Here is a 144,179-nt window from a genome sequence, read left to right on the forward strand (position 1 = left end):
TGTTTGAGAGCAGGTTCTCAAATTTTCCGACAACAAGAGTTGTTGTTGGAACAACTCAATTCCGACGCACAAAAGTCCACGCATGCTCGGAATCAAGCAAAAGAGCCGCACTGGCTATTGAACTTCATTTTTCTTGGCTCATCGTATGTGTTGTACGTCACCGTGTTCTTGATGTTCGGAATTTCCGACAACATTTGTATGACCGTGTGAATGCAAGACAAGTTTGAGCCAACATCCTTTGGAAAGAAATCCACGGTTTTGCTGTTGGAAAATCCTATCGTGTGTACATAGCTTTCCTGTTGTAGCTATGGAACAAGGTAGTGAAGGGAAATTTCCCCAACGGTTCAAAGACAGCAAAGAAATACACTGACATGCGGTTTTCTCCTCTATCCAAAACCAAAAAAGGTTTTGGTTATACATACACTTTAAAAGAGTGACTGTTTACATTAAAAATTGTATGTTCACATTGCAAAAGTAAATTTTCATAAAAAAGATAAAGCTTTATTCACTTCAGTCAATCATGTCCTAGTAAAATTGCACGTTGTAAAAATTTCCCTTACATATGAATTGATATTTAATAGTGAACATAGGTTCACTTTATTTACTAACATTCACTTTGTTATACAAGCAATTATTGCTAAATGAATAGCATATAGTTAGTATGTCAATCCTAGCATGTTGTGTTTTTGGGGACTATAGAACAAAACGTATATAACAGTATGATGCTCATTTGAAGTTATAGCCACATCTTACTTTTGTACACAATGCAGTTTGATTCAATAGTGATGCCTTCTACCACACCTTCATCCTTCAGCTCAGTGTACCTTACAGTGCAACCACAAGTGTACAAAAAACAGTACTGTGTAAATTTACTGGTAATGCCTGTCCTGGCTATAGTAGTGACATGTTGCTCTGACAATTGTTACATTGTGGAATACTGTGCACAAGGGGGTGGATTTACTATAGGCAAATAGACATTTCGCCTTGCAAGAAAAGTTGCACTTTGCAAGAGAATTTTCCCCAGAGCTTAATGAGTAATTATTTATTACAATTACTGTATGTAATGTAAATTGTAATGTATATAATACAATTATATACAATTATATACATGTAGTTAGTGTATTCTATATCATTTCCCTATAGTTGACTCCCTTTATTGCGTGTTTTGTTCTTTACAAGGGCTGGACAAAGTACTTTTCATTTTATCTTTATTTTGTCGGAAAAAAATACTTTTCTGTCATAGTGTACCCAAAATCATGCAATGGAAAATAAAACACCATAAGAGCTCCCATAGATCTACATACATAGTTATTTTCATACAGCTAGATCTAAAAAAAAGTAAGCAAGTAACATTTCAATTAAATTTCTCTGATGTGTTTGCCTTCTGCCAGTTCCTAATGGAGGCATATAGTAATAATCACTTGAAAATATTTGCTTGTAGAATATCACATGTAGTTTAAATTAGTAAGGTTAAGGAAATCGGTGACACTGACCATTTTATACAAAATAATGATAATGTCTAGTACAAAATACAGTATCCAGCCAGGTTCTAGCAAATATTGATAGTTTCATTTTTTTTTTTTATTATTTCTTTTTAACGTGATGGGGCATTTTCTAATTGAGCACAACTTCATCCTATCTACTAAGCTCAGTTAACATTCCCTTTGCTACATGAATGACCCCCAGTCCTTTGGTATATCAACCCCAAAAAGATGTACTTCTGGAAATATACAATAGACAAACCATCCGCCATCCACCACCTTCTCTCCCTTCTCTCTCTTTTCCTTTTTCTTAATTTCTATGTTCTATGTTTCTATTTCTTTTGGCTACACTAGCCTTTCTTAATCTTTTAACACGGAGGAACCCTTGAAATATCTTTCCAGTCCCTGCTAATAATTGCTATATATCCACAGCTCATGATACATTAATGACATGGGCAATGGGAATAATGCTTCCTACAATACTGGTCAGTGGGATGAATGCTCTGTACATTGATGTCAGTAGGAAAATGCTACTTATATTGGTGGTTAGTGGGAAGAATGTCCCTTACACTGATGGCCAGTGGGAAAATTCTCCTTGCATTGGTGGCCATTGTGAAGAATGTTCCTTACATCTGGTGTCAGTGGTAAGAATGTTCCTTACATCAGTGGTCAGTGGGAATAATGCTCCTTACGTTGGTGGTAAGTAGGAAGAATGCACTTTACATTGGTAGCCAGTGGGAAGACTGCCCCATACACTGGTGGTCAGTGGTAAGAATATTTCTTACATTTGCGGCCAGTGGGAAGAATGCTTCTTACATGTGTGGTCAGTGGGAAGAATGTTCCTTACATTGGTGGTAAGTAGGAAGAATAGACTTTATATTGGTGGTCAGTGGAAAGAATGCCCCTTACACTGGTTGTCAGTGGAAAGAATGCTCCTTGCATTGGTGGTCAGTGTAAAGAATGTTCCTTACATCAGTGGTCAGTGGGAAGAATGCTTCTTACATTGGTGGTAAGTAGTAAAATGCTTCTTACATTGGTGGTCAATAGGAAGAATGCTCCTTAAATTGGTGGTCAGTGGGATGAATGCTTCTTACATTGGTGGTCAATGGGAACAACCTTTCCTACATTGGTAGTTCAAAAAGATAATTGTTGTCAGCTGCTATTTATCTTAAAAGCAGAAATTAGTCACTGCTCAAACAACACCTTGCAGTCTCTGGAGCAATATTAGGGTATAAAGGGACCATGGTTGAGAAAGGCTGGGCTGGCCAATCATGGTTGCCCTTTTAAAATGCACGAATGTCAAATATTTCAAGTAATTTTCAAACCAGAGGTGTGATTAGCAAAGTGGACCAAACTTATTGTATATTTAGTCCAAGATACAAAAAACTCAATATACCGACATCTCAAAAAAAAAAAAAAAAAGAAGAAATGGCAAAAGCTCAAAAGAAACTAAAAAGCAAAATACATATGGAAGGAGCAACCAACTGCAAGGTCATAAAGCAAAATCATCAGCTATCAGCCCTGCTGACTAGAAAAGTGAGACTTCATTAAATATTTTAAATCTTATTTGCAAGCATTTGTATATATATATATATATATATATATATATATATATATATATATATATATATATATATATATATATATATATGTCCTCCACAAAATTGGGAATAGGCAATACTCATTAATGTCGATACTGGCCAGTAGGGATGGGCTGAATGACCCCCTGTTCGGTTCGAATAACGGAACCAAATAACGAACCCCATTGAAGTGTATGGGACCCGAACTGTAAGAATCAAAAGTGCCCACTTTGAAGTCTTATATGCAAGTTATTGGGCATACAATGGTTATGGGGGTAAGGGTACTTCCCTGGGGGACATGTATCAATGAAAAAAAAGTTAGTTAAAATTGTCATTTTTAAATGAGCAGTGATATATTGCCTAACGCGAAAGCATAAAAATTAAAAATTCCTTTCAATATAGTGCCTGGGGGGTCTCCTTAGTCTATCAGTAAAGTGGCACATCTGTACTGTGTATAGAAGCTGCTGCTTATTTATAAAGCCAAAAAAAAAAAAAAGACATTTTCCCTGCAAGCTTTCTTTATTTTGTAAGCAACGGCTTGGGGAGCCAGTCTGTATGATGAGGCCACAATGTAGTGCACTGGCAACAAGATTAGAGGTTTTTTAGATAAATTCTGATGTCTCTTCCACAGACCTTGGATAGAAGTAATGGGTGTGGAAAAATTGGTCTCTGGGTGGCGGTGGCGCCTTCACACCATAATGTTAAAAGAGGTACGCTTGATGAAAGCAAGAAATGGCCTTGCTGTCAAAAATTGCAATGATATGCATCTGTCAAACAGGTGCGGAAAATTCATCTTTGAGTATCAGTGGCGCCCTCACATCGTAACCCTATAAGAGGTCCTCTTGATGGAAGCAAAATTGGCCTCGCTGTCAAAAATTGCAATGCTGTGCACCTGTCAAGCAGGTGCGAAAAAATGGTCTTTGAATGTTAATTGCGCTCATGAAACCTACACCAAAAACATTCTTCCAGATTGAATCAACATCCACAATGCTAGGCAGCCTAGAAGTCCTGCAGAGATTCCACATCCCAAAATCACTTTAACGGCAACATCAGCATCAGGGGCTTCATAGCTGCTGGTAATCCATGACTGATTCATTTTGATAAATGTCAGACAGTCCACGGTGTCTGTGGACAGACACATTCTATTATCAGTAACAAAACCTACAGCAGCACTAAATCCCTGTTCGGAAAGCACGCTGGATGCAGGGCAGTCCAGCAGCTCAATTGCATACTGGGCAAGTTCTGGCCAGAGGTCTATTCTCATGACCCAGTAAGCCAGTGGATCTTCGACTGGAAAGGTCTCCATTTGTTTTCGCCCCTAGATAATTGTCTACCATGTGATGCAGATGCTGCCGATGGGATGTGGAAGCTGACAGCCCTGGGTGGAGAGGACTAAGAAAATTGTGAAAAGAATCACTTAGGCGGCTGCTTTCTTCTCTTGACCAACAGAAGCCTCAAAACTACATTTTCCATGAAACTGTAACCTACCAGAGTCAGAAAAAGCATTAGATAAACTCCTCTTTAAGTTTTCCTTAAGAGATTTCATCTTCTGCACTCTTGGTGGGGACAGGATGAGTTCTGAGACTTTCCCCTTGTAACAGTGGTCAAGGAGGGTTGCCAACCAATAGTGATCCTTCTCCTTTACACCAGTTATTCTTGGGTCCATTCGCAGGCTTTGAAGCATGAGGGTGCCCATGCACCACAACATTGCGGAGGCATGAGAAGCAGACTCCTCGGGGTCACTGAGGATTATAGTACCTGGAACTGCCTCCTCCCTGCCACGTACTACTTCCAAGGATTCTGGGGATGGAAAACCCTCTTACTGTTTGACATATGTCTTTCTCCGCTTCAATGCCTCCAAAACTGCCAGAATCCTCCTCCTCCTCCCTCTCCTCTTGTGTGTTCTGTGGTGCAGGAACAATTGTGTCTGCATAAAGTAGGCCATGAGAGGAAAGGAAGTCCACCTCTTCCTCCCGCTGTTCTGCCTCAAGTGCCCTGTCCATAATGCCACACAGAGTCTGCTCCAGCAGGAACACAACAGGGATTGTGTCACTGATGCATGCATTGTCATGGCTCACCAAATGGTGACAGTACAGTGCATGCATCCTTTATGAGCAGCCATTGGCGTGGGGAAAAAAAGCAGAGCCAGCCTGAGCCTGTCAGAGTGCCATACTCACACAGGTACTCGTTGACGGCCCTCTGCTGCATGTGCAGCCGCTGCAGCATTGCCAAAGTTGAGTTCCACCTGGTGGGCATGTCACAAATCAGGCGGTTTATGGGCAGGTGGAATTTCTGCTGAATTTCAGCCAACCGAGCACTGGCCACCTGAAATGGCTACAGACTCTTCTGGCCTGCTTTAGCAGATCTTTTAACCCTGGGTACATATTTAGAAAACGCTGAATCACCAAATTGAGGATATGTTCCAGGCATGGCACATGTGTGCGCACCGCCATTCCTGACTCCAGCTGATATGGTGTGAACCACCTCTGGGCCTGCCCCTGCAGAGCTGCAAGAATCTCTGCTTCGGTGTGGTTCCTTTCTCTTAGAAACTGAAGCTGAAGCACTGCATGGTACCTTTTAGCCTGACTCATTGAATAGCCCCTTGAACGCTTAGGGGGTACTTGTGGTTCAAAGGACAATTCAGCAGAGGGCATGGAGGAGGAGGAGGTGGTAGAGCTGACAAATCTTGCATCATCACCAGTTGTATAGAGACATGGGGGCACAACAAGCTTCATACATAAATCATCAAAAATATATGGGTATAATTGGCTCTACCTGGAGAACCTAAATACTAGATATGTACAAGAAAACCTTTGTAACTGATTATATTATTACACTCTTGCACATCATCATAGCAGTAAAAGGCATCCTATAATCCCTTCACCTTAGAATTGTTTCATGTGGGGATAGGATATATTATATAGGTGTGGCCATACTAATATAATAGCTAATATTGTGCAATATTAGGACCAGTTTCACTCTATATATATCAGTATGCACTATATAGGCTATATATAGGCAGCCAGCCAGTGGAGTAAGCTATACCTCAAATAGTGCAGTAAAAATTATAGCATATACTACAATACATCACCATACATAAACATTTATGGAAATCGCATACACGCATTGCAGTTCATAATATAGGACCTGGACCCAGTATGCACTGCAGCATTTGAATCTCAGTAGAGTATAATAGTCCCATAAAGTATAAAAATGTGTTTAGACAAAAAAATCCCAAAAACTAAAGTCTTCCTACCCAGTTGGTCACTGGGATAGGATAACAACAGTTCCCGACAGGTAAAACAAGTTAAACAATTTAAAAGGTCACTATATCCAGAGCATGTATCGAGATGGGGGGTATGACAGCTGAACGCTGCACCTGCGTTCCACCCACTCGTATGCCCTGAGGTGAGGTAAAGAGCGTGGTTCCGTCGCGACTTTGTCTAAACACATTTTTTAAGGAAAATAACGTTTTTTTACTTTATCACGCTATGGAAGCTCTTTTTATTTTTAGATGATTGAGGAGGAAGAGGATAATTTCTCAGGGATAGTCACTCAGCATCAGTATAGGCAGTCTTTGAAGGGATCTGAGATTTCAAAAAAAATTATTCGGTTACATCAGCATCAGGTGCTTGGTAGCTGGTGGTGATCCAAGACTGATTCATTTTTATGAAGGTCAGTCGATCGACCGAGTCGGTGTACAGACGCACCCTGTGATCGGTTACCACGCCTCCAGCAGCACTGAATGTGCGTTTCGAAAGAACGCTGGATGCAGGACAGGCCAGTAGCTCAATTGCATACTGTGCAAGCTCTGGCCAGTGATCCATCCTCAAGACCCAGTAACCCAGAGGATTTTCGGTGGGAAAGGTGTCCAAGTCAGATCTTGCCCCTAGGTATTCCTGCACCATGTAAAACAGACGCTGGCGATGGTTGCTGGAACCGATCATACCTTGGGGCTGCGGACCAAAAAATTGTCTGAACGCATCGGTCAGACGGCCACCTTCTCCACCGCTCCTTCTTTGACTGCCCGAAGCCTCAGCAACACGTTGTCCAGAAACAGGAGTTTGTAACCTCCCAGTCTCTGGGAACGCGTTGCACAGACCTTTCTGCAAGGCCTCCCGAAGATGTTTCATCCTCTGCTCCCTCTGTGATGGCAAGATAAGGTCTGTAACCTTACCCTTGTAACGTGGATAAAGGAGGGTTGCCAGCCAGTATTGGTCCTTCTCCTTGATACCACGAATACGAGGATCCTTACGCAGGCTTTGCAGGATCAGGGAGGCCATGCAGCGTAGGTTTGCTGAGGCATTCGGTCCGGAGTCCTCTGGGTCACTAAGGACGACATGGTCCGCAGCCACCTCCTCCCAGCCACGTACAAGTCCATGTGTTTCTTGGGACTGATCCCTTAAAGACTGCTGCTGATGCTGAGTGCCAGGATCCACCTCCATACTGACACAATCTTCCTCCTCCTCCTCCTCCTCCTTCTCCTCGTCCTCTTCCTGTGTGATCGGCGGGCACGCAGGAACACTGTCTGGATAAAGGGGGCCTTGAGAGCTAAGGAAGTTCTCCTCTTCCTGCCTCTGTTCTGCCTCAAGTGCCCTGTCCATTATTCCACGCAGTGTGTGCTCCAACAGGTGGACAAGGGGGACAGTGTCACTGATGCATGCACTGTCACTGCTCACCATCCTCGTGGCCTCCTCAAATGGTGACAGGACAGTGCATGCATCCCTGATCATGGCCCACTGGCGTGGGGAAAAAAAAACAAGCTCCCCTGACCTTGTCCTGGTGCCATAGTCGCACAGGTACTCGTTGATGGCCCTCTGCTGCGTGTGCAGCCGCTGCAGCATGGCCAACGTTGAGTTCCACCTGGTGGGCATGTCACAGATTAGGCAGTTCTTGGGCAGGTTAAACTCCTTTTGGAGGTCCGTCAGCCGAGCACTGGCATTATATGACCGGCGGAAATGCACACAGACTTTCCTGGCCTGCCTCAGGACATCCTGTAAGCCCGGGTACCTGCCCAAGAACCGCTGCACCACCAAGTTAAGGACGTGAGCCAAACAGGGCACATGGGTCATTTGTCCCTGTCGGAGGGCAGAGAGGAGGTTGGTGCCATTGTCGCAAACCACCATTCCTGCCTTAAGTTGGCGTGGCGTCAACCACCTCTGAACCTGCCCCTGCAGAGCTGACAGAACCTCTGCCCCAGTGTGACTTCTGTCCCCCAAGCACACCAGCTCAAGCACCGCATGGCATCTTTTGGCCTGCGTACTTGCGTAGCCCCTTGAACGGCTACGGAGCACCGCTGGTTCCAAAGACAAACCACAGGAAGAGGCCATGGAGGAAGAAGAAGAGGAGGGGGTGGAGGAGAGAGGTGTGTCACAATCATTAGCATTTTGGAGGCGTGGTGGCGGAACAACCTCCAACACTACTGCACCTTGTCCTGCATCCTTCCCAGCTGCCAGCAGAGTCACCCAAAGCGCCGTGAAACTTAGGTAACGTCCCTGTCCATGCCTGCTGGACCATGAGTCAGCGGTAATATGCACCTTACCGCTGACCGCCCCGTCCAGCGAGGCATGGACATTGCCTTCCACATGGCGGTAGAGAGCCGGAATCGCCTTCCGTGAGAAAAAGTGGCGTTTGGGTACCTGCCACTGAGGAACCGCACATTCCACAAACTCACGGAAGGGGGCAGAGTCTACCAACTGAAAAGGCAGCAGTTGAAGTGCTAGCAATTTTGCCAAGCTAGCATTCAACCGCTGCGCATGTGGATGGCTGGGAGCAAACTTCTTTCGGCGGTGCAGCAGCTGGGGCAGGGAAATTTGCCTGGTACAATCTGACATCGGTGTACCAAAAGCAGATTGCCCACAAGTACTTGGCTGTGACACACCTAATTCTACACCTTCATTCCTCTCAGTGCAGGTCTCAGAGAGGACTGAAGGTATAGTGGGGTTGGAGATCTCAGCTGATGAGGAGCAAGGAGAGGTCCTCTTTGTTTTTTGGTGTGGGTCTTTTAGATACGCTTGCCAACGAACTGCATGGCAGGTCAACATATGTCTGGTCAAGCATGTGGTACCCAAGCGGGAGATGTTTTGGCCACGCGAGATACGCTTGAGACATATGTTGCAAATAGCAGCGGTGTGATCTGATGCAATCATCTCAAAAAAGGCCCACACCAAAGAACTTTTTGAATAAGGCACAGAGACTGCAGCGCCCTGCACATGTGGAGCTTTGGGGTGTGATGCAGTCAATGTGCTGCCCTTAGGCTGGCCCCTGGAGGGCATCCTGCCTCGTTGGTGATGTGCCGCCTCCTCCTCCTCTTCCTCTCTCCTATCAGGCACCCACGTTGAGTCAGTGACCTCATCATCCCCTCCCTCCTCATCACTGGAGCAAACCTGGCAGTATGCTGCAGCAGGGGGAGCATGACTGCCAGATTGCTGTCCTTCTTGGGCACCCCCTCTGTCCGTGCTCATGTTACTGCCTTCACCGAGCTCAGTATCATCATCAGAGCCTTCCAAATGCTGGGCATCCTCCTGGAGCATGTACCCAACACTGTGGTCAAACAGTTCGAGGGACTCCTCAGGAGGACATGATGGGGCTAGGGAAGGAGTCACTGATGACATTGAGCCGAGGGAAGAGGCCGCTGCTTTGCCAGACAAAGTACCCTGGGCATGGGTGAGAGAGAATGAGGAGGATGAGGACAGCTTGGTCATCCACTCGACCAAGTCTTCCGCATGTTGCGGCTCAACACGGCCAGCTGCCGAAAAAAAGGCCAAGCGTGTCCCACGGCCACGTGCTGATGAGGATGCACCGTCTCCACGACCAGCACTAGACACAGAGCCTGCTTGCCCTCTCTTATTGGCTTGTGACTGTCTGCCTCTCCTTCTTGGCCTTCCAGACATACTAATGGCCTGTAGCTGCACTAAGCTGGGATATATCTATGAATATATATATATATATATATATATATATATATTATACTGTAGCTAGCAAAATCAACTGCCTGCCTGTAGTATGAGAACACCACCAACCTTCTACAGGTAGCTTTAGCTGAACACTGTGCAGAGCTCGCAAAAAACTAACTTGTAGCTTTTTTAGCTGCCTGCGGTAGTGATAGGTTCAGGAAAACACCACCAACCTTCTACAGGTAGCTTTAGGTGAACACTGTGCAGAGCTCGCAAAAAAATTACTTGTAGGTTTAGCTGAACACTGTGAGGTGGACGCACCACACTAACTTGTAGTTTTAGCTGAACACTGTGAGCAGGACACACAGCACTAACTTGTAGTTTTAACTGAACACTGGGAGCAGGATGCACTGCACTAACTTGTAGCTTTAGATGAACACTGTGCAGAGGTCTCACTACACCAACTTGTAGGTTTAGCTGAACACTGTGAGCAGGACGCACAGCACTAACTTGTATTTTTAGCTGAACACTGTGAGCAGGACGCACAGCACTAACTTGTAGTTTTAGCTGAACACTGTGAGCAGGACGCACTGCACTAACTTGTAGCTTTAGATGAACACTGTGCAGAGGTCTCACTACACCAACTTGTAGGTTTAGCTGAACACTGTGAGCAGGATGCACTGCACTAATTTGTAGTTTTAGTTGAACACTGTGCAGAGGTCTCACTACACCAACTTGTAGGTTTAGCTGAACACTGTGAGCAGGACGCACAACACTAACTTGTATTTTTAGCTGAACACTGTGAGCAGGACGCACAGCACTAACTTGTAGTTTTAGCTGAACACTGTGAGCAGGACGCACTGCACTAACTTGTAGCTTTAGATGAACACTGTGCAGAGGTCTCACTACACCAACATGTAGGTTTAGCTGAACACTGTGAGCAGGACGCACTGCACTAACTTGTAGCTTTAGATGAACACTGTGCAGAGGTCTCACTACACCAACTTGTAGGTTTAGCTGAACACTGTGAGCAGGACGCACAACACTAACTTGTATTTTTAGCTGAACACTGTGAGCAGGACGCACAGCACTAACTTGTAGTTTTAGTTGAACACTGTGAGCATGACGCACCGCACTAACTTGTAGCTTTAGATGAACACTGTGCAGAGGTCTCACTACACCAACTTGTAGGTTTAGCTGAACACTGTGAGCAGGACGCACTGCACTAATTTGTAGCTTTAGATGAACACTGTGCAGAGGTCTCACTACACCAACTTGTAGGTTTAGCTGAACACTGTGAGCAGGACGCACAACACTAACTTGTATTTTTAGCTGAACACTGTGAGCAGGACGCACAGCACTAACTTGTAGTTTTAGCTGAACACTGTGAGCAGGACGCACTGCACTAACTTGTAGCTTTAGATGAACACTGTGCAGAGGTCTCACTACACCAACATGTAGGTTTAGCTGAACACTGTGAGCAGGACGCACTGCACTAACTTGTAGCTTTAGATGAACACTGTGCAGAGGTCTCACTACACCAACTTGTAGGTTTAGCTGAACACTGTGAGCAGGACGCACAACACTAACTTGTATTTTTAGCTGAACACTGTGAGCAGGACGCACAGCACTAACTTGTAGTTTTAGTTGAACACTGTGAGCATGACGCACCGCACTAACTTGTAGCTTTAGATGAACACTGTGCAGAGGTCTCACTACACCAACTTGTAGGTTTAGCTGAACACTGTGAGCAGGACGCACCGCAATAACTTGTAGGTTTAACTGAACACTGTGAGGTGGACGCACCACACTGACTTGTAGTTTTAGCTGAACACTGTGAGCAAGACGCACCCCACTAACTTGTAGGTTTAGCTGAACACTGTGAGCAGGACGCACTGCACTAACTGTAAATAGTCTAGCTGCCTGACTGTGGTACTAATAGGATCAAAAGAACACCAGCAATTTTCTTCAGGTAGCTGTAAATACTGTAACAAGACAAGCCTGCCTGTCAGTAAGAAGATAACAGGAACGGATCTAGCTGAACACTGTGAGCAGGACGCACTGCACTAACTTGTAGCTTTAGATGAACACTGTGCAGAGGTCTCACTACACCAACTTGTAGGTTTAGCTGAACACTGTGAGCAGGACGCACAGCACTAACTTGTAGTTTTAGCTGAACACTGTGAGCAGGACGCACTGCACTAATTTGTAGCTTTAGATGAACACTGTGCAGAGGTCTCACTACACCAACTTGTAGGTTTAGCTGAACACTGTGAGCAGGACGCACCCCACTAACTTGTAGGTTTAGCTGAACACTGTGAGCAGGACACACGCCACTAACTTGTAGGTTTAGCTGAACACTGTGAGCAGGACGCACCCCACTAACTTGTAGTTTTAGCTGAACACTGTGAGCAGGACGTACCACACTAACTTGTAGGTTTAGCTGAACACTGTGAGGTGGACGCACCACACTAACTTGTAGGTTTAGCTGAACACTGTGAGCAGGACGCACCCCACTAACTTGTAGGTTTAGCTGAACACTGTCAGCAGGACGCACTGCACTAACTGTAAATTGTCTAGCTGCCTGACTGTGGTACTAATAGGATCAAAAGAACACCAGTAATTTTCTTCAGGTAGCTGTATATACTGTAACAAGACAGGCCTGCCTGTCAGTAAGAAGATAACAGGAACGGATCTAGCTGAACACTGTAAGCAGGACGCACTGCACTAACTGTAAATAGTCTAGCTGCCTGACTGTGGTACTAATAGGATCAAAAGAACACCAGTAATTTTCTTCAGGTAGCTGTATATACTGTAACAAGACAAGCCTGCCTGTCAGTAGGAAGATAACAGGAACGGATCTAGCTGAACACTGTGAGCAGGACGCACTGCACTAACTGTAAATAGTCTAGCTGCCTGACTGTGGTACTAATAGGATCAAAAGAACACCAGCAATTTTCTTCAGGTAGCTGTAAATACTGTAACAAGACAAGCCTGCCTGTCAGTAGGAAGAAAACATGAACGGATCTAGCTAAACTGAATACAGTGTATATATATATATATATGCAACACCTGGGATGCATATATATACACAATACACTGTAAGTGCAGCTAAACTGACTGACTGTTCTGCCTAATCTATCTAACTCAAATCAAATGACACTGTCTCTCTGTCTATCTCTTTCAACGCCGGAACACACACTACACAGGGCCGCCGTGCAGGCGGCCTTATATAGTGTAGGGCGTGTACTAAATCCCCTGAGCCATAATTGGCCAAAGCCTCCTTGGCTTTGGCCAATTACGGCTCTCTGTTCAGACGGCGCTGTGATTGGCCAAGCATGCGGGTCATAGTGCATGCTTGGCCAATCATCAGCCAGCAATGCACTGCGATGCCGCAGTGAATTATGGGCCGTGACGCGCCACACGAATTTGGCGCGAACGGCCCATATCGTTCGCAATTCGGCGAACGATCGAACAGACGATGTTCGAGTCGAACATGGGTTCGACTCGAACACGAAGCTCATCCCTAGTGTTAAACAGTCACTATACTCATACTGACTGAACTATCCCTAGATTCACACTAATGTAAAGATGAATGGTGGTCACACTACACTCACACTGACTGAACTATCCCTAGATTCACACTAAACTGATATTGTACACTGACAATAGAATCATAATAGCACACTAACTATCTAGTAGCACTGAACAGAGCCCTGTTCTATCTCTCTCCATGCCGATTTCACACTAAAAATGGCCACTATTGAAAGAACGCTTTTATAGTGTGGGGCTTGACTAAGAGCAATGAGCCATGATTGGATAGAGTCATCCTGACAGCGTCCAATCATGGCTTTAAAAGTACTCTGTGCCCTGATTGGGCAAAGCTTTAATTTCTTCAGCCAATTAGGGCTTTCAATGCACTGTCCAGCGGCGCAGTGCATTGTGTTCGTTCTGCCGCGCAGTGCATTGTGGTAGTTCGGCGGGCTGAACAAACAGTCAAATGCTCCCATGATTTGGGTGTTCAGGGAACGTGCAAACAGCCAATGTTTGGCCAGAACTCATGCTCGGGCTGAACCGTTCACCTATCCCTATTGGCCAGGCATAAACAACACAAGCACAAGTGACAGGAGCAAAAACTGGGGTTGTTACAGCTGAACTCCAGGCAGATAGAAAATTTCAAATTAATTGAGAGCTGTATTCAATGATACATCTGTAGCACACCCCCTTAAGGGCCGCAGGTGAACTATGATCCTCCACCCTGCACAGCCAGGCACACCAAATTTTCATAGTCACTCAGAGTCAGAGAGCAGTTTGTGACTTTTTTGTTTTATTATGGGGTATTATGGGATGCCCACTCGACTTCAGAACAAACTTCAGGGACACTTCTCCTATATACAGTCTATATACACTCCTCTGCTTCCTCCAGTGCCCACTTGCTTACAGTACTCTGAGAAAAATCCTTTTATAGGCAGGAACCCAAGGCCCCTTGGTTGTGTAGCAAAAAAGTCAGTGTCCAGCATACATCCCTGTGGCTACTATTCCCAGTACCATCTCTTCAGGCACTGCAAGTCTGCCTGGCTAACTTCTCCACAATCCTCAAAGACTGACACTCTCTCCACAGTCCTCCCAGACTGAACACTCACCGGCCCACCTGGCTGACTTCTCAGGAGATCTCCCAGATGTGCCCCCACTGTCCTTTCCTGGCTCCCGTTCCTCCAGGAAGGGGTTCCTCCGTGTGTTGTGGGGGATCCTTCCAGCAACCAAGCCCAACTAGGGTGCACCCTCAAGAACCACTGACAGCCTTCTCAGCACTCTAGCTCTATCTTCCACCTGACTGCTCCTGCTGACATGACTCGTGCCTATTTATGAGGTGCCTTTCCCCTTCCAGACCCTTTTACTGGGAATTGGTTGAGGACCTCATAAATATGCCAAACAGCTCCTCCTAGCCTCCACCCACTACATCTTGAAGCTTCTCCAAGGTTCCAGAAAAAGGATGAGGCACCAGAGAATCTGCTTGCTGAGTCATCCAACCTCCCTGAGTCACTCAACCTTGACCTAGATTCAACCCAGATCTGGATCTCAGCCAAACCAATTTTCCTATACTAACAAACCTGTTTACATCTAGCACACTAGATAGAGGGTGCTACACATCTTTAAATATGCTTTTTAAATTCAAGCAGTGTAGGTAACTGAATTTAACCTGGTATTGACCTTTTGCAGGTACTTGTACAGCAAAGTTCAGATGGGGGTAGGGAGGAGCAGCACAATAGCAAGTCAGTTGTAGTACAGTGCTCATGTGCTAACAAGGAACATGCTAATAAAAGCAGGGGGTAGAGTGATGAAGGGATGAGCTCATAAGTCTGCTGCTTCTCTTTTCATTGTCCAGTCACAAGATGAAAGAGCGATAGGACCTGTTACTTCTGTTAAGTGTTACTTATATGCAGCAGAAAAAAAGACAGGCCTTCTGCCCTGGCATACAGGGTTGTGTAAATCCCAGGACTGGATGGACAAATACAAATTATTTGGCAGGTAGAAAAAGCTTTCACATATGTTATTTATCTATGAATTTATGTGTTTGCATGGAGTTCAGCTTTAAGAATTTAGAGTTTGCCTATAGGGTCATAAGGCCATGTACTGTATAAAGATTCACCCCTGTTTAACCAGTTCAGCTGTGGAAGGTTTTACCCACTTCCTGACCTGGCCATTTTTTGTAGTAAACTAGAGAAACCAATCAGCAATTGACATTCTCTGATCTGACTACTCTGAACAGTGAAGAACTAAACTCTCATTGATTGTTTTGGATTTTTACTACACCTCAAGCTTAAATGTTGCTCTTTGTAGCCCTATTATAGTATCTAAAGCCAAAACATTTTTTCCTAGTTTCAAATAGAATGGTAAAGCGTTAGAAATTCTCTCAGGTTTTATTGCTGTCTATGTCTTCATTGGATATTTGTCCTGGTTACCTTTGTCACTGGCAATCAGATATCCCATTGATTAACTAGTCTGGATTGGTTGAACCAGATGTTGTCTTTTTTCAACCTAAGAGCTGGTTCACACTAGAAGCGGCACGACTTGCAGGTCGCCTCACCGAGGCGACCTGCACACGACTGCCATAGCGACTTGCAAGACGACTTCTGTATAGAAGTCTATGCAAGTCGCCCCCAAAGTAGTACAGGAACCTTTCTTCTAAGTCGGAGCGACTTGCGTCGCTCCGATTAGCACGGTTCCATTGTACAGAACGGGAGGCGACTTGTCAGGCGGCTAGGTCGCCTGACAACTCGCCCCCGTGTGAACCGGCTCTTACTGTGTAAATATGTAACTACCCCTGGTGTTATTACCTCTAAAAATTAGTATCCAGATATATTGTGTGCATTTAGGAACCCAGAACTTTTTATCTAGTGAGTGCACAATCAAGGTGGATAGAAGAATTCCCCTCCCCCCCCACTGAGATTTTGGGGGTTATTTACTAAAGGCAAATCCACTTTGCACTACAAGTGCACTGGAAGTGCACTTAAAAGTGCACTTCCAGTGCAGTCGCTGTAGATCTGAGGGGGACATGCAAGGAAAATAAAAAACAGCATTTTAGCTTGCACATGATTGGATGATAAAATCAGCAGAGCTTCCCCTTGTTTCAGATCTTCCCCCCAGATCTACAGCCACTGCACTTCCAAGTGCATTTTCAGTGCACTTTCAAGTGCACTTGCAGTGCACTTGTAGTGCAGAATGGATTTGTCTTTCAAGTGCAGTCACTGTAGATCTGAGGGGAAGATCTGAAATGAGGGGAAGCTCTGCTGATTTTATCATCCAATCATGTGCAAGCTAAAATGCTGTTTTTTATTTTTCTTGCATTTCCCCCTCAGATCTACAGCAACCACACTTGAAAGTGCACTCGCAGTGCAAAGTGGATTTGCCTTTTGTAAATAACCCCCCATAGATCAAAATTCACCCAGTTCCTGCTGCTGAACCATCCACATTTCTGTGCAGCTTTGGCCAGCTTTAAAGGGGATATTGATATTCCCTGATATCCCCTCACCTTTTGTGTCATCAGGGAAGTGAAGAAAAAACTCCCTAATGGGAAACAAACTGTGAAATCTTGATGGGGGTTTAACCATCCCCAACTATCCAAAACTAGTAAAAAGGTTTAGGATAAAAATACACCTAGATGTTTATAATACCAGATATTTTAGATATTCTCTTTCTTTCTATCTATCTTTCATATTTATGCTTATAAAACATTTTGCAGATATTATAATCGATAGGTAGATAGATAGATAGATAGATAGATAGATAGATAGATAGATAGATAGATAGATAGATAGATAGATAGATAGATAGATAGATAGATAGATAAAAATATAGTTAATCTATCTATCTATCTATCTATCTATCTATCTATCTATCTATCTATCTATCTATCTATCTATCTATCTATCTATCTATCTATCTATCTATCTATCTATCTATCTATCTATCTATCTATCTATCTATCTATCTATCTATCTATCTATCTAATTTATTTTTGATATATATATATATATATATATATATATGATAGATATATATTGCAGATATTCTATCTATCTATCTATCTATCTATCTATCTATCTATCTATCTATCTATCTATCTATCTATCTATCTATCTATCTATCTATCTGTCATATTTATGTTTATGATATATTTTGCAGATATTCTATTTATCTATCTATCTATCGATAGAATATCTAAAATGTCTGATATTATCAACATAAATAACATAGATAGATTGCTAGATAGATAGATAAAAATAATATCTGCAATATCTAATTTATGTTTATGATATATATTGCAGATATTCTATCTATCTATCTATCTATCTATCTATCTATCTATCTATCTATCTATCTATCTATCTATCTATCTATCTATGTTAATTATGTTGATAGTAGCAGATATTGTAGGTATTCTATCGACAGATAGAAAAATAGATAGATAGATAGATAGATAGATAGATAGATAGATAGATAGATAGATAGATAGATAGATAGATAGAATATCTACAATATCTGGCATTATAAACATACATTAGAGCAATAGATCAATAGATAGATAGATAAATAATATCTCTATTTCTATCATCCCCAACTATCCAAAACTAGTAAAAAGGTTTAGGATAAAAATAGACCTAGATGTTTATAATACCAGATATTTTAGATATTCTCTTTCTTTCTTTCTATCTTTCACATTTATGTTTATAAAACATTTTGCAGATATTATAATCGATAGGTTGGTAGATAGATAGATAGATCGATAGATCGATAGATCGATAGATCGATAGATAGATAGATAGATAGATAGATTAACTGTATTTTTATCTATCTATCTATCTATCTATCTATCTATCTATCTATCTATCTATCTATCTATCTATCTATTGATAGAATATCTGCAAAATATATCATAAACATAAATATAAATATGATAGATAGATAGATAGATAGATAGATAGATAGATAGATAGATAGATAGATAGATAGATAGATAGATAGATAGATAGATAGATAGATAGATAGATAGATAGATAGATAGATAGATAGATAGATAGATTAACTATATTTTTATCTATCTATCTATCTATCTATCTATCTATCTATCTATCTATCTATCTATCTATCTATCTATCTATCTATCTATCTATCTATCTATCTATTGATATAATATCTGCAAAATATATCATAAACATAAATATAAATATGATAGATAGATAGATAGATAGATAGATAGATAGATAGATAGATAGATAGATAGATAGATAGATAGATAGATAGACAGATAGATAGATAGATTTTTCTACAGTATGAGATAATATAACAGATATAGATTAAAGGATATTTTTTATATTTATATCTGCTTTCTGGAAGTCACACACACACATGTATTTTGCCCTGCCTGCACTCAAGACCAAAAAGCAGGGATCCTTCCAGGGTGTCAGCGTGTTGCTTCTGTGGCAGTGCCCTCACCTTTTTTTTTTTTCTAATGCCATGTTGCAGAACATCTTCTCTAGCCCCCAATCAACATTTGAAGGTCTGGGACCATGTTTAATATTGTCAGATGGCCTGGAAAATTAAAAACCCAATTAAAGGCACAGTGCGCAGGTCAGCTCTTCTGCATATGAAAAGGTTTCCTCTGGCTATTCTGCTCAAATTATATCTGTTAACAGCTCACTTTGCAGAACGTGAAATAGCACAGCATTTACTAGTAATAAGTACTTTCCAGTTGATACATTTCAAACATAAACCACTTTTATGGACCTCGAAAAAGTACAAGTCACAATGGATCCAAGCATTTCATAGGGGAAAAATGACAATTTGATTATAACTGTGATTGTTAAGGAAAAAGAAATGTATTTTATTCACAGGCTGGAGGGTGGAGAACAAGACACACATTTTCTCTACAATTAATGGGATTTTTTTCCCCCTTCCACTTACTCTCCTCATCTTCTTTTAGCGATGTCCAAATAGAATGTCTTTTCCTTTCTCTTAATTTGTATCTATATTTAATATTCACCGTGCCTGTTGTTTGTGTGCGGTGAAGTAATTTCAGTGGCGGTTTTTATGGTTGAAGATATAAAAAATAAAAAAAATGTTGTTTAGCTGGGGTATTAATGCACACCTAAAGGTTGATAATGGAAGTGTTCAATGCTCTAAAAGCTTTCAAGATAAATGCAAATGAGAGAAGCACAAAAAAAAAAAAACATTTTTTAGAGAGGATTTCTCACCCATCAATGCAGCATAATATTAAGTCAAACTAGGGAAGATAGTGAAGATTTTGGCCATTTGCTGTGATTTTTAAAGACATGGAATCTGACAGAGAAGACACAAAACACATCAATATTTTTCAACATATTCTATTAACTAAGCAGCTGCGATGGGGATTTAAAATGTTCGCACAGACTGCCTCCCTTCAGAGTTTCCGCAGTGTCAAAAATCTTCAAGTTTTGCATAATGCATTTCAAGTCCATATGTAAAGATTTTTCAAAGCTATGTCATGTACGCCGTTGCAAAAATAGCAGGCCCACCGTTGATGAAAATCGCACGGAAGCGGACGACCGAGGCAGATGAGCACGAGGGATATGGGAAAAGGTATATTAAAATAATTTATTTATCCTGTCCCAGACAACTGCCGAAGCATATAAGCATAACGATGCCCTTCGAAAACATTGTGCTTTTAAAGTGCGCTCCTGATTTTCACCGCTTGTCCTACAGCAGGCAGCCGTGATCTCAGCCTTTCCAACCGCTGATTGCTTCCCTTTGTTGCACTGGAAGAAGTAGTTCTCTCCTAGAGAGAAGCAGGGTATTGTTTCACTTTTTTAAATTAGGAGCTGCTGAAATCGCTTTATAGAACTAATTAATACTTTAAGCCAACTTTGCTAGCAGCAATGGCATTTAAGGGTCAGTCCACCCAGAACTGATATTTCAGTTTTTAGTACATGCTGTTGTCAGGTTCGTACATCTAACATGAATTTGCATGAGGGGGTTCACATTCTTCCTATGGGATCATTTATTTATTTATTCTATATTATGGAGAATGTAAGAGGAAGTTCTGAAACGCATAAAGGTGGGTAGAGAAACAGAAACCATCCAGATGGAAAGAAACAGAGCCTAGAATAATGGCAGGTAGAACTTATTGTTAGAGGATCTAAGATATTGTATATCAGGCTCTGTCTTTAAATAAAATATCTATTGTAAGTAAACTGATTCTTTAATATACTCCTCACTACCAGACACCCTTGTAAAATGCGTGTCTGTTCCATAGGTGTTCGCAGCCTATTGCATTAGGGGGGCACCCCAAATGTATTAAAACATGGACGGTGTTAGTAGGGCACTGGATGGTGACATAGAGCAGTGAACTTGTCAGTAGGGCAAAGGTTGATGTCATTAGGGCAGTGGACAGTGTCAGTAGTTTTTTATTACTTTATTTTTTTATTATTTTGTTACAATTTTTTTTAGGATCCCTATTGAGGGTTTTGGTGAAATATCAGCGGGGGGTGATTAGTGTGACACCTCCTGCGCACACCTATGGTCTGTTCCCAAGCTATCTATTGTATCATGCTGATTAACAGCTCAGCCAGAGTACTGAAAGGTTGTATTGCATCATAAAAGTCACGTTTTTTTTCCTGGTTCAGACCAAGCTCTCTCAATAGGACTCCTATTATGAAAAAAAAATGTGTTCTGATTACGGTATTCTGTTAACACATGTGATGATGATATTTTTTAGTATATGAGTTCCTCTATTTTTTATTTCCTATATTAAAGTAACTCTCAAACCTAACTGAATGACATTTAGAGGGTTATTTACTAAAACTTGAGAGTGTAAAATCTGGTGCAACTCTGCTTTGAAACCAACCAGCTTCTAGGTTTTATTTCCAAAGCCTAATTGAACCAGCTGAAGTTAGAAGCTGATTGGCTACAATGCACGGCTGCATCAGATTCTGAGTGCACCAACTTTAGTAAATCTACCCCTTAGTTTGCTAAAGCACTATAGGAGAGATTTACTAAAACTGATACACTCAGAGTCTGGTGCAGCTGTGCATGGTAGCCAATCAACCTCAGCTTGTTCAATTATGCCTTGATAATAAACGCTGGAAGATGATTGGTTTCAATGCTGAGCTGCACTAGATTCTGCACGCTTCAGTTTTAGTAAATAACCCACTGTGTATCATAACAACTGCCAATGTTTTCTTTTTTTTACCTTTTATTCATTCTTTGTTACATCTCTACTGCTGATCTCCTGTAGTCTGTATCCTTTATGCAGCCACTTTCTGTCTATATGTACTCACTCCTGTTTGATGTTTATTAGAGGGGCTGTTAAGATAACAGACGTGGGCCATGCCTATGCAATGTGTTGAAACAGCCACTTTTTGTCTACGGAAGCCTCTGTGACAGAATGACAACGCAAGAGCACAATTAGGAGATAAATTGTTGTTAACCTATAACAGTATCATGGTCAGATCACTGGGTATTATTTAAATGAAAGCCCCAAATGTAAGAGTTTATTAAAGATAACTTTTAAAATGAAATTAACATGTTAAATCTAATATGAGATTTGAGTGATTTGGTTTACATATAAAGTGGTTGTACACCTAGTTACACCACTTTTACCTACAGATAAGCCTATAATAAGGCTTACCCGTAGGTGCTGGAAATATCTCCTAAACCTGCATGGTTTAGGAGATATTTACCATATACGCTTGCATCTACGACATGGGCACATGGGCACTGAAGAAAGGGCTTTAAAGGGCCTGTGCCATGACCGTTGGCTCCCGCACGCATGCGTGGGAGTGACGTCACGCGACTACAGTCAGTCACAGAGCCGGAGTCCATGGCCCCCAAAGGAAAAGGGATGAAGATGGATGCGGTCACCAGCGGGACATCGAGCCCATTATGCTTTTACTTTGCAGGGAACAAAAGAGGAAGTAAAACCCATCAGGGTTTACTTCCTCTTTAAATGTATCCGGGCACCACAAATTGGAAAAGCAATTTAAATAATTTTTTATATTTAAAGCAAACTCACCCATCCATCCATGTCCTCATCAAAACAATCCAGCGCTCAATGGGTCTCCATGCTTTGTTTTGTAGAGAAACCACTTTGAAAAACACCCCCCTAGCATTTATGGCTGTAGCCTTCTTAAGTAATGGCAGATGGATTCCTGTAGCATTTACTTCCTGGAATCCAGCTCCCCTTATCTCAGGCATGCAGGTAGGAGGGTGTGCTTAGCTCAGAAAGCCCCTCCTCCTCTCCTCCAGATGAAAGGCAAAACATGCCAATGAAGACCCCTGGGATGTATAACATCATTTTGGCTTCATAAATGTAAAGTCAGGCGCTACTAAACAACTTCTCAACACACATAAAGTATAAAAAACAATATAGTGAACATAAGTCCACAAACATCAATTCAAGAAAAATTATAGTCCCTTTTCAAGCCACTTGCCACCGTTTTTTTTAAAGTATAAAGTGCTTAAATCTCCTTCCATTGGTTCCCCACCACAGTGCGTATAAAATGCACACTCACATACCATAAATGTTACACATGCCTTAGATATTTAAGGGCATCACCTGATAACACTACTGAGATCACAGTTCTGATGATCCACATTTGTACTGGTGTGTACAATTGCACCAACCACTGGCCCTCCAGATCGCCTTCTCACATTACCAACCACCAAGACCCAAAAAAGATATAATATTCCAAAATAGTGTAATATCATTTGTTAAAAGATAAATTAATATAAAAGTGATTTTGCACTGGTCAGCACCAACATAAACAGCCTGTTGTGTACTGCAGGCCACTCGGTCCGAGCCGGCGTGCATTCCAACAACCGGAAGTTCTGACCAAGACCCAACAGGATATGGCATTAACGATGGCGGACGTGTAGCATCAATGCACTTCCCATAACCAGCATCATCAGGAAGCTTCCTTGGAATATTATATATTTTCTGGGTCCTGGTGGTTGGTAATGTGAGAAGGAGATCTGGAGGGCCAGTGGATGGTGCAATTGTACACACCAGTACAAATGTGGATCATCAGAACTGTGATCTCAGTAGTGTTATCAGGTGATGCCCTTAAATATCTAAGGCGTGTGTAACATTTATGGTTAGTGAAATAGGAAGGAGATTTAGGCGCTTTATACTTTTAAAACACAGTGGCTGGAGGATTGAAAAAGGACTATTTACACCTTCATATGGATTTTCAATATTCACAATTTTTCATGAATTGATGTTTATGGACTTATGTTCACTATATTGTTTTTTTATACATTATTTGTGTTGAGAAGTTGAAGCTGTATAGTGGCACTTGATTTTACATTCATTCTAGTTTAAAGGTGGGTCACCCGCTTAAAGGGGCAGCTGCATATGTTTATTCACATTTACACATATAAAAATATAAATATAATGTAATATAATATAGAAATGTCTATTTTTTTATAATAAATTTATAATACAATAATAATTTTTATAATAAATTTTAATGTTATGCTGAATTAGCATTTTGTATCCAAGATAAGGTCCTAGATGTTTCATAATGATAATTATTTAGGAACACTGATTTTACATTACTGCGGTTAATATAAATTAGAAAGATCCAAACTGTTTTAGTCAAGTGAACCTATTTTAAATGATCCTTTAATGTTCTATTGGTGGGAAATTTGCTTCTGTAATATCCAGGGTAGCAGGTAATACGTTCCCTGAAAACTGTGTTAAGGCTGTGTTTTAATTATGAGTATTAACTGTAGCAAGAGAAGGGATGCGGGAGTCTGGGATTGTCTTGTTCTCTTTCTTTCCCAAATTTGAACTGTGAACACATAGAACACATAGAAATTATATCCCTCTGTGCCTTTAAGTTCTGGTAAATGACCATAGCTCAACTCTGGCAGCCTCATGTCAGCTCTTGAAAACTCCCATTTTTTCTTGCTTAGTTGAAGAAGGCTCTTTTCATTGGCAACCAGACTAGAAATATTTGGATTATAAGAATTTCCTTGGGAAGGTCTTCCTCTATTTATTTTGAAATGGCTTACATATATTTTACTCGTTTCTTCTCCCCTGAAACTAACATGGCTGGAGCCAGATGATGGCGTGGCATTGGAAGATAAATGCGGAGAAATGGCAGTGAGGTTGTAGCTTATTGGAGGAATCATCCCAGCTGGGCTTTTATGGTGATCTAGGCTGTTGCTTGACTCCTTTTGTTGTTATAAGGACGTAAGGTACTGCCCTTCCCTGATTAGTGGTAAATAAACCACTGGCATTAGATGCCCCATTAGTCTTCTTAGCCTTTTCGGAATCCATTTTAATGATTTTCACCTTTAAAGGTTTGGTCTCCTTTACATTGTGATATTAAAATCCTGTAGTGCCAGGGTTTTCTTTTCACCTGGATAATCATCTTTTTCTTTCTTAACATTCTTTGTTTTCTTAGGTTGTGGTTGAATGTCTTTGGAAAGCTTCTGGACTTTTGCCCTGACTTCCTGGGACTTCCTGGGAGAACCTCTCAGAAAATCCATCCTTCTTAAACAGGTCATGCTGCAGCAAAGTCACACAGGGTGGCCTCTTGTCTGGGTTAATTTGTAAGCAATTCTTGGCTAAATCTAATATGAGAGAAGAAAACTTAGGATATCATCTTTCAAGAGGTTTTGAAAAAAAAAAAAAAGTTTCAGACAAGTAAATATAATATAACTTCTTATCTGTTTACTAATGCTAGCAACATAAGGATTAAAAATAGTCATTGTTGATTGAAAGAGTTTAGTTCTGCTTTAAAGTGATTCTAAAGGAAAAAATAAAAAAACAAAACAAACATGGTATACTTACCTGCTCTGTGCAATGGTTTTGCACAGAGCACCCAGATCTTCTTCTTTTTGGGGCACCCACCAATGGTCCTGGCTCCTCCCCCTTGCCTGGTGCCCCCAATAGCAAGCCTCTTGCTATGGGGGCACTTGAGCATGCTTCTTCCTGAATGGACACACAGAGCATGGCTCGGCCTCGCCCTCGCTCTCTCCTTATTGGCTCACTGGCTATGATTGACAGCAGAAGGAGCCGAATACTTTCCGAAGGAAAGAGAGATCTGGGAGAGCCACTGCTCTAGTGCACATTGCTGAAATGAGAGGGAGCTCAGGTAAGTATAAGGGGGAGCTTGGCGGTGCTGCACCCAGAAGAATTGTCATACACCATAAACCTCTCAGGGGTGCTTGAGCAGTTGCAGCATCAATTAAAAAAAAAAAAAATATTTAGAAAGGTAATTATTGTAAGTGTTTCTGACAATGGTATGGTTATAAGAGGAGTAGCCACACAGTTTTATAATAAAATTAAACTGCTCTCCATGGTATATAGCAGTACAAACCATGGGGGCACCAGATATTTCATTTTATCCCAGAAAACTCAGTTGTCTCTAAAATGCTAATATGGCTATTTACGTTGCCTTTTGAGAAACAAAGACTGTTTAGCAGAATTCTTCTTTAATGGACATCTATCATGGGAGGATTACATGGTCTGCTGAAGGTGCTAGAGGCCCGAATTGTCCATAAAAATATAAAGATATAATAAGAATCAAAACACTATGAGCAGATGAATAAAACTGAATAAAATGGAGGTGAGGCCTTAAGGAGAGTATATGTATTTCTAGCACTTAAATTAAATGTAAACTATCTAATGTTACGCATATGTTAATAATTAATCTTTAGCCCAACAAGCCTCGGTAGATAAATATTTAATATTTGAAAAATATACAAGGTCAATTATAAACATGTTTAACAGATTCATTTATTAATTTAGTACTTGACTAGACATATGCTTTAGATAAAAAGGCAGGTAACAAAGGCTACCTTCTCAACATCCATGTTATAAAGGGCTACATCCATAATTTAAAGGTTCACATCTGATGTTATAAAGGGTTAAAGTCATGTTATAAAGGGTTACATCCAATGTTATACATGTGTTACATCTAATGTTATAAAGGGTTACATTTATTGTTATAAAAGGGTTTCATCCGACATTATAAAGTTTTATATCCAATGTTATAAAGGGTTATATTTGATATCATAAAGTGTTACATCCGATGTTATAAAGTTACATTCAATATTATAAAGGTCTACATCCATTAGTACAAAAGGTTACATCTGATGTTATAAAAGGTGCATATCATAACAATTGCCTATAGAAGCCTTTCTGAGCCTTTTTGACATTGAGGAACCCTTGAATCAACTTTCGGTCTCAGGGAAGCCCTGCAAATAATTAATATATATATAAGCTCATGGTACATTAGTATGATTGTCACTGGGGAGAAGCATCCTTACATGTGTGGTCATTGGGAAGAATCCATTACAAATAGCTAAAAAGATCATTGCTGCTAGAGATTACTCATCTGAGAGGCAGAAGTTGCTTATTGCTCAATGAACACCTAGCAACCACTGGAGGTAACCCTAGGGTTCAATGGAATACTGGTTGAGAAGGGCTGGCCTATAGCAGCTAGGTTTTATAAAAAGCTAGACTAGAAAATGACAGCTGGAACATAATTGGCTGGATACAATAGTTTTTACCTTTTAAAATCTTCAGCCTTCATTAAAAAATACCTGGTGATTCCACCATAATCCTTATTTGGACTTTTTTTTGGGTGAGAACACTCTGTCCCTTTCTTCCAATTGTCACCCTGTCACACGCCGTCCCAATGAAAACTACTACTATTATTGATGCACATTGTACAGGCATGTTCAACCATAGCCATCATCAGGAAGCCATCATCAGGTTTGAAGTCTTGAAGACTTGAAGTGGCAGCAACGAGGCTGATCAGGAAATGCAAAAAGGATGACAAATGGTAAAAGAAAAAAAAATGTTTTGAGTTAAAGGATTTTAGGAAACCCATTTCCATCCAGGTAGAATTTAGATCTACTTCAATATGATGACTTTCATTTCTATCAGTGCATAAACTGCTGCAAAAGTGCTAGCTATTACAACTGTGGAGGGATTCACATCCTGTAACTGAACGCATGATTCTTATGGAGTCAGTGGAAACACATCCTGGAGGAATCCTGTCTGGCTGTTTGTGGGTTAATTATAACCAGTCTTTGGAAATATATATATAAAAAAAAGCCCCTGCTCATTTTTCTCTGCCATCGCCTCTGTAGTTCTTAAAAGTTCTGTAGTTTAAAATAAAAAGGTAAAAAGAAAAGAAATTGGCTTTTTTCCCGCTCGCGGAGAAACAATGTATAATAATATGTCAGCCAAGATTGAGCAATTTGGAGAAGTGACGGGTGAAAGGACATAATGTTCTTTTTTTCCCTTGTCACGGTCGGTATTTTTCTGTCAGTTTTTGCGGCGTGTGGAGAACACAAGCCTGACAGCCATCCAGTCATTCCTAGCAGCGGCTCCGGGATCACAGCTACTTTTATGCACACTAAAATGTGGGATGAAAGGGTGGGGAGAAGAGGTATAAAGGGGGAGATAAGAAGACTTTCCCTTTAAAATTAGAGATATTCCTCTTCTATGTAACATATGGGCTTTCTTTTTTTAACCCTGTGCTGGTAATTGTAGAACGAATTGAGATAAATAACCCCGTACTTCAGTGTACTATCTTGAATATGATGCCAAAGAAGAAGACAGTTGAATTTAACATAAAAACTCTTCTAATTGAAGTGAATGGATAGCAAAACATTTTTAAGATATTTTTAAAGTAGGGAAAGATTAAAACCCCTGACATTTCTTTCCTCTCCATGTCCCATTGAGAAGATTTACCTTCACTTCCTGTCCTGCAGATTCAACAGGAAGTGAGAGAAATCTTTATAAGTTGCATGGAATTAGTTTAGACTAGAACAGGTATTGCCATTGAGGAGAACAGCTCTTGCTCTGGTAACACCTTTAACATGTTGGATTTCCCATCACTTTCTGGCTCAGTGACAATGGTCACCAATACAAACAGAAGGGAAAGGTCTCCAGCAGTGACATATAGAAGTTCTGTATTTAGAAAACTAAGTAAAACAATTTAGCTATGTATACAGCACACTTTAAAGTTTTGTAGCATTCTTTTGAACCAACAGTTTATTTAGTAATTGCTTATTTTTTGGGTATTATTTTATTTACTTGGTATTTTCCTGTATGTTGGGAACATTGTTGCTGCTTCTTTAGTGGCTATCATTTTTTACTGGGCCAAGCTTTTAGCTTCCTATCTAACCCTCCCGATTTACCAACATGGATGTAGGACCAGTAGGATATTCAGAGTACTATGTAATCAGACTACTATGACCACCATCAGCATTTGGCAGTAAGATCATTTAAATAGAAACTCCATGCAGATGGTTTCCTCAAATGATAATTAACCCCTTCCCACCCAGCCTGGCGTTTCCATTAAACATTCTTAATGCCCAGGAGGGCGGGAAGGTTTGTTTTCAGTATGACCAATGTGATTAGCTGTCACAGTGTTCACATGATCAGAAGTCGGCTACTGATTTCTTCTCGGGATCGGGAACTATTTTCATCAGCCCAGTATCTGTGCTGGGAGTGCACTCTCAGAACATAAACATTGCCTGCTCTGCGAATGCATATGTGCGGCGTGTGGGTGTTAAAGCCCAGTTTTTTGCTGCCGCACATATAGGTTACTGTGGTGTAACGGGGTTAAACCCAGGCCTGAAAGGCTAAAGTGCAGGATATTCGACCATTGTGACTATAACATTTATGGTAGATTTAGTTCCCTTGCTTTAAACTGTTTCATAAAGTCAGCATTTCTTCATCAACATTTAAATGAAAACTGATCAGATTATTACCTTGATCCCAGATCACACTCATTTTATCACAAAGCCCAGATCCTCATCTTTACATAATTGAAATCACAAAAAAATGGGTATGTTTACAAGTAAAACTCCCAGCAGTTTTGTTTTAGTACATATAATTATGCACATTTTTGTGCCAGATGTGAATAGAAGTCCACTGTTTGCCCATTCTGTAAGATAGTGGTCCTCAATTTCCTGTATACCAAGGCCAAATTAGAAACATTCTTAATGAGTAAGGTCCCATAGTTTTAACTCGCAATTACCAATGGTAAATGACAGTATATTTTTTTTTAGAGCACAGACTGAATGAAACAAATTAGTTGACCTCAAAAGCATAAAAACTCCTCATGTAAGCTTGGGGTCCAATGCAGACCTTCTCTGTCCACACTATGGGGTTGATTTACTAAAGGCAAATAGACTGTGCACTTTGCAAAGTGCAGTATCACTCTGCAAGTGCAGTTGCTCCAGGATATAGTATATGAGGTAAAGCTTCACTTTGCAAAAAATATCCAATCATGTGGAAGGAAAATAAGAAAAACAGCATTTTTGCTTGCACTTGGTTGACTGGTGGAAGCTAGAAGAGCTTCTGCTCATTTACTAAGTTGTGGAGCAAATGCTCTTGCAGAGTGCAACTGCACTTTGCAAAGTGCACCCCTATGTTTCTGAATGGCGGATCTGAGATCCCTTCACGCCATCCTCCTGTTTCAGCACAGTACTGACCCTCTTCTCTCTGCCAGAAGCTACTCACTTTGCAGGGCCTTATATATTCCATGGCTTCAGGCTATGACTCAGAAGGACCAGCCATGCACCTGAGACCCATATGACATGGGGGGTCCAGATCACCAGGCGCATGACAAACTTAACTCCCAGCCCTTTTCCTAGCTAGCTCCCCCCCCAGCTCCTGGACCAGCCAGGGTTACAAGATGTGTTTTATTACTCAGGATCATGTCACTATTACCAGTCCAAAATATGATAATATGACTACCTTTTCCAGCCGCCTGCGACCTTAACTCACTACACATTCTGATACTTGAACATGAAGACATCCTCTATGAATAATGACACGTCCAGCTAGAAGCCAAGTTCTTCCACTTAAACCACTTAAAGTGATTGTAAAGGATTTTCTTAAAAAAACATCTCTATACTGACCTTCTCTGTGCAATGGAATTGGACAGAGTGGCCCCGAACCCCCTCTTCTTGGGTCCTCCGCTGGCGATTCTGGCGCCTCTGTCCAGTGCCCCCACGGGAAGCAGCTTCCCATGTGGACACACGTGTGAATCCCACTTCTGCATCCATTGACACAGACAGTGGGACTCGGTCCGACCCCCCCCACTACCTTGTCACTGGTTTTGATTGGCAGCACTGGAAGCCAGTGCCTCCCAGTGCTCCAGCAAAGCCAGTGAGAAGCGGAAGTGAGGGGAGAGAAGAGCTGCAGATGTGCAGAGTGCTGGGTCGACTGAGGGCTCAGGTAAATATGGGGGGGAGGGTAAGGGGTCAAAATCAATGCGTAAACATTTTTTACCTTAATGCAAGGAAGGCTTTAGAACCACTTTAGGCTATATTACTTGTTGCAAGTCCAACTGATGGCATGGTATGCAAAATATGTTGCAAATGCTTCACATTACATTAGATCATGTACCTATATGCTGGCATAAAGGTTCAGCAGTGCTTTCATTTGAAGTATAGTAAAATTTAATTCCTTTTATGGTAAGCCCATAAAGAAGTAATTAGAAGTACAGTCCCACTACATTACTCTTTTCATGCCTCTTGCAATTGGCCTATTTTGTATACTCCAAAGTATATATATGGGCAAAAGGGAAGGTGTGGAACAAAACTAAACAACTAGGCAGTGTATATATTTAAAGGAAAAGTATATGACAGGTGCCAGCTTATGCTCAAGAATAGATATGGGATGGCTGTGCATAGAAGTTATGATTGCATAGATTGGTAATTTCTAAACAGCTGTCAACCTTCCAACTAAGCACCGAGCCTAATTTGTGACTGCCAGTTTATGGACAGCATAAATTCAATATATAACTATTTGGAGTCAATTTTATCTTCATTTTAAGTCTATAGATTTGCATACTCATGATTTAATACCTTGTTTTACCTTTGTTTTACAGACACGAATCTATAGGGCTGTAATGCACCTGTGCAGTCAGGAGTGAGAGGACTTGCTGTTAAGATGTAAACAATGGAGCCAAAGCAGTTGAAACTCAGTAAGTATACATCTGTAAGGTGGGGAGGTGGGATCTGTTGGCTCAAGCCAAAGGAGTAAAAAAGGATAAATGCATTTTGTTTTAAAGTGTACTTGTCCTTTAAAGGCATGATAGGTAGGGGAAAACTCTTTGGTGTGCCCCCTTCCCTTGGTGCCTCAAGCATATAGTTGTTTTGCTAGGCCACTTGTCTCCTGCACAACACACATGTGCGGTTGGTATTAAATGCCCACACGCCTCACATATGTGTCACTAGAGGGCCAAAGTTTCTGTGCTGAGAGCATGCTCACTGAGCACTCCCAGCTCAGAGACTTTGCTGTCAAAGACAATTCTCAGTCCCCGCTATTGATTGGTAGCCAGCGGGACTGGCTCCTGCTCACCCCTGTGACAGCTAATCACAGTGGTCACATCATTGGTCGATTTTTCCCACCCCTGGCATTCAGAACTTTTTAAAGGGATGCCCCGGTGGGTGGCAAAGGGTTCATGGTTAATCTAGTCCTGCCTTGCAGGGACCATAGCTGTGAGAGGAACCCAGCAGGTCCACCATCTACAGCCTGTTTAAAGAAAACTACTTGGGGGAGATGAATAAAAGACCAATCACCCTGCACAAAGAGAGGGCAATGGGGACTGGGCTTTACTACAAGAAACTCCTGCACAGAGGCAAAGTGTGGGATTTGTTTTATGCTGGATTACTAAGGCTGGCCAGAGCAAATTTCTTTCCTGCAACCACAAGTTTTCAACACAAACAGTGTTGATGCGGGAATCCCTCCTGCCGTGGCATTGTATTCTCCCAGCGGGAGAAGACAGTGATTATTGTTAGCGGTAATAGCAGCCACTAGGGATAATCGCAAGAGAGTAGGGCAGGCGTGTTGTACCCAAGTTGATCGATTGAACAAATTGGTACAGTCACCCTGCCCATTAACGGTTCAAACCTTGGCCGATTCCTGCTGAATATTGCAAAGAATACCAATCAAGTAGAAGGAACATTCTTAAAAAAAAATACCTTTGCTTATACCTGATTGGATGAAGAAAGTAAACAAATTCACTCTGTGGAAAATTTCCTTGCAAAGTGCAACTTCCTCTACAAAATGAACAGCTTATTTGCTTCTAGTAAATCAACCCTATTGATGGCTCTGGGACACTGCAGTATGACAATCTGCTGCTGTCACAGCCTGCCCCATGAGATGTTTTTCCAAGGTTTACTCTCAAAAAAAATCAACAAGCTATTGCCACATTTAGCCTTTTCTACATCATCTTGTAGGCACCACTCACATTGTTTTTTTTACACACTTCTGTATGTATTAAAATAAGTCCACATTATGACACAAATAATTTTCCGCCATGCCAAGAAGACTGTCAAGTAATTATATATATTTTTTTTTTTTTTTTATGAAAATGGATAAACAAGTTTCATTGTGTTTATGTGCTTCCCCTATTCATTGACTTAGTTAGGGAGAAAGAGTGCCAAGGATCCCAGCAGTTCTACTGGTAGCAATTATTCTTATCCCCAATCAGCTGCTAGACTGCAAAGTAACGCCCACTAGCGAATTCCATTATGTAAATTCAAAATGTCCTATGGTTAAATATATGCAGCTGTTTCTTCAATCAGTCAACGGGTAAGTATATCCAGTGGAATCAAACTCAAAGATTCTTACCAGATTTTCTGACCCATGCGCCAATCAGTGTGTCCAATAAAGCAATTTTTTTCACTCCAACATCTCTGTGTCTTCCTTAAACCTCTTCGAAATACCACCGGTTGCCAACTCTGCACCCTGAGCCCAGCCAATTAGAGCCTCAGGCCTAATCATGTGCTTCAAAAAAAAAACCCTATTGAAATCCATGCATCCGGTGCCCTGCATGTAGATTAGGGGTCGGTCCTGCGCCTCTTATGGAGCATCCACCACTGGTAGAGAACCTACGGTATATCCTACGGTATAACCTACGGTATAACCTACTGTTTATCCTAATGAACACAATGAATATTTTCTTGTTTATTTCACTTGACTTACCAAACTGGCAGAGGTCTCCTCCTTTACTGGTATGATGTAAATCTGTCCACATATTAGCAACATGATCAGTTGAGTTTTAGAATAAAGCTAAATCCAATGCTAAAGTCTAAAATATCATTTAATATTTTATCACAATTTTAATGGTAATTTTCAATCTTTAGGAAGTTTCCATAAACAAAAAACCTGATAATTCAGCTGTGAAGGTTATGGAGTGCCAATTGCTTTCCTGTATTGTCAACCTGTCACACGCACTTCCAGAGGAAACTATAAGAGCCTGTGCCAACACTCAATGTGCAGGCATGGCCCATGAGTGTCAGCACTAGGAAGCCCTACCTGAGAAATGACATGCAGACTCCTCTGGGGCACATGTATGCAGACGGGAGTGACTGTAGGAGATCAGCAATCGGTATTTTCTATAATAAAAAGTAAGGACAATTGTTTATGATACACAATGCTTTAGCAAACTAAATGGTTGATTTACTAAAGGCAAGCAGGTTGGTCACTTGCAAGTGCATTTTCATTAAGCTTTCCCTTAGTGAACATTGTAAAAATATACTTTGCACAGAATACCCAATATTGTGCAAAAACAATAAAAGCCAGTGCTTTTGCTTGCACATGTTTGAATAATGTAGCTCAGCAGAGTGTGGGTGAAGCTTAAGGCGCCCTAGAGGGCATACTGTAGAACTGCACTCGGTAATGCCTAAATCACAGGCAGTGGCTGCAGTCATGTGAAATCAACATTAAGTCAGGTCCCCAGAAGTGAGCAGCAACTTGCACAGTTATAATCTGTAGCCATACTTCTTACACTGTTAACACTAAACACTTCAGACACACTTCTACTAGAGAACACCACTTTACCGGAATGCAGCATTTGTAAAACAGTACAGTAACACAAGGGCCGGTCAACACCAATCCAGCAATACTGTCACTTCCCTCCTAGTGATTAATCCAGTGTTGCTACTGGATAAAGGAAACACTTTCTCTCCATTCTCCATGCTTGCTTCCTCTTCCTGGGTCCCCTCCCCTGGGTCCCCACCCCCCTGACTTCATGTTGGGTCCCTAGGTGCCATGGATTCGGTCCCAGAAAGTGGGATATTGACTGCTAGTGAAGGTGTCAAGCACATAACCCCCTTCACTACCAAAGTAACTGTCACCTTTGCCATATCATCCATCTCCTGGCTGATTGGCTGCTTTGCATGTGACCCAGACACTGTAGTCATTAGCAACAACAATCTAGCTTCCTCTGGATAGCATTGGTAATATTTTAGACCTATGTACTGTGTCTTCTCTAACTTCAGTCTACCTATGTTGTAAGCCCTGTTCTTTTGATACAACTGCCTGCACCCCTTTAAGAGACTTCAGACCAGGCAAAACTGGTGAAGAAACAAAGATCCTTTATTGAGGTAAGTCTTTCCCCAGGAGTTCTCAACAGCCTCTCAGGGCACTTCATGAGCTCTTTTTATATAGTATAACCTGCAGGGGGTGGTGATCTTGCTAAAAAGTGCGGGAAAAGTGTCAATCCTTCCAGCTCAGTCACTTCCAGCAAAAAAAGGTCAACGTAAGGACATATTGGATTATCAAGTAACAACTTGCACCTGGCTGACTCAATTAACTTGAGGGCATGAACACAAGCAGGAAAAACACATTAACCCTTTTGGAGGCACCTGCCTACAAGAACCTCACCTCATTAAACAAGCTAAGGGAAAATCTCCTTATTTGATTATTTGCTATTAGTAAATCGATCCCTAAGGGCCAATTCACACTATATGCAATCCAGTGCATTTTTTCTGCATCAAAAACACATGGCAAGTAGGTTATATGATTTCTAATGGCATATTTCACACCAGTGCTTGAAATTCCAGTGTGTTCCAGTTCCAGAAAAAAAAGTAGAACATTCTGCATTTTTCCTGTACTGGACTGTACTGGAACACTGTTAAAAGCATCAAAAACACACGGGAACATACCAAAAACGAACTTGAACACACATGTCCTTATTTAAGGCTACGAAAAAAGAGGGGGGAAATGCATTGGACTGCATCAAAACACATCAAAAATGCACTGGAATGCTTTAAGAACGTGTGAAAAACGTGCATGCAGAAAAGCATCTGGAACGCATCCGAACTGCGTTTCTATGGTGTGAACTGGCCCAAAATGTCATCCAGTTATGGTCAGATCTACATTAACACCATCGATTGGTTACACTGGACTCATGTAAATATTTCATCACACTGGAAGATATATTTGACAGATGCTAAAAATGGTTGTAGTTTAGCAATGCTTTTTTAAATTGTTCATGGTTATCACAATCCACACTTGAATCTTTGCAGTTTCAGCTGAAAATGAACCTTTCTGTGGTCACCATTACACAGACAATAGAGCTATAGGCAGCTTATAGCAGAAATGTGTCTTACACTAGTTACAAGGATGTCTAATAATATCAGTACATAATGCAATTTTCAGTGAAACAAACTAGAAAACACATAGACTATGCACTGCTGGACATAATAGAGCTGGTTTGTCTCCTGCAAGGAAAAAAATCTAAGCAAAGCTTCTGATTGCAGTCATCTTTTCTCTCCAGTCTGAAGATCAGACAGCTTAACATCACTTTAATTAGGATGCATTAATTTAAACCCTTTGCATGCTATCTGCAGAGAAAGAAAATTAACCCCCAATGGGAGACGCCCCAGGCCATTTTGTCTTTTGAGGGGGAAAAAGAAAGTAAATAAAAGACATGGCCACAGGGAATTCATTATTCCTCATTACTTCACTGATAATAGTACATTGAAGATTTAAGGATGTAGGCAGTCGTATTCTAAAGCAAAAGAAAGACTGACACAGAGCAGTGATGTCCTATTTCTGATGGTTCAACATAGAAACGTATATTATATGTGCTCGAGACACAGATATTTACTAAAAATTTTAAACATGGCAGACAACAGTGAGGATGGTATGAGAACACCACCCCCCTCCCCCCTCAAAACCATGTTTGCCTTCCTTTAAAGATTTAGTTCTTGGATAGTTAAGATTCTGATGTGCAAGAATTTGCTCAGTAAAACTATTTATGAATGCAATTAGTAAAGGGAAAGCCAATGTTTAGTGATGAAAGTAAAGTTCATTCACTAAGATATCCATTGTCAAGGCATCAGAGTGTCTTCTCATTCATGGATGGATTGATGAACTTACTAATGGAAGAAGAGCTAAAGATGCATGAGGTCCAGCTGATTTACTCCTGTACCCCCATTATGGAATTGGAGGACTTCTCATGTAATGCCTCTACATGGGAATGGTACAAAGGACTACTTTTCCTAACATACAGGAATAACACACAAATAGTCCACAGACAGAAAAGACAGCGTTTTAAAGAGCTTTGGAAGGGGTGAGTTGAGTTTCATTTTATGGTGGTACATGCATACATGAAGAAATAGTTACCTAAAAGCATGGGAGGTCCTGGGAAAAGTATTAATGTTTGAATGTGTGAAGCGTTTGGTCCCTCTATGGGGTCAAGCATTAGTGGGGTCTGGAACATTTTCATCTTCTTTATCTGGGCCATACAAAGCCATACTGCTGAAAGGAAAGAGCAGTTGGGGCTACATTTTACATGTGACTGTTGGAAAATCATTAAAGGTTTCTACCTTCCAACTGGATGATGCAAGGCACTGGTCAGTTTTTAATACTTTTTTTAAGTGGCCACCATTTTTTTTGTATTATTTATCACAACACAGCACATCGATTAAGCTAGGCATAGACAGTGGGGTGAACTAAAAAAATAGCACACAAATGAGGTAGATGGGGGAATCCTTCCCACCAAGACATTGTATTCTGACAGCGGGACCTGACACTGTCAGATTACACTAAACAGCAACTGCAGCTGATGAATGGGAAAAGGTTTCCAGCATGTCTCTTCAACAGAGGTTGATCAAATGATTGACTTCTGCTGAGCAGGGGAAATAGGGTAAGTAGTGCAACCTCTGTCCTTCACCATTGTAAACAGGAAATGTGGAAGTTATAGGGCACTCCAGTGGGATAAATTAAATGATGTCCATCATTGTAAGTCATCAACTGCTATAGGCTCATCACCAAAAAGTAACTGAAGAATTCTAAAGCAATCCAATTGCAGCAAAGGTGAATACAAATGTGAGAATGAAAGGTGCATATTGATGGCTAGGGCAAAATTGGGACTGTCAATAACTGGAATTATACCTGAGGACACTGGGGTATACTTGTAAGCCATTATTGAGAACATTCCAATGGTTGCCAGAATTGATCGGATGTATTGATGGGTGATGGGTATGAACTTGGTCTAGGAGGCCAAGCGCAGGGCTGACAGGGGGTTAAGGGTGAAGTCCTGCTCCAGGAAGACCTATTTCTTCAATGAGGAATTCCTAGAGCAGTCTAAAATTCTGGCCAAATAGGCTAGGTGGCTTAATTGTATAACATAGGATCTGGAAACCCAATACTGTTGTATTGTTTTGGGAAAGTAAGAACCTTATGCCCAGTGTGGTGATATTTTGAATTTGACCTTCCCCACTTTAGGGATGACTGAGATTGAGTGCTCAAGGTACCTCTTATAATCTTCCCTGTTTCCAGAATGCTATTGTAGGGTTCAACAAGTTCCTTACCTGATATGACATGAAACATTTTATAATATTGCACAGAAAAACCATCAGGGCCTAAGGCTTAGTTGTTTTTTTATGGAGGATAAGGTGACAAGAAACTCATCCTCTGTGATCAAATGCTTGATCGCTTTCCTGTAAGAGGGTGAGAGAGTAGGCAGGCCTGATTTTCCAAGATGAGTGTAAAGATGATGATAGGCACAGTTTTTTGGTATCTAATATATATATTTACTGGTCATGCCACCAGATGGTAGTGTGTGTTATGTTTAATCCTTTCATAATATGATGTTCTTCCTACTGGAAGTTAATGGTTATGGTGTGATTTTATGTCTCTCTGTGTTCCTGTGGTGCTAATAAAACAAGAGGGGCTCGGCCATGTGCCCAGCACCATCTGACTGATAAGAGGCAAATTTGAAGCATCTATCCAACAGCATCAGTCACATTGCAAGTAAAGTTCAGCTCATGTCTGGTTTGTGTAACCTTTTACACCATCGTATTACTCTGCATGTTACATAAAATATAGTAATTCTGGATACAATAATTTGGACTTTCAGAGTTAAAGTCCCATTCATTTTATCCAGAATTATAGTTATCTAAAGGGGATGCTGGTACCTATACTTTAGCACAAAATAATCTAGGTCCATTATTATGTTTATTTTTTTAATAAAAGACTGGAAAGACAAATCTGTGTATGGCATATAGTTCAACAGACCTAATAGGGAATACTATAGTGTAGCAATTATATACAAATAAATTAAGTGTATGTACAATAAATCTTAAAGCAGAAGTCTGCCTCCCTTGGTGGCTCTGCCCCCCTCAGATACCACCTTTATGGCGCACACGCAGATGTGCCCACAGCTTCTGCCCGGCCTTGGAGTCTTGGCAGAGCTTGTTGGCGAATCTGCGAATGTGCAGATGAATTTCTGTGCAAAGTAGTAGCCAATGACACTCAATAGCCTATTTCTATTGCACAAGTTCTGTTATGTAGATTTTCATGTTAGCATCTCTATTACTACATACTTCTGTATTTGAGTATATGAATATATGCGTTGAAGTTTAAACGATGTACATTGTGCACAATGTCTGTTTCCTTTACTGATATATGGCATGAATTTCTTTCTTACTTCCCTGCTAGCAGTATTCGTGCATGTTTGAGAAACCCGGCGCATGCGCAGATGACAGGGGAAACTAGCAAATGTGCAAATTTGCTGCATGGTTCTCTTGGGACCTGAGCCCTGCAGCAAATCTGCCCACATGCATGGGACAGGAAGAACTTCTCACGTAGGCAAAGAAACAGCATAAATTAATTGCTTTACAAAAAAAGATTCCATTGGAATGAGCTACAAGCTGGAGCAAATAATTCAAAAAGTTCACAGCTGAAGCACTGAAGTGGTTGAAGTCATTCTCTCAGTAATGCAGCTGACCCTATACTCTCCTGTCCCAATAGAGGTTTGAGAACCTTACATTCTTTTAGTCTCTGATGCAGCCTTTCCTAACCAGGATTCTGTGGAACCGTAGGCTTCCTTCAAAGGTTGCTGGGGCTCCTTGAGCAGTGGACAGAGTCAGATTGATCTCCCGTGTGACCATCAATGTAAAGAGAAACTACACTGATCATCAGTGTAAGGGCTTCCTACCCCCACTGACAACTAATCTAAAGGACACTTCTACTAGTGACCAGTGTAAAGAAGTACTACACTGACCACCAGTTTAAGGTGAAACTTCTCCACTGACCACTTATGTAAAGGTCCAGTACAACTTTTAATGTCTGCATTTCTTTTCTGGCCAATATTATTATCAATTTACTTTAATGAATATTACTGAAAATAACTTTTTTATAGTCCAGGGGACTGCTAAAAAATGATCTGATCTTCTGCAAGCTGTAGATATTATCATTTTCTGAAAGGTTTCCCAAAGACATGAAAATAATTTCAAGGGAACCTTGGGGGTAAAAAGGTTAGGAAAAGCTGTACTTCTGTGAACTTTGAGGATGAATTGCTCCACAGTGCCTGGCACGACATATGTCAGTAAGAACGCGTTTTAAAACTCATTTACTATTTGTTAAAAATATGTACGGACATAAATGTCAATTGTCAGGCCAAAGGTTCACTTTATTTCATGGCTATCTAAATATTTATTGACTTTAAAATTTATAGCAGCCTACCAGGCACTCTCTGTCACTATTGATATAAATGTTCATGGCAATTCCTTCTACAAGAGTTCAAGAACCATTTGTATGTCTTTTTGTCTCCAGTATCCCTTCCTAGAAGCAATTGTTTGTCCCACAGTCATTTATAAGTCTTTATGAACAGAGACGGATATATGTTTCAGAATAGGACTTGCCTTAGCAGGAAGGAAATAATTTGTGTCCTCCAAGTTTTCATTGGATCAACATCAAATGATTTATGACAATGGAGTTTCATTGGGTTCTGCGTGTTAGGAACTAGCTTGTTGAGTGTATCTGTCAAGTTTGACAAATGTCTGATCCGTGCATTTTATGCCTGATAAATTATCTGTGAATAATGCAAAGTCATTGTCATAGGGCTTTAGAAAATAAGCTTTGCATATTAGAAGCTGGATGCAAGGTGAAATGTACTTGTCATTACAGGCTCTGACCACACATGATTACATTTTGTTGTCTAAAGTGATGAAAAATGTCATATTTGCTTGCACCCTAAATATTTCTTGTATAAAACGATTTACTCTTACAGTGTCTATAGACAGTAAATGAAGACATGGACAGAGTTCTGCTCAGGGCACTTGGTTATGCTGTCAGGGGCAGCAAAGGCTGTCTTTGTATTGTGATGCTGGGAGTCAACAAACAATACAGTGTATAATAAAAGGTTCTAGAAATTCTACCTACCAGTCCAGCCACATCCACATTTTTTCTACAGCCTCGTAGCCTGTGCATTTGTGTTAGCTAAATTATGTTGTTTCTTCTTATTGTTCCTCCACTCTGGGACCATCAGGATAGTAAGATAGCAGTAAAAAAAACAACAACTGTTATTTTAACCCTTCTCTACTCTTTCTAAAACATTTTGGCTAGAGTTGGCAGCATTCACACCTGCAAATTAGCCTGACATTCAGGGCCAGCCCTAGGCGGCACATCAAGAGGGGTGGCAGCCAGCAGTGACAAGTTGTGCCTGTACGGTCACCCATGCCGGCTGTCTCCCGAGATCTGCCTGTGGGACTGTCACTGCTTTGAAAGGCTGCATCCAATGAGTGTGCAGTTCGTGCTGCCTGTGAGACAGTATCACACTGACTAAGCCGATATTGACGCTTGTCAGAGCCGCTCAGTGTGTGATACTGTCATGTAATGTAACTGAATGCAGAGAGAGGCCAGCTGTCAAAATTGAGCATTGATGTGGGGGGTGGGCAGGACCTAGCAGCTATCAAACACCAGTTTCCAATCAATGCCACCTACCAGTGCCAATCAGTGCTGCATACCAGTGCCAATCAGTACTGCCTATTAGTGCCAATCAGTGCAGCCTATCAGTGCCATTAGTGCTGCCAATCAGTGCCACCTATCAGTGCCAATCAGGGCCCATCAGTGCTGCCTATCAGTGCCAATCAGTGCTGCCAATCAGTGCTTTCTATTAGTGCCAAAAAGTTCCGCCTATCAGTGCCAATCATTGCTGCCTGTCAGTGCTGCCAATCAGTGCACTGAGTGCAGGGATGGGACGATGAACTCAGCAGCCGGGAACATGGTCCATGGAAGGCCGGCCTGGTGGGGCACAACTGAATTCTGCTGATGTTTATTAATTCCACATACCAATCTTTAATATAATAGTTAAACACCCCACTACTATTTACAATAAACTTCTGGAGGTAAAATTAAAAAAATGTCAGTAAAAGGCCTGCCGCTAAGCACTGTTATATGTTCCCACACCACAAAAAAAAAGTGCAGCAGTAAGTTACTGATCAATAACTTAACAATAATGGTGGAATCCTCTAATGTATGGAATTCTCAATAGGCTTCAATTTATGACAATACCGGTCTCTGATACGTAACTTCACATATAATACACATCAAACTGAAAATAAGACATACTGTATAAAATGAAACTTAGCAGGAATGGTGGAAACCCCTGCTATAGATTTTGGCTATAAAAAAAATGTCTTCATCAGTTTAGGCCAATAGGTCTTCTGCTACATATTTTTGGTTAAAAAAAATCACAATAAGCGCATATTGATTGGTTGGCATAAAAATTATGGCGTCTACAAAATAGTGAATAGATGAATTCCATTTTTAATCAGATTTTCTGATAAATTTAATCTTAGTTATCATGATATAAAATAATGGCCAATGGCTAATAAAGGGCTTATGGTGGGCATGGTTTTTTTAGGGGCCACGCAGCACAATGTTTTGGGTCGTCCCTGCTGACACTGATTACATGCAAGAACCCCAGCAAGGGTTCCCCAGTAATAAGAAGCGGGAGGCAGCCCAACTGACAGCTATGAGAGGCTTCCAGCTCCCGCAGTGAATCACAGAGGCTCGTAAGTGATCGCTAATGCATTGATCACCAGCGAGTGATTGGTCCTGGATACAGACAGCCTAGGGCTGCCTCCCGCAGCTAATTGTTGGGAACCCCTGCTGGGGTTCTCCCATGTAATCGGTTTTGAGCTCATTTGAAGGTGTGAATGTAGCCTAAAAAGTATGCTTTCTGGTTCTATTTAGAAAGGCAAACCTGCAAAAAAAAATGGGCCCATCCACACTTTGTGCTGCTTTAACATTTGTTGTGTTAAGGCAGCCTATTTATTTGAATAGGTTTCCAAGCGCACCAAAAATGTGCCTGTAGCATTTTGGGCAGTGCACTGCAATGCAATTTATGTTAGTGCAATGTACATCTATCTGTAAGGTGCATTGGACTACCATTCATAATCAATGGCATTGCAGCGCACCAACGCACAATATGCACATTATCATGTGTTGCACAGTAGTGTGAATGGGCATTTAGGAACCATCATTTTCTGGATTTTACTTTTTAGTTTGGTCCCAAAGTGCTACTTCTTAGAAGTCATAGTTTCCATACATTGCACTGATGATGGCAAACTAGCCATCATCAGTGCAGTGTATGGTGATTGGATAAATGTGATATTAGGTTGTATCTGTACTATCCACCAGCAGTTCTGGATGTAATGTTAGCTGTTGACGCATAAAGAAATGATTTGCATGGGTCCTCCCACTATCCTAAAATGAGGAACAATTCCCTTATTTTTTGGATATGTGATGGAATGAGACATGTGAATACATTCTGTTCTATGTAGAAAGGCTCTACTGTAAAAAAGATTTTTGGTCCCTTTAGTCTCCTTTTAACATAAACTTCTAGGTTGTAGTTTCTCCTCAATTTGATAAAAAGAAATGTATGTTATTTGGAATGCCTTTGGGAAGGGAGGGGATAGAGTTTAGGAGGCAATGAATACTGTACACCCATAGTTTGCATTTCCAATTCCTGATCTACTGTACTACTGTGTAGATTGACCTGGCTTTCCACCCAGGTTTTCTTTAACTAATTACCCCCCCCCCCCCTTTTTTTTATCCTGCTCCATTTTTATGCTTTTGCCCCAATGACATCCAGTATTGTTCAAATCGCACCTGTCAATTTAAAGAAAAATATAGCATGCCTGCAATTAGCTGTTTTAGTTCATATTATATGTGACCCAATAGTCCCATTTATTTTACCAAAATATGTACAGGTGGCTCTAAATTTCACAGGTTGCCCTTTATGTTAAATTACTTTATTATTCACCTATAAAGTTGTATACTGTTATTTCAAATGAAACTCCAATTTTGTTAAAGCCCATCTCCAATATATTAGCAATCCCCCCTCCCACCCCTACCTCTGACATCCCCTCTAACTAACTGCTGGTATGAAAACAATTTTTTTTTCCAAATACCCATTTTACCTACCTAAAGCCACGGTCACATGGCAATCTTTCTGTCTTTTTTTCTTTCTTAATGTGCACACCTCCTAATGATGGATGTAACACTTCCCACAGTCAGGTCCTCTCTCAAAGCCTGCAGAGGCAAGAGAACTAATGGGGACAGTGAAGGTACCAAGAAGATAACAAGCAGGTAAAAATGTCCGGTCCCCAGTGCAGGAAATTAGCTTTGCTCATAGAAAAAATGGTGGCTTTGAGCCATTACACTGCAGGTGTAAGGTAATTTATGCTTAATGCACTATTTAAATATAATTTTTGCCTAGTGGTGGGCTTTAAGAAAAAATATTTGTGACTTTACAGTTTACAGCTTTGTTTTTAAACCCATTGGCTGAATGGAGCAGTGGGAGAGACAAAGTAAGGTAATTAGTTGTATCTGTTGAGGTCTGTGTAAAGTGAACATGTTGATTTACCCTACACGCAGATTCAAACTTTTATTATTGAAAAAGCTACCTGCTGATACCTTCCATATAATCCCCCATTACTCTGTTTCTCTGATTGGGAATCCTTACAAAATGTGCAGTGTGCAATTTTGCCAAAGAGGAAAGATTTCATGCAAAACACAATTGCTTCTGATTTTAAATTGGTTGAGCAGAAACCACAAGGGTGAAGTCTGGGATTTTGGGTGTTCACCTAGTAAGTGGGAATGGTTGTGATACTGGTACCTATAAGAGGTTGTAGGCACAGTCAGATACCAAACAGTCTGTGTGCCATGACTGCTTTTGTTTGCCTCCAAACAGCTTTTCTCTCCATGCAAGTCAAAGGATGTCAAAAAGCACCATGAAGGACACATTGTTATGCCCCTATGCCCCTATGCACACCATGTTAAAATGCATGCTCACATTTTGGCTGTGCACCTTTGTGGTTTCTTTACCCTAAAGTCATTTATTTATGGGTTTACATCTATTGTTTAAAGAGGGCTCATTCAGCAGTCCAATTCTGCCCTATATCAGATCACACTCCTATGTCCATAGAGAGGTTCAGAGTCAAATTGTACGAAATACCCCCAAATTCCTGTGCTATCCATGATAACAGTGTTTTATAAATTTGTGTTTCAGGTACAAAGAGGTTAACTAAAATGACTGTTACCCAGAAAGGCTATTTTAGATATTATAGAAGTATAGCTGTACCTGTCATCTCAGGTTAAAAATCATTTACTCGCACACATATATTTAAAGTGCACCTGCCACCATGAATTAACATTTTCTACTTCAGTGGTCAACACAAAATGGCTAAATATCATGATTGCTATTTGTTCCAGATAAGCTTGTCTTTTCATTTAATTCTGTCCCCTCCCTTTCCTCCTGGCCTTTCCTGCTTAATGCCAGGGACTCCAGTGTGCTTATGTGCAAAGACCAGGAAGCTCTTCTACTATATTTATTTATTTATTACAGGAAAAATATATATTTGATAAAAAATAGAAAGCAGCGCTAAAACATCAACCTAAATAAAGTTGCATAAAGTGCAAGGTGCAAAGTGCAAAAATATAGAAATTATCAATATAAGAAAATAATATATTTACACATAAAGAATGCAAATTCATATAGCAACAGATAATGCAAAAGTGCAAAAAGTGAAAAGACAAAAACATTAAGAGTGTATTGCCCTGTACACACGGTCGGATTTTCTGGCAGAAAAAGTGCGATCGGATTGTGTTGTCGGAAATTTCGATCGTGTGTGGGCTCCATAGGACTTTTTCCTTTGTTATTTCCGACACACAAAGTTTGAGAGCAGGATATAAAATTTTTCGACAACAAAATCCGATCGGTTAAATTCCGATCTGGAATCTGACGCACAAAGTCCCACGCATGCTCAGAATAAATTAAGAGACGAAAGCTATTGGCTACTGCCCCATTTATAGTCCTGACGTACGTGTTTTACGTCACCGCATTCAGACCGATCGGATTTTCCGAAAACTTTGTGTGACCGTGTGTATGCAAGACAAGTTTGAGCCAACATCCGTCGGAAAAAATCCATGGATTTTGTTGTCGGAATGACCGATCAATGTCCGATCGTGTGTACAGGGCATATGAAACACATATGTAAAAAAGTCCTTCCAATATATGAAAACGACATGAAGTGTCCAAAAAGTGCATAAGTGCAAATGGAATTGAATGATCAAATCCACCACTGAACACCAACAATCAGCATAAGCCTCTTACCAGATGTAGTGGACCAAAAATCATAATGGTCATAAATGCATGTGATACACCGTGGAAAACCAACATCAGAGGCAGGCAATGGCCACTCGATAATTCTCCAAACAAAACGAGGAATGAAAGAACTAACCAACATAGTGACGTCCATTTAAACCTGCCCTCTTTTATTAAAAGTTATAAAAAAGTACCTTAGGACAACTTGTATCATGCGAAATAAAGCAAATTCCAACAGACTGTTGGCTCGCAGACATGCAAAGACGCAAGTATCAGCACAACATGCATGACGTCGTCAATAACAGGCCAATACTGATGCGTTTTGTCATCCATGACGCGGCTTTGCATGTCTACGAGTTGACAGTCTGCTGGAATTTGCTTTGCTTTACATGATACAAGTTATCCTAAGGTACTTTTTATAACTTTTAATAAAAGAGGGAAGGTTTAAACAGACTTCACTATGTTGGCTTGTACATTCATTCCTCATTTTGTTTGAAGCTATTATTAAGTGGCCATTACCTGCCTCTGATGCTGGTTTTCCACAGTGCATCACATGCATTCATGACCATTATAATATACTGTATATATAATGTTTATCCATGTACATACTCTAATAGGATTGAATGCGTAAATGGCTGCTTTATTTATACACTAATGTGGGATTGATTGTGTTGTTAACAGTCATTGAACTTTCATACATTAAAATTACAAATATCAGAGAAAGATCAACTGGACAGCGTCCACCCCTCCCTGTGCAATCATAGTGATCCCCTTCCTTTTGCCAGGTTCATATAAAATGTTAGCACAAAATTTTTAAACCATATATATAAATGCATATATATCGCTACTTCAAATATAAATCTACAAAATACTTGTGAAGTTTGGAAAAGTTTGTCAATGTTTTTGTATGTACTGTACAAAGAGAAAAGCATTTTGTAGGATATTTTGTACATATATATGCAGTGGAGAGAAGCTGTTCATACCTATGGGAGTCACAGCAGCCAAAAGACAAGTTAGAGCACAACAGCACAGATATCAGTCTGTACCTTCGATGGTGTAGACTGTGCCACTGGAAATGTGAAACATCAATGCTGTTACCCAAGACAGTATTTTTATGATAGCAAATATCTTAATTAATATTTTACTGAAAGTTGTGATATTAAAAATTAATTTGCAAGTAAAATCTAGCTGTAAATGAAAGATGTCCCTTCAAAGAAGTAAATACTTACATCTTCCTTTGACTGCACCAATGAGTGCCACTATAGTGCCCCCTAGGGACAACATCTTTGAATGCTGATCTCTTGGTCTTTCGCTACACGCTCCCTTCTGATGACCCCTATGTCAATACAGGACACTGGGATCAGCGGGAGCAGAAGTGTTGATTTCTGAGCAGTCTTAGGGCAGTGATTTCTCTTAATTACAGTGGTGTCCGGTGGCACAGATAGCAGGAGAGATGAGTATTACTACCATTTTTGCACTGATCTTTATATTAACAATTTGATTTGAAAGACAGGGTTGCTTTAACCTCCCTGGCGGTATGATTATGTCAGATTTTTGCGTCTCAAAGCAGTACAATTGTTTTGCATAGAAATTTGGTGTTTTATATTGTAGGCCTGTAATTCTTAGCAATAACACACTTAAATCTGTCCAAACAAGAGTCTAGTAGATATCCTGGGTATGATGAAGTTTGAAACACAAAATCATAAATTATAATATAATAAATAACTATAAATAATTATAAAAAATAATAATATAATAATAACAAAATTAATTTCCCCATGATTCATTATCGCTCAATTCTGCAAGTGTTCTAATTTACTATCGCTGTTTTCTAGCTGGTCTAAAATCACTTTTGGAGTGAAGGGACACTTTTTGGTTGCTATGGAAAATCTCAAGTTTCCAGGCAGAAAGAACAGTATATATCATATAAAACTGCATGCAGGGCATTGGACAAAGCACTAGGGACAAAAGGGATGTGAAATAATTTCATACAGTAATGTAATCTGTGAGATTGCAGTGTACTGTATGTGTTATGAATTTTCAATTTTTTGAATTTGCACCCGGGCTCCGCCCCCGTGCGTCGAGGCGCTCCCAGGGGACAGAGCCCATCACACAGGAAATCGGGGCGGAGGACAGAGCCCGCAGACACAGCGGGGGGACATCGCAGGATCCTGGGGACAAGGTAAGTAACCTGCACCAGGATCCTGCAATGCAATCCCGAGTGTGGCGGGGTTACCGCTAATGGTACTGAAATTTAACCCCGAACCACACTCCGGAAAACCGCCAGGAAGGTTAAAGGAACTCTCTACTGACCCTAATGTGTAGGCTAATGACCTCTACTTATGAAATTGTTGGTTGCTTGACTGCCAATACCATGGATTAAACATTTTCCACTATAGTTTGTGTATAATATCTTCTAAGGCACAGTATGTATGAATGTGTATACTCTATATCAGTGTTTCTCAACCTTTTTTTAAGTCAAGGCACCCTTTAAAATGATGCACACACTCATGGCACTCAATTCTAAAATGTAAAAAACAAAACTAATTTTTACATGCAAAATCATCCAGACACATATGACACTCTACATTAGAGGAGACTTATTCTAACAAAGTAAATACACCTTTGTACACTGGTACTGACTAGTATTCCAGTGTTTTTCTTCTTCCTCAGTTTCTCTCCTTCACTTAGCTAATGTGACCCCAGTGCTGACACAGAGGGGCAAGGGAGGAGCAAACAAAGATGCTATGCAGGCGCCTGACATCCTCTTCATCAACTGATGATGTCATCATCACGTCAAGGTTGTAATGATGCACAATGAAAACCTGTGGCTTTGTGTAACAAAAAAAGCAGGCTGGCTTGTATACAAATTTTCGCCAATTTTTAGGCATTTTGCCAAGGAACCCCTGAAGAGACCTGAAGCACCCTGGTTGAAAAAGGCTGCTCTATATAAATATGTGTGTGTTTTTTTATGTTTACATTTCATCCAGGAAGAGAATGCTAGAAGGGCAGTACAGTGCCTAAGTGATCAGCACTTCTGCCTAGCAGTACTAGGGTTGTTTGTTCGAATCCCAACCACAACACTACTTGTCTGGAGTTTGTATGTTCTCCCTTGTTCCCACCCATACTCCAAAGACATGCTGGTAGGTTAATTGGCTCCTTTCTAAATCAGCCCTAGTATGTGTATGTATGAGTGTGAGTTAGGGACCTTAGATTGTAAGCTCTTTTAGGGTCAGAGACTGATGTGAGTGTACAATATATATATATAAAGTGCTGTGTAAATTGATGGTGCAATATAAGTACCTGCGATAATTAAAATAGATAACTACGGGCAGCTTGTCTTCTCCTCTGTGAATCATGTTTATTTGGTACATTGTATAAGGCTGTATTGGATTTTCTGTCCCTGAAAGCGTTAAGTACAGGGTTAGGCCTCTTGTCAGTGATTTGGAACCCATGCATTTATGGTTCTATGGTAGTAACAAGACTCATGAAATGACAGAAGCAGTATGGCAATAATTCCATGTAAATTACATTCTTAATGATCTGTGTCCATAGCCTGAAAATGCTGCATTTTCTTCACAAGCCGTTATGCTTCTGCCCCACTGACATCCAGCAGAGTCTTATTGTTAAAACGTACCTGCCAATTTAAAGAAAAATATAGCGTTCCTGCACTTAGCTGCTTTAGTCAATATTATATGTGACCCAATAGCCACATTTATTTTGCCAAAATGTGTTCAGATGACCCCAAATTTCACAAATTCTCCTCCCACATCAAACTGCAAAGTGTCAACAAATTAAAGAAACAGCAAAGAGTATAAACCAGCTACGATGTCTGCTTCACTTCTTATGAGTCTTAAATTAAAATTAAAAAATTGATGAAATTTCTTTTAAAATATATTATATCCCAAACACAAGGAATATGGATATAGCTAAATGAAGAATGATATATGAACATTTAGTTAAGCATTTTTAATGTTGTCAGTGCTAAAATGTTTAAACCAAACAAGCTGACAGGTATAGACCTAAAACGGACAGCTGTGTGAAAAAATAGACTAGTCCCATTTTGTCTTACATCAGTACAAAACATCTTGTTCAGTTTGTCTTCGTCAGGATTGACCATTTTGTGCCTTTTTTCTGCAATGTGTAATGGTAACATTTATCAGCACAAACTATAAATCTGACCCTTTATTAGCATTGCCATTGGCATCACTTTCTGGATCTTTAATGATGGACACAATCCCATGACACATTTCTTACAAAGCTTAGCACTGTGATTATGGTAAAGCCTATTTATTAGGCCTTTCTACAACTTAACCAGCTAGGCAACTTTGTTATTCCCCATGTACCAACCTAATGAGTTTTCCTTTTTTACCACAGACGGCATATGATGACAGTCCACTTTTGGAAATTATATGCTTGTGATTTGATTAGTTTGAAAAAATGGGTGACAACCAAGATATATCCATAACAGTCTTATAGGGCGTACACATGGTCGGACTTTGTTTGGACATTCCGACAACAAAATCCATAGATTTTTTCCGACGGATGTTGGCTCAAACTTGTCTTGCATACACACGGTCACACAAAGTTGTCGGAAAATCCGATCGTTCTGAACGCGGTGACGTAAAACACGTACGTCGGGACTATAAACGGGGCAGTGGCCAATAGCTTTCATCTCTTTATTTATTCTGAGCATGCGTGGCACTTTGTCCGTCGGATTTGTGTACACACGATCGGAATTTCCGACAACGGATTTTGTTGTTGGAAAATTTTATCTCCTGCTCTCCAACTTTGTGTGTCGGAAAATCTGATGGAAAATGTCCGATGGAGCCCACACATGGTCGGAATTTCCGACCACACGCTCCGATCGGACATTTTCCATCGGAAAATCCGACCGTGTGTACGGGGCATTAGATTGGCAAACTAAGAATAATTGCTGTATGATGTAAATTCAAAAGGTCCAGTGCTTAAATATATGCAGCTGTTTCTTCAATCAATCAACAGGTACGTATATTCAGGAGATTCAATCTCAAAGATTCTTACCAGATTTTCCAACCCATACACCAATCAATGGGTCTAATAAAGCTTTAGAACTCCAACGTCTTTGCGTCTTCCTTTAACCTTTAAAAACTCCAACGTCTTTGCGTCTTCCTTTAACCTCTTAACAATCTCTCCAGTGTATCCCCCAAAAATCACATATAGTGCAGTATCTTCCAAACTATTATACACTTTCCACTCATGTGCTCACATGCGTGCATACCATCATGCACGTGTAACCACCAGTAAATGACTTTGTGATTCCCCTTTTGTCTAAATCCTTACCAAACAAAAAATATCATCACACCCATCAATCCAAATCTCCTCTTCCTCCTGTGGACCACACTTCCTATTCTAATCCTCTTCACATTCAGTGTCACATGTAAAAAGGAACATTCAATAATGCAGCATATTCAAAACTCCACTTTTATTCAAATCTTTAATATATTGTGCTCACACTCTTTTGTGCTCATAAAAGTGCCAAACATGTGATTCCCCACAGTGCTCAAAACACCTTACCCCCAGTAACTCCCTTTGACACAGGGGTGGGTGTTTTCACTTGCACCAAGCTGCTCTGCATCCACTTGCTTCATTGGCATAAAAATCCTCAAATCCCTATAAGTACATTGCAGGCAGGACAAAGAATGAGAAAGGAGACTAAAAGAGCAGAAAATCCCACTAAAATCACATTTATTATATTGAAAATGCTAACATTGGCAGGCTGTAACTCATGTCCAGTAACCAAGATGGTGTCACTTCCTGTTCCAGCTGACATCACTTCCTGACATGTTTCATCTGAATTACTTTCTCAAAGGATCCTTTAGACCATGGGTGTTTAACCTGTGGCTCTCCAGCTGTTGCAGAAGTCCCATCATGCCTCTGCATTTGGGAGTCATGCTTGCAATGTTAGCCTTACAATGCCTAATGGGACTTTCCTTGCAATATTCCATGGGTGCTGTAGTTTCGCAACAGCTGGAGGGCCACAGGTTGGACACCCATGCTTTAGACAAAAGGGGAATCATGAAGTCACTGATCACTGGTGACCGGTGGCGGCTGGTGGTATATTTTTTGGGGGGCAAACAATTCACCCACGGGCACCCTTCTGGTTGGTGGGGTCACCCGCACCCCCCTGTCAGTCGGTCGTTCACCAGCCCTGCACTTACCCCATCTGGGTTGCGGGCAGCGCTTCCAGAGCACTGTGCCCCAAGCCCACCCTTTTTTGAAGCCTATTAGAGCCTCTGGCTCTAATCACATGCTTAAAACAAAAAATCCCTTTGGAATCCATGCGTCGGGACCCTGCATGTATATTAGGGGGCCGGATGGGGGGGTGGTGCCCCTGCAACCTGCATTACGGGCCACCACTACTGGTGACACTATATCACTATATGAGGTTTTTCTTTTTTGGGGATACACTGGAGAGATTGTGAAGAGGTTTAAGGAAGACACAGAGATGTTGGAGTGAAAAAATAGCTTTATTAGACCCACTGGTTGGTGCATGGGTCGGAAAATCTGGTAAGAATCTTTGAGTTTGATTCCACTGGATATACTTACCCATTGACTGATTGAAGAAACAGTTGCAAATATTTAAGTGCAGGACTTTTTGAATTTACATAATAAAATTCGCCAGTGGGCGTTATTTTGCAGTCTAGCAGCTGATTGGAGATAAGAATAATTGCTACCAGTAGAACTCCTGGGATCCTTGGCACTCTTTCTCCCCAACAAAGTCAATGAATAGCGGAAGCACATAAACACAATGAAACTTGTTTATCCATTTTCATTAAAAAAAAAAAAATTACAATTATTGGTCAGACTTCCTGGCATGGTGGAAAATGATGTGGACTTATTTTAATACATATATATACTCGAGTATAAGCCGAGTTTTTCAGCACATTTTTTTGTGCTGAAAGTGCCCCCCTCCGCTTACACGCCAGTCAAGCACTTTTCTGGTGCAAAGAATGACATTTCCCAAACTGACTTTGGGGCCCTTTATCTTGGGGCCACTTGGTGCTAGGAACCCCAAATTTGGTGTGTAAACTCAGTGGAACAAGCACTACCACATATCCAAAGCTGGGGTTCCTAGAACTAAGTGGCCTCGAGATATGGGGCCCCAAAATCGGTTCAGAAAATGTCATTCTCTGCTGCAGAAAAGTGCTTGACATTTTCCAAACCGAATTTGGGGCCCCATATCTCGGGGCCACTTAGTGCTAGGAACATCAGCTTTGGATATGTTGTGGATCTAGTTCCACTGGGTTTGCACCATGAGACCCTGGGATACGGGGCCCCAAAGTCGGTCAACTGTGTCCATCTGCAGCAATGTCATTTCGGGACCCTTTGAGTCCAGAGACCCCAAATTTTGGCTGCAGCTAGGGGGCATCTAGGAACCCTTAACAACCGAGTTTGAAGTTCAGGGGACCTATGGCTGCAAATGGGCACAGTGAGGCATGCAAATGGGCACAGTGAGGCTGCAAATGGGCACAGTGAGGCTGCAAATGGGCATTGTTGACCCTCATTTTCACTTACAGTAGCTGCGCATTTCTCACTCTAGGCTTATACTCGAGTCAATAAGTTTTCCCAGTTTTTTGTGGTAAAATTAGGTGCCTCGGCTTATATTTGGGTCAACTTATACTCGAGTATATACGGTACCGAAGTGTGTAAAAAAACGTATGAGTGGTGCCTACAAGATGATGTAGAAAGGCTAAATGTGGCAATAGCTTGTTGATGCTTTTTGAGCGTAAACCTTGGAAAACCACCTCATGGGGCAGGCTGTGACAGCAGCAGATTGTCGTACTGCAGTATTCCAGAGCCATCAATAGGGTTGATTTACTAGATGCAAATAGGCTGTTCATTTTGTAAAGGAAGTTGCACTTTGCAAGGAAATTTTCCACAGAGTGAATTTGTTTACTTTCTTCATCCAATCAGGTACAAGCGAAAGTACTTTTTTAAAAATTTTCCTTCTACTTGCTTGGTATTCTTTGCAAAGTGAAATTTCTTTACATTTGCTAAGCTCTGGTGATCAGCCTAGTTGTCCATGGTAAATTAACCCCAATATGTTCTATACTCTTTTCCGCACATGAAGAGCAATGAAACTGTCATATCATTGTTAACTATCACTCTACGCAGAGCACCTTAAAGATGTCACCATATTTGGAACTCTTAATTTGGTGATATATGAAAATTTGTACCAAGCAAAGGCACAAGCTCTAGAGCAGTGGTGTCAAACTCCGTTTCATGAAGGGCTGCATCAGCACCTCCATTTCATGAAGGGCTGCATCAGCATTATGGTTGCCATCAAAGGGCCAGTTGTATCTGTATGGCTAGATGTCCAGCGCACCCCACTCCACCCCCCTTACATCAGATGTCAAGAGCCTCCCCACCCCAAGAAATCAAAAGCCTCCCACCCTCCCTTACATCACAGTACTTCCCTTACCGGGAAGAAAAAGATGGGGGCAGGAGGAGGACCAGAAGAGGGCTGGAGTCTGCTGCTGGAGTCTGCTGAATGCTCAGACCAAGGGAGGCGCAGGTTTGGTAGGAGGAGTTTTGCCCTCCTCTCTGCTGCTGACTGCTAAGACAAGGGGTGGAGACGAGGGGAAAGCCCCTGCATGAATTGGCCTGGTGGGCCAGATTCGGCCCATGAGCCTTGTGTTTGACACATGTGCTCTTAAGCATCAAGACTGACTTTAGGTATGAGATCCATCATAAAAGCTACCTACAGGACATCAAATAGTAGTTAGACATGCAGGCATGACTGACCTGTCAAAGCATTTAGTGTATGAAAGTTATTTTCATAAACATGCATTCAAATTGGCCGAATATATTTGTGCCTATGAAAGAGGACCATTGAGTCCTGGTGCTGCCTTAGCTCAGGGGACAACAATAGAACTGGGGCCAGAAACGTACCCAATCAATTAGAGGAGGGATATCTGGTGAAGTCAAGGAGTGTGTATAAATATGATTTATTATTGCTGTCCAATCTGACCACAACTGTCTAGATTGATTAAAGGTCATTTTAGGCCATTTAAAGCTCATATAAATAACACAAACTAAAAAGTAGCTTACCTGTTCGTAGACTTGTTGGCTGCATTAGTTTCTTTTCAGACGTTTATTTTCACCTGATGATCCTGCCAGTATCACATTTTCTGTATCTATCTATGGAAGGGCAGTTTTGTCACCCTAGACTCTTCTCTTTATTTGGACTACAAACACAACCAGCTACTTTCCACAACATAGAGGGGATGGGTTTTGGAGTCCTCAGCTTGGGACCCTGTAACTGACAGGCAGAGGCCACAGAAAGTTATCAGCTTATACGATCTCTGGCAATATCAACTTTTTTTTCCACTTATAAAACAGATATGACAAAAAAAAAGATTGTATATATTGGTCTATGGTCTATAATTAATAGACCAAATAAGAGAAGTTAATTGTTAGATATACACACAATTTAAGCATTAGATATAGAACTGCCTATGTCCTGAATAGCAAAACTGCTGTAAAGTAACATTAGTTGTCATCTTTAGTCCCTCAGCAAAGAGTGTGCTTACCAGCATGCTGGCAGAATGGCAATGACAAAGCATCTTCTTCTATTTTTCTGTGGTTTACAACCAGCCGAGCAATCACTTTAAGTCTGTGCAAAAATATGTTGTACATTGTGACATTTCTTACTCTTGTCTGTACCCCTAAATTTAATACCATGACGTCTATCTCGTCAGTGGTTGCTGCCGTCTAGGTTGGTTGTACTATGCGGATCGGCCAGTCGAGCAAGGGGTGTTAAACAGGTGACTGCCAAAGGGTCCCTCGGGCAAAGATTTACAATCGATTTGTGTTATAGTAATCTTTGAAATTAAGAAGTGTATCCTTGCATTTCATTAAATTCCAGCTAATGAGATAACTGTCTTCCCAAGGAGCGAATGATAAAGCACTGATGTCATAAAGCATGAATTAATCCTGCAAGGTTAAACAGTGGAACTAACTCGTGTTACCACCGAAGCCCCTACCAGCAGTTAAATTAACTGACATAAATACCATAAAATCTGTCTTTATTTTAGTCTCAGACGATGCTCCTCTTTACACCCCAGCTTTCAGTTTGTATAACTCATTTTTGCACATTATTGCATGGCCCATTTGCTAGTTAAAGAATTTCCTGGGAAAGAAAAGAAGGTTTTATGAATTTGCACATACAAGTGTAGAAGAAATGGATTTTTAATCAGTTGCTTGGGGGGAGATTTAAAAAAAAACAAGAATGGTTGAGTTTTCAGTAAAATACCATTGTATATGCTGTATGCGTTCATTTTTATGACCATAATTACATAATATATACGTATATATATATTATTCAAGTACATGGTAATGAAAAATAAATCATAAATATAGATATACAGTACATCTACATATATCTAACATATATATGTAAACCTGCCGGTTAGCACATTTTCAGATTCTTTTTTATATCAATTCCCTATTTTTTTTTTTTTCAAACCAGATACAATTTAAAAGCAGGCTGACAGTGGACTGGCTGCATAAATAAAGAAACACATTTACAGCTATTTATTGACCTTCATATAAGTTTTTTTTTCAGTTTTTGTTAATTAAAGAATAACTCCAGCTTTGTAAATAAACATCCTCTCTAGATGAACTATACACATTTCAAGAACTTTAGCCATCGGTTTTGCAGATTCATATTTTTCTCTGGTCTAAAGAAATTATTGTTTTAGCGTGTGCTTTCTGAGACTTAGGGGTTTATTTACAAAAGGCAAATCCACTTTGCCCTACAAGTGTACTTGGAAGTGCAGTCACTGTAGATCTGAGGGGGGCATACAAGGAAAATAAAAAACAGCATTTTAGCTTGCACATGTTTGGATGATAAAATCAGCAGAGCTTCCCCTCATTTCAGATCTTCCCCTCAGATCTACAGCGACTGCATTTCCAAGTGCACTTGCAGTGCAAAGTGGATTTGCCTTTGTAAATAACCCCCTTAGTATTTTTGAATGGGAAGGTCTGACCTGAGCACACTTAGGGGTTGATTTACTAAAGGCAAATAGTCTGTGCACTGCAAGTGTAGTTGCTCTTGATCTAGGGGGCATGCAAGGAACATGCAAGTAAAAAAAAAAAGCTGAATTTTTGCTTGCAGATGATTGGATGATACAAAATGGGCAGAGCTGCCCCTCATTTCAGAGCTTCCCCTCAGATCTAGGGCAACTGCACTTGCAGTACACTTACAGTGCACAAACTATTTGCCTTTAGTAAATCAACCCCTTAGTGTTGCAATGAGAAAAGATACACTATCTGTATCCCTCTAGGAAAGGATGGGCCTTAAAGTGTAAGTTCACCTTTAAAGAAAAATCTGCAAGGTGAACTTACACAGGACCCCTCCTGACGGGGTACTTTTTGGAGATTAAGCCGAGGGTATTTCTAAGCCCCAGACCGGAGACACAGCTATATGAGGGCTGATAGCGGGATATCCTCCATCCACATAAACAAGGTATGTGGAGGAATCTCCCTTCCCAGACTACACTGATCAGTGTAGTCTGATCGAGGAAATTTTTCCAACACGTCCTTTCAACAGAAGTTGCTCAACTCGACTTCTGTTAAGGGGGATGGCCACACACTGGGGTTGATTTACTAAAACTGGAGAGTGCAAAATCTAGTGCAGCTGTGTATAGGAACCAATCAGTTTCCACTTTTTTTGGTCAAAACTTAACCACTTGCCAACCAAGCCATAGCCAAAAAACAGCTACAGCGTGGTCGGATAACTCTGGGAGGGCCTACTATAATGTCCTCCCGCGTGCCCCCTGGCGTGCGCACCCGGGAATGTCCATGACTGATCGTGTCACGGATCGGGGTAAAAGGCCAATGACAGTGGCCCTTTACCACGTGATCGCTCCATCCAATGATGAAGCGATCACTTGTAAACAAACCGGAGCATGTCCAGTTCGGCTCCTCCCCTCTCCTCACGCCGATCGGTACAGCGTGTGAGGAGAGGAAGGGGCCGGTGCAGCAGCGCTGTGGGAACATCAGATCCAGCCCACAGCGCTGATCTGTGCCCAACCCTGGCTCATCCATCAATCCATACCTGGCTCATCCATCCACATTCATGCTCAGCCATGCTCCATCCCTAGCTCATCCACCCACATTCATGCTCTATCCCTGGCTCATCCATCCACATTCATGCTCCATTCCTGGCTCATCCATCCAAATTCATGCTCCATCCCTGGCGCATCCATTCACATTCATGCTCAGCCATGCTCCATCTCTGGCTCATCCATCCACATTCATGCTCCATCTCTGGCTCATCCATCCACATTATTGCTCAGCCATGCTCCATCCCTGGACCATCCATCCACATTCATGCTCCATCCCTGGCTCATCCATCCACATTCATGCTCCATCTCTGGCTCATCCATCCACATTATTGCTCAGCCATGCTCCATCCCTGGCCCATCCATCCACATTCATGCTCCATCCCTGGCCCTTCCATCCACATTCATGCTCCATCTCTGGCTCATCCATCCACATTCATGGTCATCCATGCTCCATCCCTGGCTCATCCATGATCCATCCCTGGCTCATCCATGCTCATCCATCCCCATCCATGCCACATCAGTGCTCATCCATGCCACATCAGTGATCATCAGTGCCACATTCATGCCACATCAGTGATCATCTGTGCCACATCAGTGATCATCCCTGCCACATCCATGCCACATCAGTGCTCATCCATGCCACATCAGTGCTTTATTCATGCCACATCCATGCCACATCAGTACTGATCCGTGCACACATCCATGCCACATCAGTGCTCATCCGTGCCACATCCATGCCATGTCAGTTCTCATCCGTGCAACATCAGTGCTCACCTGTGCCAGTTCTCATCTGTCCCACATCAGTGCTCACCTGTGCCACATCCATGCCACATTAGTGCTCATCCATGCCACCTCCATGCCATGTCAGTTCTCATCCGTGCCACATCAGTACTCATCTGTGCCACATCCATGCCACATCAGTGCTCATCCATGCCACATCCATGCCACATCAGTGCTCATCCATGCCATGTCAGGTCTCATCCGTGCCATATCCATGCCATATCAGTTTTCATCAGTGCTCTCCCATGCCACTACAGTGCCCATCAGTGCCTCACAAAAGTGTAACAGGTAGTCAAATTAGATTTGAAATGTATGTCCCTAGAACACCTTATGGTGTTCCCTGAATGTTGGGCCAGGCTGTGTAAAAGTCTCACATATGTGGTATTGCCATACTTAGGAGGAGTAGTAGAATGTATTATGGGGTGTAATTTGTGGTATGCATATGCTATGTGTGAGAAATAACTTATTATTATGACAATTTTGTGGAAAAAAAATCTTCATTTTGCAAAGAATTGTGGGGAAAAAATTAAAACTTCAAAAAGCTCACCATGCCTCTTAATAAATATCTTGGAATGTCTACTTTCTAAAAAGGCATCATTTGGGGGGTATTTGTACTGTCCTGGTATGTTAGTGTCTCAAGAAATGAGCTGTCAGTACATTAGGTGTGATGAATTTTCAATGATTGGCACCATAGTTTGTAGTCACTATAACCTTCATAAAGACCAAATAATATGCTTTTATTTGGGTTATTTTTTTTACCAAAGATATGTAGCAGTATAAATTTTGACCAAAATGTATAAAGAAAAATTACTAATTTGCAAAATTTTATAACAGAAATAAAGAAAAATGCTTTTTTTTTTACAAAATTTTCGGTCTACCACCAAAAGAAAGCTCTATGTGTGTGAAAAAAAGGACAACAATTTCATATGGGTACAGTGTTGCATGACTGAGTAATTGTCATTCAAAGTGTGAGAGTGCTGAAAGCTGAAAATTGGTCTGGTTAGGAAGGGGGTTTACGTGGGCAAGTGGTTAAAGTGGTTGTATCCATGTCATGTCCCTTTAAGGCACGAGATATAGCACAGTGCTTTTGCCATGTCAATTGTCACTCTCCATGATCTCTCCAATATCTGGTTGACCCTGCCTTTTCCTGTTTTCCCCTCTGTAAACTGACCACATTTATCATGGCTGCTGATCTCTGACAGCGTGGTCAGGTTACGTGCCTCCGTCATCCAGCTATCTCCTCAGCCTCTCTGCATCTTCCCCTCCCTCTCTCCCTGTCTCTTCCGTAGTCTGTGTGAGAGCCAATTGCGTTTACACGTAAGCACCGGAGGAGGGGGCGCGTTACATTTTTTTTAATAATATTTTTATTATTTATTTTATTCAAAACTTTTTTTACACTGTCTCTAACTTTTTTTAATCAACTTTATTGCTTTCAAAAGGGATGAACAATCGACTGACCGATCCTTCCTGCAATCAGCCAACTGACCCTTCCTTTGACCAATCCTTCCATCGATTGATCGACTGATCCTTATTTACTTTCATCCTTTCTGCTATTGACTGACCAATCCTTCATGCGATCGACTGACCGATCCTTCCTGCAATGGATCGACCAATCCTTCCTGTGACCGAAACACCCTTCCTACTATTTATCGACCGGTCCTTCCTTCCTCTGATCCTTTCTGCGATCGATCAACTTACTTTGATTCTTCTTGCGATTGACTGACAGATCCTTCCTGCGATTAACCGATCCTTCCTGCAATCAATCCTTTGCTCCGGCTATCGATTGACTGATGCCTCCTGCGAGTGATTTACCGATACTTCCAGCAATTGCTTGATCCTTCCTTTGATCAACTCATCATTTTTTCAATCGACCAATGCTTCCTGTGATCAATTTAACGATGCTTCCTGAGATTGATGGACAGATCCTTCCTGCGATTGATTGACCAAACCTACCTACGATCAATTGATCCTTCCCACAATCAATCAGACGATCCTTCCTGTACTCGATCAACCACTCCTTCCTTATTTTGATCCCTCCTACAATTGACCGACTGATCCCTCCTTTTGACCAATCCTTCTTTGGATCCGTTGATTCTTCCTTGTTTCGATCGATCCTTCCTTCATTATTTTTGTGCTAATAATTTTTTGCAATGTTATTTATTCTTTTAAATATAGTAAAATACCTGCTTGATGTTCCAGTGTTGATGCTGGCTGTGTTCCTGAAACTGAAACTAACAGCAAAGGGATTGAGTCCCTCCAAATGGAGTCCCTCTGCTTGGGAGGAAGACCTAAAAAAAACATGTGACTGCACAGAAGCACTGCTGGGAAAAGGGATTTAGAGATTATATTGTTGAAAAGAAACACACTACTTACTACTGTCCCATAAGAGAACGTATCATGGGAGTTTATTGTGGAGATTTTATAACCACTTTAACTGAATAAGCTGAAGTTAGAAGCTGATTGGCTACCATGCATAGCTGTACCAGATTTTGCACTCTCCAGTTTTAGTAAATCAACCTCACTGATCAAAATTTGTCCAGTTCCTATTGCACCCGCCAAATTTCAATCAGTGTATGGCCAGCTTAATACCACGTACACACGGTCAGATTTTCCAACGGAAAATGTTCGATGGGAGCTGGTTGTCGGAAATTCCGAGCGTGTGTAGGCTCCATCGGACATTTTCCGTCGGAATTTCCTACAAACAAAATTTGAGATCTGGATCTCAAATTTTCCGTCAACAAAATCCGTTGTCGTAAATTCTGATTGTGTGTACACAGTTCCGACACACAAAGTTCCACACATGCTCGGAATCAAGCAGAAGAGCCGCACTGGCTATTGAACTTTTTTCAGCTTGTCATACTTGTTGTACCTCACCGCGTTCTTGGCAATCGGAATTTCCAACAAGATTTGTGTGACTGTGTGTATGCAAGACAAGTTTGAGCCAACATCCGTCGGAAAAAAGCATGTATTTTGTTATCGGAATGTCCGATCGTGTGTACGTGGCATTAGAGTGTCTTATCACACAAGTGGAATTCCTAATGAAGGAGATGTCTGTACTATGACTTGTAACTCATACACATTCTGATTTCTAAGAAAGCAGCTAATCACACAAAGTAATGACAGTGTACAAAGCACCTCCAGGTTGCCATATTGCATGGATTACAATTTGACTTTTTTTTTATACAATATTAGAAAACAACGGCAAAATGAGATGAAAACTTCTAATAAATGGCATATGCAGCTATTATATACATATTTTTCAGCAATTATTTAGTGAAAGTTAAAGTGGAGGTCCGCCCACCCCATAAAAAATTAAAAGTCAGCAGCTACAAATACTGTAATACAGTGGTCATCAACCCTGTCCTCAGGGCCCACTAACAGGCCAGGTTTGCAAGATAACTGAAATACATCACAGGTGATATCATTTGCTGCTCAGTGATTGCAGTATTCTAGTCTGCATCTCCCCAAGGTAATACATAAAACCCGGCCTGTTAGTGGGCCCTGAGGACAGGGTTGATAACCACTGCTGTAATATATGGACACTTACCTGTCCAGGAAGTCTGCAATGTCAGCTCCACAGCTGATCTTCGGGTGCAGCGGCCGCCATTGCCGGTAAGGGAACCCGGCAGTGAAGCCTTTGGGCTTCACAGCTGGTTCCCTACTGCGCATGCATGAAGCACACTGTGCTTTATAATTGGCCCGGCGGTGGAGGAAGGAGGAGGGGGGCTCGAGCTTCACCGCGGCGCTGTCTCTGAAAGGTCCCCAGCCCCCTGAAAGGTGCCAAATGTGACACCCGAGGTGGGGAGGAGACAAATAAGTGAAAGTTCCACTTTTGGGTGGAACTCCGTTTTAAGTTTTTTAAAAAAAACAGCTCTGTCCCTGCAAAGATAAGGGCCTCATGCACTCTTACAGCTTTTTTTACGCATTTTTACAGCTGCTGTTTTTGGCTTTAGGCATTTTTTTTGCAGCCAGTAAACTCCCTAGCATGCTATCCTATGTGTCCATGCACACCTAGGCTGCTATAAGCATTTTTTGGCAGGGGTGTTTTCTGGCTGGGAAAAAAAACACAGAACTAGTGGGCTGTAAAAAGGCTCTAACTTTGAAAAATGCAGAAAAATGTGACGATTCGGCATTTATGAGCATTTTTGAGCCACAAGCTTTTGTGGGAGTATAGTTTTGCTAAAAAAAACAAGCGCTAATGCAAAACGCTCAAAAACACGGCAAAACTCATATTTGTAATGTGGCATTTTACAGCTAAAGCTACTGGCATTTTTAGAATGTCCAGTGTGCATGAGGCCTGATACTTACCCCTCCCAACGCCTGTACTGACAATCTCCATGTTCAGGCACTACATTGGTTGAAAAAATCTACAACATAAGACACTTTCTTAAGTGTCAGTTCCCGCTCTCTGACTATGACTCCAACTCCACAAAAAGACATTTATACCAGGGAGTAAAAACATTGCATTTAAAATTTCATAAATTAAAAAATGGTAAAACTGTTGTGCCCCGTACACACGGTCGGACTTTGTTCGGACATTCCGACAACAAAATCCTCGGATTTTTTCCGACGGATGTTGGCTCAAACTTGTTTTGCCTACACACGGTCGCACAAAGTTGTCGGAATTTCCGATCGCCAAGAACGCGGTGACGTCAAGCACGTACGACGAGACTAGAAAAGGCCAGTTCAGAACCAAGCGCGGCACCCTTTGGGCTCCTTTTGCTAATCTCGTGTTAGTAAAAGTTTGGTGAGAGACGATTCGCGCTTTTTCAGACTCGTGGCTTTCAGATCGTTTTCTGCCGTTCAGTTTGTGCTTGTGGGTTTGTATCTGCTCTTCAGTGCGTGCAGTCAGTTCGTATTGGAGTTTTCTGTGCGATCTTGTCCGCTCGTTGCTGTTTTTCAGGTCGCTCTTCACAGGCCTTGCTGTTCTTCAGTGCGTTCTGTTACTTCGTTCTGAGCAGCCGACCGTTTTCTAGCCATGTTTCGTATGCGTACTCCTCGTAGAGTTCGTGCTGTGCGGGGGCTTGGTGTTGGGGTCCTGACCTTGACACAAGTCCAGTCCATGAACAGGGTGGGGAGGAGTTCATGGACCAAGAATTGGTTGCTTCAGCGTGACCAGTTCTGTCATATGCCTTTGCTCCGTGAGATCCGTGAGAATAATCCTGATGATTTCAGGAACTTTCTCCGGATGACGGACCCCGTATTTCACCGTTTGTTGGCTTCGCTGACCCCCTATATTAGCAGGCAGGATACCTGCATGAGGCAAGCCATCACTCCGGAGCAGAGGTTGGTCGCTACCTTGCGGTATTTGGCCACAGGGAGAAGCCTGCAGGACTTGAAGTTCTCGACAGGCATCTCCCCCCAGGCTCTGGGGATCATTATCCCAGAGACCTGTTCTGCCATCATCCAGGTCCTGCAGAAGGAGTATATGAAGGTAAGATTTTTATCCTTTTATATCACATTTTATTGTATTGAATGTTTGATAATATATTGTATTTCTTCCCTCATTCCCTAATTACCATGATTGTAATATGCTGTGAATGTCCCCTTTGTTCTCATGCATGCTGGATTTTTATGTAATTATTATTTTAGGTCCTTCATACATATTTGCCCTTCAATAACCTCCCCAGCATGGTGTCTCCTGCCCTATATTCACCTCATGTAGTCACTTAACAATGTATTTTATCAGCTCCATAGTAGTGCTTTACCCCAAACACCCCCTAAAATGTTTTGAAATGTTATTTTTGATTTAAATTCAGGCAGAGTGGCAGAGGCTTTTTTTTGTGGTGTCCCCAAATTTTTTGTAACCCTCCCTCCCCCAACTGCTAAGTCAGCTGATCCCAATTCTCTATCTTCAATCATCTATCTGCTGACTTTGCCAAACCCATACACACTATACCCATCTCTTTAGTGCTCAGATTTATGGATTAATTCCCCAAAGCATGTAGTGCAAGGGCCTGCCTGTATACTTTCCAATGGTACTGTTTAAAGTTCTTGTATCCTATTATGATCTTGATAGGTAATAGCAGAATGTCCAAATGTGCTCAAATGTGTACAGTGTGTATTTATATCTTTGTATTCAGACATTTCTTACCTGTCCAGTGGTCTGCTAATAGTGTAACTAAGGAGGGGCTGTTCCAAGTAATACCCTGTATTTAGGCATTCATCTCTCAATGAAGTGAAGAGGGTTACCTGTCCAAGAGTTCCCCCCCCCCCCTATAATGTTAGAAATGGCCCATGAGGGGGGAGGGGGAATATGATAGGTGTACCTTATACTTTGTTGTTGTTAAATTCCCCTTAATAAATGCTATCTGGAGGTTGACCCATAATGTTTGTGTCTAATCTGCTTGCCAGGTTTCTGTGAAAAAATAGTAATGTTTATTGTTTTTTCCTCAACAGTTTCCTTCCACGCCACAGGAATGGCAGACTGTGGCCTCCCACTTTGCCCAGCGGTGGGACTTTCCTAACTGTGGAGGGGCAATTGATGGGAAACACGTCCACATCGTCCCACCACCCAACTCGGGGTCGTACTATTATAATTACAAGGGGTTTAATAGTATAGTGATGTTGGCGGTGGTGTCGGCTAATTACGACTTCTTGTATGTGGACGTGGGGAAGAATGGCCGGATGTCCGATGGTGGAGTCATCGCCCAGACGGAGTTCTACAGGCGTCTCCAGAATGGCAGCTTGGACTTGCCACCTCCAGAGGACAATGTTGAAGGTCTCCCATTTGCGTTCGTTGCTGATGAAGCATTTGCGCTGGGGGACCACCTGATGCGGCCATTCCCGATGAGGACCCTCACCCCGGAACAGAGGGTTTTTAATTACCGGCTGGCCAGAGCCCGAAGAGTGGTGGAGAACACATTTGGAATCCTGGCCAGCCGGTTCCGATTATTTATGACACCCATCCATATGGCGGAGTATAAACTGAACCATATAATACTTGCCTGCTGTGTTCTCCATCATTTTCTACAAAAACATTCAGCCAACTATGCTGGCTCAGTTGGGCCTGAGGCCGGAATCCCAAATACATCAACAATGACGGCACTTGAAAGCGGCCGTCCTGGCTTGCCCTCCCTGAATGCCCGTGATGTCCGGTTACGATACCTGGAGTTCTTTGCGGGTAGGGGGGCTATCAATATGCCAGACAATCTGTGACACCTTTTTCAAATAAAAAACAACCAAAAGAAATTCTTGGTGGACATTTACTGCTTGTGTTTGTTTTAGCTGACCCTGACAGAAATGTGTTGAGTGCAGAAAATGTCGTGATTGGGTAACCTTATAAAAAACAGTGTTGGCTGGTACTTCCTAAATGCAAAAACACATTTCACTACAAGTGCACTTGCAACTGCACTGAACCTGCACTTGTAGTGCAAAGAGGATTTGCCCTTAGGAAATAACCCCCATTTGTGCATAAAACAACAATTACATCACCCCAAAAGTGTTGTAGTGTTGAGACAATAATCCACACATTCTTGAGTAAGGCACTTTTTTATACCTGCACAATCACATGCGCATTTACCAAAGGTTTTTAAAACAAACCAACATGTTTGTTGTATAACAATGTTTGCAGTAGCATTATGAAAAATCAAAATATCAATTTCAGATAAAACAGGCCTGTGTAAAACCAACAAGAAAGCCAAAAAACTTGAACTTACAAAGTTCACATTAGGTAAAACCTGAAGGCTAGATCAGACATCAGTATTTAGGAACTGGGTTTGATCTAGCGTTCAGATGGGGGGAAATCACCCCTGGAAAAGCCAAATTTGGAAGATGCACACCAATTTACGAATGTCAACATGTGCTATCTGCCATCAGGGGGGATCAAGGGACGTGTTTTGGGGGAGAAAGCCTTTCCTCAATGCGACTTTATAATTGAGGAAGGTGTTGCACCCCCAAAACGCGTCCATTGATCTCCCGTGATGGCAGATAGCACATGTTGGCACACTGTGTGCATCCTCCAAATTTGGCTTTTCTAAACATTGTAACATCGGGGGTTGGTTTAGCTTAAAGGTAGAGCTTACCAGTGAGCCGAGTCCACGCCAGATACGCAGTTTTAAGGGCTTGTCGGCCCACTTTTATTAAAGAAAGAAAATGTCCGATAACAGAAGTGTTGCCCACACAGGGGTTTCAGCTTTCCACAGCAACAATGTAAGTTCAATCAGAAATACCAAGCCACCTGGCTCTCTTTAGCAGCACTGCTGCTCAAACTTATGCTTCAGCCCTCTCGGCTCTATAACAGATTTCCTGTACACCCAGTACCTCAGCACTCTTTTCCAGCTTCCTTTTCCAGCCCATAGGCTTGAACCCTCTGTCTACTCTGACAGACCTGTGCAGACATGCACACTTCTCCCTTGCTTGCCTGGACTCCTCGGGAGGGTGGAGCCCAGAACTATGGTCAGGTGTCTACAAATAGCCCAACACACACCTGACCATTCAATCTGCTGGTGGATCTCAAAATCTGGAGAAAGCTGCAAAAGCAGTTTTCTCCAGTCCACATTTATGCTCTGAAGCCTTGCCCCAAGCAAATGTGCATACCCTATGTCCACTTTAACCCCATTTTCATAGTGACAGGGACTCTCACTATTACAACATTTTAAAAATTTTTGGAAGATTGGACCACATTAATAAAACAGGTGATTTTGTGGGGTTTAAATTCGCCCCAAAACATCAATGATGTTATTATTTTTTTTAATAACATCACTGATTTGGTTCTGGATGTTTTGCAATTGGAGATTACACCCCATGATCTCCCCGATAAGTATCTGGGCACTTTCTGAAGTAAAGCGTTCAGGATCCCTCACATCACGATCACCTAAAAAGAGATAAAGAACAAAAAAAAGGTCTCAAAAATCTGCCACCATCCATCTCTTTTACCTGAGCCTGTGGTCGCAGACACTCACCTGTTGTGGTGCCAATCTCCACCACGTCTTCTTCTTCCTCCTGCTCTTCTTCTTCGTTTGGGGGTATTTCACCTTCTTCCATAGGTGGGGGGTCTGTGGTCTCCTCGGATGAGGGCTGTCCTCCGAGTCTTTTCTCCCCTATGTAAAACAAAAATGGTATAATTAGCACACAGATATTTGATGGCAGAACTAGAAATAGGAAACATTGCTTGGAAGTGGGGTACAATTGTCTATTTTAGCCGAGTTCCAAGATGTATATTTTTTTTATTGCCCTTTGTCAAGCTGCAATACTTTACATGTTTGGTACAAGCTTCACAGATGTAGCCCCCCCTATAGTATACACTGGAGCACCTGTGTGCCCCCCTAATAAAAATGGTGTTCTGGGGTCCCACACTAGTGCTCCAGTGTCCAGATGTGAAAACAGCTGCTCAGTGTCCTCTCTTTACACACAATCTAGTTGTCATTTCATTCTAGTAACAAACCCATCTACACAAACAAATCTTTGGCATCCAAGTAGGCCCCAAAAAATGTGTGAAAATGCATATGGCCTAAACAATGGTGTTCTAGAGGCCGAAATAAAAATGTTTGATACGAACGAATAATGGGCCCATGAACATTAAAGTTGCCCTTTTAAACGTTACAATTAATAAAAGCATATGGAGCAGAACTAACGTAATAAAGACAGAAAGAATAGGAACACAGCACAACTACTTACTTTTTTGCAGCACTCTCCGGATCTTTCGGTACTGCTCTGGCTCTCTCAACTTCAGGTCCGACCACCGCTTCCTGAGCTGATCTTTAGACCTTCGTACCCCGAAATTCCGCTCTAGACTCCTGACCACTTTACCAATGATTTTTGCCTTTCGGATGTTGGGGTTGGGGTAAGGCCCATATTTTCCGTCATAGTCGGACTTCCTCATGATGTGTACCATCTCCAACATCTCCCCAAACGACATATTTGTGGCCTTAAAACGTCTCCTTCTGGATCGGGACGTGCCTGGATCTGGCCTTTCCTCCTCCTCCTCCTCGTTGCTATAATTAGCATGCACCTGCTGTAACTCTGCCATCATGCTCTTCACCCACTGCGCCGAAAGAAAAGGGGCGGGGAATACACTAGAAAGAACGTCAGGGGCGGGCGGAGTTACACGCATGCGCAGTGTGTATAAAGCGTAACACGCGTGCATATTACGTACGATCTGTGAGCGGAGGAAGGAGCATTGGACGCGCCGATCGTAAGAACGAAGGTAAGAGACAAACTTGTGCCTATACTGCTTCTAGATTGAGGCCTATATTGTAACAAGATTAGGAGAGTTTTGTCTGACATTAGGCTTTGTCTTGTGTTGTGTCTTGCAGTGAACATGGATATCTTATTGAGAGATACTGACTTCATGTCACTATTCATTGATATGCTAAGTGAGCTGCCCTGTCTGTGGGAGATTACCCACCCCCATTTCAAGAACCAAGCAAAGAGGAAGGCAGCACTGGAGCAATTGTGTGAAATTGTGAAGCAGGTGATCCCCACGGCAGACATCACTTATTTAAAGATTTTCATTGGTGGCCTGAGGAGCACATATCTGAGGGAGCGCAAGAAAGTCCTGAAATTAACAGAGATCCGGAGCAGCAGATGACATCTATGTCCCCAGGATGTTGTACTACGACAGGCTGCACTTTCTGGCAGGCCAGACTGAACCCAGGCCATCCCTCTCCAGTCTTCCTTCCACGCTTCCTTCCCCCCTGGCTGAGGCTTCTGACGCCCAACCTGGGCCTTCCAGGCCGCATGTGGAGGAGCCCAGATTGAGCCAGGTATAGCATTCCTCTAAATATTTCTGCTTGTCCAATCAATGATGTTAACTAGATGTTAGTTTGGAGTACTAATTAAGGATTGTGATTGATGATGCAAAACATTACAACCATGTCCCTTTTTCATACACAGGGAAGTCTCAGCCAGGAGGTGGCCGGGCCGAGCCGGCTGGCTGATCTGCAGGTCCCTCCACCCCCCCTGAAAAGAGAAAGTGGCAGTAGGATGAGTGCCCTAGAGGAGGCGGCTATCAGATTCTTTTGGAGGGCTACAGAGGTCCTGGGAGCACCCCACACCAGGCAGGAGAACATTGCTGCCTTCATAAAATGCAGAGGATGGAGGAGGGCCAAAAAGCCATGTGTGAGGCCCTCATATCAGAGGCTCTGGAGAAAGGTATGAGGGGCCAAATTACACCTCACACACAGCTTTGGGATGGTCCTCCTCCTCCTCCCTCTCCTCCAGGTCCTCCCAGTCCTCCTCCAGGTCCTCCCAGTCCTCCTCCAGGTCCCCCCAGTCCTCCTCCTCCTCCAGGTCCTACTCCTCCTCCTGCCACATCTCCAACTGCACAGCCACAGCCCGGAAGGAAGTGTGAAAGGAAGACCAGACAGTGATTGCCCTGGGTCCAGTCTGGTCGGCCAAAAAATGCAGCCTCTTGTGGTACCACAGCCTGGGGACACAGATGTCATCTGCTGCTATCCGGATCTCTGCGAATCCCAGACCAGACTGCACTCCCTTACATATGGACTCCTCAGGCCACCAATTTTGATGTTGAAGAATTGATGTCTGCCGTGGGGGTCCCAGGCTTCGCTAATTTCTCCTGTTGATCCAGTGTTGCCTCCCTCTTTGTTTGGTTCTGATCCCTTAATAAAGGATTTTTGTTTTGAATTATACTCTCCTATGTGTTTTACTTCAAAAATGACAGTTTGTTTGTGAGGATTCAGGTACATTTCTAATATACAATGTGAAATGAACAAGGGACACCAACAACAAACAATCTCCTTGAGATTAAATAATAAAAGATATCAATGGTGTTGGGGTAACTTGCCACACAAAACACACACAAAAATATTCTGGAGTAAAAATAAAAATAACATTGAACAAAGATCAGCCTTGGAAAAAATCCAAACATTAAAGAAAAAAAAAGGCTTAAAAACAAAATAAAAAAAACATAAAAAATATAAAACTGTCAGATGTGACAACTAATAACAATATATTGAGGGAATCCCACTAAAAAAACACAAATAAAAGTTTGTGAGAAGTGTGTGTGAATATGAGCAGCAAAACTACTTAATTCTTGTCACATTATAAAGAAGAAGAGAGTGCGCTGTATTAAACCATTTTTTACATTGCAGCGTGACGAAAGTGCTGTATCCATTGCGAACGCTAAGTTTACCAGAACGAGCTGTCCCGTGTCGGAATTTCTTCTGAGCATGCGTGGCACTTTGTGCGTCGGAACAGGCCACACACGGTCGGAATTGACGCAATCGGATTTTGTTGTCGGAAAATTTTATCTCCTGCTGTCCAACTTTGTGTGTCGGAAAATCCGATGGAAAATGTCCGATGGCGCCCACACACGGTCGGAATTTCCGACAACACGCTCCGATCGGACATTGTCCATCGGAAAATCCGACCGTGTGTACGGGGCATTGGACAGATGAACATCAATAGCATACAATATTAGATTTACAAATTCTTTTTTTGTTTGTTTACAAACTTTTTATTTGATACAAAATGGTCGTACAAACAAAAGGATATCACACATTAAGAGAAATGCATTGCCAGGGAATTTTTTGCAAAAAATAGGACAATATGTTAAATTATGCAATAGAAGTTAAGCGTTGAAATTATCTAGATCCAAACCTAATACATAATTGAAAAAATCAACAACGTACAGTTGAAAATATGGTATTAAATGCTTAGTGTTAGTTATTCATAGGTCTAAAAAATATATTAGAATGTTCAAAAGATTTACAGATTCCTATACATTAATACTCTCATTGCATGAATATCAGGACATTGGGTGCTATGGTATTATTTATTCTAAATAGGGGTGTTGGTCTATTTCTTTTAACCTTGTTTATGCTTGGCCAAGCATTTTTAATGTTTTTTTTGGGGGGATATGAATACATTTTGTATTGTTGTCTGACAGTTTTACCAATTTTTGAAGTTTAAAATGTAATGTTTTTCCTCTGTTGTGTGAATGAGAATCATAGCCAGGTTTTTAGCTTCAATCTTTAGCTTTTCAGCTCCACATATATTCAGTATTGAAGTATGCATTTATTAAGGGACATGAAGGTTTTCTTTTTATTAACCGGTGGACCCAAAGACAACCAAAGAAAGAGCCAAGGGCCTGGTGGATGTCCAGTCTGCATGCTTGTAGCACTACCCCCGCAGGGGCTGCTGGTAACTGGCTCCCCTACTCCTGCACAGCCAGGCACCATGCATTCTCCGCTTGCATCCAAACACAGGAAGTCAATCCCTTGGTTTTCTTTTGATGTTCTATTAGAGGTAACAACTTTGATGGGTTAAAGGGATTCATGTGATGCCCAACTTGAATCAAAGAACAACAAAAGGGGGAAACTTCCTTCCTCTGTACAAAAGATCCTGGACTGCTTTCCTTCCTGTACACACACGGGGAAAGATTTACTAAAACTGGAGAGTGCAAAATCTGGTGCAGCTGCGCATAGAAACCAATCAGCTTTAAGGAAAAAAACATATTGGGAGTATGGGACTTTATGGGTGCTTGTTACCATAAAATTAATATATCACAAGGGAGTATGAAAAAATAAATTTTATTACAAAAACATGAAAAAAGACAAAGACAATAATCACATTAGAACAAAGAACAGGGGTCATTTTCTCTGTGCAAATTATCCACATATATGTTCAATTTTCCACACATTTTTCTATGGGTGCATCCAAAAGGTGTGGCAGAAAATTCTCAACCATTAGGCTCTGGCTCCAATGCTTTAGGAGATTCAGAGACTGATCTGTAGTAGATGGTATCAGGACAAGTAATTGGGCAACAGGGCCCTCCTGAGAAGAGACACCGACCAATCCGAGTCACCCACAGAGAGGAGTACCGTTAATTGGCTTAGATGCCATTGTAAAATCTATTGTTACATAGAGGGTTTCTGTTAAATGAACAACTGGGAGCCTAAAGTGTTCAACAAAGTACAGCTGCAAATATGTGGCTATGTCCAAAGTTAAAGTTCCACACCCACTGTCCTGTATACGCTGTTAGATCCATATATGTAAAGACGCCAATCAGCTTTAAGGTTTTTTGTCAAAGCTTAATTGAACAAGCTGAAGTTAGAAGCAGATTGGCTACCATTCACAGATGCACCAGTTTCTGAGTGACAGTTTTAGTAAATCTCCCCCACAGTTTTTGTGAATGAATAGCAAAAGTCCATTACAGACTAGGAGCTCTCAGCATGCAGGAGTGTTTCCTCTCCTATTGTAGAACTGCTCCCAGCTTCACTGCTTGCGGGCAATACCAGCCCTCCTGGCTACTCTGAAGGTCTTCCAGGGCAAGGGTTAAAAGGGTTCAGCACAATGCTGTCCTTTTAGAAAGCTTGCTACATGTGGCAGTTGCTCCCCTTGAAGACCCTTGGGTGTGCTGACATACTTACTCTGTCCTCCTTGCTCCCACTCTTTCTCAACCAAGATTCTTACTCACGGTGTGATGCTGAAAGAATCTTCCTAAGCCAGCCCAAGCCCAGCCTGGAGGAAAGATCCCCCTAGACCTAGGGGATCCATCCTAGACCACTGACAGCCTCCTCAGCACTCCATCTTCCACCCAGCTCCCCTGCTAGCATGACTCATACATATTTAAGGGCTGACCTTGCCACCCTGCCAGGGCAGTATGCCTGGGGATTGACAAGATTCCCTCAAGTATGCAGATCAACCCTCCTGGCCTCCACCCACTAACTTCTAGAAGTTTCTCAAAGCTTCCAGATCAGAGGGGAGGCACCAGAGATGTGCCTCTGTGAGTCATCCTGCCTGACCTGCAGTAAACCCTGACCCAGATTCAGACTCACTTTACCATGAGTCAATAAATGTGCCTGCACTATTCTAGCAGCACACTAAAAGGTGCTACAAACTCTTTCAGTAAACCAGAGGATAGCACAATTGGTCAAACATGTTAACCTGTCTGTCTAATGTGGCCATGCCAGTACCGTCAGTGTAAATGAGGTGGCTTCTGTGTGCCTATTGTAGTCCTGAGTTATGTCAATCAAAAGAATGTGGGTCCAAAGCTGGTAAGTTGCTTAGTTCCAATTCTGCCTTAATCTGTTTCTGTCCCTACCTCCCTACAGGAAATAGTGGCATGGGGCCACAGCTTGCAGAGAAGATCAAAGCACCTGAAATACTCCAAGACTGTGACACAGGAGGAGTAAGTGTTCACCCTTTCTTTGCAGGGAAGGCTTTTTTCAAATAACATCAGAACCTAAATAAGGTAACCTTTAAATGATCCATAAGCATGAACTGCATGGTTTTTCCTCATTTATGCAGTCCTAAAGTCCACATTAAACAGACATCTATATACATTTTTAGTGCTGTATTTGTTTCTGACCACATGGTTGAAGACTGATCATGCAACCTGTAGCATCGCATACTAGCACATTATGTTAAAATTACCTTAAAACTAATCTGTTCCAGTGCCGCAATGTCAGCACTGCAGCCGCTTCCATTTTCACCTGTCTTGCTTCCGGGTTTGCAGGCTCCGGCTCTGTGACTGGCTGGAGCTGTGATGACGCCACTCCCGCATGCACGCGGGAGCTGCCGTTCACGGCACAGGGCTCAGAAGGAACTGCACGGGTGGCCGTTTCTTCAGAGCGCATGCGCCAGTGATGTCACTGACTGCAGGTAATGTAAACATAAGGCTTACCTATAGGTAGTGTAAATATCTCCTAAACGTGCACCCTTTAGGACAGGGTTTCTCAACCCATGGTACGTGTACCCCTAGGGGTACGTGTACCAAGGGCAGAGGGTACGCCGCCTGTGCTGGGGGCAGGGTGGCAATCGCTGCTCTGATGCCAGGTAAAAAGCCGCTCTGATGCTTGCTGTATACTGCCGCCGGCCGATGCTACAGTTTTACATTTGCAGAGCTGCCTGCAGCGGAGCGGTACGAGTGTGCTCCTGCACCCGGCCGGTGTTACTCACACGCAGGGGTGGACTGGTGCAGGGTGGCAATCGCCCCCCCCAGGCTGCTCTGATGCTGGGTAAAAAGGCTGCACTCTGGGCTGGATTAATGTAGTGGTCGACCACTGCTACCCAGTGTTATATGTGCAGAGCAGCTGCAGTATGCGGAGTGTGCTCCTGCACCCAGCCGACACACTCACAGTCACTTACCTGTCAGGCGGAGAGGAGCTTCCTATGCCCCGCCTGGCGTGATGTCCATTTGGAGGCCGGGAGTATGGGATGGAAGTGGAGGAGTGTGATCCATGGACAAGTGAGTAAACAGAGGCTCAGGCTGATAATATTGCTGCACTGCTGTGTAATCCTACTCTAAAGTGTCTGTTTGTTTTTTTTGGAAGGGGGGGTTAATTAATCTACACTGGATAATAATAATATGGTAATATGCTGCATGGAGGGGGTTAATGTTTTTCTACTGGTCACTGATGCATTAGTGACCAGTGGAAATTAATTAACCCCTTTGTGCTGTATAAGTGGCGCCAGTGTCAATTAACCCCTTTATGCAATTGACACTGACAATGGTGCCACTAATGCAGCATAAAGGGGTTAATTATTTGCCACTGGTCACTAATGCATCAGTGACCAATGGCAAAACATTAACCCCCTCCATGCTGCATATTACAAATACCAATGTAGATTAATTACCCCCCCCAAACAGTTAAAGTGGTTGTAAAGTCTGAAGGTTTTTCACCTTCATGCATTCTATGGGCACTGATGAGGAGGCACTGATGGATGCACTGGTGAGGCTGCATTGATGGGCACAGGTGAGGCTGCATTGATGGGCACAGGTGAGGCTGCATTGATGGGCACAGGTGAAGCTGCACTGATGGGCACTGATGAGACTGCATTGATGGGCACAGGTGAGGCTGAGCTGATGGGCACTGGTGAGGCTGCACTGAGGGGCACTTGTGAGGCTGCACTGATGGGCACTGGTGAGGCTGAGCTGATGGTCACTGATCAGGCTGCATTATTAGGCACTGGTGAGGCTACACTGATGGGCACTGGTGAGGCTGAGCTGATGGGCACTGATAAGGCTGCATTGATGGACACTGGTGAGGCTGCATTGCATGGACATTGGCGAGGCTGCATTGCATGGGCACTGGTAAGGCTACATTGCATGGGCACTGGTGAGGCTGCATTTCATGGGCAATGATCAGGCTGCACTGATGGGCACTTATCAGGCTGCACTGATGAGCACTGATCAGGCTGTATTGATGGGCACTGGTGAGGCTGCATTGACGGGCACTTATCAGGCTGCACTGATGGGCACTGATCAGGCTGCATTATTGGGCACTGATCAGGCTACATTGCATGGGCACTGGTGAGGTTGAGCTGATGGGCACTGATGAGGCTGCACTGCATGGGCACTGGTGAGGCTGCATTGCATGGTCACTGATCAGGCTGCACAGATGGGCACTTATTAGGCTGCACTGATGGGCACTGATCAGGCTGCATTGATGGGCACTGGTGAGGCTGCACTAATGGGTACTTATCAGGCTGCACTGATGGGCACTGATCAGGCTGCATTGATGGGCACTGGTGAGGCTGCATTGATGGGCACTGATCAGCTGCATTGCATGGGTACTGGTGAGGCTGAGCTGATGGGCACTGATGAGGCTGCACTGTATGGGCACTGGTGAGGCTGTTTTGCATGGGCACTGATGTGGCTGCACTGATGGGCACTTATTAGGCTGCACTGATGGGCACTGATCAGGCTGCATTGATGGGCACTGGTGAGGCTGCACTGATGGACACTTATCAGGCTGCACTGATGGGCACTGATCAGGCTGTATTGATGGGCACTGGTGAGGCTGCAATGACGGGCACTCATCAGGCTGCACTGATGGGCACTGATCAGGCTGCATTATTGGGCACTGATCAGGCTGCACTGCATGGGCACTGGTGAGGTTGAGCTGATGGGCACTGATGAGGCTGCACTGCATGGGCACTGGTGAGGCTGCATTGCATGGGTACGTATCAGGCTGCACTGATGGGCACTGATCAGGCTGCATTGATGGGCACTGGTGAGGCTGCATTGATGGGCACTGATCAGGCTGCATTGCATGGGCACTGGTGAGGCTGAGCTGATGGGCACTGATGAGGCTGCACTGCATGGGCACTGGTGAGGCTGCATTGCATGGGCACTGATGTGGCTGCACTGATGGGCACTTATTAGGCTGCACTGATGGGCACTGATCAGGCTGCATTGATGGGCACTGGTGAGGCTGCACTGATGGGCACTTATCAGGCTGCACTGATGGGCACTGATCAGGCTGCATTGATGGGCACTGGTGAGGCTGCATTGAAGGGTATTGATCAGGCTGCATTGCATGGGCACTGGTGAGGCTGAGCTGATGGGCACTGATCAGGCTGCATTGGTAGACACTGGTGAGGCTGCACTGATGGGCACTGGTGAGGCTGAGCTGATGGGCACTGATCAGGCTGCATTGGTGGATACTGGTGGTGAGGCTGCATTGCATGGGCACTGATCAGGCTGCATTGATGGTCACTGATCAGGCTGAGCTGATGGGCACTGGTGAGGCTGCATTGATGGGCACTGATCAGGCTGCATTGCATGGGCACTGGTGAGGCTGCATTGGATTGGCACTGGTGAGGCTGCATTGGATGAGCACTGGTGAGGCTGAATTTGATGGACACTGGTGAGGTTGCATTTGATGGACACTGGTGAGGTTGCATTTGATAGGCACTGGTGAGGCTGCATTTGATGGGCACTGGTGAGGCATCACAAACACATACAGATATCATCACAAGCACATACTGACATTACACACACACAAAAACCATGACACCCAAACAATAGAAATTTCTTTCTTGCAGGGGTAGCTGATTTTGTGTGTGTTTTGAAGCTTCTTTAAACTTTTTCTTGGCTTTTTATGCTCATTTGCGCATTTTTCAAATTTTTGGGCAATTAGGCGTCTTTTTTGCTTGAAAGCTTCCCTCAAAAAAGTTTGGTGGGGTGTTTTTTTCTGCATGTAAGAGCATATGCCTGTAAACTCCTGAAAAAGCCATAGTGTGCATGGACACATTGGCTAACATGGAGGGGAGCTTCCAGGCAGAAAAAAAGCTCAAAAGCCTGTAGGAGTAGCTTTGAGCTTTTTTGAGCTGCAGTGTGCATGAGCCCTTACATGTGGTTTAAAACATAAATTAAAAATTAGGAACTGCTAAATACAGATACAGAGACTTCACAATACTGAAAAACTCCAATTCTAAACAAGTGTTTTTATAGTGAATAGGTAGTCATACAGTATATAAGGTCAAGTGAGGCCTCAAATTACATATCTCTGATCTCTGTTGCCTGCCTTGTCTGAAGATTCTCCTCCCACAACTTGGTCCATTATCGATGACCTGGGATGTCAGCAGGGTGGTCGCCAGTGCCTTGAAAAAGTATTCATACCCCTTTAAATTTTCCACATTTAGTCGTGTTACAATCAAAAAACGTAAATGTATTTTATTGGGATTTTATGTGATAGACCAACACAAAGTGGCACATAATTTTGAAGTGGAGGGAAAATGATCTTCAATTTTTTTTTTACAAATAAATATCTGAAAAGTGTGGCATGAATTTGTATTTAGCCCCCTTTACTCTGACACTCCTAACTAAAATCTAGTGGAACCAATTGCCTTCAGAAGTCACCTAATTAGTAAATAGATTCTGCCTGTGTGTAATTTAATCTCAGTATAAATACAGCTGTTCTGTGAAGCCCTCAGGGGTTTGTTAGAGAACCTTAGTGAACAAATTATCATGAAGGCTAAGGAACACATCAGAAAGGTCAGGGATAAAGTTGCAGAGGGTTAGGTTATAAAAAAGTATCCCAAGCTTTGAACACGCAGCACTGTTCAATCCATCATACGGAAATGAAAAGAGTATGGCACAACTGCAAACCTATTAAGACATGGCCGTCCACCTAAACTGACAGGGAGGGCAAGGAGAGCATTAATCAGAGAGGCAACCAAGAGGCCCATGGTAACTCTAGAGGAGCTGCAGAGATCCACAGCTCAGGTGGGAGAATCTGTCCACAGGACAACTATTAGTAGTGCACTCCACAAATCTGGTCTTTAGACCCCTTTCACACTGAGGCAGTTTTTGGGCATTTATGGAAGGGTGGCAAGAAGAAGGCCATTGTTGAAAGAAAGCCATAAGAAGTCCCGTTTGCAGCTTGCGAGAAGCCATGTGGAGGACACAGCAAACATGTGGAGGAAGGTGCTTTTAACTTTTTGGCCTAAAAGCAAAAATCTATGTGTGGCGGACAACTAACACTGCACATGACCCTGAACACACTATTCCCACCGTGAAACATGGCGGTTGCAGCATCATGTTGTAGGGATGATTTTCTTCATCAGGGACAATGTTGATGGGATGATGGATGGAGCCAAATACTGGGCAATCTTAGAAGAAAACCTGTTATAGTCTGCAAAGGACTTGAGAGTGGGGCAGAGGTTCACCCTCCAGCAGGACAACAACCCTACAGCAGAGCTACAATGGAATGGTTTCGATCAAAGCATATTCATGTGTTAGACTGGTCAAAGTCCAGACTTAAATCCAATTAAGAATCTGTGGCAAGACTTGAAAATTGCTGTTCACAGATGCTCTCCATCCAGTCTGACAGAGCTTGAGATATTTTGCAAAGAATGGGCAAAAATGTCACTCTTTATATATGCAAAGCTGGTAGGGACATCCCCAAAAAGACTTACAGCTGTATTTGCAGTGAAAGGAGGTTCTACAAAGTATTAACTCAGAGAGTCTGAATACAAATGCACCCAACACTTTTCACATATTTATTTGTAAAAAAATGTTGAAAACGATTCATCATTTTCCTTCCACTTCACAATTACAGTCAGGTCCATATATATTGGGACATCTACACAATTCTAATCTTTTTGGCTCTATACACCACCACAATGGAGATGTGCTTTAACTGCAGACTTTCAGCTTTAATTTGAGGGTATTTACATCCAAATCAGGTGAACGGTGTAGGAATTACAACAGTTTGTATATGTGCCTCCCACTTTTTAAGGGACCAAAAGTAATGGGACAATTGGCTGCTCAGCTGTTCCATGGACAGGTGTATGTTATTCCCTCATTATCCCATTTACAAGGAGCAGATAAAAGGTCCAGAGTTCATTTCAAGTGTGCTATTTGCATTTGGAATCTGTTGCTGTCAGCTCTCAATATGAGACCCAAAGAGCTGTCACTATCAGTGAAGCAAGCCATCATTAGGATGAAAAAACAAAACAAACCCATCAGAGAGACAGCAAAAACATTAGGTGTGGCCAAATCAACTGTTTGGAGCATCCTTAAAAAGAAAGAATGCACCGGTGAGCTCAGCAACACCAAAAGATCCGGAAGACCACGGAAAACAACTGTGGTGGATGACCAAAGAATTCTTTCCCTGGTGAAGAAAACACCCTTCACAACAGTTGGCCAGATCAAGAACACTCTCCAGGAGGTAGGTGTATGTGTGTCAAAGTCAACAATCAAGAGAAGACTTCACCAGAGTGAATACAGAGGGTTCACTACAAAATGTAAACCATTGGTGAGCCTCAAAAACAGGAAGGCCAGATTAGAGTTTGCCAAACAACATCTAAAAAGGCTTCACAGTTCTGGAACAACATCCTTTGGACAGATGAGACCAAAATCAACTTGTACCAGAGTGATGGGAAGAGAAGAGTATGGAGAAGGAAAGGAACTGCTCATGATCCAAAGCATACCACCTCATCAGTGAAGCATGGTGGTGGTAGTGTCATGGCGTGAGCATGTATGGCTGCCAATGGAACTGGTTCTCTTGTATTTATTGATGATGTGACTGCTGACAAAAGCAGCAGGATGAATTCTGAAGTGTTTCGGGCAATATTATCTGCTCATATTCAGCAAAATGCTTCAGAACTCATTGGACGGCGCTTCACAGTGCAAATGGACAATGACCCGAAGCATACTGCGAAAGCAACCAAAGACTTTTTTAAGAGAAAGAAGTGGAATGTTATGCAATGGCCAAGTCAATCACCTGACCTGAATCCGATTGAGCATGCATTTCACTTGCTGAAGACAAAACTGAAGGGAAAATGCCCCAAGAACAAGCAGGAACTGAAGACAGTTTCAGTAGAGGCTTGGCAGTGCATCACCAGGGATGAAACCCAACGTCTGGTGATGTCTATGCATTCCAGACTTCAGGCTGTAATTGACTGCAAAGTATTTGCAAGCAAGTATTAAAAAGTGAAATTTTGATGGATGATTGTTAATCTGTCTCATTACTTTTGGTCCTTTAACCTCCCTGGCGGTATGATTATTTCAGATTTTTGATGCTGAAAGCTGTACAATTATTTTGCATAGAAATTTGGCGTTTTATATTATAGGCCTGTAATTCTTAGGAATAATTCACTTAAATCTGTCCAAACAAGAGTCTAGTAGACATCCCGGGTATGATAAAGAATTAAAAAACGAAATAAAAAATGATAATATAATAAATAACTATAAATAATTATAACAAATAATAATATAATAATAATAAAAATTATTCAATAATGTAATCAAATAAAAAACACTGAAATTTGCTCAGTTGCAGAATTGTCGCTTTTCTTTACTTTTAGTGTTTGGTGACGGATTTCCCCACAAATGAATATCGCTCAATTCTGCAAGTGATTCTAATTTATTATCGCTGTTTTCTAGCTGGTCTAAAGCCACTTTTGACATAAAGGGAAAGTTTTGGTTGCTATGGACAATCTCCAGTTTCCAGGCAGAAAGAACAGTTTTTATAATATAAAATTGCATGCAGGACACTGGACAGACCACTAGGGACAAAGGGGATGTGTAATTATTTGATACAGTACTGTAATACTGTATACTGTGTGTTTTACTTTTTGAATTTGGCATCAAACTCTGTCCCCGTGCGTCGCAACGCTTGCAGGGAACAGAGCTCAGCACTGTGAATCGAGCGAGAGACGGCGGCTTGCAGATCACAGCGGGGAGACATCGCAGGATCCAGGAGACAAGGTAAGTAACCTCTACAAGGATCCTGCGATGCAATCCCAAGTCTGGCTCGGGGATACTGCTTTTGGTATTGAAAATCCACCCCGAGCCAGACTCGGGAATACAGCTGGGGGGGTTAAAAAGTGGGAGGCACATATACAAACTGTTGTAATTCCTACACCGTTCACCTGATTTGGATGTAGATACCCTCAAATTAAAACTAAAAGTCTGCAGTTAAAGCACATCTTGTTCTTTTCATTTCAAATCCATTGTGGTGGTGTATAGAGCCAAAAAGATTAGAATTGTGTCGCTGTCCCATTATTTATGGACCTGACTGTATGTGCGACTTTGTGTTGGTCTATCACATAAAATTCCAAAAAATACATTTACGTTTTTGGTTGAAACATGACAAAATGTGGAGAATTTCAAGGGGTATGAATACTTTTTCAAGGCACTCTATATGCTGCAAAAGTCCAACCAGACAGATTGCAATCTTTTAAAGGTTATAAAGTGCTAGTCCTCAACCTTCCGTGCAGCACTAATTCCACTGCATTGTTAGAAACTGTGGATGCCACCTGCAAAAGTAAAAAAGGAGACATATCCGCCTCTAGAGAGCTGAAGCAGGTCAATCTGCGCTATAAATATGCCTTGGTAAAGCATCCTACTACTTTTTGTCTTAATCAAATTAACTGGTTGCTACATCTCTAACGCACACAGTCAATATGCAAAACTTCTAAAAATGCCATCCACTGGTCTTCCGTCAGTACAGACGTGAATATCACTATCTACTAGAGCTTAACAAACTTCTTAAAATTTGCTCCACTGACAATATGTCTTATCTGATCATGTCTTAAAAGAATTAGTGAACAGAAATGCTGTCCTTGCAGTCCCCCACACATCACTAAGTTTTGACTTAAAGTCTAGGGTCAAAATGTATTTTGCTAAGGGCTTTAATGTTATTTTTATATTAATTGGTTGGCAGTATCAGCACTAAGCATCTTGGTCAGGAGATGAAAGTCAATAAAATTGAACATTTTATTCTTTTTTAATGAGAAATATAGACAGTTAAAATATTTTCACACATTTACTCCCCACACTGGGAGGTACTTTATGTTTAACTGGGGAGCTCTGTACTTTCTGCCTCATCTGATAGTCTCTCTTAATTGTATGTTCACAACTGTATTTCTTGTATACATGAGATGTGATGGTATTTGTTGGTTTCAATATTCAGTTGCAAACCTTTAAATAAAAAAATGTAAAAATATATATACAGTACTGTATATTTTCACAAGGTATGAAAAAGAGTAATGCAAAGTATGACCATTTTTAAATTACTCAAATGCTTATCTCCTCATCAACTTTTGAATATTATGGAGAATGTATAAATATGTAAATAAAATAGGTCCAAAAACTGCATTGTCTATACATTCTGAGATGACAATAATATCATGTGAAAACAAATTAAAAAGAGTCACCCTTGCTTTACACCATAGCTGATATATTTGTTAAGTTTTTTGCAATCCAACTCTGAATCTCAAGAATAAGCAATTAATGTGATGAAGACTCGGCAGGAGATGAGTTCAGTATTGTTTTACAAACACTTGCAGAGTGCAAGTGCACAATGCAGAGCTTTTATGTACTGTAAGTGGTTGTGTTCGATGATTAAACCTTTCATAAAGGGTTGGTAAGGAAGACAAAGGCTTACATGGGTGAAAAGAAAGGCAGGGGATCCTAAAAGACATGCAGCAAGTGTGGAACGTTTAGCACACACCAATGTTTGGACCACCAAAGTTGTTCCTTTACTAGATTGACATACTGTAGTTTATTCTGGTTTTAACCTTGAACCTAGAAACTCAATTTGCTCATCTCCTTTTAGTTGCTTCTGCGAGAGAGTAAATGGCACAGAGAACAGCTAATCGGGTAAAACCCAAAACTATTTTTGACTTTGGATAGTGTGGAAAAGGTTTTGGATTTCTGTCAGGTATTTACTGCTGTCTTTGTCCTCACTGAAGAGATCTTCCATCACTTCCTGTAAGGTCACCAGGACAGGAAGTTAATTCAATCTTTACAATAGTGACAAAGACAGCAATAAAAATACTTTTTTGGTATAGTCATGAAGGGTTTGAGCCACTCTCCCACTTGGAAAGGTTTTACTGACTTTCTATGGTGAAGAAAATAGTTGTCAGGGAATTAGTAAACCAGACTGTTTGGACTGCACAGAGGAAGCCAGAAACGTATATAAGTGAATAAAATGGTGTTATTTTACATAAGTGACAGGTAAGTGAAGATAAAAGTGCACAACCAACCACAAGACCCACAAACAACAAAATAGTATGTACAATAAAATGGGAGATACCGGAACCGTAAACAGAAGCCAGGCCAAGGTCATACACCGGGAGATCAGCAGATGGTAAGGACGGGAAACCAACAGAACAGGGAGAGGATGGATGGAGGGGATGCAGGGCAGGGATCGAAGGTAACCAGGAAACAGAAGGGACAGGACCAGGAAGGGCTTGGGATAGGGACTGGATCAGATCAGGGCAGGGCAGATGCAGTCTCAAGGTCAAAATAGCAGGGAGAGAGACATCAAGGCAAGGATGTGAGGGCTTGTCGGGTATTTATCAGACTACAGTGATTGACCTCACGTTACACCTGAGCGCAGAAGGTGCTGCCTGCTCCACACTGCCGGAATACACCCGCTGGTGGACACCGGTACTATGGCCCAAGGATGCAACAGTGCCACCAGCAGGTGAGTCCTCTTATTACAAGTCCTGGATGTTGGAAGACACCCGCTGGTGGACACTGGTACTGCGGTCCTCCTCCTATGGGACGGATCCACCTCCCAGTTGGATGACTTTTTTTCCCTAATCAATGGTAATGATAGGGGGATCAGGTTTGTCCATGAGGTGAGCCAAGAAAGGATTAATTTCCTTGACCTGACCATTTCCAAAGAGGGAGATACTTTCAAAACATTTTCGTTTTTCAAAAAAACTGATCGTAACGCCTTCATTCCTATAGGGAGCTGTCATCATGACTCCTGGCTTAAGTCAATCCCTAAAAGCCAGTTTATTATAATGAGGCGCAACTGTACAGCCATTAATGATTATAAGACACAGTCTGGAATTATCTCGAGGAGATTAGAAGAAAAGGGGTACGATAGGGATTTTTTGGTGAAGGTAATGGAACAGGTGGAAACTATCGATAGGGCCTCCCTGTTGAATGAGTTCCCTAGGAAGGTCAATAAGGGACCCTCTTTACCATTCATTACCACCTTTTCCACACAACATTGCCAAATCCAAAATATTTTACGCAAGCATTGGCATTTACTGGGAAACGATAGAGTCATCAAAACCATTTTACCTGAGAAACCACAGATCGTTTTTAGGGGAGTCCCATCTCTTCGTGATAGGATTGCCCCAAATGTGGTTGATCCACCGACTAAAAAGGTGTCGTTTTTTCAGAATCTCTCAGGCTACCATCAGTGTCGCAGGTGTCAGATCTGCTCACTTAACAAAAGTAAACAAAGAAAAACCGTATCTTTCATTTCTCATAGCACATCGAGGGAACATAAAATAGAGCCCTTTGTTACGTGCAGCTCAAAGGGCGTTGTGTATTTATTGCAATGCCCGTGCGAGCTGCAATATATAGGCAGGACTAAACGGCCTATGCAAGTCCGCCTGGGAGAACATTTAACTAACATCAAAAATGGCTTCCAATTCCATTCTGTGTCCAAACATTATGCTTTATATCATAATTGCAATCCTGCAAACACCCTCTTTTTGGGCATAGATAGGTACAGTACTCACTGGAGGGAAGGTTCATTAGTTAGGGAACTATCCAGACTCGAAATGGCATGGATCCATAGGGTCCGGTGCTATACTCTATATATTATGGCCCCACTCTGAGCTCATGGCTGACCAATTGTTTTTGGAGAGTTTCAATTCGTATGGGGCCCTTTATTCAATGCCTCACATGGGGAATTACCTATGGGAAGAGGAAAGTAGAGTCTCAACCTCTCATTCTTCCATAGGGGGATTACTCATATCAAATTGACAATGGGGTCCCCATTTCATAGGTATTCCAATTTTTATTCCAAGTTTTTTAGGATAACATTTTTTCCTAGTAATTTTATTCCCTCTCACCAAATATGACTAATATATTGACCAGTTATGGCTTACCAAGCAGTCGTTTTTGGGTAACTTTAGATAACATACAGAACATGTGTGACCCAGGTATATATCCTGATGATTTTTTGCGACCCCCTTATTGTGATGCGATTTTGGGGGAGGATGAATCATCAAATTTTTTTGTATTTCTATATTATTTTATATCCCTTAGGAAACATGGGATCTGCGGCATGTGCATGTAATATTGATGGGAATTAGTTAAGGCCCTTTATTATATAAGCTGTGCCCTCTTTTTCTCAGTGCATGTATTCTGATCACACTGAAAGTCGCGATGCACTTAGCCTGTTTTTGTTTGCGATTGCTATGATTACTTGGTTTAGCATCATCAATTCAGGCTTCACGGATATTTTTAGATTATCAACCTTTATCATCCATTCATGGGGTGATGAGGAAGTTTGCTTTGTAATATTTTGTTTTTAATAAGATTTTCTGGTGGGTGTTCGTGAGGTCTAATGGAGACTAAGGATATCTTCATGGATATATCACTGTAACACACATAGCTGCTTTAGGGAAGGGCGTTTACCCTCGTGTAAAATGGCGATTTTAGCCGCGGGACGCCTGGAACTCTGAGCTGTTGGGGCGAAGGGCGTTTGCCCTCTTTCAAAATGGCGATAATGGCCACGGGACACCTTGAGCTCAGATGGGGGCGTTCCGGTGAATTGATAGGATACATATAGGTGGTGAGTCAGCACGCCGCCCGTGCCCCTAAAAGACGTCAGTTGTGACGAAACGGCGTAGGGAGGAGCGGCGTGCTGACGTCACCACTAACCTCGCTGATCCTGGAAGCAACGGGCAGCAGTTTGAAGCCGGCCAGCATTTGATTTTATACGAATTTTCCTCTACAACATTGTAAGTGCATTTCTTTTTCTTTTAATAAAATTTTTATAAAACGTGTTACGCTATGGGAGCTTTTTTTATCTATGTTTCCATGGGGAACGAGTACCCACCCATCATGTAGAAGATTCCTGTCAAGGAGGCCTATGTGGGATCCATTTTACAGTTTACACCTGAGGCTGGGGTAGACAGCCATACGCCCGCATGATCTCCTAACAAGAGATCAAAGGAGTTGGTAAGGGGCAGTTTATTTGAAGGTGGAGGAAACTTTCTGTCACCACATTTTCCCAGATGATAAAGTTACATGTCACACACTGTTTGGAAGACTGTCACTCTCTCCTTTGCAAAGAATACTCCATCTAAATGAACGTTTCACTCTATGTACTTTGCAATTGGACTGCACATGTTTATTGATTCTATGAAATAGTTTTTTTGAATCAAGAGGACAATTTACTGTCTTTTCACTGTGAGCTTATCATATGTGGATGTTTAATTTATATTTATTAAGGTGATCACATTATTTTACTGTTTGATTTCATTTCACATGTTGCAGCGCAGCTATTTTTTGTTTTACTGCGATCCAAGAGACCGACAGTGACACCAAGGGGTGAACCATTTCATGACAGTACCCCCCCTCAAAGGAGCGGCCTCCGGGCACTCCAACTAGATGGATTTGTCCAAAGTTAATGGCCTCACACCGAACAACGGATGAGGGCACGTCAGGCTCGGCATCAGGTACTTTAGACTGGGCAGCAGGCACATCAGAGCAGACAGCGGGCACATCAGAGCAGACAGCGGGCTCCGGGTCGTCGAGCTGGGCAGCAGGCTCTGGGTCGTCGAGCTGGGCAGCAGGCTCTGGAACATTATGCCGAACAGCGAGTACCGTAAGGGCAGGCTGGATCACAGGCACAGGCTCAGTGGGCTGGGTAACGGGCCCCGGCCCAGTGGGCTGGGTAACGGGCCCCGGCCCAGCAAGCTGGACACCGGGCACTGGTCTGTCAAGCCGAAAAACAGGTACTGGCTTAACAGGCCGAGTGATGGACTCCGATTTAGTAGACTGGGTAGCGGGCACTGGCTCAGCAGACTGGGTAACGTGCACCGGCTCAGAAGACTGGGTAACGGGCACCGGCTCAGAAGACTGGGTAACGGGCACCAGCTCAGAAGACTGGGTAACGGGCAACAAAACTTCAGGCTGAGACACAGGCATCGAAACTTCAGGCCGAGACACGGGCATCGAAACTTCAGGCCGAGACACGGGCACCGAAACTTCAGGCCTAGACACAGGCACCGAAACTTCAGGCCGAGACATGGGCACCGAAACTTCAGGCCGAGACATGGGAACCGAAACTTCAGGCCGAGACACGGGCACCGAAACTTCAGGCTGAGACACCATTATCAGGACATCAGGCTGGAAGGCAGTCAACGAGACACCAGGCTGGAAGGCAGGCAATGAGACATCAGGCTGAAAGGCAGGTACCAGGACATCAGACTGGAAAGCAGGCACATCAGACTGAGAAGCGAGCACATCAGACTGGAAAGCGGAGACATCAAGCTGGAAGGCAGGCATTAGGACATCAGACTGGGAAGCGGGCACATCAGACTGGGAAGCGGGCACATCAGACTGGGAAGCGGGCACCGAGACTTTGGGCTGGAATGCAGGCATCAGGACATCAGACTGGGAGGCAGGCACATCAGATTGAATAGCAGGCACACCAAACTGGAAAGTGGGCACCGAGACTTCGGGCTGGAAGGCAGGCAGGCATCAGGACAGATTGTAAAGCAGGCACATCAGACTGCAAAACGGGCACATCAGACTGGAAAGTGGGCACATCAGACTGGAAAGCAGAGACATCAAGCTGGGAGGCAGGAACCGACACATCCGGCTGGAAGGCAAGCGTCGAGACATCAGGCTGGAAGGTGGGCACATCAGACTGGAAAGCGGGAACATCAGGCTGGAAGGTGGGCACATCAGACAGGAAAGTGGAGACATTAAGCTGGAAGGCAGGCACCGAGACATCCGGCTGGAAGGCAGGCACCAAGACATCAGGCTGGAAGGCAAGCATCGAGACATCAGGCTGGAAGGCAGGCAACAAGACACCAGGCTGGAAGGCAGGCAACGAGACATCAGACTGAGAAGCAGGCACATCAGACGGGGAAGTGGAGACATCAGACTGGAAGGCAGGCACATCAGACTGGGAAGCGGGCACATCAGACTGGGAAGCGGGCACATCAGACTGGAAGGCAGGCACCGAGACATCTGGCTGGAAGGCAGGCACCGAGGCATCCGGCTGGAAGGCAGGCATTGAGACATCAGGCTGGAAGGCAAGCATCGAGATATCAGGCTGGAAGGCGGGCATATCAGACTGGAAGGCAGGCATTGAGACATCAGGCTGGAAGGTGGGCACATCAGACTGGAAAGCGGGCACAGACTGGGAAGCGGGCACATCAGACTGGAAAGTGGAGACATCAAGCTGGAAGGCAGGCACCAAGACATCAGGCTCGAAGGTGGGCACATCAGACTTAGAAGCGGGCACATCAGACTGGGAAGTGGAGACATCAAGCTGGAAGGCAGGCACTGAGACATCCGGCTGGAAGGCAGGCACTGAGACATCAGGCTGGAAGGCAAGCATCGAGACACCAGGCTGGAAAGCAGACACATCTGACTGGAAGGTAGACACATCAGGCTGGAAGGCAGGCACATCAGGCTGGAAGGCAGGCACCGAGACTTTGGGCTGGAAGGCAGGCATCAAGACATTAGACTGGGAAGCTGGCACATCAGACTGGGAAGCGGACACATCAGACTGGAAGGTAGGCACATCAGGCTGGAAGGCAGGCACATCAGGCTGGAAGGCAGGCACCAAGACTTTGGGCTGGAAGGCAGACATCAAGACATCAGACTGGGAAGCGGGCACATCTTACTGGAAGGCAGGTACATCAGGCTGGAAGGCAGGCACATCAGGCTGGATAGCAGGCACAGGGTTGGCAGGTTTAGGTGAGTCATCAAGTTCAACTGGCATGAACGTAGGCTGGAACAGGTTGGTTGGTGTGAAGGCAGGTTGGATTACTGGCAAGATGGTGTGGGTCGGGAAGAACTTTCGTTTCTTTTTTGGTTTAGCCACTGCAGCTTTGTACGTAGGTGCAGGGTCGTAAGAAAAATATGTAGCTGGGCAAAAGGAAGACCAAGAAACAGTGGCTGGAGGAGGGTTCTGTGGGGTTGTTACAGGTGGAGGAGAAGAGACAGTTGGATTAAAGGCAGGATAGGTGCAGCACTTGGAGACTGGGTAGTAGTATTTGGTAGGGAGCTGAGTAAACTGGGCTGTAGCTGAGGTTGCCATAGGTGACGGGGAGATAGATTTTTGGGAAGGCAGGTGATTAATGGCAGGGCTGGGTTGTTGTAACTTGGCTAAATAAAGGAGATCTGACCATGCCTGTAGCACAGGTTGAACAAACATTGATTCACACACAGCCTGACTAACCAGAGATTGCACTGAATGGATGCAATCAGACAACACCTGCTGTGAACAAGAGGCATAACGTTCCATGAAAAAGGCTGGATCATCCTCTAATAACCATACCAGGGATTCAACTTGGCCATAATTGAAGGGGGGAGAAAAATCATTGCTTCCTTCGGGAAAACATGACAGGGCTGGGTTTGCACATAACCGTATCAGGGGCTGAACATCTTCAAAAGACATGTAACCCTGATCCACTAGGGAATGAGCTGATTGGATCGTTTCCATCAGCTGGTCACTGGTCCAATCTTTTAAAATCTGGCGGCAATATTCGCCATCCTCTTCCGCTAGCAGAGAATAATAGGTAATTTCATTTAAATCCATCTTAATACGTCCAACAAAACAGGGTGATTCCTCAGTGCAGCCACGTCTGGTAAGGATAGCCTTGGTGTACTGTCAGGGAATTAGTAAACCAGACTGTGTGGACTGCACAGAAGAAGCCAGAAACGTATATAAGTGAATAAAAATGGTGTTATCTTACATAAGTGACAGGTAAGTGAAGATAATAGTGCAGAACCAACCACAAGACCCACAAACAACAAAATAGTATGTACAATAAAATGGGAGATACCGGAACCGTAAACAGAAGCTAGGCCAAGGTCATACACCGGGAGATCAGCAGATGGTAAGGACGGGAAACCAATAGAACAGGGAGAGGATGGATGGAGGGGATGCAGCGCAGGGATCGAAGGTAACCAAGAAACAGAAGGGACAGGACCAGGAAGGGCTTGGGATAGGGACTGGATCAGATCAGGTCAGGGCAGATGCAGTCTCAAGGTCAAAATAGCAGGGAGAGAGTCACCAAGGCAAGGATGTGAGGGCTTGCTGGGTATTTATCAGACTGCAGTGATTGACCTCACGTTACACCTGAGCGCAGAAGGTGCTGCCTGCTCCACACTGCCGGAATACACCCGCTGGTGGACACCGGTACTACGGCCCAAGGATGCAACAGTGCCACCAGCAGGTGAGTCCTCTTATTACAAGTCCTGGATGTTGGAAGACACCCGCTGGTGGACACTGGTACTGCGATCCAAGAGACCGACAGTGACACCAACAGGTGAACCATTTCATGACAATAGTACATGAGGAGAAATATTTTCAAAAAGGACACCTCAATAAAACCTGATGGATGTTACATCTCATTTTATTTAAAACCAAAGAAAAGGTTTGACTGTTCCACATTAACATCACTGGCAGAAAAATCTGAGTATGATTCAAAAATCCCAGAGTAGTCAAAAGGCCACAGTGTCATGATTTGTGATGGTGGTGTAGGGTTGAGGTGTTTGAACAGGTTGAGGTTCAAACCCATTCATGGCTTCTTCCCCTTCACTTGTGACCCTCTCGCCTTATTGGAAAATGTATATTCAAAGCCCCTCTCCTTCTCACCTACCACACCTTACATGATGTTACAATAAATTTGTGTCATTGTTTATTCCCTAACCAGCAGGTATAAAAAGCTGTAGTGGTAACATGGCTAATATACAGTATATTCAGACAAAGATGATATCCTGTTATAATGAGACAGCTTAAAGGGTTCATGCATTTTGTAAGAGGCGTTTAGATGTATTACTGTAATTAGCACTGATGAGAAAACTGGAGCAGAATTAGTGGAGTTCTTAGAGAGCTGCTAAAAATGAATAGTAGGCCGAGTCTGTCCCTTGGAGAGTTGCGCAATTTGGTCGCACCTCTAATTGGATTACCAATAACGCAAAGCTCTCTGAGGACTGACAGTTTGTCAAATTTCATTTCTCATGTTTTGGACACTAGCCTTGACATACTCTTACACTGTGAACTTATTGATGATCTTTTACTATAAACCTTTGCATTTTCTTAATATCTGGGAAATGTACATACACACATGCTTGTATAAAAACAAAATTTCAAATGAATTATTCTGTCAATAAATAACTAGTTTGTGTATTACAATAGACCAGTGTAGTATTTTATCACATGCTACGTGTAAGTAGTTGCAATGAGTTTTTTCAAGTTTTTGAATAAATAAATGTTTACCTACATAGTTAGCAGTGAGGCCAATCATGGTTTTTCTCTATAAGGGAGTATTTACTACTAAATGTTAAACATATAGTGAAAACGAAGCATCATTCCACGACCAACAGTAGATGTTTTCTAGCTGTTTTATAACACAATTCAGGCCCTAGTAGCTCTACCAGACAGGTTAATGCAGTGCTATATGATTGTGATACTTAGCCATATTATTAATGCAGTGCTATATGATTGTGATAGTTAGGCCTCATGCCCACGGACGTTTTTACAGCCGCTTTTTTGAGCGTTTTATGCAGCTTAAAAACGCCTCTCCATGTTAGTCTATGGCCTCATGCCCACCATGGCATTTTTGAGCTGTAAATGGCATAGCCGTTTTTAAGCTGCAAAAAAAAACCCAGGACCAGTGCGTTCTGAGGCTCCAGCGCTAGAGCTGTAAAAACGTCAGATGTCTGCAAAAGGTGTTAAACACTTAACGCTGTGTTAAGCCTCGTCCAGCGTTTCTGTCTCTATTCAAAATCAATGGTTCCCTATGGGAGCCTATTGATTTGAAGAGAGGTTGCACCAGAAGTCGGATCAAGAGGATGTTGTGTGCTGAGAATCTTGAGGGGGGAGCGCGAAAATAAAAAAAAAAAAAAATTGTGTGAGGTTCCCCCCTATTGTCCTAGTAATGTGCATTAAATTCAATGCAAAACGCGGATAAAATCGCGTTTTTTTCCTGGTGTCTGTACTGGCTTTACAGCCCGATTTTTAAAACGTCCGTGGGCATGTAGCCTTAGCTATATGATTTAAATTCACTGACACTTCCTAAAAGTCAGCCACTGACTGGTAACCAATCTGATATAAAGAGAATTTACAGATTATTTCCAGATCCATATATTCAGATTATCCAATTGCACTTTTTCGTATGGTTCTACTGCACCACATGATAAGTCAGTGCTTCATGGCACACGATACACCAATGGTCTTCATCTGGCTATGATTAGGTGCATGCCATGTTACTTTGTGGTCAAGATTTTGAGGTCCTGAGGAAGCAATGTTTGTGAAACGCATCGACCTCTTTTTTTTTTTTTAAATCTTTATTTTTATTTTTCCACAATAATAGTAATACAGTATTACATATGAGTACATCAACACCTACATCTTCTATTTTACAAATACTATCTTCTTGAAAATTGCCAATTACTATCATCTTTTATGTTATCTTTAGGCAAAAACTCATTTCATCGTGCCTTCTTATTATTCTAATACATACCAGTAATAATTCTTACTCTTATTACATTTTCCTTAACCTGGGATAGCCCTGGTTATCCTCCATAACCCAAAAAAAAAATTAAAAAAAAAAAATTAAAAAAAGGAAAAGAAGCACAGAAGAAGAAAAGAGAGACAAGAAAAAAAAAATTAATATTATGCCCCCTCGTACCGTCCACCCCTCCCCCTCCCCCGCTAGAAATTTTATTTAGGGATTCTGCTCCCTGTATATAATATAGGGAGTCCAGACTTCCCGATATCTGTCTTCTTGCTCTCTCAGCGTCATGGTAAGATTTTCCATTTGTTGGATCTCTGTTATTCTACTAATCCACTGTATTTTTGTCGGAGCTACCGTGCTTTACCAGAGTGGCGGGATACAAGCTTTTGCTGCTGTAAGCAGGTGCCTTAAAAGGGATTTTTTATATTTATCGATAGATAGCGGAATATCGTGCAGCAAAAAAGCTGCCGGATTTTCTCCAAGAGACACACCTGTAATTTCTTTAACTATTTCAGAGACCATTTTGCAAAATTCTTCAGTCTAGTACAATCCCAAAATATGTGTAACATGGTGCCCTCTGCACCCTGGCAGCGCCAGCATAGATTGGATATTTGTGGAAATATCCGATTCAATACTTCCGGGGTTCTATACCACCTAGTCAAAATTTTATACCCCCCTTCTTGGTATCTGGTTGCCATTGACGCCTTATGCGTAAGCATAAAGATCTTATTTTTCTGTGTCTCAGAGAAAGTAACCCCGAGGTCCCTCTCCCATGCTTGTATAAAAGCCAGTTCTTGTGGGGCTTCTAACTCTGTCAACAATGCGTACATAAATGAGAGTGAGTGTCTCAATGGTTCACCCTTTAGGCATATCTGTTCAAACCTAGATGGAGTACGTACCACCGGCACTCGTTGCATAATTGATTGAAGGAAGGCATTAAGCTGTATTTGCCTGAATGGGTCTAAGTCAGACGAGAACACTTGTTCAATCTCCCCCTTAGTCAACACGTGATTGTCAATTGAGAAATGTATGATCCTGCTAATACCTCGTCGCCTCAGATCCTTGAAATCCTGGTCTATAAGGCCTGGCTTGAAAACCGAGGTACCCAGGATTGGTATCATGGGACTTGGATGTGTCGACATCTTAGTTTTCTTAAATGTCTTTTTGATGGATTGGAGCGTAGCACCCACAGTGGGGTGTCTTCTCGCCGCCTGTGGTATCTCTACATCCAAGAGCCATGCTATTCCCTCCAAGGGTATATCCATCATTGCTTGTTCCATATGTATCCAAGGCTTTTCCTTATGGAGTACACACCAATCCACTACCCATGCTAGATGTGATGCTTCATAATAGCCCACCGGATCCGGAAATCCCACCCCTCCTCTCTCCTTTGGTAATGTCAGAATATCTCTACGTATTCTCGCTGTTTTGCCCGCCCATATAAACCTCACAAATCTTGATCTCAGGTCCCTCAGAAACCCAGAGGAGAGCTTTATAGGTAGGGTCTGGAACAGGTATAGCAATCTCAGCATTATATTCATTTTGATGATATTAATTCTACCAAACCACGTGAAAACTTCTTTATCCCACCACTGAAAATCTCATTTAATCTGTCGTACCAATGGGGCAAAATTAAGTTCGAACACTCTATTAAGCTTATTCTGTATTTTAGTCCCTAGATAGCATATATATGAATCTGTCCATCTAAAAGCAAAATAATCCGAAAGCTGATGTTGCAGCGCAGTATTCACTTCCACACCCATCGCTTCCGATTTACTATAATTTACCTTGAAATTGGATATCCCTCCATATATGCGTAACTCCGATAATAAGGACGGTAAAGATACAACTGGAGAGGTTATAAAAAATAGCAAATCATCCACATATGCGGCCAATTTATGTTCTTCTCCTTTTATTGAAATGCCCCTAATGTCTGGGTTGGCCCGTATTGTTCTCAGAAAGGGTTCTAGTGTGAGAATAAATATGATAGGTGAGAGTGGACAACCCTGCCGCGTTCCGTTATTTATAGCGAATGGTTCAGACATTCTATCATTAATCTTCACCCTCACTTTAGGATATGAATACAGACTAGAAATCCAGTCCTGCATCCCACTTTTCAAACCTATATGCTGTAACGTGGCTCTCAGGAATGTCCAGTCTACCCTATCAAATGCTTTTTCCGCATCGGTGGATATAAGCACTAGGGGTTTTTGATCGTATTGATACATATATATATATATATATATATATATATATATATATATATATATATATATATATGGCATTTAGAACCCTTTGCGTGTTTTCTCTACCCTGTCTATTAGGGGTAAACCCCACTTGGTCCTGGTGCACTAAAGCGGGGATGTATGTCAGTAATCTATTAGCTAGTACTTTTGTAAAGATCTTAAGGTCTACATTTAGCAACGAAATTGGACGATAGGTAGCACATAGGGCTGGATCCTTTCCCTCCTTAGTGATTATTGTTATGTGAGCCATTAATGTTTCCACGGGCATCATTTGCCCATCACGTATTGAGTTAAAAGCAGCTAGGAATTTAGGTGACAATTTTTCAGAAAAGGTCTTATAATACAACAAGGTGTACCCATCGGGACCTGGGGCCTTACCTGGCTTCAGTGATTTCAGGGCTTCTGAAAATTCTTCTATTGTAATTGGACCATCTATGTCTCCTGCTCCTTCTTCAGGTATCTTAGGCATTTCTGAAGCCAATATGTATTCTTTTGCCGACTCCCATCTATTAGATGTCCATGAAGTAGGCAATTGGCCCTCTATCTGATATAGATTGGCATAGTAATCTCTAAATGCCTTCGCAATTGCCTGTGAGGAGCTGACTAGCATATCTCCCTGGGTTTTAATACAATCAATATGATTCCGAGCTCTCGTCTTTCTGAACGCATAGCTTTTGCTTTATCCATTAATAATAGATTTAACTCATCCCGTAAGCCCAAGAGTTTCTCCTCCGTCTGTTGAGCATGCCAATCGTGCCAATTCAAGTACCCGGATTTCTCCAAGCAGGGTGTCCAGCTTAGCGCTGAGAGAGCGTTTCCTGTGAGCTCCTAAAGATATGAGAATTTCTCTGATATAACATTTATGTGCTTCCCATCTGCTAAATGGGGTTGTTTCCTCTGATTCATTAATTATAAAGAAGGATTCCAGTTCCTGAGCTATCTGATTCTCATACTCTGGTTCTTTCAGGAGTGTCTCATTCATCTTCCAGTTCCATTCCCGGGGACTAATGTCTCCCCATTCTATAACACAATTGGTTGGCGCGTGGTCCGATAATGTGAATGAGCCTATGGATGCCTCCAATATACACGACAGTGCGTTCTGTGATAGAAAGATATAGTCAATTCTAGTATATGTCTTGTGTTTAGCTGAAAAAAAGGTATAATCTCTGTCGTGAACATAGAGGGTTCTCCAAGTGTCCATTAATTGCAAATCTTGTAGCAGTCTCTTTGCTCTGCACAGTTTTATATAAGATAAATGAGATACTCCTTTTGAGACATCCAGAGCAGGATCCAATGCCATGTTCAGGTCCCCTCCCATCATCAGAATCCCCTCTTTATTTTGATGTACCAAATTCAGATATGTCTCAAGAGCTGAGACTTGATCCTCATTTGGTAGATACAAGTTTACTAACGTAACCTTTTGTTCACATAGAAATCCTTTTACGATAAGAAGAGGACCTACCTCATCCGTAATTATTGTAGATTCTTTCCATGGTATCTGATTCAAAATCAGAATTGATACTCCATTCGTCTTTGTGGTCTGGGAGGCACCATGGTACACTATGGGAAATCTGTGATTCCCCAATTTTGGGATTTTATCATTTCTAAAATGTGTCTCTTGTAAAAAAATGATTTGGGATTTCAACCTCCCCAGTTCAGTTAGCAATCTAGTGCGTTTCTCTGGACTATTTAGCCCCTTCACATTGTAAGAAGTCAGAGTTATCCTAGTCATTTTACCCTTTCACTCTAGCAAGTCACCAGTGCAGGGGGTACATGGGGGGAGGAGGGACGGGACAGGGAGGCCAACCCCACCCAGGACCAAAAAATAAATAAATAAATAAATAAATAAATAAAATCTTTTAAAAAAAAACTAAAAAAATCGACCTCTTGACAGAGTAGCAAAGAAGTGAAATATTCCTTTAAATATCGTACCTGGGGGGTATAGTATGCCTGTAAAGTGGCACATTTTTCCCGTGCTTAGAACAGTCCCTGCACAAAATGACATTTTTAAAGGAATAAAAGTAATTTAAAACTGCTTGCGGCTTTAATGTAATGTCAGGTCCCGGCAATATGGATGAAAATCAGTGAGACAAATGGCATGGGTACCCCCCCAGTCCATTACCAGGCCCTTTGGGTCTTGTATAGATATTAAGAGGAACCCCACACCCAAATTAAAAAAAGGAAAGGCGTGGGGCCCCCGGGCCCTATATACTCTGAACAGCAGTATACAGGCAGTGCAAAGAAGACAGGGACTGTAGGTTTGTTGTCGAGTTGAATCTATTTGTAATTTTGAACTGGTATATTTTTAAAGTGTAGCTTCAGCCAAAAAATCTTTTTTTAAGCTTTTTGGAAAACATAGGGAAGGGTTATCACCCCTGTAACATTTGTTTTGCTGTCTGTGCACCTCCTCAGAAGATTTCACCTCACTTTCTGTCCCAATGGCAAATGTTTTTTGAAAATTTAGGGGTTTTAGTGAAACAAGGATTGGTGATAAAGCATCAGTGAAGAGGAGACACGTTTTTCCCATATTAACTCTTACAGGAGAGAATTTCCCTTCCTAAGGGTAGATTTCATCTCACTTCCTGTTGTCTCCTTCCATTTGCAAGTAGGAGTCGTTTGTAAGTTGGATGTTTGAAAGTAGGGGCCTGCCCTATATACTCTGCAGAAATTGGGGCCTTAGGTGTTGGTGTTGTCACAACACTGTAAGGCCTCACAGTTACTCTTGGTGGGCGCAGGAACAAGCCCTGCTGTGAAATATTAGATCAAGAATTGTAATTACATGCCATTGTTGAACAGTGGTAGAAAAATTGGGCCTTTGGTGGTGGTGGTGGTTTTGGTGCTGGTGCCACAACACTGTAAGCCCTCACAGTTACTCTTGGTGGGCGCAGGAATGGGCCCTGCTGTGAAATATTATATCAAGAATTGTAATTACATGCACCTGTTGAACAGGGGCAGAAAAATTGGGCCTTTGGTGGTGGTAGTGGTGGTGTTGCCACAACACTGTAAGCCCTCACAGTTACTCTTGGTGGGAGCAGGAATGGGCCCTGCTGTGAAATATTAGATCAAGAATTGTAATTACATGTCCCTGTTGAACAGGGGCAGAAAAATTGGGCCTTAGGCACTGGTGCCACAACACTGCAACCCCTCACAGATGCTATAGTTGGAGTGCAGGAATGAGTACTGCTGCAAAGTATTGCATCAAAAATTGTAATTATACGCCCCTGTTAAACAGGGGCTGAAAATTTGGGCCTTGGGCACTGGTGCTGGTGCCACAACACTGCAACCCCTCACAGATACTCTAGTTGGAGCTCAGGAATAATCCCTGCTGCAAAGAATTGCATCAAGAATTCTAATTACATGCCCCTGTTAAACAGGGGCAGAAAAATTGGGCCTTAGCCACTGCTGCCACAACACTGCAACCCCTCACAGATACTATAGTTGGAGCGCAAGAATGAGCCCTGCTGCAAAGTATTGCATCAAAAATTGTAATTATACGCCCCTGTTAAACAGGGGCTTGAAATTTGGGCCTTGGGCACTGGTGCTGGTGCCACAACACTGCAACCCCTCAAAGATACTCTAGTTAGAGCTCAGGAATGAGCCCTGCTGCAAAGAATTGCATTAAGAATTGTAATTACATGCCCCTGTTAAACAGGGGCAGAAAAATTTGGCCTTAGCCACTGCTGCCACAACACTGCAACCCCTCACAGATATTATAGTTGGAGCGCAGGAATGAGCCCTGCTGCAAAGTATTGCATCAAAAATTGTAATTATACGCCCCTGTTAAACAGGGGCTGAAAATTTGGGCCTTGGGCACTGGTGCTGGTGCCACAACACTGCAACCCCTCACAGATACTCTAGTTGGAGCTCAGGAATGAGCCCTGCTGCAAAGAATTGCATCAAGAATTGTAATTACATGCCCCTGTTAAACAGGGGCAGAAAAATTTGGCCTTAGCCACTGCTGCCACAACACTGCAACCCCTCACAGATATTATAGTTGGAGCGCAGGAATGAGCCCTGCTGCAAAGTATTGCATCAAAAATTGTAATTATATGCCCCTGTTAAACAGGGGCTGAAAAATTGAGCCTTAGCCACTGGTGGCGGTGCCAAGAACCAAAAATGTTCTTACAAGTTATCAGCATGAAAATTGAGGAGGAAGAGGATTGTCACTCAGCATAACAGGATAGTCACTCAGCATCAGCATAGGCCAGCGATGGCGAACCTTGGCACCCCAGATGTTTTGGAACTACATTTCCCATGATACTCATGCACTCTGCAGTGTAGCTGAGCATCATGGGAAATGTAGTTCCAAAACATCTGGGGTGCCAAGGTTCGCCATCACTGGCATAGGCAGTCTTGAAGGGATCTCACATTAAAAAAAAAATATTCGGTTACATATGCATCAGGTGCTTGGTAGCTGGTGATCCAAGACTGATTCATTTTTATGAAGGTCAGCTGATCAACTGATTCGGTGGACAGACACACCCTGTGATCGGTTACAAAGCCTCCAGCAGCACTGAATGTGCGTTCCAAAAGAACGCTGAATGCAGGACAGGCCAGTAGCTCAATTGCATACTGTGCAAGCTCTGGCCAGTAATCCATCCTCAAGACCCAGTAACCCAGAGGATTTTCGGTGGGAAAGGTGTCCAAGTCTGATCTTGCCCCTAGGTAATCCTGCACCATGTGAATCAGACGCTGGCGATGGTTGCTGGAACCGATCATACCTTGGGGCTGCGGACTAAAAAATTGTCTGAACGCATCGGTCCTTCTGTGACTGATCAAAGCCTCAGCAACACGTTGTCCAGTAGGACCAGGAAATTGTAACCTCACAGGCTCTGGAAACTCATTGCACAAACCTTTCTGCAAGGCCTCCCGAAGATGTTTCATCCTCTGCTCCTTCTGCGACGGCAAGATAAGGTCCGCAACCTTACCCTTGTAACGTGGATCGAGGAGGGTTGCCAGCCAGTAACGATCCCTCCCCCTGATACCATGAATACGAGGATCCTTCCGCAGGCTTTGCAGGATCAGGGAGGCCATGCAGCATAGGTTTGCTGAGGCATTCGTGAGAGAAAGAGAGTCCTCTGGGTCACTAAAGATGACGTGATCCGCAGCCACCTCCTCCCAGCTACGTACAAGTCCTTGGGTTTCTTCGGACTGTAAATGATCCCTTGAAGACTGCTGCTGATGCTGAGTGCCAGGCTCCACCTCCATGCTGACACAATCCTCCTCCTCCTCTTCCTGTGTGATCGGCGGGCAGGCAGGAACACTGTCTGGATAAAGGGGGCTTTGAGAGCTAAGGAAGTCCTCCTCTTCCTGCCTCTGTTCTGCCTCAAGTGCCCTGTCCATTATTCCATGCAGCGTGGGCTCCAACAGGTGGACAAGGGGGGCAGTGTCACTGATGCATGCACTGTCACTGCTCACCATCCTCGTGGCCTCCTCAAATGGTGACAGGACAGTGCATGCATCCCTGATCATGGCCCACTGGCGTGGGGAAAAAAACAAGCTCCCCTGACCCTCTCCTGGTGCCATAGTCGCACAGGTACTCATTGATGGCCCTCTGCTGCATGTGCAGCCGCTGCAGCATGGCCAATGTTGAGTTCCACCTGGTGGGCATGTCACAGATTAGGCGGTTCTTGGGCAGGTTAAATTCCTTTTGGAGGTCAGCCAGCCGAGCACTGGCATTATATGACCTGCGGAAATGCATACAGGCTTTCCTGGCCTGCCTCAGGACATCCTGTAAGCCCGGGTACCTGCCCAAGAACCACTGCACCACCAAGTTAAGGATGTGAGCCAAACAGGGCACATGGGTCAGTTGTTACTGTCGAAGGGCGGAGAGGAGGTTGGTGCCATTGTCGCAAACCACCATACTTGCCTTAAGCTGGCATGGCATCAACCACCTCTGAACCTGTCCCTGCAAAGCTGACAGAATCTCTGCCCCAGTGTGACTCCTGTCCCCCAAGCACACCAGCTCAAGCACCGCATGGCATCTTTTGGCCTGCATGCTTTTTGTAGCCCCTTGCATGCCTACGGAGCACCGCTGGTTCCGAAGACAAATCAGCACAGGAAGAGGCCATGGAGGAAGAAGAAGAGGAGGGGGTGGAGGAGAGAGGTGTGGCAGAATCACCACTAGTAGTATTTTGGAGGCATAAGGTGCATCCTTCCCAGCTGCCAGAAGAGTCTCCCAGTGCGCGGTGAAAGATAGGTAACATCCCTGTCCATGCCTGCTGGACCATGAGTCAGCGGTAATATGCTCCTTACCACTGACTGCCCTGTCCAGTGAGGCCAAAACATTGCCTTCCACGTGCCAGTAGAGAGCCGGAATCGCCTTCCGTGAGAAAAAGTGGCGTTTGGGAACCTGCCACTGAGGAACCGCACATTCCACAAACTCACGGAAGGGGGGAGAGTCTACCAACTGAAAAGGCAGCAGTTGAAGTGCTAGCAATTTAGCCAAGCTAGCATTCAACCGCTGGGCATGTGGATGGCTGGGAGCGAACTTCTTTCGGCGGTGAGCAGCTGGGGCAGGGAAATTTGCCTGGTACAATCTGACATTGGAGTACCGATAGCAGATTGCCCGCAAGTACTTGGCTGTGTATAGTAGGGTTGGAGATCCCAGCTGATGAGGAGCAAAGAGAGGTCCACTTTGTTCTTTGGTGTGGGTCTTTTAGGTATGCTTGCCAACGAACTGCATGGCAGGTCGACATATGTCTGGTCAAGCATGTGGTACCCAAGCGGGTGATGTTTTGGTCACGCGAGATACGCTTGAGACATATGTTGCAAATAGCAGTGGTGGGATCTGATGCACTCGTCTCAAAAAAGGCCCACACCAAAGAACTTTTGGAATAACGCGCAGAGACAGCAGCACCCTGCACATGCAGAGGTCTGTGGTGCGATGCAGTCGATGTGCTGCCCTTAAGCTGGCCCCTGGAGGGCATCCTGCCTCTTTGGAGATGTGCCGCCTCCTTCTCCTCTCTCATATAAGGCACCCACGTGGAGTCAGAGACCTCATCATCCCCTCCCTCCTCATCACTGGAGCAAAGCTGGCAGTATGCTGCAGCTGGGGGAACATGACTGCCAAATTGCTGTCCTTCTTGGGCACCCCCTCTCTCTGGGCTCACGTTACTGCCTTCCTCTAGCTGGGTACCATCATCGGAGCCTTCAAAACGCTGGGCATCCTCCTGGAGCATGTACCCAACACTGTGGTCAAACAGTTTGGGGGACTCCTCAGGAGGACATGGTGGGGCTAGGGAAGGAGTGACTGATGCCATTGAGCAGAGGGAAGAGGCCGCATTGGCAGCTGCTTTGCCAGACAAAGTACCCTGAGCCTGGGTGAGAGAGGATGAGGAGGATGAGGACGGCTTGGTAATCCACTCTACCAAGTCTTCCGCATGTTGCGGCTCAACATGGCCTGCTGCCGAAAAAAAGGACAAGTGTTTCCCACAGCCACGTGCTGATGAGGATGCAGCGTCTCCACGACCAGCACTGTTGCCTCTAGACATAGAGCCTGCTTGCCCTCTTTTATTGTCTTGTGACTGTCTGCCTCTCCTTGTTGGCCTTCCAGACATACTAATGGACTACAGTGAGATGTAGCTGCACAAAGCTGGGATGTATATATATACTGATACTGCAGCTAGCAGAATCAACTGCCTGCCTGTAGTATTATTAGTATGAGAACACCAGCAATTGTCTTCAGGTAGCTTTAGGTGCACACTGAGCAGAGGACACAGTACACTAACTGTAAATACTGCAGCTGCCTGCCTGTGGTATTAATAGGATCAGAACAACAGCAATTTCCTTCAGGTAGCTTTAGGTGCACACTGTGCAGAGGACACAGTACACTAACTGTAAATACTGCAGCTGCCCGCCTGTGGTACTAATATGATCAGAAGAACACCACCAATTTTCTTCAGGTAGCTTTAGGTGCACACTGTGCAGAGGACACAGTACACTAACTGTAAATACTACAGCTGCCTGCCTGTGGTAATAATAGAAACACAAGAATCGCGCTAGATTAAGAAAATAAACACTAAGTGGAAAAATTAGTGAATAGATAAAAAATCATTGCAAAAACAAATGATAAATAAGCCTAATCGCACGCATGTGCAAAATAGAGTAAATACAATAATAATAAAGTCTCTGTGAATGGTGGTATCTAGTAATGTCCACCTGTGCAAAACAAAAAAAGTCCACATGAAAACGATCTTGATCCAGTGAAGAAATGTGATCCACCACCGAAGATACAAGGGGTTACTTCTTACCAGAAAGCCATGATCCCCCACCACAGAGGATCATAGCAAGCAAAACAGCTGTGACTTTAACTTGGCCTTTAGTCCGGTATGTCGGCCGTACAGACTCGGACAGACCCGTCCTACTGGAAATGCGAGCAATGACTGGAGGTGACGTCAGCGCATCGTCCTGCTCCGCCCTACAGGTTTCGTAATAAGATTACGTCATCCAGGGGCACGTAGTAATCAGTTTAAGTGCCTCCATCATCCCACTGTGAGGTCAGTCTCTCCCTCTTCCCCACCCTCCCTGTCAGCTCAGTAGTCTATGTAGCGAGAGCTGATCTCCTCCCCACCCCTCCCCTTCTGCCGCTATTCTGCTGCAATATCTAACATAATGACTTTTATCCCCTCTGTTTATAAAGATGTAAAGTGAGAAAGGTTATTTAGCATTATCATTTTCAAAAAACACACACACACTGTAGTTTATGTCATTGGACCTGACTTTGGACCTGAAACGGACCAAAAGATGCACAGGGCTCCTCTGCAATTCGCACCAGAGCTGCAGCTGAGATGTGTGAAGCAGCTCCATAGGGAGACGGTCACAATCTCCTGCTATGCAAATTGGATGCGGAGAAACCCATATCCAATTCGCATAAGTGTGAATCCAGCTTAAATGTAGCAATTAGCAACTAAATCCCTGGTGCAAAACACGTTGCGCCACCAGTTCTCTCTGTGCAGCCTACTATATCCTGGGCAGAGTGGCAGTGTGATGCCAGATGCAGAGTCTCCGTGTTTCCTCACACAGCACTAAAATGAAGTCACTACTCTCACAAAGAGTGATCTCTGTGTCCTCTTTGGAGAAATGCATCATCATCTTCTGTCCTAACAAGAAGTGAAAACCCCCTCTTTCCACCCAATAAAAAAACAGATGGCAATATAACCTAACAGAGGTTTTAACTCTTTCCCACTTGATCCAAACCAAAAAACTGCATTGATTGGACCTTTAAAACATGAATACATACTGGAAGATTATTTAAGTTCACCTTTTTTAATGTATACCTAAAAAAATTGTTGAAAAGATGATATACTCATTTTCTGGTAAGCTGAAGTAACAAACAAAAAATTTGCTTAAATTCTCCTGCAAAAGAAATGCTCTTATACTCACTTCTCTTGTTGTGGCCTGTGTCTCTTACCTCCCTTCCATTCTAGCACTGCAGCTTCCATTAGTCTCTTTGGCATTCCAAGCATTCTGGGAGTGCTGGATGACCATGTTGCATGCTGTGGTTCTAACCTCTGACCATGACCTCAGTGCAGGACTTAGCACTGATAAAGGGGTTAGAGGATGGAATGGAGGGAAGGATGGATATACAAGCTGACCATAAGTATAAGAGATCTTCTACTGCAGGAGGCTTTGACCTCGATCGTTTCAAACAACTGACAGAATCAAGGGAACTGATTATGTATTAGCATCAGTAGACTTGCATAACTAGACATGTAGGGTGTGGAGGAATCAGTGGAAAAAAAGAATCTTTCAAAGTGAATACTGCTGATTTGAGATATGTTTATGCACTCTAAAATTTTCTGAGAACAATTTGTGTAGAATGCTTTTTAAAAAACAGGTGTTGCCAATGAGGCATTTGTCAATAGATGAGTCTAATGTGACCAGGTTAATCACATACTATTAAGTGATTAAAATGTGAGTTTTGCCCTTATTTCAGAAGCTTAGTTTAGGTCGACTTTGCTTCCATTTTTTGCATCCATAAGGTTATTATAAAGAAAAGAGAATAATTTTTCATTGTGTAGTACAAATACAAGCCATATAGCAGAAGGAAATCCTTTCCGGACCTGACAGCACACTTGAATATGCTTAATGATGATCTACATGTAGTGCTTATTATATTATCAATTATAGGATCCTACAGAGAAACCTAGAACTCATTACTGGAATCATCCGACAAGATGGGAAATGAGAATTTACCGTGTCTTGCCTGGCCCCAGGCTTTTTCTCCCGTACACCTTTTAAAAGTAATAATGTTGTCTTTAGTTTTCTTCTACATATCAAGAAATTAATTGCAACAAGGCAGATAAGAGTATGGCGCATAGTGATCACAGGGAGATGGTGTGACTGGTGGACCTTAAAGACAATTTTATACCACTCCAATTGCATTACCCTCCCCCTGCCCACACACCTCAATGCCCACACTGTCAGTGTGTTTCACTGCAGAAAACAACAATATGATGGCCCTAATACAAGAATTATTTCCAGTCCACATCTTTGTCCCAGTGCTTCCGCTGATGCTTCACTGAAGAGATTTACTGAACATTCATTTCTCAGGAAATTTATCTCTCTTCCAACATACTAAATATATTGTTTGTGAGCTATGTAAGGAAAAGGTTACTCAAAGACAAAGCACTATCAGATTTGCTTAGAATGGTTTGCCTTCCTTGAAAGTTGACGTGCTCTTCCACTTGTAAAGAGATAGAAAATTGTTTTTCTGCTTCTTAACCCCTTCAGTTCTCATACCCTTGTAGCAATCTTTAGCTTGGGGTGATGCAGATGACCCCCAAGTAATGTGGCAGGCTAACATTTTCCATTCTAGGGTAAGGTTCTTGGTATATGTTGGGGAGAATGGGAAATCATGCTCCAGTCACTTTAGTCTTTTTACGATTTATTACTGAACTTGATTCTAGGAGAGAGGGTTTAGGGGTGCAAAAGAAGCACAAAAATAGGACAGGTATTATGATAGTAGTAGGCCCTTTAAGAACAGTCTCTTGGTAATATTTGGCATTATCAGAGCTGCCAAATAGATCTATGAACTTGTAAGAGCAGTGACAGTGCTCCTTAAGTTGCAGTGGGTCTTTTTTTAAGCAATCTGACCCATTGATAGCAATCAAAGATACCTTCATTGATGGGCAATATATACATTTTTCATAGTAAAACTACACTTTCTTTCGGTAATATTGTTTTACAAAAAATGTTTTATTTTCTATGGAATCTACAGACAATAAGATGTAAAAAAAGTTTTAAAACAATAGTTTTACTGTAAATAAAATGTATTTTTTTCTTGTATTTGTCCCATTTTAAATGACACAAAAATTATGTTTCTGGTACAAAGCATGGCAAAGTTATTTGCAAATGGAAATAAGGCTTTTCCCAATTTTATGCATTTTCTTGTTAGGTGACACTGAAAAAAGCAACAAAAAAACAAAATATATTAAAAGATTCAGCAGAAAAATAATAGCTAAGGGGTGAAAAGAAGGAAGGAGTTAATTGAGGCTGATTAGGGTTAGGGCTGCATTTTGACAGCTGCTCCTGTTGTGTAATACAAAGCTATAACTGGCAATTACTCACTGTCAAAGCTGATAATTGTTGATTATAGCAGTGTGGGGAGCAGCAGCGGGTGGAGAGAAACTGGATGTAAGAGATGCATCCTCAAAACTTTGCTTAAGTTTTGGAAGACAAATCTCTTATGTTCACAATCCTCAAGTGAAGTGGTTAAGAATGACAATAACCAAGATATTGGAGCCCTCCCTTAAAGGACTTTTCTTTCTCATTTGTTGAGCCGCTGTAATTTAGTCTGCAATGTTGTATCTTTGATTCTCTGTATACATTTTGCTATTTTGATAATTATCTCTAGTATATTGATTGTGGGTGTTTTTTTGTTATATTTTAGAGATATATTGGTTGCATCCAAAAGGATCCTGGATCCTGAAGAAGCAAGTGCTACTACGAAATGCGTCAATACATTATGCCATTTTGGGGACTTGATTTATGCACCAAGTTATTAGACATGTGCACACTGAAATATTTTGTTTCTGAATTTCGTTTTCATCCGAAAAATAAATTTATTTAGTTACTCCCGAAATTCGTTTTTATTTATTTCGTTTCGTTAAAAATGCATTCATCCGAAAATCAGAAATAATTAAGGTCGAATCTGTCATTGAAGGCTTATGGTGTCTGTCGAATGTTCTAAGAAGATTCGACGGAGCAGCTAAACTGTACGACGCCGCAATCATACATTTCTGGTCGAATGTTCCGCCTACAAGCTATAGCAGAATTCTAATGTTGTATGCTTCGTCGAATCTTCATGTTGAATCTTTTCTCTCTATGTCGAATAATCTTGGACTAATAGAGTTGGGCACATTCGACCTTTTTTGCTATTGTCTCTATAATGTCGAATCTTTTCTCTCTATGTCGAATCTTTTCTCTCTATGTAGAATAATCTTGGACTAATAGAGCTAAGGTTAGGCACATTCGACCACAGGTTCGATGGATACAGATCGCTATTGTCAGCCTCATGTCGAATCTCCTATCTATATCGAACTGTTGTCGCAACGAAAATAAAGCATTTGTTTATGTCGGATCTTTCGGTTTTCGGATTCTGCACATTCGTTATCGTTTGTTAAAACGATAACGAAAATACCCGAAATTCGGACGAAAACTAATGCACATGTCTACAAGTTATCAAACTTTATATGGCAGTCTGAGCACTGTGTGACTTTTATTATGTTTTAACTATGTAATAAAGATAGTGTATAGTCTTCCTGTGGCACACTGAAAGTCCTGCTGTTGACTTCCCTCCTTTTCCCCTTTTATATGAGAAGAGAGAGAGTAACACATTGTAACGGTTAAGAATGACACTTACCGTACTTTCTATAAGAAATTAGGTTATATAAATGTACACCATTCAGCCATAACATTAAGATCACCCAATATAACCCGTCAAGGCATGGGCGCCTCCAGATTTCTGAAGGTATGCTGTCCCGTCAGTAGCAGATCCTTTAAGTCCTGTAAGTGGTGAGGTGGTGCTTCTATAGACTGGACTTGTTTTTCCAGAACATCCTATAAATGCTCAATTGGATTGAGATCCAACAAGTGAACACCTCAAACTCATTGCAGTGTTCTTCAAACCCCTCTTGAATTTATTAGATCAGGCCTTCTTCTGTGGTCCAGGTCCAATGCTCACGTGCCCATTGTAGGCACTTTTGGCTGAAGACACGGGTCAGCATGGGCACCCTGACTAACCTGCGGCTATGCTGCAACAAACATAGCAAGCTGTGATGCATTGTGTGTTATGAAACTTTCTAATAGCACCAGCATTAACTTTTTCAGCAATTTGAGCTCTTCTATTGGATTAGACTACATGGGCCAGCCTTCACTCCCCACGTGCATTATTGAGCCTTGGCTCATGACTCTGTCACTGGTTTTCATTCCTTGGACCACTTTTGGTAGTCAGTCAAGGCTTTCTGCTCTGCCCCTCCAAAACTCACTGGAGTGTCGGGCTGTGGAGGGGGCGGGAGCCGCTGGCTCAGGCTCTTAGCAGCACGCTGAGAGCCTGAACCAGTTGCCGCTCAGACATCTGAAAGGATAACAACATTAAAATCGGGATCCCCCCAGAGCCTGGACCAATTGAGTGATGTCAACCAACAGCGAACTTTAGTCCTCCGTTGGCTGAAGTGCACTCCTGTGAGCCACAGGAGAAGTAAGGCCAAAAGAGCTTTGGACTAACTTTTCCTTTATTTTTGCATTTGTACATGTCCCCTTGGGCAATGTCCAGTTACCCACAAAAGTTTGGTAATTACCCTTGGAAAAGTCTACAAAGATTATAAAATTTGGATCCCGTAGACATAGGGTTTGGTGCTTAGTTCAGTGTTTGCGGACTTCTCACTGTGTTCACTGAACCTAAGCCGCTCGGCTGTTATACCGGAGGAGCAGGAGGGGACGTCTCCCCCTCCCGCCACCTGCTGCTGCTGCTACCGGGCCTCCGGTTCGATCGGGAGGCCCGGTGACCAATTGGCTGCCTCCGGCAGCTGGGGACGGGCTGGAACGAAGCTGTGGGCGGCTTCGTTCCAGTCTTCTAAATGTAAACGCGGAAGCGACGCCATGACGTCATTTCCCATTTACTCGGCTGCCAATGGCGCCGATTTTAAAAAGATACACAGTATTCAGAATCACTGTTTTCGGTGATCTGAATACTTTGAAGTGCAAAGGAGGGATCGGGGGTCTTTTAGAGTAAAGAGTACCCGTTACCACCTGTAAACGGTGTTCAAATCACACATGTGAGGTATCGCCGCGATCATCAGAGCGAAAGCAATAATTCTAGCACTAGACCTCCTCTGTAACTCTAACCTGGTATCCGTAAAAAAAAATGTAAATTGTCCCCTATGGAAATTCTTAGGTACCGTAGTTTTCCACTAGTGCACTAGTGCGTGCAATTATAAAGCGTGACATGTTTGGTATCTATTTACTCGGCGTAACATCATCTTTCACATTATACAAAAAAATTGGGGTAAATTTACTGTTTGTTTTTTTTTAAATTCATGAAAGTGTCCCTTTTCCCAAAAATTTGCGTTTAAAACACAGCTGCACAAATACCGTGTGATATAAAATATTGCAACAATCTCCATTTTATTCCCTAGATTCTCTGCTAAAAAATATATATATAATGTTTGGGGGTTCTAAGTAATTTTCTAGCAAAAAAATAGGGATTTTAACTTGTAAACACCAAATTTCAAAAATAGGCTTAGTCATGAAAGGGTTAAACAGCCAGTGCAATGAATTATATTATTGCCAGGTCCACATTCTCCTTTAATGTTTCCTGAAACAGTGGTTTGAGTTTAAACTTCATATTCCACAAAAATTAAGGCTTCATAATGGTGAACTATGTGATTAGGTCTATAAGGTGTTCATAATATCCACATAGGGAATTCAAAATAATAGTTGCAGACCTCCAAAGGAGCTCAGGGATTTTGACAAGCTATTTCACCCTTCCTAATGGTGACCCACCCTGTAGCTACACCCAACGACACATTGACTCACCAGTGGCAATAAACAAGTCACCATAGTTTCAAAGATTTTTTTGCTTATTACACTTTTGAAGATAGGGTTAGGTGCACAGGATACACAAAAAACAACAAAATATCCCAGGCCTTCAAGCAGGAGCAAACTGACAGTGGTCCTTTAAAGCAGCAAAGTTGATAGTGACTCTAATATTTTAACAGCAGCCTCTCAATAAATGTTTGGCCATTTGACTTTTGATGGAAACACAATCAAATGTACTTTAAATGATTTATCAGTAAAGATCACCATGCAATGTCTTCTCCCAAGCAGCTTCTCTCAAGCTCTCCAGGACATCATGTTGCACAGCAGACTCCTCAGAGGATTCTCTTTTGGGTAGCCACCTTGCTGATTCATTTGCCCTTGCCACAGCCCAGGTTTGGATTTTTTGGTTCTTTGGCTCTCTGCCACATAATAGTTTTAGATTCTTTGAGCCTAAGTTCAGGCTCACAGGAGAAAAAACCCTTCTTCTTCAGGTTTCTTCTCAAGGCATAGGCAAGGATCCATTAATGTCCTGAGAGTGAAGGACCTTTCTAGACAGAGAAATATTTATCCTTCTTCTCAGCCCACATCACTGGACTTAGACCTTAAGTGATTGGCCAATGCAGATAAATATTCATAACTGAATACATTATTACTCCTTCCACTGAACCCAGAAATATAAACAAAGCTCAGGCTGGATACAGCCTAACTGCAATCACTAAATTTGGCTAGATACACTCCAGATTAAAGCAAAGCCCACACATAATGTTCACTTAAACATCTAAATCAGCACAAGCTAGAATCATCTTTTTAGACTAGATTCACACTAGATTCACACTAGAACGCAGTATGGGAAACCCATGTTCCATGCAAGTTTCCCACACCGCATTCAAGAAGGAATGCAGTTGCGTACTGCAGCGGGTTTCAATGTCAAGTTAACAACACTCAAAAGGAAGGTCGCAAATGCAGTGCGTTTGCCCACACCAAATCGCATGAAATAAAAGTAGCGCGATTTGAGCCCATTTACAAATGCATTTAAGCCCAGCCACAAGAGGCAGGAAATGATGTACATAATTACACATACCACTGTGACATTAGCAGCTAACAGTAGAGGGCAGGAGATTTTTTGTGAAAAAAAAACCTCAATAGAAATAAAACATATGGAAGGGTATACGTAGGCATCTCTTCCAAACCAGATTCTGATTTCCTATTCTTTTTCAGCACCCTGTCAAAAAGTTTTATTTTAGAATTTTTTTTTTCCCCAAATCAGTTCCTTTGCCAAGTCCCTTGTTTTACCAGCACATTTGTATGTCCATAATTCTTTGATGTGTACTTGCCACCCAGAAAAAAATATTTAAAAAGATACTCACCTTTTTTCTTTATTGTTGGCATTTCTGTCTGAATAAATTAATTTAAAAAGTTAAAAGGTTTTCTGCCATCAAGCAGTTAAAGAAGAACTCTAAGAAATTTTCTTCAAATATTTTTTAAATAAATCATCTGGGTTGAAAAAAGGTAAATCTCAGGGGTCTTTCTCATCGCCACCGTTACAGACCCAGCTAAATCTCAGTGTCTTCAGGTGTACGGTCAGGCACCCTTCACTGGTTGCAAATTCTTCAAGAACCTGTTCCGGGACATCCTGTTCCCTTGAGCCTTGGTATCATCAGGACCGGTGAGTGGGCAGAAGCCCACCCTGTGTACAGCCTTTAAAAGACACTGCATGCAGACACCTTTACCTCATCTTTTAACACAAAAGCTTCTAACAGGAAAACTTTGCTTAGGCTATCCACTATTGGTGGTTGCCATTGCAATCTCCCTGGGCCCTTGTTGAGCTAGCGGAAGATACTGAACACCTGAACTGCAAGAACTTCTCTCCCCCTCTCCACCCCCCATTGCTCTTATATTGTGTTCTTGTAAATTGTGCTGTTTGTTTTCTGGACCCGTGGCATCAGGATTTTAAAGGAGCAGTTTGACACAGAAAGGTCTTTCTTTTCCCTTTTATAACTGATGTCATACATTCTTTCAGGGACTATTGGTTATTACTGTTCGATTTATTGTGACTTCCACTGCACTGTATATCGATTTTCTATACTTGATACCACAGAAAAAAATGTAACCCCCTTAAATTGGGACTTTAATAGACCACCAACTCCTGAGATAAAAGATATATATTTTATTAATGTACTTAAAAACGGACGTGAAGACGTCTATAACATACAAAAAAAGAAAATGCATTCCATACAAAATTGATACAAGATCAGAACAGTGATAATACAAATATAATATTGAATGTGCTCTCCTGGGGTTGATGTACCCCGATACCCGATGCATTTCCGGTATTGTGATACCTTCATCAAGGGTTTGAGAGTTGCAAGTGTTTTACAAGTGTGTGGATTCTGGTGGAATGACTTTATGTTAAGGCAGCACCTGTGACCCCCAAGGTTCAATGACGTGTTTATTCATGTACGCCAGACCCAGAACCTGGATTTGGTATATGAGCCAAAGTGGGATGAGTATTCATTTAAACCTATATTAAGCCGTCTTCATGCCGGGTGGATAAATATCCAGCCAGGTCCCACCGTGGCCGACTCCTGGGATAGACCCTCAGAGTGTCCGGATCCTAGGGGGGTGCCTTCAGCTGGTGGTGCATTGAGCAATTTGGCCAATTTGTATGAAATTGAGGGCTTTAACTTATTTTTTCAAGTAAACGTTCCTATAGCTTTGCAATTTACTCTCAAGGGGTGATAACTATGGTGCTGTAAGGAGAGAGGTTCCAGGGTTTCTTTTCCAACTTGTTCACCACCTCTAAAGGGAAAGTAATCATCCCCACCTTACTGGTTATATAAATTCTAACTGATTTCTTTGTTCAAATGTTTCATATGGAATCTACCTAGTCAGTCATTGCTTCACAGGATCAAGATGGAGAGCATCCTGATGATTCCTGAAGACCATACTGGCCCAGACAGCTGTGGTCCTTGGACCTCATCAGGCTCCTGATGGACTCTTAATGGGACCTTCATGAGCACCCCTTCTATGCCAAGGACCAGTTTATCACCCTATTGCTTTTAAAGGTTAGGAAGTCAACTTCTCACAAATTCTACCATCACACCTGGAAAGCATATTTCTTGTGGTGCGAGACCAGAAATTTCTATGCTAGGAAATATTCTGTGAGATGAATCTTGTCTTTTCTATAGTCTGCTCTGTATGAAAAACTGGCCTGGAGTACCATCAAGGGTCAAATTTAGCCCTTGTGGCCAGGGCCGGTACAAGGCAGGGGCGGATGCCCTGGGCAGTACAATTTTCTAGAGGGAGGGGATGCGCAGGTGAAGTGCCAGCAGTACACCCTAGCCGGCGCCACTAATAGCTGTACTGTAGTCATCTGTACCTGAGCTGTTACTGTAATGATGTGCCAAGTGTGCTCCTTTACCCAGCACAAGTCTGGACAGACCGCACCAGCCCTTCCCTGTCAGCACTTCTCTCCCCTTATGAAGGCACTTCGTAGTCCTGTCCCAACAGCGTGATGCCACTCACAGCCGGAGGCAGGATGGGAGGAGCATAGAGAGCTGCTGCTGAAGCTGCGCCTGCTGCTGGAGGAACCTACAAAGTGTGCATCGCACAAAAGTAAGAAAGCAGATAATGATTGCCAAATGCCATGCCTTCTGCACATTAATAAATGAACTGTCTGGATTCGATTGGGGGAGGGGAGGAGGCTGAGGGGATGTTAATTACCAATGCTATTTTTAAATTCTGCAATATGCAGCATGGGGGAATTAATGTACTGCCACTGGTCAGCCACTAATGCATTAGTGACCAGTGCAGTACATTACCACCCTCCCCCCCCATGGTGCATATTACAGAAATTAAAAATAGCATTGGTAATTATTGCCCCCCACCTCCCCCAATCAGATCCAGACAGTTCATCTATTCATCTGCAGCAGATGAATAGATGAACTGCCTGGATCCGATTGGGGGAGGGTAGGTTATTTACCAATGCTATTTTTAATTTCTGCAATATGCAGCATGGGGAGAGTTAATGTATGACCACTGGTCACTGATGCATTAGTGGCTGACCAGTGGCAGTTAATTAACCCTGACACTGGTGCCACTAATGCAGCACAAATGGGTTAATTAACTGCCAAAGTTCAGCCACTAATGCATCAGTGACCAGTGGCAGTACATTAACCCCCGAATGCTGCATATTACAAATACCATTGGTAATTAACCACTTGAAAAGATGACCTGTCACAGTACATATACTGCTACGGGGTGGCAGCTACAGGCTTATGACGTTGCCTGTTTAAGGGTTTTGGGCTTATGCTCCCACTGACCCATCCACCTACCCCCCTGTGATTTGACACAGCAGGAGACTGTCAGCAGATCCTGGGCCAATGATTCATGGCTGGGACCTGCTGATCAGCTGTGTCAAATCACAGATCTCTGTGTTGATAATCAGTACAGAGTTTTTTACAGAGGGAATGATAGCTCTTATTTCTTTTCCATGCAAAGCAGGAAAAAAAAAAAATTGATCTGCAAAAAAAAGGAGCACACACAGGAAACATAGTTGATTCCCACTATAAGTTGCTGATTACCACCATTACTAGTATTAAAAAAACATCCTGTGCATGAATAGACTACAAGTACCATCTACCACAGCTTGTAGTTCTTAATGAACTATGAGGGTACTGGTGAACGCTCTGGTAATTCATTAATCTTCCTGCTCTCAAGTAACTGTCTGCCCATATTGGAGATATGGCTAGATAGCTGTCCTGAGAGTCTGCAGGAGCCTGTGCATTTTTTTTTTTGTTTTGTTTAAAAGGTGAACTTATCCTTTAACCTGTGAAGAACCCTTTCTTGTGCCTTGTTGTTTTGAGGCTTAGGCCTCTTTTCTTCCCAAGTTTATTAACCAGGACATTATTCTACCATCTCTCTGTCCTGTTCCTAATATTCTAAAGAGATGTCCCTCTACTTTCTGGATGTGTTGTGCTCTCTTCAAGGTTATCTCTCAGCAACAGCTCTCTTTCATCAGTCTGACTCTCGCTTTGTCATTCCTGAAATCCCCATTTGGGACAGCCTGCTACTTGTAGCTTTATTGCTAGGTGAATTCATCTACTGATCAAGCATATGACCTTAGAGGCAAGGTTCCTCCTTTTCCAGTCAAAACATTCTCCACTAGATCAGTTAGTGCTTCTTGGGCTTCTCAGCATAAGATATCTGCTTCTCAGATATACAAGTCTGCCATCTGGTCTTCTGTTCACCTGTTCATTAAATATACCTGGTGTATGTTCAGGACTCATAAGGTTCTTCAGGTGGTGCTGTAGGCTCCTGTGAGCCAACCATTGTTAACCTATTAGTTTGTTCCTTGAGAGCCTGTTGCCCACCCTTGGACTCCCCAGTGTTTAAGAACACTATCCTATGTCCCATAAAGTACAGCTAGAAAAATATTGATTTTTGTCTTACCTGTAAAATCCTTTTCTTGGTGTACAATATAGGTTACAGGTCCCTCCCCTCTATTCTTACAATCCACTTCTATCATTGCTTGCTACTAAACCGGGGCATACTCAGAGCAAGAGGGGTTATGCCGAGCTGTCCTTACAGCTTTGTCAGTGTCCCATTCTCCTGAAGGTGGAAATATAATCCATTGTTTCAGTGTGAATAAATTAAATTCTGTAATTGGACCTGGTGGACTGGCAGGAGCACAGAAACTATCTTGTCTAATCAGAGAACATCTTGTATTCATTGAAGAAATCACAAGGCATTCTGTGAATGGTGGCAATTCTGAGTGAGCAACCGCCTGGGGTCAGTGTGTAGTGGTGCACAGGACCAGGAAGATCACAGCTATCATTGTAGTGGTTCCGACTACCACAGGAATTGTCAGCTTCCACCAATGCTGGACCAATGTAACTATGCACCTAAAGTGTTACTAAACCCACAACAGTAAAATCTGTTTGTATATACAGAATAGCATGCTTGTTAGACTCACTGTGGAACTTAAGGGGTTATTCCTCTGTATTGTGTACAAAGGCTCTTTGATCCTGTATGGACAGATCCTCCCCCTCTTGCAGGGTCTCTCTTGGCAAGGCCAGATAATACACAGTCAGAGTAGTAAAGCTGCACATGAACATTTCCTTGTTGAGCTGAGCTTTTCAGGTCACATGGTACTGACATTACACATTTAGGCGTGTACACATAACCTAAATGACAGCCCAGTCCCTCCCTCCTCCTCCATGCTCAGTAACTAAAAAGAACACAGTGGGTGGGATGTCGCATCTTGATTCATGGATGATCCCATAACAACAAGAGGACACAGACTGTAGTGAAAATCTCCTCCTACCTGAACACTCAGCACTTGGGCAGACCTTGCAGTTTATTATGTGACCATGGTATACAGATCAGCCAAAAAGGTATATAGTGGTAGTATGTAAAAAGAAGATTTATAAGTTGTGGGCACTGCGGTTAGGTGGATTAACTATTTTCATATTACTGGGTTGAGTAACACTTTAAGATCATACCTAGAGTTTAACATTAGAAATTACAATCACATCACATATGTCAGTGTGAAATTAATAATATACCTATTACAACACCTATAAAACATTTTATTTTTGTATAATATAGTTAAATATATTATACCTAATAACAGCACATAAAGTGGCACCATAATATTGACTGTGACGCCAAAATAATGTCTGCCATTAGAATACCTAATGTGACATCACCATGATTACTATGTAAAGAAAAAAAAAGATGCGGGAGTGGTTCTTGAAGCATTAACCATAAATCAGCTAAAATCAAAATCAGTTTGAACATTGCTCACCAATAATAATTGTAATTAAGAAACCTCAACCTGAGATAACTAACCCAGTACAGTACACTAGGTATGCAAATGAGTATCCTCATAGCAAGCTTGCAACCTCCCTGCAATGCTGATACCAGCTTGCATTGCACGTTCTCTTAGCAGTTAGGGGGTGATTTAAGAATGGTTGCCCCCCCAAAAGCACTGGTGCCCAGTGCAAATGGGCATTGAGCTCTTTGTACTCTCAATGCTAAATAGGGAGTGCCAGCAAGCGGAGGATCTATATAACCCCAGCCTGTGTGTGTGTGTGTGTGTGTGTGTGTGTGTGTGGGGGGGGTACTGTCTTTTTAATAAATTGGTTTTAGACTTATTCCAAATATGGGCTATGATTTCACGGAGAACCTCATCCCTGGGCACATAAAACTGAGCACAGTTAATTTGTCATTGCCTAAAAGGGAGTTTCAGTAGAGGAATGGGTACTATGGATATACACCATAAGAAATCTTAAATAATTGCTTGAACCTAAATAGTAAAATCATTTTACAGGTCTGTGTGTTTCTTTTTCTACTTTTGCACAGCCACACGTGCGGGGAACTTATAAGGGATCCCAGGGACCGCTAAACCTAGTTCAGCAGGGAAGGGGTGATTACCTACTTGGAGGCTCCCTTTCCTGGGCACTGGCAAAGAGCTTGATTCCATCAGCACTGCGTCCTGGGAGGGGGACCCTCATTTTTTGGGGAACCCCTATCAAAGCACATCCCTATTAATGAAGGGCAAGTGGACTGGTATCAGCAGAGCAGGTAAGCTCCCAGCTCCCTTACAATGGGGTTACCAGCCCATGTTACTGGAGTGTCTTCACTCAGCTTCCCATGGAGGCGGAGCAGTTGTGGCTTTTTTTTTTCTTTTTTGGGCTCGTCGGCGGCGTGAGATGGATTTACATCACGGGACATTTTTATTTTTTTATTTTTTAATAAAGAACTTGCCCCAAAGTGTCTCCTGACTTTTTTACTATTTTTGACACTTTTTTTGTGAAATGGTAGGGGTACAATGTACCCGTTACCAATCCACATAGGGGGGAGGCTGGGATCTGGGGGTCCCCGCATACCCCCACAACCACCGGGCAAGGGTTGTGGGGATGAGGCCCTTGTCGCCATCAACATAGGGACAAGGTGCTTTGGGGGGCTACTCCAAAGCACCCTCCCCATGTTGAGGGCATGTGGCCTGGTACGGTTCAGGAGGGGGGGCGCTCTCTCGTCACCCCTCTTTTCCTGTGGCCTGCCAGGTTGCGTGCTCGGATAAGGGTCTGGTATGGATTTTGGGAGGGACCCCCCCCCACACACAATTTTTTTTTTAATTTTTGGTTCCCCTTAATATTCATATCAGACCCAAAGGGTCTGACAATGGACTGGGAGGGGACGGGGACCCATGCCGTTTTTTTCAATGAGTTCTATCTACATTGCCGAGACCCGATAATTCATTACAGCCTTGATCAGTTTTAAATGAGTTTTTTTCCTTTAGAAATGTCATTTTGCTGTGGTACTGTTCTAAACACTGGAAAACTGTGCCACTTTGCAGGCATACTATAGACACCCCCCAGGCACAATATTTAAAGGAACATTTAATTTTTATTGTTTCACTTTAAGCATTATTAAAATCACTGCTCCTGAAAAACGGACATTTTTAAAACTTTTTTTTCATTGATACATGTCCTCTGGGGCAGGACCCGGGTCCCCAAACACTTTTATGACAATAACTTGCATATAAGCCTTTAAAATGAGCGCTTTTGATTTTTCACATTCGTGTCCCATAGACTTTAACGGTGTTCGGGTGTTCGTCTGAATTTTTTGCATGTTCGCATGTTCTAGTGTGAACAGAACCGGGGGGTGTTTGGCTCATCCTTACAGTTGAGTAGAGGATGCTATCAGAGGCACATACTACCAGGGCTGCTGTTAGAAATCATGGGGCCCCATGCAGCCTACAAGCTTCCCCTAGCCAAAAGTGACATGTCCCTTTCTCTGTAGCCTCAGCTGCACAGATGAATAAATAGGAAGTACTCCGAGGCTTCCTGTTTATTCACAAACTGGAGCATTGTACTGTACACAGAGTTTACAATGCTTCAGTGACAAATGGACACAGGAGTGACTATTCATTCAGGAATGGAAGGGATCAGTAAATGACATATTTACTGTCCCATTTCCCCGCTCCCCATCCTGAAACATCCCTCTGTTTGCTTGCAGCAGCTGTAGGCAGGAGAGGAGAGGAGGGAAGCCGGATGCACTGTGGGGTAGAGGGGTAACCAGAGGGCCCTGGACAGCAGATGGAAGGGGTGCATGTGCTAGAACTAATCCCTCTGCGCTGCAGCTGGGGGGAGTAAGAAGAAGAGAAGCTGCCAGTGCTGCAAGGGGAGGCAGTGCAATAGGACAGTACAGCCGGACCTCTCACTCAGCAGGTGCCCGGACCCCCTTTTGAACTTATGGGGTAGGGGCCAGTACAGGAGGACTGGCTATACTGCCTTATCAGTGGCCCTACATACTATCCTTTAGCTAGCTCAGGACACATGAAATTCTATTTGTCACTTCTGCAATTCTGGTAGCCATGTACTATAAGTTTCAGAATAAATAACATTTACAAACCCAAGAGCCTCCTTATCCCTCTGGTGTACCCAATATACAGTACTAATGATAGGGTGACCAGACGTCCCTGGTTTCTGGATTTGTCCCGGATTGCAGTGTGGGTGCTAAGGCAGAAGGGGGGCAGTCCACCCCAGGTGCCACACACTGGAGGGTCAGACCAGCGTCTCCCCCTACATCAGCTTTAATTTTAATCGCCGGCTGCCCGCCATCACATAAAGTCCCGACTCCTGGTATGGCTCCATTGACAAACAGCACACTCCAATGCTAGGACATGTGCTGTCTATCATAGTTGGGAACTAATTCAGGAGGCAGGGCTTGTGTGATGGCGGGCACCCAGCGATTCAAATTACAGCTGACACAGCGGGAGACGCCGGCCTGTGTGATGATCCGGCCAGCTCTCCTCTTCCTCTCCTCTCTCTGATCCCCTGCACTGGTGAGGCTGCATAGATGGGCACTGGTGAGGCTGCATTGCTGGACACAGGCGAGGCTGCATTGTTGGGCACAGGTGGGGCTGCATTGACAGGCACTGGTGAGGCTGCATAGATGGGCACTGGTGAGGCTGCATTGCAGAGCACTGGTGATGCTGCATTCCTGGGCACAGGTGAGGTTGCAAAGACAGATTCTGGTGGTGGGGGACTCTACTCTTAGAAGGACAGAGAGGGCAATCTGTCTCAATGACCTGAAGCGCTGAACTGTATGTTGTCTACCGGGCACTCGGGTTCAGCACATCACGGATCTGGTGGACAGATTACTGTGAGGGACTACGGAAGACCCAGCTGTCATGGTGCATGTTGGCACCAATGACAAAGTCAGAGGAAGATGGAATGTCTTAAAAAACGATTTTAGGAACTTAGGAGCTAAATTAAGGAAAAGGACCTCCAAGGTAGTATTCTCAGAAATACTACAGGTACTTTGAGCTACACCAGAAAGGCAGAGGGAGATTAGGGAAGTAAACAAGTGGCTGAGGAGCTGGTGTAGAAAGGAAGGGTTTGGGTTCCTGGAGAACTGGGCCGACTTCTCAGTCGGTTACCAGCTCTATAGAAAGGACAGACTGCACCTAAATGAGGAGGGTGCAGATCTGCTGGGAGTGAAGGTGGACAAAGAGTTAACGGGGCTTTTAAACTAGGCGACGGGGGGATGGTCCAGAGGTGGATAGTCAGTGCAGAACAAATTCCAGAGGGTAGTATTGGGGGCATTAGTGGTGGGTTGGCTAAAGCACCTCAACCCAAGGTAAGTCAGTAGCAAGTCCTATTTGCAACCGCAGAACACCCAATGAGGAAATAGTATGCAACTGGTCTAAACTATGTGGCATGTTCACAAATGCCAGGTGTCTGGTGGACAAGATGGGAGAACTAGAGCTACTGTTGTATGAGGAGGATTTAGATTTTGTAGGAATTTCAGAGACTTGGTTCAACAACTCTTATTATTGGCTGGCAACCATTTAAGGGTATTCCCTATATTGCAGGGATAGAGAGGGTAAAAAAGGGAGAGGGGTATGCCTGTATATAAAAAATGATGTACAAGTGAATGTGAGAGACAACATCACTAAGGGAGCAAGGGAGGAGGTGGGATCCTTATGGATAGAGCTACAAAGGGAGAAAACTAAGGGGAAAGTAATACCGGGAGTATGCTATAGGCCCCCTAACCAGAGGGGGAGGCGGACCTCCTATCACAAGTGTCATTAAGTGTCACAAGTGGGAATTATAATGGGGATTTTAATTATTCAGATATAGACTGGGTGGAAGGAACCGTGCATTCATCTAAGGCTCACCAGTTCCTAAATGTCTTGCAGGACAATTTCATGGGTCAGACGGTAAATGCACCAACTAGAAACAAAGCGTTACTAGACCTACTGATTACCAACAATACAGACCTGATTACGGATGTGCAAAAATGGGGCAATTTAGGAAACAGCGACCACAGGTCAATTAGTTTCAGTATAAATCACACAAATAGGAAACATAAGGTGAATACAAAGACACTGAATTTCAAAAGAGCCAACACAGAGGAAAAATGGGTATGCTTTAAGAGCATATTAAATAAGGGTATTAGCCAGTGCATCTCAATGGAAAATAAATTTAAAAGAGCTTATAAAAGTCCTAGGTGGCTTAATTCCAATGTAAGAATGCATATAAAAGCAAAGGAGAAGGCCTTCAAAAAATACAAGGCTGAGGGATCCTCATCAGCATTCCAACTTTACAAAGAATGCAACAAGAAGTGTAATGCCCTGTACACACGGTCGGATTTTCCGATGGAAAATGTGTGATAGGACCTTGTTGTCGGAAATTCTGACCGTGTGTAGGCTCCATCACACATTTTCCATCGGATTTTCCGACACACAAAGTTTGAGAGCAGGATATAAAATTTACCGACAACAAAATCCGTTGTCGGAAATTCCGATCGTGTGTACACAAATCCGACGGACAAAGTGCCACGCATGCTCAGAATAAATAAAGAGATGAAAGCTATTGGCCACTGCCCCGTTTATAGTCCCGACGTACGTGTTTTACGTCACCGCGTTTAGAACGATCGGATTTTCCAACAACTTTGTGTGACCGTGTGTATGCAAGACAAGTTTGACATCCGTTGGAAAAAATCCTAGGATTTCGTTGTCGGAATGTCCGAACAAAGTCCGACAGTGTGTACGGGGCATAAGGGTGCAATCAGGGCGGCTAAGATAGAACACAAAAGGCACACAGTGGAGGAGAGTAAAAAAATTCCCAAGAAATTCTTTAAGTACATAAATAGTAAGAAAGGGAGGTTAGACCATATTGGTCACATAAGGAATGATGAAGGGAATCTGGTTACTAAGGATAGAGAGATGGAAAAGGTATTGAATTTATTCTTCTCCTCAGTCTTCACGAGGGAATTGGGGGGCTTCAGTAACCAAAACTGCAATGTTTATCCTCATGACACATCACAGGAAGCACCCTCATGGCTAACAGAGGACAGAATTAGAAAAAGATTTGAAAAACTTAACATTAATAAGTCACAGGGACCAGATGGCTTGCACCCGAGGGTCCTTAAGGAACTCAGTCAAGTAATTTTCAGACCATCGTTACTAATTTTTAAGAACAGTCTACTGACTGGAATGGCACCACCTGATTGGAGAAAAGCCAATGTAGCACCAATATTTAAAAAAGGGCCAGGATACATCCCAGGGAATTACAGACCAGTTAGCCTAACATCAACTGTATGCAAGCTCTTGGAGGGGATGATAAGGCACTGTATACAAGAGTTTAGTAATGACGATGGTATCATTAGCAGTAATCAGCATGGATTCATGAAGAATCGTTCTTGCCAAACCAATCTATTACCTTCTATGAGGAGGTGAGCTGCCATCTAGATAAAGGAAGGTCCGTAGACATGGTGTATCTGGATTTTGCTAAAGCGTTTAATACAATTCCCCATAAATGTTTACTGTACAAAGTAAAGTCCATTGGCATGGACCATAGGGGGAGTACCTTAGATTGAAAACTGGCTACAGGGGCGAGTTCAGAGGGTAGTGATAAATGGGGAGTACTCGGAATGGTCCAGGATGGAAAGTCGGGTCCTCCAGGGTTCTGTCCTGGGACCAATACTATTTAATTTATTCATAAAAATGACCTACAGAATGGGATAAACAGCTCAATCTCTGTATTTGTGGACAATACTAAGCTAAGTAGGGCAATAGTTTCTCCGCAGGATGTGGAAACCTTGCAAGAAGATATGAACAAATTAATGGGGTGGGCAACTACATGGAAAATGAGGTTTAATGTAGAGAAATGTAAAATAATGCATTTGGGTGGCAAAAATATGAATGCAATCTACTCACTGGGGGGAGAACCTCCGGGGGAATCTAGGATGGAGAAGGACCTGGGGGTCCTAGTAGATGACAGGCTCAGCAATGGCATGCAATGCCAAGCTGCTGCAAGCAAAGCAAACAGAATATTGGCATGCATTAAAAATGGGATTAACTCCAGAGATAAATAATAATTCTCCCACTCTACAAGACTCTGGTCTGGCCGCACCTGGAGTATGCCGTCCGGTTCTGGGCACCAGTCCTCAGGAAGGATGTGCTGGAACTGGAGAGAGTCCAGAGAAGGACAACAAAATGAATAAAGGGACTGGAGAATATTAGTTATGAGGAAAGGTTACAAGCACTGAACTTATTATCTCTGGAGAAGAGACACTTGAGAGGGGATATGATTTCAATGTACAAATATTGTACTGGTGACCCCACAATAGGGATAAAACTTTTCCGCGAAAAGGGAATTTAATAAGACATGCGACCATTCACTAAAATTAGAAGAAAAGCGGTTTAACCTTAAACTGCATAGAGGGTTCTTTACTGTAAGAGCGGTAAGTATGTGGAATTCTCTTCCACAGGCAGTGGTTTCAGCAGGGAGCATTGATAATTTAAAAAAACTATTAGATAAGCACATGAATGACCACAGCATACAGGGATATACAATGTAATACTGACATAAAATCACACACATAGGTTGGACTTGATGGACTTGTGTCTTTTTTCAACCTCGCCTACAATGTAACTATGTAGGTAAGGCTGCATTGCTGGGCACTGGTGAGGCGGCATTCCTGGGCACTGGTGAGGCTGCATTGGGCACTGGTGAGGCTGCATTGCTGGGCACAGGTGAGGCTGCATTCCTGGGCATAGGTGAGGCTGCATTGCTGGGCACTGGTGAGGCTGCATTCCTGGGCACAGGTGAGGCTGCATAGATGGGCACCAGTGAGGCTGCATTCCTGGGCACAGGTGAGGATCCATTTGTGGGCACAGGTGAGGCTGCATAGATGGGCACTGGTGAGGCTGCATTGCTGGGCACTAATGAGGCTGCATTGCTGGGCACTAGTGAGGCTGCATTGCTGGGCACTGGTGAGGCTGCATAGATGGGGACTGGTGAGGCTGCATTGCTGGGCACTGGTGAGGCTTCAAAGATGGTCTCTGGTGAGGCTGCATAGATGGGCACAGCTGTGCCCTGCATTTTTTATGTAGCGCACTCCTGAGCCCTGCATTTTTTATGTAGCGCGCTCCTTAGCCCTGCATTCTTTAAGTGACGCACCCCTGAGCTCTGTTTTTTCTCTGCCTTATGTTCATAACATTTGGTAGTCATACAGTGCCTTGCAAAAGTATTCACCCCCCCCCCCCCTTGGCTTTTTACCTATTTTTTACATTAGAGCCTTTAGTTCAATGTTTTTTTAATCTGAATTATATGTGATGGATCAGAACCCAATAGTCTAAGTTGGTGAAGTAAAATTAGAAAAATATATACGTAAAACAGAAATAAAAAAATCATAATTGGCATGTACGTATGTATTCACCCCCTTTGTTATGAAGCCCATAAAAAGCTTTGGTGCAACCAATTACCTTCAGAAGTCACATAATTAGTGAAATTATGTCCACCTGTGAGCAATCTAATGCCCTGTACACACGATCGGATTTTCCGACAACAAAACCTTGGATTTTTTTCCGAAGGATGTTGGCTCAAACTTGTCTTGCATACACAACGGTCACACAAATATTGTCGGAAATTCCGAACGTCAAGAACGCGGTGACGTACAATACGTACGACGGGACTATAAAAAGGAAGTTCAATAGCCAGTGCGCCACCCTTTGGGATCCTTCTGCTAATCTCATGTTAATCTCGTGTTATAAGAAAGATAGGGGACGCTAGATACCTTAATAATCAAGTGCTCTAAATAAATATATCTCCTGCATTACCAAGAAAATGGAAATGTAAGAAAGCTAGGGGGCGCTAGATACCATACTATTCAAGTGCTCTAAATAAATATATCTCCTGCATTACCAAAAAAAAATGAAAATCATAATAATGACAAATCATAATTAGATGACACATTGAAGTGCCCACAATAGTGAAAAAAATATATATAGTGACTGATTGTCCACATAAAAAAGTGATAGAAGTAGTTGAAGTGATATCTTTCAATATTATCCCAATCTTGTTGCTGAAAACAAAAGGTTTTCCATCACCAAAGAAAAAATAAGAAAGGAAAAACACCTCGAAGTAGTAGATATCTGCTTACCAGATACTAATGACTCCTTTAGTTAAAAAGAGAGTCACTAGCACTTGTGCAGGGTTGTGCCTGCTCACATGGATGGCCGGACTGTGGTTGGTATTATAGGCATGGATCGTTCCCGTCAAGCTCATTCAAGATAGGATAAGGATACATAGGAAACAAAAACAGTCTCCATAGCGTAAAACCATTTATTAAAAAAGTAAACAAATTAAAAAGCCAAATGGCCGCTTACATTGGTGGGTGCCTACCCGGCACTGGGGCTGCTTGCATGTCAGGGTGACTTCGCAGTCAGAAATAGCCTTTCATGTCTCCTCCACGCTGGCGTGCGTTCCAGCTTACACAGGGGGGCAGCCAAAGGATCCGGATGTTGTTGGGTGATAGGACATGTGACCACGTACCGCTCCGACGTACGTTTCGTAGTAAAACGTCTTCAGGGAAGCGTCCATCTCGTGTTAGTAGAAGTTTGGTGAGAGATGATTTCCGCTTTTCAGCCTCGTGCTTTTCAGTTTGTTTCTGCTTGTCAGTTTGTGCTTGTCGGTTTGTATCTGTTCTTCAGTGCGTGTTGTCAGTTCATTCCTGTCTTTCGGTGCGTTCTATTTAATAGTTCGCATCTGTTTTTCAGTGCTTTCTTGTCCGCTGGTTTCTGATTTTCAGATAGTTCTTCTCAGGTTCTTTCTGATTTTCAGTGTATTCTGTTAGTTCGTTCTGACCAGCCGACCATGTTGCAGGTACGTTCTCATCGCAGAGTTCGTGCTCTGCTTGGGCTTGGTGTTGGCTTCTTGCTTTAACCCAAGTCCAGTCCATGACCAGGGCAAGGAGGAGTTCATGGACCAAGAATTGGTTGCTCCAGCGTGACCAATTCTTGCACATGGCTTTGTTGCGGGAGATCCAGGAGAATGATCCTGATGATTTCAGCAATTATCTCCGGATGACGGACCCCGTTTTTTACCGTCTGTTGGCTTTGCTGTCCCTTTATATTACGAAGCAGGACACCTGCATGGGGGGATCAATGGACGTGTTTCGGGGGTGCAACCCTATTCCTGTCATCTACTTTAGTTGCGAGGAAGGGGTTGCACCCACAAAACGCGTACATTGATATCCCGTGATGGCAGATAGTACATGTTGACACACTGTGTGCATCTTCAAAATTTGGCTTTCAAATTACTAAATTTTTTTTTTTTTTAAAGTTCAAATACAACCAGCAAACTTTCTTTTTTGTTTTTTTTAGATTCTGCCTAAAACATCAATGATGTTGGTCATTTTTTTTTGGACATCATTGATGTTTTCCTTGACCTTCTCTAAATCCCGATTGCACACCATGATCTCAGCGATGAGGATCTGTGCACTTGCACTGTTGACATGAGTTTCTTCTTTCACAACATCCACATCACCTAAAACAAAAAAAACACACCATGTATTATAAATATACATCTATTACCTGAAGCTGTGGTCTCAGACACTGACCTGTTGTGGTCACTATTTCGCCCACTTCATGATCCTCTCCCTCCACATCTTCTTCATGGTGTGTGGGGATTTCCCCTTCTTCATGAGTAGTGGGGTTCCTGGTGTCCTCAGATGTCCCGGTATACTTAGCACACAGATATTTGAGGCAAGAAATAGGAATATGAAACATTGCTTGGAAGTGTCATACAATTGTCTGTTTTGGCAGGGTTCCAAGCTGAAAACATGTTTTTTTTTCCCTTTCTAAAGCTGGAATAATTACATTTTTTGTTAAAGTTTCACAGATGGAGAGACCCCTAGTATCCACTGGAGCACCTGTGTGTGACACCCTAAAAAGTGGGCGTCCAGATGTGTAAACAGCTGCTGAGTGTCCTCTCCTTACACTGAATCAAGTTTGTATTTCTTTCTAGTTACAAACCCATCTAGACAGCAATGTACTAAACTTATTTTAATACAAATAGGCATGAACAAATGTAGTTAACCTGTATCTGCCAAAAACATCGTTTCAGTGGGCGAACAAACAATGTTTACTACGAATGATTACTGTGCCCACGAACCTGAAACTTGCCATTTTAAACTGTACAACAGTAAAGAAAAGCACATGGAGCAGCACTAAGTAATAATAATAATAATAGGAACACATGACAAATACTTACTTTTTTGCAGCACTCTCTTGATCCTTCTGTACTGATCCTGCTCCCTCAATTTCAGGTCTGACCAGCGTTTCCTCAATTGCTCCTTGGATCGTCGTACCCCAAAATTCCTGTGCAGACTTCTCACAACTTTAGACATAATCTTGGCCTTTCCCACATTTGGGTTGCTGAACGGTCTATGCTTCCCATCATAGTCGGCCCTCTTCAAGATGTCAACCATCTCCACCATCTCTACAAAGGACATATTTGAGGCCTTATATCTCCTCCTGGATCGGGAACTGCCTTGCTCCGGACTTTCCTCATCCTCCTCGTTGCTGCTCTCTGCATGCACCTGCTGTCTCTCCGCCATGTGCTCTCCCACTGAATCGAAAGAGAAGGGGCAGGGAATACTCTAGAAAGAAGGTATGGGGCGGAGTTTCACACATGCACAGTGTATATAAGGCATAACATTAGTCGTACGTACGATCTGTGAGCGGGGGACGGAGTAGCGTAAGTGCCATTCGTGCAAACGAAGGTACAATTTGAACTTGGGGCATCAGTGGTTAGTGGCCTATGCTGCTTATACATTGAGGCCAATATTGGGACAAGATTAGAAGAGTTGAGCCTGACATTAGGGTTTTTCTTGTGTTGTGTCTTGCGGAGAAAATGGATACATTTACTGACCCAGAATTCCTGCCAAATTTCATAGACATGTACAGGGAGCTGCCATGTCTGTGGCAAGTCAAACACAGAGAATACTCCAACAAGCTAAAGAGGAAGGCAGCGCTGAAGCAACTGTTGGAATTGGTGAAGACTGTGTATCCCACGGCAGACATCACCTATTTGAAGGCCAAAATTGGTGGCCTGAGGAGCACATATAATACATATAATAGGGAGCACAAAAAGGTCCAGGATTCCCTGAGATCCGGAACAGCAGCAGATGACATATATGTCCCCAGGCTGTGGTACTACGACCGACTGCATTTTTTGTCAGACCAGTGTGAACCCAGGCCAACACTATCTACACTTCCTTCCACACTTCCTTCCACATCAGATGAGGCTTCAGATGTCCAACCTGGGCCTTCCACCCAGGAAGAAGATGTGGAGGAGCCCAGCTTGAGCCAGGTATAGCATTGTTCAACATATTTCTTGTCAAAAATTAAATGATGTTAACTAGATGTTATTGATCACTAATTTCTGATTTAACAAAGTGGTTTATGTATCAGTAGCCAAAAATGATTTGGACAAGAATAAAAAATGCTGGGGTCAGAATGATAGTCTTTTCTATTTGTTAACATTCAATTTGCAACAGTCATGAGCTGAAAATTGTGTGTGATTCATGACCAAAAAACTAAAACTATGTACCATTTTCATACACAGGAAAGTCTCAGCCAGGAGGAGGCCATGGAAAGTGGCAGCCAGAAGGAGGCTGTGGAAAGTGGCAGCCAGGAGGTGGCTGTGCCCAGCAGCCTGACTGAATCCCAGGTTCCTCCCCTCCACCTTCCAACAAAAAGGACCAGAAAGGCGAAGAACCTGGAGGAGTCAGCAATGTTTTTGATTCGGCAGGCTACTGCGATCCTCACAACAACCCCTGGTGGCCCCGAGTCCTATGGCTGTCTGACAGCCAGTAAACTGGAAGAAATGGAGGTGGGCCAACGTTTCATGTGTGAGGAGATAATAATTCAGGCCCTAAACAAGGGAATTAGGGGCCAATTCACAACTAAAACCCACCTGTGTAAGTTGGACCATATTACTCCTCCACCACCTCCAGCAACACCTCCAACAACACAGCCACCAAACCCATGACAGCAGCCTGAAAGGAAGCATTGAAGGAAGTGTTGAGAGTGATGGCCTGGGTTTGGTGTGGTCTGGCAAAAGACGCAGGCTGTTGTAAGACTACAGCCTTGGGACATATATGTCATCTGCTGCTGTTCCCGATCTCTCAGAGTTCTGGACCGTATTGTGCTCCCTATTAAATGGAATCCTCAGGTTACCAATTTGGCCTGTCAAATAATTGATGTCTGCCCTGGGGTACAAAGGCTTCACCAATTCCAACTGTTTCTCCAGCATTGCCTTCCTCTTTATTTTGTTAAGACCCCTAATAAATTAAAATTTTTGGTTTGGACAAATACTTGGCTATGTGTTTTACTTTAAAAAGGACAGTTTATTTGTGAGTACGCAGGTGCATTTCAAAAATACAATGTCAAATTAACAATGGTGTTGTGGTAACTTGACACACAAAACGACAAAAAAATATTATGGAGATCACTAGAAAATAATCTGGAGATCTGGAGAAATTAAAAAAAAAAAAGCAGATCACTATAAAAAATTAAAAAAAAAGATTATTCTGGAGATCTTGATAAAAAAAAACAACAAAAACAAAGATTATTCATGAGATCATAGAGACTTATCCAAAGCGACTTGGAGCTGTGATAGCTGCAAAAGGTGGCTCTACAAATTATTGACTTTAGGGGGGTGAATGGTTCTGCACATTGACTTTTTCTGTTATTTTGTCCTTTTTTGTCCTATTTGTTGTTTGCTTCACAAAAAAAAAAAAAAAAAAAAAAATCTTCAAAGTTGTGGGCATGTCCTGTAAATTATTAAATGAGGCAACAAAACAGGAAAAATGCCAAGGGGGTGAATACTTTTGCAAGGCACTGTATCTCAAAAAATTATGAGAAGTATCTTTTTTTTATCTTTATTTATGGATGAAAAGTGAGAAATAACGTATATATCACACAATCATTCCATAAAAACATACCACATACACTGCATATATAATTCGAGGGAAATAAATAGTTTACCATTTGCCAGTCAAAAAAAAAAAAATGTCCCTGGATTTAATTTTAAAAATCTGGTCACCTTAATTTATGAACAATGCTAAAGAAGCAGCCAGCAAACATTGATCTTCTCCATACATTTATTGAGGGAAATATGGACACATAGAGACTTAAAAAGCCAGCCTGAGGCGTATCAAACTGTTACCCAGTTCTTAATCATAAGCTATAATTAACCACTTGCCGACCAGCGCACGCCGATGTACGTCGGCAGAATGGCACTGGTAGGCAAAAGGGCATACAGGTACGTCCCCTTTAAGAGTGGTGTTGCGGGTGCGCGCCGTGACCGCGGGTCCCGCGGACTCGATGTCCGCCGGGTGCCCGTGATCGTGTCACAGAGAGGAAGAATGGGGAGATGCTTTTGTAAACAAAGCATTTCCCCGTTCTGCCTAGTGACAGGACAGAGATCATAGCTCTCTGTCATCGAGAGCAGTGATCACTGTCCTGTGTGTTCAAGCCCCCTAACAGTTAGAATCACTCCCTAGGACACACTTAACCCCTTCACTGCCCCCTAGTGGTTAACCCCTTCACTGCCAGTGTCATTTACACAGTAATCAATGCATTTTTATAGCATCGATCGCTGTATAAATGACAATGGTCCCAAAATAGTGTAAAAAATGTCCGATGTGTCCACCATAATGTCACAGTCCCGATAAAAATCGCAGATCACTGCCATTACTGATAAAAAAAAATTAAAAATAAAAATGCCATAAAACTATCCCCTATTTTGTAGACACTATAAATTTTGCAAAAACCAATTAATATACGCTGATTGCGTTTTTTTTACCAAAAATATGTAGAAGAATACATCTCGGCCTAAACTGAGGAAAAAAATTGCTTTTATATATTTTTGGGGGATATTTATTATAGTAAAAAGTAAAAAAAAAATTGCGTGTTTTTCAAAATTGTTGCTCTTTTTTTGTTTATAGCACAAAAAATAAAAACCGCAGAGGTGATCAAACACCACCAAAAGAAAGCTCTATTTGCAGGGAAAAAGGGATGTTAATTTTGTTTGGGGTACAATGTCGCACGACTGCGCAATTGTCACTTAAAGTGAGACAGTGCCGAATCGCAAAAAGTGCTCTGCTTAGGAAGGGGGTAAAATCTTCCGGGGCTGAAGTGGTTAAAAACTATGATTAAGAACTAGGTAACAGTTTGAAACATATCAGCCTCGCTTTTAAAGTCTTTGTAATATGTCCATATTTGTTTCCATAAAAGTCTGGATGAGGTCAGCAGGTGCTGGCTGTCCTTGCGACCTGATACTGTACCTTAAAAGAAGGGCCTGCCATGCATTGCTGAGCCATGGAGTCCTGGCCTTTTTTATTAGTGATTCAGTTTCATCCTGTTATATGTATTTATATATCATGCTTTCAATACACACATCCTAAATTTTCTTTAGTATAAGAGTTTAATTACAGGTTATTGTTGGTACACTAACAAATTATTTTTCTGCCAAAATGTGATAAGGACACTCCACATAGATTTCTGACAATGTTCATCCTACATTTAATTTTTCACTCTGAATTATTACATTTCCAGGATGTGAGGTTGTCTCTGAAATCAGGCCAGGATTTCAGATCTTTCTCGGAAGCTTACAGATAGAAATTTAGATTTTTTTTTTATGTTGGCAAACACCATTTACCACTAGATCTTTAGGATGAACCTTTAAAGCAATGCTTTGCATACATTTTCACCCTCTTTGGACATTTTTACTCCGTCAGAACGTCTTATAGATGTTTTAGAAGCCAAACCTCTTGCAATAAAAGGTATCACATGATCTAAAAATAAATACTGGAACCCCTAGCCCCTGTTAAATAACACAAAACAAAGAGTGTAATGAAGAGTAAAACATCACTAATTATGGTTAGTTTATTATTAGGCTTTAATTACCAATTGTGTAACAGAAAAAAAAAATCTTTAAAGTTGTGGAAATTAAATTATAAGAATTAGCCAATCATGGTGGGCACTGTACCAATATGCCAGTTCCAAATAGAAGCCGAAGTCAAGGTCTTTAAAAAGAAAGAAAGCAAGTTTGAGAGATGCGGGGCTGCCTGTATTTCAGATTATCTGATTACATTAAAAGACATAGGCAAGCATGTTGTGGTGCCTGCTCTTACAAAATAGCAAATATTATTTTTTTAAATCAAGAAATTAGTTTATTAAAATGGTTGCTTAGTGCATTCTATGCATTCAGATAAGAAGCCTTCTGTGTGCAGCAGCCCCCCTTAGCCCCCCTATAACTTACCTGAGCCCCCATCTATATCCAGCGATGTTGCACGAGAGACTGAGCTGACCGAGACTTTCCTCCACATTGGCTGAGACAGCAGCAAAGCGCCATTGGCTCCCGTTGCTGTTAATCAAAGTAAGTGAGCCATTAAGGAGAGAGGGGGCGGAGCCGGGCCACGGCCATGTGTCTAAATGGACACAGGGAGCTGCAGCTTCATCAAATCCTATGTTGGATCACTTCTTAGAAAAACACTAACAGGATCTTAATGGTACCAACCACAGTGTATCTACTATATAAAAATATCAAAAATTCTTTATTTTAAGCCAGTTAAAACCAAACATTAACCACTTCTGGACCAGCCGCCACAGTTATACTGTGGCAGGTTGGCTCCTCTGCGCGAGCCATCATAGCTGTATGTCGGCTCTTTATGACTTCTCCAGCGGCGCGCACGTGTGCCCGAAGCGTGTCCCCGCAGCTGATGCGAATGCCCGGCAGGCGCGATGACTGCCTAGCACCCGCGATTGCTCGTTACAGAACGAGAACGGGGATGTGTGTGTGTGTAAAAACACAAAGCCCGGTTCTCTCAGGGGAGAGGAGACAAATCGTGTGTTCATACTAAGCATGAACACCAATCTCTCTCCTCCCCTAGTCAGTCCCATCCCCCCTACAGTTAGAACACACCCAGGGAACACAGTTAACCCCTTGATCACCCCCTAGTGTTAACCCCTTCCCTGCCAGCGTAATTTATACAGTAATAAGTGTATTTTTATAGCACCGATCGCTGTATAAATGTCACTGGTCCCAAAAATGTGTCAAAAGTGCCCGATTTGTCTGCCGCAATATCGCAGTCCTGATAAAAATCGTTGATTGCCGCCAAATGCCATAAATGTATCCCTTATTTGTAGACGCTATAACTTTTGCGCAAACCAATCAATATATGCTTATTGCAATTTATTTTACCAAAAATATGTAGAAGAATACATATCTGCCTAAACTGAGGAAAAAAATATTAAAAAAAAAAAAATGGGATATTTATTATAGCAAAAAGTAAAAGATATTGTGTTTTTTCAAAATTGTCGCTCTTGTTTTGTTTATAGCGTAAAAATAAAAACCGCAGAGGTGATCAAATACCACCAAACGAAAGCTCTATTTGTGGGAAAATAAGGACGCCAACTTTGTTTGGGTACAGCATCGCATGACCGCGCAATTGTCAGTTAGAGCGACTCAGTGTCGTATCGCAAAAAATGGCCTGGTCATTGAGCACCCAAATCTTCCGGGGCTGAAGTGGTTAAAAAGTGTATACATGCACATATTTTTGACAATTACAATCTACATAGCCAAATACAAATATCACCTATGATATTCATGAGTGCCTCCAATAATTGATGACAACAATAAAGATAACAGATAATAATGTCTCCACATTCAACACATTTCACAGGCCAGAGCCTGCTTCTTCAGGAAAAGATAAATATTCTCCTCTTTTGCCTGGAAACATCAACATGTGGATACATTAAAAACAATATGGGAACACCTTCAAGGGCGAGCTAGTGCGATTTCTGTGCTACGAAATCGGGGGGAAGGACCTTCAGAGCAAGGATGGAAGTACAACAAGTGACCTTGGCTGGAGGATATCCCCTCTAGTAACCTTCATAATGTATGTTGCATCAAACAATAAGGCTTTGTTCACATATATGCGAATCGGATGTGCTTTAAATCACATCCGATTCACATAGCATGTGAACCGGCAGCCTTCTTCACCTGTGAGAGGCGGCTGTGGTTTTAAAAAAAGCCCTGTGCTTTTTTCAGTCAGGTTCAGGTGCGATTTCATGTGAAAATTGGCACCTGAACCAGTGAACAGAACTGCAACGGACTCCCATGCTGAAACCGTAAGTACACCCCTCACATTTTTGTAAATTTCTTATTATATCTTTTCATGTGACAACACTAAAGAAATGACACTTTGCTACAATGGAAAGTAGTGAGTATACAGCTTGTATAACAGTGTACACTTTCTGTCCCCTCAAAATAACTCAACACACAGCCATTATCAATGTCTAAACCGCTGGCCACAGAAGTGAGTTCACCCCTACGTGAAAATGTCCAAATTGGGCCCAAAGTGTCAATATTTTGTGTGGCCACCATTATTTTCCAGCACTGCTTTAGCCCTCTTGGGCATGGAGTTCACCGGAGCTTCCCGACGCTGGTGGATGGTAGAGACCTTGCGCTCCTCCGCCTTCCATTTGAGGATGCCCCACAGATGCTCAATAAGGTTTAGGTCTGGAGAGATGCTTGGCCAGTCCATCACCTTTACCCTCAGCTTCTTTATCAAGGCAGTGGTCATCATGGAGGTATATTTGGGGTTGTTATCATGCTGGAATACTGCCCTGCGGCCCAGTCTCTGAAGGGAGGGGCTCATGCTCTGCTTCAGTATGTCACAGTACATGTTGACATTCATGGTTCCTTCATTAAGCTGTAGCTCCCCAGTGCCGGCAGCACTCATGCAGCCCCACCATGACACTCCCACCACCATGCTTGACTGTAGGCAGACTTGTCTTTGCACTCCTCACCTGGTTGCTGCCACACATGCTTGACACCATCTGAACCAAATACGTTTATCTTGGTTTCATCAGACCACAGGACATGGTTCCAGTAATCCATGTCCTTAGTCTGCTTTTCTTCAGCAAACTGTTTGCAGGCTTTCTTGTTCATCATCTTTAGAAGAGGCTTCCTTCTGGGATGATAGACATGCTGGTAGCACTCATACGTCTATTTCCCAAAGACAACCTCTGGATATGACGCTGACCACGTGCACTCAACTTCTTTGGTCAACCATAAAACACTGTATGGTCTTGGCCACCGTGCTGCAGCTCAGTTTTAGGGTCTTGGCAATCTTCTTATAGCCTAGGCCATCTTTATGTAGAGCAACAATTCTTTTTTCAGATCCTCAGAGAGTTCTTTGCCATGAGTTGCCATGTTGAACTTCCAGTGACCAGTATGGGAGAGTGAGAGCGATAAGACCAAATTTAACACACCTGCTCCACATTCACACCTGAGACCTTGTAATAACGAGTCACATGACACTGGGGAGGGACATTTTTACTAAGGGGTGTACTCACTTTTGTTACAAGCGGCTTAGACATTAATGGCTATGTGTGTTGAGTTATTTTGAGGGGACAGCAAATTTACACTGCTATGCAAGCTGTACACTCACTACTTTACATTGTAGCAAAGTGTCATTTCTTCAGTGTTGTCACATGAAAAGATATAATGAAATATTTACAAAAATGTGAGGAAAGATATAATAAAATATAGGTGTACTCATTTCTGTGAGATACTGTATGTCAGGGATATGTAATTAGCGGACCTCCAGCTGTTGCAGAACTACAATTCCCATGAGGCATAGCAAGACTCTGACAGCCACAAGCATCACACCCAGAGGCAGAGGCATGATGGGACTTGTAATTTTGCAACAGCTGGAGGTCCGCTAATTGCATATCCCTGCTGTATGTGAACGGAGCCTTAAAGTGATTGTAAATTCTTGTTTTTTTTTTTTTTTAAGTTAAAAATAACAAATATGTTGTACTTACCTGCCCTGTGTAATGGTTTTGCACAGAGCAGCCCGGATCCTCTTTTTCTTAGGTCTCTCTTCGGTCCTCCTGGCCTTTCCTTCCTTTTGAGTGCCCCCATAGCAAGCAGCTTGCTATGGGGACACCCTAGCCGAGCCACAGTTCCCTGTGTCTATTCAGACACTGAGCTGTATCCTGGCCCTGCCCCCTTTCTCTCCTCATTGCCTGACTGACTTTGATTGACAACAGCAAGAGCCAATGGCACCACACTGCTGTCTCAGCCAATGAGGAGGGGAGTCCCAGGCAGCCAAGACACTCCTGCAACATCACTGGATCTAGAGGACCTCAGGTAAGTATTAGAGGGGCTGAGGGAGGCTGCTGCACACAAAAAGCTTTTTATCTTAATGCATACAATCACTTTAAAGGTTCTTCAGCCTCAGTCCAGGGCTGCAAAACAAATTTAGTCCCTGCACAGTCTGTGCATTTATAACAGTGGAATAATGTATTGTGTACTTTTAGATCACTAATTCTGCTTCCATGCACCATGAACCAAGGTGCTAGCAAAATAGAATAACAGGGTGCCCCACTCATCTAGTCCTCGAATCTGATGTTTCGAAGTAGAGTAAGCAAACTGACCATTTCAGCCTCTTTGAACACAGCTTCAGTGTGCCATGGTGTGACATCTGATCTTGTTGGTATGATGCTAAGGCTAGCCAGTTAACTGGAGGTAGGAGTGGTAAAAGGCAGTTGGCCTAGTAGGGCAAGAAGTATAAATTCAATCAAGACCAATGGACCAATAAAACTGCATGAGAACAAGGTGCAGCTGAGAAAATACTGTCTAGGTCAAATGCGGTTTTCTCAAAAATGTATAGCTGATAATGCAAATGGTAAGCAGATAATTTAGCTAAAATGATTAAAACACTAGAGCATAATTTATTATTCAGCTTTATAACATGTGCCCTTTATCAGGTATTGCTTTCCAGTTGCGTATCCATTCTAATAAACATGATCAGCATCAGACAGTTTTATTAAACCTTCTCCCATCTAGGTCACATCCTTGGCTTTTAGCATTTAGTGGAGCATTTGGCTGCTCTGGTCTATTTGCTTGTAACGCTACATTTGAAAAAATAAATAGATCCGTACAGGTTTGGCAGTAATGCTTGACAAAAGAAGCTCACTATCTGCCATGCAAGAAGAGGACAAATAAAACATTATGGTGTTTTTTGAGAGTGGACTCATAGGTGCATACACCTGTAATCTCTAATGTCAGCTTACAGATAACAGAGGTGTTAGGAAAGAATTCACAATTAGCAAATCTTTATTCATGAATGCGAATCAGTGTAAGACAGATCAAGAGCCTTTTCCTGATATTACAAGGACGCAGTCCTTTCCAGTGCATGAGATGACTTTTTTAATTGAATCTGATGATTGGTGTCATCATCTGACAATGTTATATTCTGAGATGCCTGAATTCTGTACATGTATGTCACACTTATAGTGATCTATAATATAACTGGGAAGTATTGTCACTCTGAACTGTTTTATAGGTAATAATGTACCCCTACCGTAAAATAAAGAGTGTATGAAATGTCACCTGGGAATATGACCAGTTTAATGGCATTTTGCTTACAGGCCTTTATAATAACATGGAAATCCTTTGTGACTTCTAATATTCTTATATTTTATTAGATGATTTACAATATTTCAAATACTATACATACTGTATCAGTACCACTGATAAATATGTCTTTGTTTTTTTGTTGGTTATTGTTCATGTTAATGTAGCGTTTAATTGTTTACTCCATGGAGAGTACAGAACGCCATGATTTGTGAGTCATCTATAAAGTTCTGCTTTAAATTACCTTACGTTTACTTTATTTAAAAATAAAAAACATAAAAGTATATAAAGTTTCAGAATTTTTGTTATTAAAAATTATGGCTATTTAGATTTTTGAATTCTTCCTACAGTGAAATTAGGGTTGTTGCTATTTGTCAATTGACAATACAAAGGGTAAATGTAGAATAAGGATAAATGTGATGGCTGTTTTTGAGATTTTACATAGTTACATAGTAGGTGAGGTTGAAAAAAGACACAAGTCCATCAAGTCCAACCTGTGTGTGTGATTATATGTCAGTATTACATTGTATATCCCTGTATGTTGTGGTCGTTCAGGTGCTTATATAATAGTTATTTTAAACTATCGATGCGCTCCACTGAAGCCACTGCCTGTGGAAGTGAATTTCACATCCTTGCCGCTCTTACAGTAAAGAACCCTCTACGCAGTCTAAGGTTAAACCACTTTTCTTCTAATCTTAATGAGTGGCCACGTGTCTTATTAACTTCCCTTCCAAGGAAAAGTTTTATCCCTATTGTGGGGTCACCAGTATGGTATTTGTAAATTAAAATCCTATGCCCTCTCAAGCGTCTCTTCTCCAGAGAGACTAAGTTCAGTGCTCGTAACCTTTCTTCATATCTAATATCCTCCAGTCCCTTTATTAGCTTTGTTGCCCTTATCTGTACTAGCTCCATTTCCAGAACATCCTTCCTGAGGACTGGTGCCCAGAACTGAACAGCATACTCTAGGTGAGGCCGAACCAGAGTCTTGTAGAGTGGGAGAATTATCGCTTTATCTCTTGAGTTAATCCCCCTTTTAATGCATGCAAATATTTTGTTTGCTTTGTTAGCAGCAGCTTGGCATTGCATGCTATTGCTGAGCCTATCATCTACTAGGACCCCAGGTCCTTTTCCATCCTTGATTCCCCCAGAGCTTCTCTCCCCAGTGAGTAGATTGCATTCATATTTTTGCCATCCAAATGCATTATTTTACATTTTTCCACATTAAACCTCATCTGCCATGTAGTTTCCCACCCCATTAATTTGTTCAGATCTTTTTGCAAGGTTTCCACATCTTGCGGAGAAGTTATTGCCCTGCTTAGCTTAGTATTGTCTGCAAATACAGAGATTGAACTGTTTACCCCATCCTCCAGGTCATTTATGAACAAAAAATAAATAGGATTGGTCCCAGCACAGAACCCTGGGGGACCCCACTTTTCACCCCTGACCTCGAGTACTCCCCATTTATCACCACCCTCTGAACTCGCCGTGGTAGCAAGTTTTCAATCCATGTACTCACACTATGGTCCATGCCAACGGACCTTACTTTGTACAGTAAATGTTTATGGGGAACTGTGTCAAATGCTTTTGCAAAATCCAGATACACCACATCTATGGGCCTTCCTTTATCTAGATGGCAGCTCACCTCCTCATGGATTGTTAATAGATTGGTTTGGCAAGATCGAATCTTCATGAATCCATGTTGATTACTGCTAATGATACCATTTTCATTACTAAAATCTTGCATATGGTCCCTTACCACCCCCTCCAAGAGCTTACATACTATTGATGTTAGGCTAACTGGTCTGTAATTCCCAGGGATGTATTTTGGCTCTTTTTTAAATATTGGAGCTACATTGGCTTTTCTCCAATCAGTTGGTACCATTCCAGTCAGTAGACTGTCCTCCTGTGATCCTGTACTTTGTCAGTAACTGAGGTTATATTGTGCACATTTACTGCCATGCACCAGTGGAAAGAGTTTCAACAATCTCCAAACTCCCATTTTCTAGCGCTTCAATTTCTAACCACAGAAAGGATCCCATTAATGTGAACATCTCTAATAAGTTGGGAGAAAATAAGGGTCCATGGACAAAAGCCGAGCATGCACAATACCAGTTTGAAAGAGGACAGAAGTACCACCTTTGCATAAGCCACAGCTCCTGCACCTACACTTGCACGTGAGGTATGTAAAAGGGGGTGTAGGTAGCATGAGGACAGTAAGAGGAGAATGTTAGGTTAGAAAAGTGTAACTATCCTTTAAGAATTAAAGCACATAACCTAGTTGACTTGCAGAGGGCCTCCCTTACCTCTTGGGAAATTGCAAGGTCAGCCAGCTGCCACCCTCTAGCTGTTTTTTGCTTCTTGGTCTTTGTGTTTGACTAGCAACTTACAAGTTTGATTGTTGGACTGTTTACTGGAATACATTGCTTTGTTGCCATGTGACCAAGTAGTAATATGTTTGTGATTGTAAGCCATACCAATTATTGGCCAAATTGTCTTTTGCAATCCTGCTTAAAGCAGAGGTTTACCTATAACAACTTGATAAAAAACAATGTTCTTTAGCAAGGAACATACAGGTGCATCTTCAAAAAAAAATGGAATATCATCAAAAAGTTAATTTACTGTGAGCTTTCAAAAATGTTCTGAGGAAGTTGCACAAATCAACAGCAGTACAAGTGTAGTGTAGTGGATGCAATGCACCCCCTAAGGAGCCACAAAATGAATGGGATCTCCACCCTGCAGAGCCAGGCACACCAAATCTCCACAGGCACAAAGTGTTACTAAACCCAAAACAGTAAAATCTGTCTGTATATGCAGAACCGCATGCTTGTTATACTCACTGTGGAACTTAAGGGGTTAATCCTCTGTATTGTGTAAAAAGGCTCTTTGATCCTGTATGCAAGGCCAGATAATACACAGAGTAGTAAAGCTGCACATGCTCAGTTTGATCTCTATTGCTGGAGAGAATATTTCCTTGTTGAGCTGAGCTTTTCAGGTCACATGATATTGACATCACATATTTAGGTGTGTATACAGATCCTAAATGACAGCTCAGTCCTTCCCTCCTCCTCCATGTGCAGTAACTAAAAAATAACACAATGGGTGGGATGTCACATCTTGATTGATGGATGATCCACCTCCCATAACAGCATGAGGACACGTAGTGGAAATCTCCTCCTACCTGAACACTCAGCACTTGGGCAGACCTTGCAGTTTATCACGTGACTGTGTTATACAGATCAGCCAAAAAGGTATATAGTGGCAGTATTTTAATGTAAAAAGATGATTTATAAGCTGTGGGCATTGCGGGGGCGGATTAACTATTTTCATATTACTGGGTTTAGTAACACTTTAAGTCAGAGAACAGTCTGTGACTTTGTTTTTTTGTTTTATTGAGTGTAATAACTTGGATAGGGATGGGAGGTTATGGGAGGTTATGGGATGCCCACTTGACTTCATCAACTTCAGGGACAACATTTCCTATATACAGTCTCTATATACAGCTCTTTTTTGTTCACTCTAGCACAGACTTGCTTGCAGCACCTAGCTGGGACACTGTGTATTAGGGATGAGCTTCGAGTTCGAGTCGAACTCATGTTCGACTCGAACATTGGCTGTTCGTCGAACAGCGAACAATTTGGGGTGTTCGCGGCAAATTCGAAAGCCGCGGAACACCCTTTAAAAGTCTATGGGAGAAATCAAAAGTGCTAATTTTAAAGGCTTATATGCAAGTTATTTTCATAAAAATTGTTTAAAAATTGTTTGGGGACCTGGTCAAAAAAAAGTTTTAAAAACGGCCGTTTTTTCAGGAGCAGTGATTTTAATAATGCTTAAAGTAAAACAATAAAAGTGTAATATTCCTTTAAATTTCGTACCTGGGGGGTGTCTATAGTATGCCTGTAAAGGGGCGCATGTTTACCGTGTTTAGAACAGTCTGTCAGCAAAATGACATTTCAAAGGAAAAAAGTCATTTAAATCTACTCGCGGCTATTAATGAATTGCCGGTCTGACAATACACATAAAAGTTCATTGATAAAAACAGCATGGGAATTCCCCACAGGGGAACCCCGAACCAAATTAAAAAAAAAAAATGATGTGGGGGGGGTCCCCCTAAATTCCATACCAGGCCCTTCAGGTCTGGTATGGATTTTAAAGGGAACCCCACGCCAAATTTTTTTTTAAAAATGGCGTGGGGTCTCCCCAAAAATCCATACCAGACCCTTATCAGAGCACGCAACCTGGCAGGCCACAGGAAAAGAGGGGGGACGAGAGAGCGCCCCCCCTCCTGAACCGTACCAGGCCACATGCCCTCAACATTGGGAAGGTGCTTTGGGGTAGCCCCCCAAAACACCTTGTCCCCATGTTGATGGGGACAACGGCCTCATCCCCACAACCCTTGCCGATGGTTGTGGGGGTCTGCGGGCGGGGGGCTTATTGGAATCTGGAAGCCCCCTTTTACAGGGGGACCCCCAGATCCCGGCCCTCCCCCCTGTGTGAAATGGTAAGGGGGTACCCTACCATTTCACAAAAAAACTGTCAAAAATGTTAAAAATGACAAGAGACAGTTTTTGACAATTCCTTTATTTAAATGCTTCTTCTTTCTTCTTTCTTCTATCTTCTTTCTTCCTCCAACTTCTTCTTCTTGTGGTTCTTCTGGTTCTTCCTCCGGTTTTCTCGTCCGGCATCTTCCTCCGTGGCGTATTCTTCCCTTCTCCTCGGACCACTCCGCATCCATGATGGCATGGCGGGAGGCTCCCGCTGTGTGATGCTTCTCCTCTTCTGACGGTTCTTAAATAATGGGGGGCGGGGCCACCTGGTGACCCCACCCCCTCCAACACACGGGGACTTGACGGGGACTTCCCTGTGGCATTCCCCGTGATGTCAGAGGGGGCGGGGTCACCCGTTACGTAACCCGGCCCCCTTCTGACGTCATGGGGAATGCCACAGGTTAATTCCGTCAAGTCCCTGTGCGTCAGAGGGGGGCGGGGTCACCGGTGGCTCCGCCCCCGTTATTTAAGAACCGTCAGAAGAGGAGAAGCGTCACACAGCGGGAGCCTCCCTTCATGCCATCATGGATGCGGAGCGGCCCAAGGAGAAGAAGGGAAGAAAACGCCGTGGAGGAAGATGCCGGACGAGAACACTGGAGGAAGAACCAGAAGAACCAGAAGAAGAAGATGGAGGAAGAAACCGAAGGAAGATAGAAGATAGAAGAAAAAAGAAGCATTTAAATAAAGGAATTGTCAAAAACTGTCTCTTGTCATTTTTAACATTTTTGACAGTTTTTTTGTGAAATGGTAGGGGTACTTTTGTACCCCCTTACCATTTCACACAGGGGGTAGGGCTGGGATCTGGGGGTCCCCTTGTTAA

General features: G+C 42.6%; 1 pseudogene; it reads right to left on the bottom strand.

The window, feature by feature from the left end:
- Window positions 1-24,118: 24,118 nt before the first annotated feature.
- On the bottom strand, window positions 24,119-97,273 carry LOC141116541 (cyclin-dependent kinase-like 2; annotated as a pseudogene).
- Window positions 97,274-144,179: the final 46,906 nt, after the last annotated feature.

The sequence above is a fragment of the Aquarana catesbeiana genome, linkage group LG13 (genome assembly GCF_042186555.1).
Source record: "Aquarana catesbeiana isolate 2022-GZ linkage group LG13, ASM4218655v1, whole genome shotgun sequence".
NCBI classification, from domain to species: domain Eukaryota; kingdom Metazoa; phylum Chordata; class Amphibia; order Anura; family Ranidae; genus Aquarana; species Aquarana catesbeiana.